The sequence below is a fragment of the Thalia democratica genome, chromosome 2, assembly GCF_965202585.1.
Source record: "Thalia democratica chromosome 2, ktThaDemo2.hap1.1, whole genome shotgun sequence".
NCBI lineage: Eukaryota > Metazoa > Chordata > Thaliacea > Salpida > Salpidae > Thalia > Thalia democratica.
Window position 1 is genome coordinate 87,057,036 of NC_139166.1, and position 144,179 is coordinate 87,201,214.

Below are 144,179 nucleotides of genomic sequence, written 5' to 3' on the forward strand. Positions count from 1 at the left end.
CTATTTTTGAGTTTTAGTGTTTAACTCTTAAAGTACCTTATCTAAGTCCCTACTGTACTTACTCACAAGTGACTTTTGATTTTTTAAAGTTATTGTAAGTGTTTCAATATTTATTATATCCCTTTTATTTGGTGTACATAATTTATACTTCTTTTAATAATATTGTCTCATCATTGTTGCATTAAGTTTAAAAACAGAGTATTTTTATGTAAGTTTTTCAAATTAACTTTTTTTGTTCTAATTAGCCTTTACATTTTAAAAGTATACATTTCGACTTGTTTTCTGATTGTATATAACGCACTGAACTTGTTAGAAATTTTCACTCAAAAGCACCAAATTTCACAAGAAAAAATTCGTTCTAAAAAACATCTAGTGACATAACCGATGTTTTAGAGAAAGTTTTTATTTATGGTATAATATAAATTGCAAGCGAAAACTGCTAGATCAACTAAGGTTTTTCATAACTTAGTTTAATTTCAACTGGTACATACCAGCTTACATTTAATTTATAAATATTATAATGAATAACTTGTGGCTTGAGTAATAAATCATTACTATATTACTGAAGTAACTTTAAAAGTAGTACTTTTAGTACAATTATAATTTTATAACACTATCTTCAATTTCTGAATATATATATATAAATAACTGTTGATTGTTAATTATTAAAAGATAATTGTATTTTCGAGCATGATGTTTTTTATTTAAATATAAATTTTGCAGCATAAAAGTTTGGAGTTATGTTACTGATATTTTCAAGCTTAAGTAGGTAAACTTTTTAGACTAGTCGGTATTTTATTCTTACTTGTACATTAATAAAAAACTTGTCATTTTTTTGAAGTAAAAACGTAACTTGTCTTTTACTTTTTTATTTACGCTAATCTTTCTTTTTTAGATAGTTTGAAGTTTTGTTATTTAACTTTATTTGTTATAGTTAACCTTTTCATTTTAAAAGTAAACGTTTCAACTTATTTATATATATATATAGCACAATGAACTTATTCAAATTTTTGCTTAAATTATTACAAGATTTTACATGAAAAGTTTTGTTCAAAAAAACATTTTAAGTGACGTAACACTTATTTATAAAGAAAATTTTTATTTATGATATAAGATTTAAAGCAAGCGAAATCTTAAACCCACGTTCCTCCATTTGGGTATAATTTTTACTGGTTCAAACCAGCCTACATCTCACATAAATGAATTGAAATAATTGATTGAAAAATTTTTAAACTATAGCTTATAATCAGTTGCTAGACTGATGGGTCACTACTACATTACTGAAGTAACTTTTAAAGTAGTCCTTTAAAATACTATTTTCAATGTTTGAAAATATATGTAACCGTTAGTTGTTATTTAATTGTTTGTTGTAAATGAATGTATTTTGACGATCATACTATTTTTTTACATAAATTTAACAACACCAAAGCCTAAAGTTATTTTACTGACATTTTCACGCTTAAACAAGTGACATTTTTAGACTAGATAGAATTCTACTCCATTTTTTTACATTCATAAAAACTTTTCATTGTTATGAAGCAAAATGTATTTTGCATTTTACTTTTATATTTTTGCTTTTTTTTTTTTAGAGTGCACATTTTAACTTTGTTTATGATTTTGCTAACAAAGCAGTTATTTTAAACAAAAACTTACACTTGAAAATATTTATTTTTTTACCCATAAAAGTTCACTTTAAGAATTCATTTAAACTTTGTAGTGACGTAACCATTATTTTAATAGAAGTTTTATTAAAAGTTTTGATTTTAATAAAACAAATAAAGAAATGTCAACTACCAGAGGTGAAATATTAAATTTATTTTTTCAAGACTTTATTTTGCAAACTAAGTAAAGAGATCTCAATTACTACAGAAGAAATAATAAATTATGTTTGCAAAATAAAGTCTTGATAAATAAATTTATAGAACATTTATTTAAAAAAAATTTAGTTGTTTATGTAAACTAGAAACAGTTATTAGTCGAGTAAGTGAAGGTCCATATACTGAAGTCCAATTTTACCTTGTTAAAACCAGCATAAATATTAATACCGAAATACAATATTTGCAATATGCTGAACAAACTTTTGCTGTGCATACATGAAAGTGTTAAGTAATTATTTTTAAAGTTAAGTTTTTTGTTGTAATTCTCGCTAAAAGTATTTATTTACCTTAAAATTTGCTGCTGCATAGCTTAATAGACTTAATAGTTGCTTAAATACAAAAGTTTAGTTGTTGTTTGGAAGCTAATTTAATTTAAAAATGTTTAGGTAAGATTCGTTTTTATTGTTGTGCTACAAATCTCAAGCTTCAAATTTAAAACATTAAATTCAATATATTGCGCAATGTGTAATAACTTTTAATTATTACTTCATAAGTTTCAAGTGATAGCTCTTAGTGTTTTAATTTTAAACTTACTTGAATCTTAATACTCTTCTTTTTATAAGTATCATCTTTAAACTTTCATATAAGTAAAAAGTTTAATAAAGTTTTAAATTTCAAAAATCTTTCATTGTTAGTATAAAAAAGCTTCCAGTTTTAAAGTTGTACGTAAATTGTTATCGTAAAAAACATACTTTTAAAGTTACTCTTAGAAATAATTTAACTTATTTAAAAAATAATATGAAGGTTTGAATTCAAGCAACACTTTCATTGTAGTATAACCTTTTTTTTTAATAACCTCTTAATTAATTTTCTGAAATTAGATAATGATACAGTGACAAGCTTAAGAAAAAGTTTTCATAAAAAACAAAAATTTTACATAAAAAAGTAGCTCAAAACTTGCATGTAAAATATTCAGTGACGTAATGATTATTTTAAAGGTAAATTATTTTATAGAACATTAAATAAATAACCAGTATTTTTAGAAAGCGTATTTATGAACCAAAATTTGAAAATTTGAACTGGTGTAATCCAGTATACTATACCAAACAATTAATTTTTTGTAGTATAAACGGTATGGTTATCATAAAGGTACGTAATTTAAAGCCATGTAAAAAAAGCGTACCTTACAGTCATGCGATTAAATTTTTAACACCTTAAAATAGCTAAAATCTATATTTGATTCCACTCATTTTTGAGATTTAGTTTGTACCTTATTGATGTTCCGACTGTACTGATCAGTATGTGACTTGTAATAATTTTTACCTTTGAATATTTATTTTTTCCTTTTTATTTGGTATATTTGTGAAATTTTTAATACCATTTACTCTATTTAGCAAAAGCACAACACTATTTTTTTTTTGCTATACAGAGTTTTTAATATTTTAATATAATTTTGTTTTTTAAGCAATGATTTTGATACATTTAGCTTTTTCTTTGTAAAATTAAACGTTATAACTTATTTTTTGATTATAGATGAAGCAATAAAATTACTTAAAAACTTCACTTAAAATCACAATTATTTTAATGTAGAAATTATTAATTACAAATTACAAAACTATTAAAAATAATTACAAATTAAAAGTTTGTAAAACCTTAACTTTGTTGTGGCGTAACGACTGTATTAAAAAAACTTTTATTTAGATATAAATTAATTTGCAAACTAATTCAACGAAAATCTCCAAAACTATACAAAGAAGTTGATGGTTTTAACTGGTAGTAACCAGCCTACATTTTATTTTACAACTAAAAATATGTTTTATTTATATATTGCTAGACAAGTTAGTAAATAGTTATTAAACTAACTATAAAAATTGAAGTAGTTTTAAATTTTAACCAAAAAAATAGAACTTAAAGTTTAAAAGCAACTTTAAATAAATTTCATCGTAGAAACCTTTTGATGTATATATAAATGTATACTAATAACAACTCATTACGTGTTTTATGTAACTCTTGTTGTTATTCAAGTGAATTTAGCTTGATAAAAAATATGTTTTTTCAAATAAATACATGTTATACAACAGCTTGTTATACAATTATGATAACAAGTTTAAACAATTATGACAATATTTTCACGCTAAAACAAGTGACTTTATATTAAGGCTTATCTAGAATTCTGCTTCTTAAATAAATTAAATTTTTCATTATATTTGTTATGAAGCAAAAAAAATTTTTTTAATAATTATAGTATTTTTTATTTTATTTACGCATTATCACATATTTTTTGATTTTAGTAACACATCATTAACTCAAAACGAAAATTTTCACAACAAATTATAGTTTTTAACACAAAAAAAAAAAACCAATAAATTGCTTCTAAGCTTTTTAGAGACGTAACGATTGTTTTGAGGTAACGATTTTTATAAAGTATATCTTTAATCAACAAATTTGACAGCCTACCTTTTCCATAAAAAATAAGAATATGCTGGTATAAACCAGCACGTAACTCTGTACGATAATCTTACATTTATAAAATGGTTTATTAATATGTGTTTTGCATACTTTTTTCTGAAATTTGAGTAAGTATTTTAAAGTTTTACATTACAGATTTAAGTATTATTTAAAAGGTATTTTGTTTGTTATGCTGGCGAAGTGCGTTTATATACAGTGAATTTAAGCAGAAGTTTCACTCGAAATCACAACTTTCGTACACAAAAATAATCAGTTCAAAAGTGCATCTAAGCCTTTTAATAATTTTACGATTGTTTTGAGGGAAGGTTTTTTATAAAATATAAAATAATAGTAAATAACAAACTATGTTAATTAGGTTTTTTTTTTTTAAAGTTTAAAGTAGTATAAACCAGCATATAGCTAACTACGACAATCTCATTTTAATTCAATGGTTTATTGGTAAGTGCTTTGCATATATTAAATTTTATGAAATTTGAGTAAATGTTATAAAGTTTTACAGTACAGTTTTAAGTATTAATTAAAAAGTATACTAGTTGTTATACTGGCTAAGTGCGTTTATATACCTTAAAATTCGCTAAATTCTAACTACCTCAATATTTTTTTAATACTGAAAAATTTTAACTTGTAAAAAAAACTAGGAGTGTTGCAAGTTTAGCAATACTTGCATAACAATTTAACTTATTTTTTTGAGAGAGTAACTCTTAATCAATTTTTTATTATTTGACAATGATATAGTAATAAATAAAAGAAAAAAAAACGAAAATGCTCAAAAAAAATTGCTTATAAAATGTACAAGTAAACTTTTTAGTGACGTCAATATTATTTTGATTGGAACTTAACACATAAAACATAAAATAAATGACTGTCAAATTTTGTGCAATATGCAATCCACTAATTCAGTTTGTTCATAATTTTAATTGGTGCAAACCAGCATACGCTAACAATGTCAAACGGCTAAGGCACTCTAATTGGGAAACATCAAAGAAATACGCACTTTGAACCCAGGAATCTTAATTTTTAATACTGGCTGTATATTTTTGATACCGCAAAATAGTTGATACGTTTGTATTTAAATTTGAGTAAGTTTTAAGTAGACTTTGTTATGTTAAAAAATTTACTTGTGTTACACTTGTATTACAAGAACAAGTTTTACAATATTTTTTTTGAGGTTAACAAAAAATCATAGATGTTTGAAATCAAAAAAAAAAGTTCTAGTCTTCGAAATGTAGCGCGTACCTTATCGATGTGCAGACATTACTTGATAGTATGTTACATAAAATGTATTTATAAGCAACTATAAATTTCATACCATTCAGTATTTAATTTTTCTTACTTATTTGGTTTATAAAGTTTATACCTCATTTGATAATACTGCTTCATCATTTTTATATGATTTTTTTATACAAGATTTTTATTTTTTATCTAAGTTTTGTACATAAACTTTTCTTTTTTTTGTTACAATTCGCCTTTTCATTTTAAAAGTACTTCTCAACTATTTTTGAATTTCTCAAAAATAGTCGCTAAAAAAATCAATAAAAAATCTAAGAAGAACTTCGTCTAATAAAGATCTAAAGTAACGTAACGATTTTTTATGAAAGTTTTTATTTATGATATAAAATATAAATATAAACTGCAAGTGAAAACTATTTCAATATTCAATGTTTAATAACTAATCCTTTTATATTAAGCTGGTAAAGTACAGCCTAAATTTGATTTTACAATTAACATTTAAGCTAAAAAATGAATTGCTAGAGTAATAAGTAACTACTATATTATTTATAAAACTTGAAAGTAGTACTTTATAATACTATTTTCAATTTTTTTTAAAGGTCTATAACTGTTAGTTGTTATTTAGATAATTGTATTTTGACGAGCATAATATCTTTTATTTAGATATATATTTTACAACACCAAAGCTTTAAGTTATTTTACTTATATTTTCACGCTTAAACAAGTGACCTTATTTTCAGACTAGCAAGAATTCTACTTGGTATTTTATACTTACTTGTACATTAATAAAAACTTGTCATTGTAACGAAGTAAAACTATTACTTGTCTTTTACTTTTAATTTATGGTATTCTTTGCTTTTTCATTTTACACATTTTGACTTTGTTTATAATTTTAACAAAGCAGTGAATTCAAACAAAAACTTTCACCTTAAAATCTTTACCATTTTACCCATAAAAATTCACTTTGAATATGCATTCAAACTTTGAAGTCACGTAACCATTATTTTAATAAAAGTTTTATTTATAAAAGTTATTAACATTTTGCAAACTAGTATTAGTTGTGTAAGTGAAAGACCATATTTTGAATTCCAATTTTACTTGGTAAAAACCAGCATACATAATTATATACCCGAATAAAACGTTTGTTATGCTGAAATAACTTTTGCTGTGCGTACATAAAAAGGTTAAGTAATTATTCTACAATTAAGTTTTTTGTTGTAGTTCTCGCTAACAATATTTATACATGTCAAAATTTGCTGCTGCCTAGCTTCTAATGCACTATTAAAGTGCTAATTATACATTTATATGCTTATAATCTAAACACAAAATTTAATTGATTTATGCTAGTAAATCAAAGTAAACTTCAAAAGTTTATTTGTTGTTTAGAAGCTGATTGAATTTTTTTTAATATTTAGGTAAAGATTGTTTTTATTTTTGTGCGGCAATTCTCAACCTTTAAATTTGAAAAATACTTATAATTTCATTGTATTATACAATATGTTATTACTTTTAATTATTACTTGTTAAATTTTAAGTGATAGCGCTAAGAACTTTAGTTTTAAACTCTTTTTAATATTAATACTCTTTTTTTTATTACTTTGAAGACTGTAGTTTTTTAATCTTTAAATCTTCATTAAGTTTAACTAACTTTACAAAGTTTTGAAATTATAAGTCTTTCATTGAAAAAAAGCTTTTAGTTTTAAAATTGTAGGTTAATTTTTATCGTCTAAAAACATATTTTAAAAGTTATTATTACAAAAATTTTACCAGCTTATTAAAATAAAAGAGGGTTTAACATTTAGCTGTACTTCAATTATAATTTAACTTATTATTTTAACCTCTTAATTAATTTTACTGATACTAGATAAAGATACAATGATGAACTTAAGATAAATATTCATAAAAACTTTCATTTTTACAAGAAAATATAGCTCAAAACCTACATGTAAAATTGTTAGTGACATTATGATTATTTTGAAGGAAAATTAGTTTACAGAACATAAAATAAAAACCATTATTTTTTACAAGCATAATATGTTCAAACACGTGATAATTTGAACTGGTGTAAACCAGTAAACTTCACTAGACAAAAAATTAAAATATTCTATTATAAAAGGCTTGAACATTAAAAAAGTATGTAATTTTAACCCAGGTAAAAAAGTGCACCTTACAGTTTTGAGACTCGTTATATCCTGTTTAAATCTAATAATAGCTAATATATATGTATTTTCAATGAAACAGCAATTTAAATAGACTTACATAATTTCGATGAACAATTTTGCTATATTTCCTTAAGTCCTTATAAGATCATGTCATTGAAAATTTAATAAAGTATCATAGAAATTTTATTTCAACAATTTTTGGTTCCACTCATTTTCGAGATATAGTGCGTACCTTATTGATGTTCCAAATGTATTTACTAATATGTAAATTCTAATATATTTTTTAAATATTATAAGTATTGAACCTTTCAGTATTAAATATTTCCATTTTATTTGATTTATTTAAGCAAAGTTTTCAATTGCATTTACTTTATCAAGTAATACCGCAACAGTATTATATTAACTTTTGTATACAGAAATTTTGATCTTTTACTGTAGGTTTATTTAATAAAATTTTTATCATTACAGTTTTTTTTTTTCTTTTTAAGATTAAGCTTTTCAACTTATTTTCTGGTTACAGATAAAGCAATGAGCTTGATTAAAAATATCGCTACAAATCACAATTTTTTGTTTAAAAAATTTCGCTATAAATTTCATCTTAACCATGTTGTGACGTAACAACTATTTGGGAGAAGGTTTTTGTATAAATTATAAAATAAATTTCAAACAGTTATATTTATAATCAATACATCTCTTCTGAACTAATTGCCAATTTTAACTGGTATCAATCAGCATACATTTCATATAAAGCTAAAATTGAGATAAACATGTACTGCTTGCCTAAAATGTTGTTATAAAAGTAATACTTTTTATTTTCAATGTTACATAATTATAACTTAAGGTTGTAATACTAGTTTAAGAATTTCTGTTGTAGAAACCCTTTAAAAAATATTTTGTCTTTGGGTGTTGTTTATATGAATGTATTCTGACGAACAATACTTTTTTTTCAGATATAAGTTTTCCAACAACAAAGTCTAAAATTGTTATACATTTATTTTCACACTTAAACAAGTGACTTTCTATCAAGCCTTGCTAGAACTCTACCTTGTAGTTTATAGCGAAAAAAAAAGTATTGTCTATAATAATATACTTTTTAGTTAGTTATTGTTTTAAAGCAAAAATGTAAATTGTCTATTACTTTTATAATTAATATGTTCTCTTTATTTTTTAGAGTACATATTTTAATTAGGTTTATGATTTCAATAACAAAGCAATATATTTAGGCAAAAATTTACACCCAAAATCACAACTTTTTGCCATAAAAAAATAATCCATCTAATCTTTGTAGTGAGGTAACGATTGTTTAGAGTGAAAGTTGTTTCTTTTAAACATATAATAGCACATAACAAACGAATATTGTGTAACTTTATTCCATAAGTCCAATGAGGACAAATTTTAACTGGTGTAAACTAGGTTAAAATTTGATAACATTTATGAATAAGTTTTAAAAAGCATGACTAACACATGCTGTGCATCCTATAAAAACTTATATTATAGTAACTGTAAGATGTGTTTTGATTGTAATTATCTCTAATTGCGTTTATATACCTAGCTTCTCATTTAAGTAACTATTCTAACCGATAATAAAACTTTTATAAACTGTTTAATACTCAAAAAGAATATTTTAATTATCATACTACTGATATAATACAAACATGTAGAATTGATTTGTTGTATATGTCTACTTATTTTTTTTATTTACTAAGTAGCTCTAATCTTCATTATCGTGCTGTAATTTTTTCAGTTTAATACTTGGTTGTTAACTAAATGAATTTAGTGTAATTAACAAACTACTATTTATTTAAATATAAGTTTCACAACGCCAAAAAAATAATGATTGCAATAAATATTTCACGCTTAGACATGTAAATTTCATTGAGGTCGAGCTAGAATTCAACTTCTTATCTTAGATATTTTTTTGCACTTATATTTGTTAGAATTTATTTACTTGTCTCTTATTTAGAAAGTTTAGCTGTTCTTTTTTTAGAGTACCATTTTAACTTGGTTTATGATTTTAATAACAAAGCAATGAAATTAATCAAAAACTTTCATCAAAAATCAAAATTTCGCTTGAAAAATGCATTTAAACTTTGCAGTGAAGTAACGGTTATTTTGAGGATAGATTATTTTTATAAAATATATAAGAATAATAAGCTCCGTACATAATTTGATAGTTTTTATGCTGCAAATTTGAACAGGTGTAAACCAGCGCCCACAAAACTATACAAGTCAAAATATTTATGCTCAATACTAGATGATTTTGTGCATATATGTAAATTTTAAATTAGCCTTTTGAAAACTTTTCATATTAATTTAACAGTAAAATGAGCTTTTGTCGTAAATTATATCTTTTTGTGTTTAAGAGTAATAATGTGAAGAATTTAAATACAGTTAAACTTCTATAAGCTTTCTAGTTGGTAAACCCAGGAAAAAGTGAGTATTTTAGTGTTTTGGGACTAACTTTATCCTTTTAATGCCACAAAATAGTTAATGTGTTTTTAATTGATGTACGATTTAAATATTCTTTTCTATGTTCTTTTAATTGATTAATGAGGTTGTATTTGTACTAGTCACTATAAGACCAAGTTTTACAAGGTTTATTTTTATTAGCTTGATGAAATGTCATGTATATTTCAAAACAAAAAATAAAAAATCATATTTTCAAGTTTTAGTGCGTACCTATTAAAGTACCTTATCGATGTCCCTACTGCACTTACTAACAAGTACTTTTTATTTTTTAAGTTACTATAAGTGTTTCAATATTTAGTATGTCCATTTTATTTGGTGTATACAATTTATACTTCTTTTAATAACATTGTTTAATCATTGTTGCATTAAGTTTTAAAACAGAGTTTTTTTAATTTGTTATGTAAGTTTGCGAATTCACGTTTTTTTGTTCTAACTACCCTTTTATTTTAGAAAGTAAACATCTCAACTTGTTTTCTGATTGTATATAAATCAATTCACTCAAAAAATCACAAAATTATTACTCAAAATGAACTAAAGTGACGTAATTGTTATTTTAGAGAAAATTTTTGTTTATAATATAGTATAATTTAGAAGTGAAAACTTTTTATATAACCATCATTTCTTTATAATCGATATAATTTAAACTGGCATAACCCAGCCTACATCTTAATGTACCGTTAAAATAAGTAGTTATTAAAATAAATATTATGTCATCATTGTTATATTAACTTTTTTAAAGACAGTTTTTTTTATTTTATATGTAAGTTTCGTTAATTAACTGTGTTATTGTTACAGTTATTTTTTTCCTTTTATAAATTAACATCTGGATTTGTCTCTAATTGTTTATAACGCATTGAACTTTTTCATAATTTTACAAAAATTATTTCGTTCAAAATATACAATATACATCATCTTACACATTAATATATCCAAATATGAGATTTGCAACATGCTGAACTAACTTTTGCTGTGCATACATAAAAAATAATAAATAATTTTCAAAGTTTAATTATTGTTGTAATTCTTGCTAAAAGTTTTAATATATCTCAAAATTTGCTGCTGCCCAGCTTCTGACGCACTATTAAAGTGCATATTAAAATGTTAATTGTACATTTATACGCTAATAATCTAAACGCAGAAGTTTTAAGTATTAGTTAAAAGGTATTTAAGTTTTTATGCTTATTAAGTGCGTTTATATACCTCAAAATTCGCCATATTCTAACTACCACAATATTTTTTATTCTAATACTGGAATCGTTTAACTTAATTAAAAAACTAGGATTATTATAAATTTAGCAATAAATTTATATTAGTTTATATTATATGCTATATTTTTTTTATACATAATTTTTATTTTTTTATTTAAGCTTTTTTAATTAACTTGTTTTTTGTTATAATTAGCCTTTTCATTTTAAAAGTATGCATCTCAACTTATTTTCTGTTTATATATATGTATATCAATGAACTCGTTCAATATTTCATAAGATTTCATAAAAAAATTTCATAACATTTTTAATGAAAAATTTCGTTTTTGAACAACTAAAGTGACGTAAAATTTATTTCAAAGAGAGTTTTTATTTATGGTATAATATAAATTGCATGCGAAAGTATTTTCAATAACTAATGTTCCTTTCAATATTCCGTTTATTTTCAGCTGGTACAAACCAACCTAAATTTTATTTTACATTTAAGACCAAAGCTAAATAAAAATTTCTTAAGTAATAAGTCACTGCAATCTTATTAAATTAACTTTCAAAATAGTAGTTTACAATATTATTTACAATGTTTAAAAAGATTTGTAACCCTTGGTTGTTATTTAAATGAATGTATTTTGACGAACATAATATTTTTTTCTTTAAATATAAGTTTTACAACACCAAAATTATTATATTGATATTTTCACGCTATACCAGGTGACTTTTCATTATGCCTAAATAGATTAATAAGCTGTTATAATATGTATCACAGTTATAATTTGCAAATGTCATTATATTACAACTATCATTATAGAAAACTTTTGAAAGTATATATAGCTGTTGGTTATTAGTAAAATACATTTAGTTTGTTGAACAAAATTGTTTTTTATTTTAATAAAAAATTCACAAAATCAAAAAATTATGGTTGCGATAAATATTTCACGCTTAAACAATTTCTTTTAGGCCAAACTAGAATTCTACTCGTTGTTTTAAATATACTTTTATTTGTTTTAAAGCCAAAACGTAACTTTGACTACAATTTTTGTATTTATGCTATTTTTCTTTTTTTTTGTTGCAGATTTTAAGTTGATTTCGGTTAAAAAGCAGTAATTTTTAGCAAAAATTTTCAAAGTCACAACTTTTTTAAAGAAAAAAATTCACTTCAAAAGTGCATCTAAACTTTATAGTGACGTAAGGATTGTTTTAAAGAAAGTTTCACAATAAAATATAATTATAATATAGAAAAATTATTGATTGAATAGTCTGATGGGCAACCAATTGTTGGTTATTTTGAACTGGTGTAAACCAGCATACATATTATTATACCACTATATAATCTTTCCAACATTTGCTAAGCGTATTTAAAAAAAGTTATGTAGCTACTTAAAAAAGTTTAATAGTTTTTGCAATTCTTGATATTAGTGTTTGCTGTTGCTGCGGAGCATATAATAAACATTCAAACTGTTAACTAGACATTATTTGATAAAAAGAGCAAAGTATAATTGGTTTATGCTACTAAATCAACTTCAAAAATATATTTGATGTTTAGAATTAACTAATTAAACTATTTTTAGCTAGGATTCTTTTTTATTGTTCTGCTGTATTTCTAAACCTTTAAATATTTGAAACCTGTGTATAACTTCAATGTATTTTTGTACAAGGTTTAATTATTTTAAGTTATTACTATTTTAGCTTCGAGTAATAATAATTAGCTCTAAGCATTTTAGTTTTAAACTTACTTTCAGCTTATACTCTTTTTTATTTATATTATGACTTTTTTATATTATTTTTCGTTTATTGATGCTTATAAGTCTAACTAACTTTATAAAACTTTGAAAATTATAAATCTTTCATTTTTAATTAAAAAACTTTCAGAATTAAAGTTATACATTAAATACAGTCGTCTAAAAACACACCTTTAATATTACTTTTAAAAAAAATTACTTGTTAACAAACTAAGAAAGTCTACAATTTAGCTATACTTCTATTATAGTAAAACTTATTATTTTAAAAGTTTACCTTTTTATTCAACTTTCTGATACTATATTTAATACAGTGATATGAACTTAATAAAATAAAATCATGCAAAATAGTGCATAATAATCAATTTTAGAACATCTAAACTTTTAGTAACCTCTTAAATTAATTCAAATGAAAGTTAAATTTTTGACATAAAATAACATTCCTTTAATTTTCACAACATGTTACCTTTTTATTCTTTTAAAAATTTTAACTGGTGTAACGTGGTATACTATATCAAACAACTGAAGTAAACAAGGGTAAGCGGTTGATTACCTAGTTTGCATCTTATTATACAAATAAAATTAGATATAAATAATGTATTGCTGGACAAACAGGTTACTATATCATTAAAAAAAGTATTTAGTACTTTTTCAACTTTATATATATATATAACTTTAAGATAAAATACAACTTTTAAGAACTTTCACTATTGAAATCCTTTCAAAATGTAAATAATAATGAAAAAAACAAATAGTTGTTGTACAACAGCCAAATTCAAACAATTAAGCTAATATTTCAGTTTAAAACAAGTGACTTTCTATTAAGCTTAGCTAGAATTCAGCTTGATAATTAAGTTATAAATTCAAACTAATACTTGTTACGAAGCAAAGTGTAACTTTTCTTTCACTTTAATATTTATGCTATTATTTGCTATTTTTTAAGTTACGCATTTTTACATAATTTTTGATTTTAGCAACAAAGCAATGAATTTAAGCAAAAACTTTCACTCAGAATTACAACTTTTTTTTCATAAAAAAAATCATCTAATCTTTGTAGTGACGTAACGATTATTTAGAATGAAGATTGTTTCTTTTAATCATATAAAATAAACAATTATTGCATTATTAATTAAAGTAAGGTAGAACTGACAAGTTGGAGTTTGAACTGGTGTAAACCAGTATACAATTCAACAAAAATGAACCGTTTATACAACGCTAAATTAATAATTGACGTTAAAACTTTAAAGTAACTATAAAACATTTTATTGAAGTTTTTAGTAATATGAAAATGATTTTAGTCGTAAATTATATCCAATTGCTTTTGAATCTAAGTTTAATAAAATAAATCATTCAAACTTTTATAGTCTGTCTATTTATTTATCTCTCATTAAATTCAATTTGTATTCAAAACTTGAAGACTGAAATTGTTGTTCAGGATCAATTTAAACTTCTGAGTTCAACTTAAATGTTGTTGTTCATTTTTGTTGTATTACTGTATTTCTGAAGCTTTAGTTTTCAAACATAAAAAAAAGTTGATATTTAATAGGACAAAGTTTAAAATATCTAAAGTCAATACTACTTTAGCTACAAGTTATAGCTCTAAATTTTGATATCAAAGTTTTTAATTTACTTAGATCTTGATTCTCATGTTTATTTATAACTTTTAAGATTGTACTCTTTATGCTTTTAAATATTTATAGAGTTTAGCTAATAAATTTCAAGCTTAGAACTTTTGAAATATTTAGTTTTTAATATATAAAAAGCTCTTAAGTATAAGCTATAAGATATAGGCTAATTGTTATTAGTTTAAATGTACTTTTGAAATAATTTCCAATAAAAAATATCACACAAACGTATAAACTCAATTTGATTTTATTAGTTTGTACAAATGTATAATTTTATTTACTATTATTTATATATTATTTAAATTCTAATATTTAAATTATTCTATAATTAAAACACTTTTGACTACTTGAAACAAAAAAAGCTATGAAGCTTAATTAATTTAAGATATACTTTGTTGATCAATACTTAAAAAAGATATTTAATGTTAATTATTGTCATAAACTTGTTTTCTTCATAATTTTTTTTTTGTTTACAAAGCAACAAATGCTTACATTTTAAAATGGTTTAAATTGTAGAGCTTACTTTTAACTTTACTTATTAAAATCAACAATATTTTTTACAGATGAATCAAGAAGTCAGTTTAATCAACTGGACGGAATGGAAAAAATAATGGGTCTACTAACTAAAAAGGTTTTTTACTTTATATACTAAATAGTGCTAATTTAATATGAACATTTTATTTCGAATTTTATAGCATACTTTTTACAACAAAAACAGCTTATACAAGTTTGACTTAGATAGTTTAGATTATTTGTTATCTTAAAGTTTGAGTTTTCCAAAAAAAACATATATACGAGTTATAAAAGTTAGATATGAATTTTACCACAGATGTTCTTGTGTTAAAACTTTATTTCAACTAACGGCGTTTCACTGCTTTCAAATAAATTTAAGAACAGATCTACGGAGTCTATAAAATATTAACACACATTAGAAAAAAAGCAGAAAAAGCATGTATAATTATGTATAGTGTTTATGTAGGTAATAACTATAAATGAACTTTATGGTTTAAATATTTATGGTTTTTCTAATGTGTGTTAATATTTTATAGACTCCGTAGATCGTTAGTTGAAATAAAGTTTTAACACAAGAACATCTGTGGTATATATTCCGATAAGCTTAGCTTATAAGGATCTCCAGGATTTAACGCCTTTTAACGTTACATCTTATGATATGAATTTTATGTATTTTTTAAACATCAGTTTTTATAATAGATTCAACAAAGTACGAATTTGACTTTCTACTTAAAAACTACATAAATCATTACAAATAAGTTACATATAAGTTATGCTGTAACAAATATGAAAAAACTTACAAATAGTAAAACCATTTGGTTTTTTAAATAATGTAATATACAAAATATTATTTCAATGTAAAGTCTTATCTAATAATATGAAAGAACACTTTTTATATGTGACATTAGATCTATAAATTGCTTAAAATAAACACATTTACTTTATTGTAGTTATGCTACACGTCATTTCAAAAATATTGTTTTATTTTTGTTAAAATACATAACTTAACTTTTAATTAATTATATCTAAATGAAAAAATTAAACAGTTAAAAAAAACAATTCAACATAAAGTCAACTATTTATATAGTACCAAGATCTTCACATGGTTGTTTTGCACGCCATATCAAACTGCTTGTTATCAGAAGATATGATGGAATCTTTCAGGAACTCAGGTGGTCTGGAAACCCTGTTGGTTTTCATGCAGAACAATTTTCCCAGTCCACGGGTCAAATTGTACGCTGCACAAGCCATTGGCAGGGCTGCTAAGAATGGTGGGTTTTATTAAAACTTGGAAAATGAATTAAAATATTTTCTAAAATATAAATTAATATTAAAAGAAATGATTGGAAGGGCTGTTAAGAATGGTAGGTTTGTATTAATTGCAATTATTAAATGTCAAATGCAAATTACACTAAATTAATAAATCAATATAGAGTAAGGAAAAATTCTACTAAAACTAGCTGGTGACAGGGCTTCTAAAAATGGTAGATTTTTTGATAAAAACAATAAAATAAAGAAAATATTTCAAATAATGCATTAAAAGAGTTTATAAGACAAGCTTTTGGCAGAGCTGTTAAGAATAAAGATTTTTTTTCAAATAATTGAAAATTGTAAGATATATTCACTTATGTGTATCTAGAAACAAATAATTACAAACTCTTTATTTATTAAAAGTTTTGTTTAAACGATTTCTAATAATTGTTTTTAAATTAATACTAACTATTAAGGGTTAATTGTAACTTTAATGTTTTATATTTATTACAGAGAGAAACGCCAAGGTATTACACGAACAGAACATAGAAGCTTGTATGTGGCATATGCTTAGCACAAATGTTGATAATGACAGCATTCTGATTGCACTCTGTAACACAATGGCCGTATTGGCGTATACTAATGTGTGTGCTAAAGATACCTTCGGACAAATTGGTTTGACTTTGAGTGTATATTTTTATGCTATTTTGATGTTTTGTTTTATTTTGCACAAATATATCTTGTAGAGAAACGTAAAGTTTTTAACTTTTTACTTTTTACCTGTTCATTATTTATATAATGGCTTTCACTTATTGTAATACTAAATTCGTTTTCATTTTTCTTCTGCTAAGTTTAATTATTCATAAATTTAGCTTTAGTACATTGATGTTTAATTATTATTAAAAAATACTTTTTTGTCAATATTCCGTTGTCAATAAAATAAGTTGTGTTTAAGGGCATAGGGGGGAATCCGACTTTTTTTTTTAAATAACATATGATCTAATATGAAAGCTTGAAGTACAATCTACAAGCCAGTTTTTATAGAATTAAAAAATCTTGTTTAACTTTTGAGATATTGTAACTTTTATAAAAATTTTCCGATACAAATGTATGGACCGCAAATTTTTTAGGGTCAATTTTCTCGGAAATTTTAAAAATCGCTAAAAATCTATCTTCTCCTTCATTTTTTGAGCTAGAGACCTCAAACTTTCAGGAAACGTTCCTTTTATGGTTTAAAAAACTTTGAATGTTGGAATTTTAAAAATATTGAAAAATAAAAATTTTGTATATAAAAAACAAAAAAAGTAGGTGGTTTTTTTTTAAATTTTATTTTTCAAAATTAAAAAAATTCCTGCATTCAATCTTTTTAAAATTTAATAATACACTTTCTGTGAAAATTTGAAGAAGATTGGTTGAAAAATGAAGGAGGAGATAGATTTTTAGTGAAATGGTCTTTTTTTTTGCGTTTTTAGTTTGCGCCTTCCATAAGGAACCTATTGAGGTCACCAACTTTGATCGCTCATATCTTGGAATTTTTTTGAAATTTTTCAAGTGGTTAAAAATTTCTGATAGCTCAGACAAAACTCTATAAAATAAGACCAACTTGTAAAAATCAAGGTGCAAGGTGGACCCCCCTATGCCCTAAAACTATCTCACTGTAAACTTTCGATAATAAAAAGTAAACCTTTTGTCTATTTATTTCTCTACAGAAATATATTTCATTATTAGTAGCACTTTCCCAAGTTAAAAATATTTAAATAAGATATTTACAGATACAGTACCAGTTAAAAACATTAAAATATAATATATCACATGTATGTTTGTAATAAAATAATTAAATGCAGATACTATTCCATCATTAGTAGCACTAATACCAGTAGAAAACAGTGAAGTTTCTCAAGCTGCATGTTTAGCATTGGCTAATCTTACATACCAAAGTCTCAACAATTCTCTGTTAGTTTTATATAGATTTTTGTTATTTTTTATTTTAAATTTTATGTGAATTTATTCTGCATTATTACACAAAAAATAGCTATAAACTTTTTCAAAAGTTCTACAATGTAGCAGTATTATGTAGTTGGCAAAAGCTAAGCGACCGCTGTTCAAACAAACTCTCTGTTAGTTTTATTAACCTACTTACTAAATTTTGTATAGTTTCTTTTTTTTTTTTGTTAATTAATTGAACGTTGCCCTTTGTTATAAAAAAACAGCTTTTATAAAAACTAAAAGTTTTTTAATTTCTTGTATGTATATCACAACGTAGGCCGAAGTCAAGTGACTCCTGTTTAAACAAAAATTTGTATTATTACGTCACAATCAATGTATTTTGCGTTTATAATCGCCACAAATCGAATATGCTCGTGAGCCTGGCTAGCTCAGTCGGTAGAGCATTGGACTTTTAATCCAACGGTCAGGGGTTCAAGTCCCCTGTTAGGCTCCTTTTACAAAAATATTCTTTTTAATAGTAAACATTGTACCACTTTTTTCAGTTGAAACTTTAAAATAATATTTTAAATAAAAATAAATTTACAAATTTTAATAATCAAATTTAGTTTGATTTTTAAATCACTCTCTTTGTATACTACAGTTTACAAATAATATTTTTAATTGTGTGGTCTAGTTTTTTAAACCATGTGAACAAAAAGTAGCTTCTTTATGAGTTCAAAACAAAGCAACAAAAACTAATGTTATCTAAAAACTTATTTTTAATTGAAAAACTACACTATACGCTTGTGTTCTGTAAAATACGAACACAACAAATTTAGTAAAAAAGTAGCAAATGGTTTAAAGCATTTTATAGGATCAATATATTACAACAATTCTGTAAAACAAAGTTGTTAAATTACTTTTTCAATGCAATATGAATAAAGATTTTTTATTTATATTGCATTGAAAAAGTAATTGTTTGTATTAAGAGCTGGAGGTTTAGAACATCTTATTAACTCACTAATTCCACATTCATGTAGAGATATTTAATCAAAGTATTCAATAAAATTGTAATTAACAGGTTTGTAGTAAGAGCCGGAGGCCTGGAACACCTAATTAACTCACTAATTCCACATACTTGTAGAGATATGGTTTCTGTAAATGCTGCAGCATGTCTTATTAACATGTCCGCTGAAATATCTGTCAGGTTTGTTTATACTTAATTTGTCTGTTTATACTTTTGTACTTAACACTTTATTTACTCTATTGTGCACAATAGTTTGCAAAATTTAGTTAGTTTTTTAAGTAAACTCTTAAGACTTAACAGTTACATAAAGTTTCTACCACAAAATAGTTTCAAAGTTTTTATTCTGATACATCTTAATAAGTGTCTTTTATTTAAGTACGTACTTTTAACAGCTAAATTTTTTATCATCAATTTAATACAAGCTTAATATTGAAAATTCCTAAAAATGTTTTATTAAAAAACATGCTGAACACAGTATTTAAAGTTTGAAAACCAAGCTGGTGTAAACTTGTCTACTTGTTAGTTACAATACTTTATATAGTAGTATAGTTTTAAATAGTTAATTTTATATTTAGGTAAAATTAGTTAACATTTTATCTGTTAAATTTTTATTGATAATTGGATGCTTTTTATTTTAATAGTTATTCTATTTTGATAAACCATTTTACATGATAGTAATAAAAAATAGTCTTGGAAATTTTTATTTATCAACACTTACAAACTTTTTATAAATTACAACAAGATGCTTACTTGAAGTCTGAACAAATAAGTTTAAGTTTTTTTATGGTTTTAGTATTATATATTAAGCTCCTAATAGTTTAATACTTTATTCGTTTTTTGCTAACTGAAATATTTGTTACGGATTGTTGGTTCAGCTTTGAAAACTTGTGCAAAAATGTGATCAAAAAATATGTAATCAAAACATTATAGATATCAAACTAAGTTAAGTAATTGAAACTACTCTTGTTATATTAATTTTTATTATTCTCATTATCATAAAATGTATGATAACTTAGAAACAAGTAAAAACGTATGTAATAAATACTTATAAAAATCATGATTATATCAGGTACTAATTATACATAAATAGATAGTTTTAAGCTACAAAGATGAATTTAGTTCTGCCATTCTTATAAGACATATATCCTTTATAAAAGTTTCAAGTAAAAATACATAGTTACAACAAATATTTCATAATAAACTGAATTCGATTTACTAAAAAATATGATCTCTAGGAGTCAATAAAATGGTTTTAATATTTTAGTGATTAAAAAACAAATGTGATTTTTTGATTTAACATTTTTTTTAATTAAAACTAAATTTTTCAAATTAAATTAAATCAAAGAAAAACGATTGCAATTTAACTTTAACAGTTTTAATGCATTAGATGTACAAGAGCATTCATGAACACTTAACTATTCTTCTCAAAACTATAATATAACTGTTACGTCACATCAAGCGTATTTAGTCTTTATAAACGCAAAAAGCTAATCCCATGATGTGAGCCTGGCTAGCTCAGTCAGTAGAGCGTTGGACTTTTAATCCAACGGTCAGGGGTTCAAGTCCCCTGTCAGGCTCCTTTTTTCTGAAAACTTTAAACTTATGTACTCAAGTTCAATGTACTATTTTATACTGTTACCATAGATCAACTTTTAACTTCTAAATAATTATACATTTCAGTATTATTACAACTATATTTCATTAACCATATAATGAAATATATTGCAATTATAAAAACTGATATAATTTTATTTCCACAGACATGATATAATGAAACACGGAGTTATTGCTGCCATTGGACAATCTTTAACTTCTAATAACCCGATGGTTTGTAGCAAATCTGCTGAACTATTGGCTTGTTTCATAGATGGTGCACAAGCTAGAGAACAGGTTTGTTACATTTTTTTTTGAATTTTTTCAATGAATATTAAATTGTATCATGTTTGTTTGGCTCTTTGATAAAATATGTACTAAATTAAGTTTTTGTATGGTTTTATATTACACTATAGCATTTTTATTTTCATTTGAACACTATTAAATTTTAAAAAATCCAGATAAACTACAATTAGTTTAAAGTAATGTTTTACCAATTTATGTATCTGTTTAATCTACAGAAATTAGAAGAAATAATTTCTAAACACAAATTTAGCTATAAGATATACTTCTAAATTTATTTGACTATCATGAAAGTTTTAGTGCACAAAGTTTGTTTTGTGATTTTTTTTAAGGTTAGCTTATACTTATCACAAGCTTATTTCTATAAAAGTAAAATAAGTTGAACATTTTGTTCTACTTAGTGGAAAATACAAAAGTTAAAAATAGTCATGTGATAGTTATTATTTGTTGAAGTAAAAATTGAAAGCTTAAGTTTTGTAACTAAACAATTATAAACTAGTTTTTAAGGTTACTAGATTATTCAAGCTAAAAATTAACATTTACGCAAAATATTAAAAACTATTTAATAAGTTGATCATTGTAATAAAAGTTTTGGAACATTTGACATTAATTAATTTTGTTTTAGTAAAAACTCTCACAACTAATTTAATACACTTTATATGGTGCAATTAAAAAAAGAGACTTATAGTTCAAAATAAATCAAAATATAGGAATTATCACAGCCTTATTTTTATTTCATGCACTACAAACTTTTGTAATTTAAAATACTTGTCAGTTTTTTAACAAAATTTATTTACTTTAATCAACTAAACAACAGACTTTAAAATATTAAATCTTTCAGAGAGTTTAGCAGAATTGAACTTTTAGTACAACTTTATATATATATATATAATTAATATTTATTATTTAGATGGTATCACAGAATGTTATTGAACTTTTGGTAAAATATCTGGTATAACAATTTATTTAGTTTTTTTCTTTTTATAGATGGTATCACAGAATGTTGTAGAGCCATTAGTACAACTTCTTAGAAATAATAGTTCTGAAGTCAGAAAGTTCACTTGTCAAGCTCTAGCCAGGTATTTTGATTTTAATTTATTATTCTTCTTGTTCACTGTTGCTTTTAATTAATGTTTTTTTAATGATAAGTTATATTTGTAATTAATTTCTAGGTGTTTTTTTAATTTGTTGTAATTTTATTCAATTAAAATAAACTTATAAAAATAATTAATTTCCAGATGTGCTTCTGATCCACAAGTATCTGATGTTTTGCTGAAACTGGGGTGAGATTAATATTTTTTAATTAATACATATTCTTTTATTTCAAACCGTTTTAAAATGAACTTACTTGAATATTTTAAAAATGTTTCATATTCTAAATGCTGTAAAACAAATCAGTTTTACTATTTTTTAAGATAATTTAGTCTCAACTATAATTGTTATCTATCAATTTACTTACAACTGTGTTTAGGTAAAACAAAACTAGTCAAAATTTATTAATCTTACAAAACAAAACAATTTTTTTATAAGACATAAAGTCTGAAGTTTAAAAATTTTTTTTTATTAACAGGTGTTTATTTGCTACTACATAACCTGTATTGTTTAATTTCTTACAGAACACTAAAATTGCTTCATGATATAAACAATTCAAGTTTTTAATTTTTGAGCATTTTGTTTTTTAACAGAATATTGAAACTGCTTATGATATCAACAGTTCAAATTTGTATTTTTTTATTTTTTTACAGAACATTGAAACTCCTTCATGATATAAACAATTCAAACGAGCGTAGAATGAACAGCAGTTTACTAGCTTTCGACAAACTAATAGAGTCCAACTTATCTGCTAAATACTGCGTTAAAGGGCAACTTGCCACTAAAGACATCATTGGTATGCACTTCTACGACCCCGGTAAAGTTAGTAGTTTTATATGAAAAAATTTATTGGTGTTTATAAATCAGTTGTAATACTAATAATGGGTTTATTAGTAGTTGTTGTTGAGTAGTTGCTCAATAGTTTCAGGTTTTTTAACTCAAATACAGTTTTAGTTGTAATTGTATTCTTTTCAACAAATTTTTTTTTATCAATTAAAATTTTATATATTGAGCTATTTTTGGTAGCAAAAGAATTAAAAGTGTTCACATAACAAAAATTAAGTAACTTTTTCAATATAGCGGCTCTTAAAGTACAGCTTTAAAACGAACTTGGTTGAAATTTACTTTTTTGAAAAGCTTTTTTGACTCTAGTCTTTATAAATTCCAAAAGCCCAAACTACTCGTGAGCCTGGCTAGCTCAATCGGTAGAGCGTTTGACCTTTCAATTGTCAGAGGTTCAAGCTGTATTTCAAAAAATAAGTTTTATTTAAACAGCGTAATTTTTTACCCTGAATAGTTTTGGTTTTTGTAAAAAAATCATTTTTTTAAAACGCTAAGAATGTTATTTTAATAGCAATGTTTATTAGTTCATATTTGTGGCCCAAATCACTTACAAGTCCATTTTGTAAAAATCGAAACAATTCGCTTGAAATTAAGCATTTGAAAAATGTAGTGACGTATTATTATTTTTAAGCAAAAAAGTTGTAATAAAATCTTTACTTATTAAAAAACTATTTTCTCTCACAACACAATACCGATGCTAGTATAGAACATTTACTTTTTATCTGGTACAAAAACCGTTAAAGTACGAAATAATAACTTTTAGAACCTAATTAAAACTCGATGATCTAAAAAAGTATTTATCATTAAAATTCATGTATCTTACAAAGATTTATTTATATTGGTACAATAATCTACTTAAAAAGTATGCTGTGTTTCTAACAACTAAAAAAATTAATGTTTTTACTATAAAAAGTATTTGACTTACAACAAAAAGCTCAAAAAGTACTTTACTTATACTTGTTTCATAACAAAATTTCTAAACTTCTTAACCCACCTATAGACCATTGTATGACTAATAAACTAAAGAAATCTAAGCTGTTTTATAAAAGTAACTGAGCTTTTTGGATAGATTTACGCTGAAAAAAAAATCAACTATAAACACTTTTTAATGAGTAGTTCATAACATACCCAAGATAGAATACCAGTGAAATTTTCAAACAGTAATAACTTATAAGGTCTAAAAATATAAAAAGTTGGTTAATTAAACTAAACAAATTAGACTTGAATCTAAACGTTTGTTTTTTGTGTCCACCCTGTACAATAATAAAGTTTATTTTTACAACATAGTTTGTTTAGGTTGTATTGGAATTTACTGTACTAGTTTTATTAAATAAGATGGTTTTCTCATAAAATCTGTTTAGTTAACTACAGTTTGATTGCAAATTTTATTATTTTACTAAAAAGTACTTATTTATGTTCTATGTTTCATACAAATTGATAAAAAGTTAATTTAAGCATTTCAAAATTGTAGTGGCGTATCGATTATTTTTATGCAAAAAAATGTTCTGAAAGCTTGAATTAATTCAGAAGATTTTACGTAAGACATTGGAAATTCGGAAAAATAGTTAAAATTATTTTGAACTGGTGGTAAACCAGTATTCTTTTAACTTCTAAACCAGTTTAATATTGATAGATTAGTTAAAACACAGTTTCGTTTACGGTTTATTGAAATATTTGCTGTGCTAGTTTCTAAAACAATGTATTTATAGTCAAATATGTTGTTTAAATTCTACTACAAAGGGATTCAGACCTCTATCATGCTTTTTTTCTTAATTTTATTTAGTCAGAATTTTTAATATACTGAAGAATTTTGATTTTTGATAAAAAAACTATTGTTTTAAATTGGTTAAAGGATATTACTTTAACAGCAAAATTTTTTATTTTATATTTTTGCCCAAAAGTACTGACTAAATTCTTAGCTTTTAAAATTGATACAATTTACTTGAATATAAACATTGAAGATTGTAGTGACGTAACTGTTATTTTATTCAATTAAGTTTTATCAAAATTTTATATATTCAAGAAACTATTACTTCACAATTACTTATTAGTATAACAAGTAAGATTAATTCATACCTTCAATTTTGTGTACCTTTTGAACAATCTGTCTAAAATGTTTTTATATCTGCTAAAAACATTTTTGCTGAAAAAAGTAAAGTTTTGAATAATCTCTCTATATTTTTATATAAGTATCAAGCAAGGTCTCAAATATTCAAAATACTGTGCAGTAGATATTTAAAACCACGTAGTTGAGAATTTATTTTGCATGCAAAAATTAAAACAAAAGGTTATTTACTTGACCCACCTGTTAAAGCAGCTTCGAGCCTTATGTAAACAAAAACCCAATTATCACGTCACAATACCATTTATAAACGCTTGAAATCATCTCCACCCGTGAGCCTGGCTAGCTCAGTCGGTAGAGCGTTGGACTTTTAATCCAACGGTCAGGGGTTCAAGTCCCCTGTCAGGCTCCTTTTTCAAAAATTTATTTTGTACCCTAATTCTATCAAATTATTAAGCTCCACCAAACAAGTTTCTCTCGTCTCATGACGTAACCAACAAACGCTCGCATGCAAGCGAACTGACGCGTATAAATATCAAGTTTGTCATCCAACTTGTCGCCTGAACGAGCTTCAGTGGTCTGGTGTGCGGGCTTCAAACCCGTAGCTGATTAACATCAGAGTGGTTCGATTCCACCTTTCAGGCGTTTATTGTTTTTCAATTTATGCACAAAAATAAATAAATGATTTTTTGATATAAAACACAACAGTTTTCGATAATTTTTTTTAATTATTTTGTAGCTGGTTAGCTTCAGAGTGGTTCGATTTCACCTTCAGGAAATATTTTTAATTTTTTGCTTGTATTTAGTTAAACATTTTTTATAAGCTTTAATATTTTTGAGAACCATAACTATTTAAAAACAGGCTTTAAAATTAGTTTTTTTCAAAAAATAGAAATTGTCATGATACTTTAACCAATTTCCTGTATTATGTAAATAACTGCATATATGTATAGATTTACTTTTACCATGTTTTAATTGGGTTTTAAACTCTAAGTGACAAAAAATTAAAAGTATACAACTTCGACTACATGTTACAATTAGATATTGATGTACTTTTTATTTTTTAAATGTTTTTTTTTAAGCTTAGTTTCGCTCAAAGAGTGCGTCAATGCTTAAAATAAACTAAAAAATTCTTGTTTAATTAGAATCAATTGACGACCTCTTTTATTTTTTATCATTAAGCGCATATGTACTGGTAAACACCAGTCTAAAAATTCAGTGGAAATTTTGACACAAAACTGCTGTAAAAATAAGCTCATATAATATATTTAATTTTTTGTAACACTTTTTACTTCAAAATAATTGTTACGTCACTTAAATCTTCAAATGCTTTATTTCAATTTATTTATTTAATTTTAAATATATCACAGCTTAAGTTAGAGTTTTTAGACAATTTATGTTTTTTAGAAAGTAATGATAGCTTTTTTAAAGAATGATATACCAAACATTTAAACTGTTCTAACCAAAAGTTAAGTTAGAATAAATCGTTTGGCTATCTAAAAAGTATTAAACTCACTAAAGACGTTTTTTTTAATTACATTAAAAAAAAATGCATCTAGCCAAATGTGTTTTTAAGTTTAATACCAAGATTTCCTGAAGTAAATCAGATAAGAAAAATTTCTGTAAAGAAGCTGACAGGGGACTTGAACCCCTGACCGTTGGATTATCAGTCCAACGCTCTATCGACTGAGCGAGCCAGGCTCACAAACGGCTAGATATCGTAACGTTAATAAACGCAAAATACGTTTGTTGTGACGTAATAATTGAATTTTGTTTTGATAAGACTTTCTGTTCCAGCTATTTTTACTTTAACTACGACTAGTTAAAATAGTTTTGCCAAAAATAACTTAAACACTTATAATCAACTTTGTGTACATTTCACTCATTCTAGTAAAATTTTAATATTATGAATGACAAATATTTAACTTTTTTTTTATAATTTAAAACAGTATTTTAACAGTATTTTTATAAATTCTCAGATAAGAAAAGGAGCCGAGTTTATACCACTAGAAGTTCTGGGAAAACTGGAAATAAACGAAAAAAGAGCCGTTGTATTGGTTAACTACAAACTTGAAGAGTTAGTTTTTTTTATTATAAAAGTTATAAAGAATTTTTAAGTGCTTTGGCTTTCAAAATCTTTCAAAACTATCCACAGTAAATTTAAATATGAAAAACAGAAGATAAATAATTTTAAGCTGCTTTTTAAAATTAGTTTTTGTAGCTTTTTTATACTTTTTGATATTGAATACATTTTAAAATATTTGTTTCTAGTTGTATACAGTTTTGATAAAATGACTTGCAACAAATAAGTCGAAAGCTTAATATAATTACTACTAGAAAAGTATAATAAAAACTCCATAACTTTTTTTTCTTTGTTTTTTATATTAATACTATAGTAACTTTTATTCATAGAACTACTAAAACCTTTATATAAGTTTGTCTTCAAAAATAAAACAAAATACTTAATTTTCAAATTAAATAAGTTTGGTTTTTTAAAATAAAGTTTAAATGTTTTTTTTATACACTTTAATACAATTTTGCCAACAGCAACTTATAGTAAACTTTTTAAACTATTTAGACTCTCTATGCAAATAAAGTCTAAGCACTTAGTCTACTTCAAATATATTTACTAACATAACTTTTTATTTAGTCCGGAAGAAAAACCTGATGAATCAAACAGCAAAACTTCAGTTGTCGAGTTTGTTTATTTCTGCTTTTTATTTGTTTTATTTTGTTTTAAGATTTGATTCCTGTGATTTTTATTACTTATTACTAACTTTTATTAGTTATTGTTAATTGTGTTTTATTTTGTTTTTGAACTTATATATTTAATAAAAAAAAATATTTGTCTTACCTTTTTTCAACTTTTGTTGTTCAGATTTTAAAGGTGTATGGTTTAGTATTAATTAAAAGTTTAAATATTTTTTATTTTGCTTTTGTGCATACTAATACATACTTATAAATATTTTTTTAATAATAAAGTTTGTGCCGAAGTTATTTTCTTTCAGATTTTAACAACTGCATCATATTGCATGATTGTAATTGTATAATTTTTAAACTTTAGTTTGTTTTTATAAAAAATGTTTAAAACTAATCAGTCGTCTAAAAAGTTATGAATTTATAAATATTAGTTTTGCCTAATCATTTATTAACTCGCAAAGATAAAAACTTAGAGATCATTACTTTTTATACTAAAGAACAATAACAGTTGTATTATATTAAAGTAAAGATATGTTTAAAAAGAGACTTATTTAATACTTATTAAAAATTTTATGTAAACTATTTCTATATTACATAATATTTTTTAGTATATGAAAGAAAAAAATTTAGTGAAAATACTTTCATGTAAATGGTAATAATGTGTTATTTTAGGGAGAAAAGAGTATCTCAAGTTATTGAAAATATTTTCGTGCAAATAATATAAATTTTATTTTAGGGAGAAAAGAGTATCTCAAGTTATGGAAGAAACAAATAAACCAGACAGTAGGGCTCCGAGTAGAAGTACTCCTAGAAGGTATTACAAATATTAATATGTTATTTAGAAATACTCCAAAAAGGTATTAAAAATTATTGATATACTATTTAGAAGTACACCTATAATGTATTGAAAATGAAAATAAGAATAGTATCTAGAAATTAAAACATTAATATTTTGTAAATATAACATTTAGAATACACCCAGAAGTAGAAATAATTAATATTTTTAGTATATAATAAGTAAAAGTACACCTAAAATTTTTTTTTTTTAATATAAAGTTGTAAATACAAACATAATTTTTAAAAAGTCGATGTTTGATAGTTTTTTAAAACTAGCTAATTCTAAATATCTGTGATATAAGTTTTTAATGAGATTGTTATAAAATCATAATTTTAAGTTTTATAAAAGTTATTGTGAAAATAAATCAAATAAACCTATATGTCATCTAATATTCATCATACTAAGTTTCAATATATTTGAAACATATTTTTGAAACTTACAACTTTACAAAAAACTAGATTTTTTAATTTTTTTGTTTGTATAAGTAAACTCTATAAGTAGAGTGAATGTTTAAAACTTTGATGTATAGTTTGTTATCATTAGAAAAAGAAAAACTGATAAGGAAAAACAAATGCAAGAAGTTCAAGAAAGGTTACAGAGGGAAAAAGGTTTTTAAATTATCAATTTATTAAACAACTACATACTACAAACTATTGGTACTTCTTAAAACTTGAATTTAATACATCACAGTGCTTTAAAATTTAGAATACATACATTTCTTAATTTCTAAGTAAGTTTAACAAATTCAATGTAAACTTTAAAAATAAAACACAAAATAACGCTGACATAAGACAAAAGTGCATTGATCAATTTAATCAACTTAATTAGATCAAAACACTAAACGCTCCGTGCATTAAGTATTTATACATCACGATGTCAATTTAAACGTGTGAACTCGTTTCGTTTCTGATAGTTTTATAAACGCATTTATTCGTTTGCAAACGTGTGGGGGTGTAGCTCAGATGGTAGAGCGCGCGCTTGGCATGCGCGAGGTACCGGGATCGATGCCCGGCACCTCCATCGTTTTTAAATAAACAGTTTCGAAGCTTTTCGAAATTCCTATAAATTTTAACTTTTTTATTCGATAGAGCTTTTAGGCAAAAAAAATTTACACTTAGACAGTTGAAAAAGCTTATTAATGTTTTTTGTTTAGTTTGATGTGCTTAATTCAAAACAATCCTGGCTTTTTACAAAAATAATTTTTCTGATATTAAGCTAAAATGTTTGTTTTAATCAAAAATATATCATTATTAAATTAAAGCTTTTTAGTTCACATCTACTCATTTTTTATTTACTTTTGAAAGTTTTTTCGAATTCATTTAGCCAGTTTGATATAAAACGAATTTAAAAGCTTTTAAAGTTGCTTGGCTGATGATAAAAAGTCTAAACCAAGCTTAAAAATAAACATAGTTTTTTAATTTTGATCAGATTACCTACCATTGTAATTAGATATCTACTTCTTTTATAAAGGTTCAAAAAATGTACATTGAATAGATCTAAAAAAACTAATTTTTTGGAAGATTTAAAAGTTTATATAATTAAATGTACATGAAAATTAAAAAGCTAAAAAACAATATTTTTTCGTTTAGTTTCAATTTGTATCATTAAGCTAAATATTATGAATCAATAAAAATATATGTAAAAAGTTTACTATCTAGTCTTATGGTGAAACATTTTTATAAAAAGAAGAACACTTTTGACTTATATTTTATACTAATGTTTTACTAAAAACAGAAGAAAAAGAAAGACTTGAACAAGAACAAAAAGAAGCCGAAAAAAGAGGTATTTATTCTATCTTTTTATGATTTTTATTATTAACATTGAACTTAAATTAAATACCAAATAGACCAATTTAGTATATTCTACTCAAATGCCTAAATTTGTTTTTTTAAATCAAAAAGTTTTTGTAAAAGTAAAACAAAATTAATGGATTCAATGTTTCGTAAAATATTTGGTTTTTCTTGGATTGTTTTTTTATATATAGTTTAATACAATAACTTTTCCGAGCTTTTTATTTTATTGTTATGAAAATATATTTTTACAGAGAAAACTTATGTGGCACCATTAGATCACAATTTGTCACAATGTGTGAATGACGTCATCAAAAATATTGAACCAATTCCAAGTTACAAAGAACAAGTTGTTGCCTTGGCTCAGTTAGTTTGTTTTATTTAATACAAATCAATATAAAGTTATTAAAAACAAGTTATTAAATTTTTCCAATTAGATTATTTAATATAGTATAAACAATTACATATTTATAAGAATCAAATCATTGCCTTGGCACAGTTAGTTTTATTTGATTTTATTGTAAAGAATAATCAATTTATATTGAACAAGTTATTGCTCTCGCTTAGATAGTTTAAGTATTTAATTATAAATAGTTAACATATTATAAAAAAACAAGTCATTTTACAGTTTTACTATTTAGTTAGTTTTGTGAATATTTAAGAACTTATAAACAACTAGTTATTGCACTTATTTAACATACATGTTAATAAACTTTATATTTATACCATTTTTTTACTTTTTTGTTTTAGTTTCAAAAAATAAAAGTTTTTATGCTTATGCAAGTGTATTTTTTCCATTTCATTTAACATAGATCTATTTATTGCACTTATTTAACATAGACGTTAATAAACTTTATATTTCTATTACTTTTTTTTTACTTTTTTGTTTTACTTACAAAAAAAGTTCTTATGCTTAATAAAATATATTTTTCCATAATTATTACTCACAGCTTAGCGTTAAAGTGCTTGAGTAAAGAAGTTGAAGCTTTAAACTTAAGTTGCATATTTTATTAATTGAACTTTTTTTTATAAAAGTATGTATTGAACATAACATGGTTTTTGTTTGTATAGCTTGTAATAAACTTTTAAATAGCATAGTTTAAAAATCTTGTTTTATAACAGTTTATTCAAGATATTCTGTTTGATACAACAGCTAATTATTATTTAATAAAAGTTTAAGTTGCTTAAAATTAGCATTAAGCTGAAATTAAAACTTCAGTGTCTAGTTAAAACAATTACTTGCATTAAATACACTCTACAATAGCTATCTAATTTACAAAGTGAGCTAAAACGAAGCCAGACTATCGAACGTTTTACGAAGCTACACGTTTATGACGTAACAATGTAAGTATTTATACATAAAATATCTCCCACTATCGTAGGTCCCGTGGTGTAATGGTTATCACACTGGACTTTGAATCCAGTAATCCGAGTTCAAGTCTCGGCGGGACCTCTTTTTCAAAATAGTTTTTCTGTAAAAATACATTGAGAGCCTTTTAAATATAAAATTTGAACAGTCCATTTTCATTAGCTTATATAACTTTCGGTTCTATTTTGAAAACTAGTTTGTTTCAACATTTAGTTTAAACACTCAAAAAGTCAAGTAATTATACAAAATGTTTTATCTGCTTTTAAACGAGTATTAATCTATAAATGTGCTTAAAAATTGGTTTTAAGTCTCATTTTACTTTTTATGCTAACAAATTAAAATATAATGAATATCTTTTTTGTAATTATTTATACATAAATAAAGATATGCGAGCTAAATATTTTATTCACAACCAGGTTTCGGTGGCAAAAATTGTAACCGCTTCAAGTAAAATAAAATACTAAACTGCACATAACAATGCTGCTTATTTATTGATTATTTTACAATTTTATTAGTGAAATTAGTCAAATTAATTATCAGTACAAAAATTTCACTTATAAAATTTGTTTTTTTATTATACTAACTAAACAAGATTTTATTGTACTTTTTATATAAATATGAATTTTTAAATTACTCAAAAGTTAACTTAAGTTTATAGATTGATGAACTGCCTTTTAAATAACTTTTTTGAATAACTTTTACTAAAAAAGACTATATTGCTCTCAAAATATTTAGGAAATAAACAATTTAAATTTTTGAATATTGAAATTAAATGCTTTGCATTTTTAATTGTTAATATGGCTGTTTCGAAAACGAGTCAAATAACATGCTTCTCATTATTATTTTTTTTTATACGTGCATAAAAATATATTTATATAATGTATACAGGGTTAAAGTAGTTTTATAATTGACAATAAATTAAAAATACTTCAAATTCGTTGTTCCTTTAACTTTTTATCAATTCTTTTCTTTTTTTTAATTTAAAACCCAGTTGCATAGGTTTTTCACAACATTTAAAAGCTCTTTAGAACTTTTACATTTGGAAATTTATGATTAACTCTATAGTTTGTAACATTAAACAGATTTAAACTAGTTTCATATTTACAGCTAATTTGATTTGATCATGTTTCTAGATATTATCAAATCAAAGCCAGTTCATTGTTAGTTTGAACTAAACAGATGCGTTTCGTCATGCAAATTAAGTTTCTAAATAACTTAAACTTACTTTTTTTCAGCTTTTATAAGCTGTATTGTCGATAAAGAAAAAAAGTTAAACGTTTAATAATATATGAGTAAACGGTTAAAAACAAATTTTTTCATGCTGTACACATGGTCTTAATAAAAACATCTTTCATATTGACCAATCACAGATACTTTTCCTTATGCAAGTTATTTAAACCAATCAAATAACAGATACGTATCGTCATGCATGGGCGGTGAGGTGGAACGGGAAAGGTCACTAGAGTTCAACTGGCAAATCCACGTGGCCGAGTTGAAAGTTCAATATGGGTCAAACGTGGTGCCACTGGGGTCTATTAAGAAGGGAACTTATTTCCACAGAGCTCTACTTTATAAGGTGAAACCTTATTTAACTAATTATATTTAATTTAAATAAAGCTCTGCTTTAAAAAAATTGTTTTATTTGTTGCAAAATTTGTTAAATTTGTTATATTTTACATAAAATAAAGTAACTTATTTTTAGAACTTCACAATTGTGCTTTTTCCAATATAAAACTGTAGCAATATTATTCACTTTATAGCAATTCGTATTTTATACTTTCAACTGGTCATATCATAAAAATAACACAACCAAAAACAAAATCACAATAAAAACTACAAATAATTTTCCAGGTATTAGCGGACCGCATAGGCATTCCATGCACTTTAATAAGAGGCAACTACAATCTGGCTTGGAATGAAGTATTACTTTCAGGTAGTATAAAACTGTATAGTATTAAATATATATACAATACATCTAGGTATTAATTTCAGGTAATGAAAAACTGTATATTATAAAGTTAATAAATGTATATAATACAAACGAAGTTTTACTTTCAGATAGTATAAAAGTATATGTCGTAATAGAAATATATTTACCCAGTATAAACTAATTGTTTATATAAAACCACATAAGAATAAATATGTTTATTTAATATAAAATATAATTACTTTCAGGTCCCGTGGGGTATCCCCCATCCAAGTACGTCATAGACCTCATGCACGAACCCGGATTGCTGATGAGGACCTCAAGCCCCCAGGCCCACGTCTATCAGACCATATAAGGGCATGTGTGGTACATATGACCTTATATGATCACGGATGATACATATGACCATATTTGGAATTTTATTTTAAGAACTTTTTGTTCGGTTATTTTTCTTTCTTTTTATTTATTTGTCTTATTTTAATTAATGTCATAAAACTACAATTTTTTGTTAAATTTTGTCTAAGTTATCAAAGCTTAAGGTCATTTACGGTCATAAATGTGTTAAAGTATGATAAAATTTGCACTAACTATCAATTTTAAACATTTTAAGCTTTTATTTTTATTATTTATATCTTTTTTTTTTCAAGGTATAATTTCATCACATTAGTTTATAATAAATTACAAGTGGACATGTAGCCATATATGGTAATAACTGGTACACATGTCCATATATGGTAAATTCTATTTCATATATTTATTGTGAGCATTTAGTTTATACTATTTCATTTTGTGATGTTTAAAAAAGTTACAAATTAAAAGCTTACAAGTAATTACTTTACCCTTTGTGTTGAATTTTTTTTAGCTTGACATTTATATATAAAGCCTTTTTTTTACTGATTTTAAGAAGTTTGGTTAGGTTTAAATAACACTCAATTTTTATTAAGTTAGAAAAAACTTTAAAAATATGGTTTTCACATGAAAATATGGACAGGCTTGCTTTTTTTTTATAATTGTATTTAGCACTGTGTATTAATTTTCTGAAACATTTTTGGCAATACTTTTTTTTACATGTTTTGTTAAACTGTGGTTACTTGTTCATATTATACTGTGTTTTAATAAATTCAAACTTTGTACTAAGGTTTGTATATAAACCTAATTGTTTAAACACTTTATTTAAGGATTAAAAATTGAATTATTTAAATGCAAGTTATAATACAGAATACCGTTTTAAACTAACCTATAAATTGTATTAGATTTATTAACTGAACTTAATAAATTCTTACTGACTGAATTTTCAAATTTATATTATGTCGATTTGAAAAATTTAGTTTAAGATTTACAGTCTTCAAGGTTCTTAAAAAGTTGTAAATACTAATAGTTGTAAATGTTTTCATTTTTTTTGTTAAAGTTTTGAAAATAACTTTGTTATTCAAATTGATTATTTTTTCAGTGTATGGAATTTTTTTAAATACATAACTTTTAGGAGCTTAACCTTACAAAAAAAAAACTTTAAAGAAAGTTAAATAAATGAAAATATTAAGTTTATTCATCATACATTATACAATTTATTAACCTTTTTTTAAGTTTTAATCTATGCTGAAATTTAGACTAACTGAGTAAAAAAAAGTCATTTATGTATACTAATTTTAACATTTATAATCATTACATAAAGTTGTTAGACTTAAAAAGTTTTAAAATTATTATCAATGAAAAGTATAAAAGTTTTTGACTAAATAAATTAGTTTTAAAAATCTGAAAATTTTACTCGTGATTAAAATAGAAAAACTGATAAAAGTTATGTAAACAGATTTGAGTTTTAAAATTTTATTATGAAGCTTGTGTCTTTCAATAACTTTATACTTTTGTAAACAGTTTATGTAAGCACTCTTTTTATTTTGATTATTTAACATAATTAAATATTTATAAAGAATTATTTTAGCTTCCAAAGTTTTATTAATATGTATAAAATCAAAACAATTATAATAACACAATTAAAATATTTTACTATTAACTTCCTTAAACTTTTATCTGTGCTTTTCTTGTTAATTTAAATTCATACTAGATGCTAATAAGTCTAGTTATTTTAAGTTTAGTTGTGTTTTGATTTTTGTTCATGATATTTTTTATGAACTTAACGTAGTTTTTTAATAAATCATTATTAATACACTGATATTTTTGTTTATGTTACAAGCTAATTTTTATAGACTTAACTTTTGTTTTAAATATAATAGAACTAGTGTAGTATTTTACAATCTATGGAAAAGTTAAGTTTAAAGCAGAAATTCATTAGTTGTTGAAAGCTGTGTTAAGTATTTAAAATACAATAGTTTATTGTTTTATTTTTTATTTACCCCATATGTAGATGTTTATTATAAACTATTGTTTTAACATTTTATCCTAGCTTTTCAATCAAATTACTTTAAAAATAACTCATTTAAAGACATCTGCATATTTTAAGTTGGAATAATTGCTCAAAAGCTATTGAATGCAAGGTAGTCTTTGAGCAAATTTGTTTAAACATAACTCAATGAGTCTTATCCAAACAAAGTTTCAATTCACATCAGTAACACTTGTGTTTATAAACGCTAAAAACTATTAACGCTCGTGAGCCTGGCTAGCTCAGTCGGTTTTAATCCAACGGTCAGGGGTTCAAGTCCCCTGTCAGGCTCTTTGGCAGAATTTTTTTTTAATCGAGCAATTAAGCTTCTTTTGGTTATTGCTGGCTTCCAATTTATACACTTTCATTTATGCAAGTTTATTTTTTCTTAGCAGTATAAACTTTCTTTTTATTATGACAACACACTTGTTCAATAAAGTTATCATATTCTAGTCCCTTGGGTATTTACACTTCAAACATTTTTAATCAACAATGTTTCATTGGACAGTACGTTATTCTAAATATGCTGGTATGCACCAGTTTAAAATTGCGTTAAACAAAATGTCAGTGTTTCTATATATTACAGGAAGGTTTGTACAAAGATTGTGTTATTAATTGTAAAATAAACTCGTAAATTTAATATAGGCACATATGTTATACTAGCGTAGTGGTCGGCAAACTTCAGCCTGCTTTATACTTTTCAGCTATAAACATACCTTTCAAAACAATAAAATCTAATCGTGGATAAAAACTTACAATTAGGCTGTTTATTTAATAGTTAGTTGCTTACAAGTTCTTACTTACTTAATCACATTTTTATTTAATAAATTTTTTACCATAACCACTTTATATAACTACGGCCAGCAAAATACTATATATAAAAAACTTGGTAGTTCTAAAAATCTGCCAGCCCGAGAGCAGAGATGGTTACAAGCGTCAAAAATTGAATATATCACTATCAAAAATCCCCGACAGTAGGATTTCTTAATCTCAAATGTAAATAAACTTTTAAAAATAGTTATAATAGTTAATTTTTAATCTTAAGATAGGTTTAAAACATTTAAGTCTAATGTACCTCGAAGAACTTATGTATTTAAGTTTGTAAAAAATTATATAAAGAAAAAAATTGTTAAAAAATTATATTAATAATATTGTATTAATAATAATATGTTGAATAAAAGATAAAGTTACAAAAGAGAATTATTTTATGTTTCAAAGTGTTTCTATTCTTTTTTAAAACTTTAAGCTAAAAATAATTTAAGAAGAAATTCATTTTTTGTTATTGAAAAAAAAAAAGGTAAAATGTAAAAATATTATTATAAACTGTTTTAGTTTTACAATCAAAGTGTTAAAATTGTTTATGACAACATAAGTAATTAAGATTAACTTATGAAATTTTATCCAATGTAAAATATGAGAAAAAATAATTAGCTATATTATTTACTTAAGCTTTCTAGTTACTTAAGCGATAAAACAGCTGTAATTAGTGGTTTTCAAATTTTACCATTCCTGCCCGGGAGGCTTGAAAGTGTTAGCCGAGTTTGTAGCAATACTAGCGGCAATTGACAGATACATACGATTCATACAATTGACCGATTGAAGTGCTCTTTTATTTATTGTTTAAACATATTTTTGTTTAGATACAGTGTTTTTATGTCACTGACTAAAATCATTTTAAAACAACTGCTGCCAGCGGAAAAATAAATTCTGTAAAGTGCAGCTCGCGGCTTAAAAAGGCTGCCGACCCCTGAGTTGGGGTCGGACTAAGGGTTGTAAGTCGCGTTTGGATTAGTTTTTTTTTTTTTTCAAGCGTACTTATATAAAGTAAGAGTAATACTTTTAGGCTTCCCGTCGACTCCTTTTATAGCTACATACTTATTGGTGTGTATTAAAACGTAAACTGGTTTCCACCAGTATAAATTTGTATTTAGCGCTGCGGCCATGATGATGTACATTCAACCAGCATTAGCTTATGTTTTTATGCATGCATATTGATTATTTTTGATTCAAAACTGTGTTTACGTCACTACAAAGTTCAGACGCAAATTTTGAACGAAACATTTTTTTTGTGTGAAAATGTTAAGACATTTGAGTTGAAAGTTTTCGCATGAGTTTATTTGCTTTTCTTTGAAATCAGAATTGAATTAAAATGTTTACTCTCTAATATAAAAATATAGCTATTACAAAAACAGTAAGTTAAGTCACTTGTTTAAGTGTAAATAAGAGTGAAATTATTTGTTGCAATTAGCATGTCCATTTTACTTTAGAATTTTAGACGTACTCATCTTATACTTCAAATTAAATTCAATAAATTTACAACTAGCGTTTATATAAAGTAATAATTATATAAATTATAGTTTATAAGATGTGTAAAAAGTTGTTAATAAAGTTATACGTTTAAAATGCATATAACAAAACAATTGACATTTAGCGGCTTAATAAATTCTATGCCGGTTTTCACCAGTGCAAAATTGCTTTTAACGAAACAAGAACTAAAGTATATTCCTTGTTAGCAAAAGCTAGTTTCTATTTTTTAACTTACAAATTATTTTTTCTACAAAATATTCACTACGTCACTAAACAGTTTAGATGTACTTAATTAGCGAACTTTTTTTGTGTAAAAATATGATTTTAAGTGAAGTTTTTAAACAAGTTCAAATTTGATACTATATCTACAATCAGCAAATGAATTAAAATGCATAGATTTTAAACAAAACCTTAATTTAAATGAAACAACTGTTAGGCTCAAAAAAATCCAGCAACAAATAAGTTCCATGTTTGATAAATGCGTACCGGTCTTCACCAGTTAATATTTTAATCTAACAGCATCAATTTTAAAGTGCTTTTGAGTTCAAAATTGCTGGTAACTTGATAAATTAGTTTTTCTTCAAAACATTGTTTACGTCACTACAAAGTTTAGAGGTACTTTTAAGGCAAACTTTTTCGTGTAAAAAAGTTATGAGCTTTGATTTTTGCATGAGTTCATTACTGTACAGTGTAAATTCAACATCAGAAACCAAGTTATAATGTTTACTCTTGAAAATAAATAATGCTAAAAATAATGGTAAAGTTAAAACCTTGTTTTTAACAAAATTAATTTATTGAAAAACAATTGTTTCACAAACATTGTTTTGCTCAATGAGCTCATCAGTGTTAATAAATATAATTAACTTAATGGAGGCATGTAGAAGATAGTAGTAATAGTAAACATTAACTATTGGCAAAAAAGTTCAAAATGAACACTTTACATACATAAACTAATTTGAATTTAAAGAATACTAAAGGTAAAATTTTTATAGCTTATTAAAATACTACGTAAAGTTTAGCGCTAACGATTTTCTTAGTTTTTTAAGTGTACGCCGGTTTACACCAGTTCAAACTTATTGGCATGAAAAACTAGATGAAGTAATTATTGAACATTAAAATTGCTAGTACTTTATTTTATGTTCAATAAATTAATTGTTCTTCAAAATAATCACTACGTCACTATAAAGTTCAGATGTACTTTGAAAGCTTTTTTTGTGTAAAAAATTGTACTTTTTTTTGAAAGCTTTTACTCAAAATCATTATTGTATCTAATATAGAATAATAATTAAGAAGTTTACTCTTTAAAGAATAACATAAAATATATATAAAATGTTGTAAAACTTTTAAATCCACTTAGCTAATTTAATTAGTTAAAACTACTCTGAATCAAAAAAAAAGTTTAGTTTTAAGTTATAATGCAAGTATTTCAAAACTTTATTTCAGTTCATAGTAGCTAAAAATTAAATTACATTCACTTCACAGGAAGATAAATAAAACAGTTTTTAGTTTTTATGAAATTAATTTAAAATTTAATGATGTTTTTATGAACATAGTTTGTTGTGTTTTATTGCAATTTTCATGTCTTTAATCAAAAAACTTTTAATAACAGATTTAAATAACAACTTTAGCCGAAATACTTCAATTACAAATCAAACTGTGATAGTAAGATAGATATGTTTTATATACTTTTTTTTTAAACATAGTACAATTTCAATTATATACATAAATTAAAATTCTTTCAAAGTTTTAAAAATTTACACGTTAGTTAATGATCTTAAAAATATATAAACTTCTTCATTAAACTATAGTAACTTTAATTCCTTAAACAATAAATGAATTTTTTGTTCATTTACGACAAATTAACAAACGCTTCAAACTTTAGTTGACTTAAAAACTATAAAAAGCTTTTAAACTTGTAAAGCGCGCCAAAGTTTAATTAGCAACTTAAGCAATTAGGAGACGCGCAGCGAATTTAGAGGTATATAAACACAATTAGCAAAACTTATAAACAGCAGAGTGGCGCAGCGGAAGCGTGCTGAGCCCATAACCCAGAGGTCGTTGGATCGAAACCATCCTCTGCTACTTTCTCGCTGTAATCGTATAGTGGTTAGTACTTCACGTTGTGGCCGTGACAACCCAGGTTCGAATCCTGGTTACAGCACCTTTTTTAGCATTATATTTTAAATACTGAATAACTAGTAGTAACTTAATGTTTTTATTTATTCTTTATCAAAAATGCGGTATTTATTTCAATTTTTTTTTAAGTAGTAAAATCACTTTTAAGTGAAACTACTTCAGTGTTTTTTTAAATTAAAAACTACTTGGAAGCTTCGTCATACTTGAGTTTGATTCAAATTTTTCTGAAGTTTTTGTTGTCTAAACACATGTACTGAATTTGTCAATTTCAGAAAAAAGTTATTTTGTTACTCTATAAGCATAAGTTTCTAATTCAGTCAGTGTTTTCATATGCTTGTATTTTATTGGAAAAATTAAAACGCCTATATTTTATAGAGAGAAGAAGGTTGTAATGATATAGTACAGTTTCATTATTTAATAAAATAGAGGTGGAGGTGCCGGGCATCGATCCCGGTGCCTCGCGCATGCTAAGCGCGCGCTCTACCATCTGAGCTACACCCCCACACGTTTGAAATCGAATTATTGCGCTTATAAAATTGACAAGAGCGAGTTAAAAGCTATCGGTGAACTTACTTCATATGCGCAAAGGAAGTAATAAAGCTCATGTTACTTTTCACCAGCTATTTAATAACTTGATAACTTTTCACATAAAAAGTTTTCTGTTTCGCAACTACTTATCTACTTATAGCAGTTTTACTTGTTAATAGTAGTTGTTCAACTAATGAAACTGGCTAACAAATAGTTCTATTAAAAATAACAACTATGTACCAATACTGTTTTTAATTGAAAATACTTAGTAACGTTCTAATATATTTTCTAAAAAAACAAAATAAGTAGAAAATGTAGAATAACAAACATTGACATTAACATTACAGCCTATAAACAAAGTTAAACATACAGAAACAAAATAAGACTTCTTTCAAAACTTCCCAAAAGCAACAGCTAAGTCTAAACCAAATAAAACATAACTTTAGAAAACTAGTTGATATAAACTTGTTAAACTTAATTTTTACTTGAATCTATACTTCATCAGTTTACTGTAGCTTTAACACAAGTCTTTAATACTACTTGATTAATGTTTTATACTAATCTAAAACCTGACTAACTTAAAAACCACTTATTGTTTTTGTTGAAAATGGTTTTTGTATGATTAGAGTTTTTAATCTTCTTTAAAACTATTACAAAATTGACTATTAATTTGTTTTAATTTCTCAAAAGTTCAACCAAATAGTCATTAAGTAAACAAAAAATACATTTTTGTTATATTCATAGTTTATTTTGTCATAAAAAACTTGTAAATATGTAATCGAATGAAAGAAACATGTAAGATGAGCTATAAACTTTTATATTTGTTTGTTTAGAGCTACTTTGTAAGACGAAACTAATTTTCAACGAAATACTATTCAGTTTTAAATCAGTTTTTTGAGCTAAACACATTTTTACAAATAATGGAAATGAAACTTTTTGTTTTAACATTTTTAGCAATTGTTCAGCTTACTGTCAGTGAAAACAACTCATCCAATGTAATCAAACCAGGTCAGTTGGAAGTTTAATCTTTAATCTAAACTAGAAGTAAATTTTTAGCTTTGTAAAGCTATTTTAATTTGAATTTTAGTTATCTTGCTTTAAAAAAATTATATGTTGTTAGAATTAAAGTTACTATGAAAATAACAGCTACTTTTGTAAACAATGTTTTAAATGAAATATAACAATATTTGTATTAAAATACTTTGTTGTAGTTTTGATCATGCTACAGTTTGTATTTTTTTAAATAGTCGGTATCAGCGAGTAATGTGGATAGAAAACAAATAATTTTTAATTAAACAATAAAAATGTGCTTTTATTATAAAATTTCGAATAGTAGACGTTTATAAGTAAATATTTTAAAACAAAAAATTGCACTGAACAATACTTAACTTTTTTTATAGAAATACGTTTACTAATAGAACTAATTTACTTTAATCGCTTATCAAAAGCGCATCTAACTTTTAATCTGTTAATAAAGTCTGTTATGTCAAATAATGACAGAATATACATTTGTAAAACGTTATTAGAGGTTTAGGGCATTTAATTTTTTAAATAAACTTGATGCTATTAATGACCGCTATATAACTCTAAAAACTATTCAACAGTTTGAGTTTTGCCAACTTACAATTTACAAGCTTACAACTTACTTACAACAATCAATATTATTTGATATAAACCTGATTCAACATTTTACTTATTTGAGCTTCAAAAAGCTTTTATAAACATCTTTCATGAAAATTTAAGTTTGTCTTTAAGTAATTTTCCAGGGAAATTCCCCAACTTTTATTTTTTCAGGGAAAGTTCAAAACTTTATTTTTTTTCAGGGAAAATCCCGTGGTTGAGAAACCCAGATGACGACATGACGAGCAAGATAGTGGGAGGGACGGACGCATACTTGGGGGAATGCCCGTACCAATGCTACCTGCAAATAAGGGTTTCCATGACGATGGCTAGCAGTTGCGGGTGCTCAATTATAAGTGATGAGTGGGTTGTTACTGCTACTCACTGTACTGTTGGGTTTGTTTTTTATTTTATAAACTAATTATTTTATATTTAGTTTTTTTTGAATCAATTGTCATTGATGAGTAGGTTGTTTGAATCTTAAAAATTTCAGTTTAATAAATAACAATTTGAGTCAGTTTAATAATATAATAAACTAGTTATTTTATATATAATTTTTTTATAAACTTTAATATTATCTTGTGAAAAGGTTGTCACTGCTACTCACTGTACTGTTGGGTTTGCTGTTTGTTTTATAAACTAATTATTTTATGTGTAATTTTTTTTTTGAATCAGTTGTCATTGATGATTAGGATGTTTGAATTTTAAAAATTTCAGTTTAACAAATAACAATTTGAGTCAGTTTGAAAAGTTTTAATTGTTTGTTAAATTTAATAAATATTATCTGGTTAGTGGGTTGTTCTGCTACACTCTGTACTGTTGGGTTTATAATAAGTAAATAGTTTTAAATTTTAGTTTCATTTATTCGTTTATTGCGTTCAAACATGCAGTTTGCTACTTGTTTTAAGCTCATTAGTGTTTTTTTATTGCAACGAATTTAAGTTATACTATATCACTTGAACAGAAAAATTTTGTACATACTGTTTATGCTTTACGTACTAATATTACCAGAAAAGTTTAAAGTTTTAAAACTTAAACTTAATAAAACATGTTGTTGTAATATTTCAGCAAATCGGCCAACGTCATGTTGGTAGCAGTCGGTTTTGTGGATTTTGACGACCTTAATCGAGGTAAGAACGGAAAAACTGTGAACGTTGCACGGAAAATCGAGTATCCAGGTTATATTTTACTTTTTGTTTTATCTAAGTACACCTGTTTAATTTATTCATTTTTCTGTGAATTATGCAGATTAAAATAAGCTTAATGTTTAAAGTATTTAGCTAATGATAATTAATAGGTACATTGTTAGAACTAAAATCTTATACCTTAGTTTAAGTCGAACAACATCTAAAACTTTTATATTTTTATAGCTTTTTTCCTTTTGCTTTAAAACTAAATAAGCTTTAAATAATATTGTAATTTGTATTAAAAGATTTTAAACATCTGTTTAAACTTGTATTGCATACAAAAAAACTTTTTAATGATTTTTAAAAAATCCGAGTTAAACAAATAATAAAATGTTACACAGGATATACTGATCCCAACGAAGGAAAAGACATTACCCTGCTGAAACTGAGAACAAAACTAAAGTTTGACGAATATATTGACAAAATTAACTTGCCACCCCAGGGTATTGACATTCCTGTGGGTAGCACTTGTGTCATTACTGGGTTTGGAGCCCTTTCTGAAGGTTGTTTACAACATTTTTTTCTTAATTTTTGTTTGCTTTCCTTGCAAAAAACCTATTCAAGTTCTAGTTACATAGTAGTCTATTGTTTTAGCTTACAATTTAATATGTTTGTACATGTTAAAGTTTTGTTAAGAGCAAACTATTAATTACGTTGTTGACACTGTACAAAACAGTTACAGTTTTAAACTTTTACAAAATATCTACAATTTTTCAAGTACTTTAAATTCCTGTAAACATCTTTGTATTGCTGATGAATTATATCAACCAAAAAAACAACCCAAACAGGAGGTCAGTCATCGGAAACGCTGCAGAAAGCAAATGTAGAAGTTTTCAGTAATCAGCAATGTGAAGATTGGTACTCTAAACTAGACAGGAGATTTGAATTGATTGATACACTATTGTGTGCTGGGTTAGTATAAATAGGAGTTTAAATTTTAAGAAAGTTTGTGAGATAGTAAAGCTTTTTGCAACCTAATCTATTTTTTTGTAAATATTTTTATAAATACTTACATTATTGAAACTAAACTAATGGAGAGGTTGTAAAGCTTTTTAATCTTTTCGTTTAGTGAATAACCAACGTGTTTTGGATTTTAAATAATTTTTACTGACATAGATTTCGTTTAAAGTACTCTTAGAAGTCACTAGACTGTTAAAAGTTAGTTTAGACAATATCAAAGCAACGTTTAGTAGCCTCAACGTATAAATCGTTTTTAACATAACTTGACATTTGAAAATTTGCACCGATAGTAAATAAAATTATTTTAATCATATCTTTTCAGAAAAGCGTACGGTACAATCGACTCATGCCAGGGTGACAGCGGAGGACCACTTGCCTATTACGAGAACAGCAAACCGTATCTGCACGGGATAACCAGCTTCGGTTACGGATGTGCGCGACCCATGTACCCAGGAATTTACACCAGGGTTTCTGAGTATGCAGAATGGATACGAAAGTATATTGGTGAAAGTCAGTTTTCATTCAGAGGTTAATAAAAAAAGATAAATCAAGTTTTTATTCTTAGCGGTTAACTGAATTTAACTTATGTTATAATTTAATTTTTAATGTATTTGTATTATAAAAATGAAATTATTTTATAATTGCAAAATATTTTACTATCAAATTTTAAGAGTTTCTTTGTAAAGTTATGTATTTATTAAAGTATTATCAAAACCTTCAAAAACACTTTTCTTTAATTACTTTTATTTCTAAATTACTTATAACTTTTTTACGAAATAAAATTGAAAAAGCTTCAAGAATATAATATTTATAAACTCCTACAAATTATATATTAAGGTTATGTAAATTGAAAATGTTCATTAAATTTTTATATAAAAAACAACATAACGTTTTTTGAATGAATAATGCTAAAAGCTTGTTTACAAAGTCAATCAATACCTTTCAAAGTTGAACGTTCTTATATTAAAGTTATTTTCTCAATTTACATGTTTTCTACACTAGCAACTATTTTTAACAAACAAATTCTTATGATAGAAACACTGAACTCTTTATACTTTTAATATTAAGAATTTTACTTTAAACAACGTTTTCAAAGCAATGAAATATTGCAATTATTTATCAAAGTTTACAGGCAAATTTATTACCAAAACATTATCAAAAGGCTTCACTTACACTAACGCGCACAAAATTATAACACGAGTTTTAAAGTTTACTTACAATGAAACTTTCTCAATTGAGCTTGTCAAATACAGATTACATTGACTTTTGTAGTCATAAAATTAAACCAAAAACAAGCACAAAATTTTCAAAAGATACATAGAGAAAATATCAAATTGATCATATGTTAAGTAGTGTTAAAAACCTGCTTTAACTTTTATGCGTTTATTGTAAAGCAAACACACAAGTTTAAAAATTGAAATATTTTCACTATTGAACTTGTAAACATAGACGACATTGACTTTTGTCGTCATGACGACGACGCGTGCAGTGAACACGCTTCATGCATGAGTGATTTCGACGGTTATAAGTGTGTTTGTAACGACGGGTATGTTGGTGATGGATTTAATTGCGATGGTTTGTTTTTGATATATTTACTACTTTTTCCAAAAGATATGAATAATGGTTTTTGATTCTCTTAAACAATTAGGAAGTTTAAAAAACTATAAGGTATATTTTCTATCTGCTTTTAAGTTTTTCATTTTTGTAAAAGCAACTCAAAATATTAATTGGTGATATTCTTTTTTTAATGTTATATATATTCGTTGAAAGCTTTGAAAGTAAATGTTAATTAAACATCGTAATATACAAAAAGCAATAATTTTTAAAATACAAAAATACTATTTACTTCTAAGAATTGCTGTAAATAAAAATAATAATACAAGCATCAATTGTGTTACATGGTAAAAACGTTACATCAAAAAAACAGAATATATGATTTTTAAAACTAACAAAACACAAATTTTTTTTTTTATGTACATTAATTACCACTAATACTTCTTTTTAAAAGTTTTTATTTTACCTACATATATTTTTATTACACTTTTATAATTTTATGTTTAAATTTTGTTTCAGAAGACAACAGCGCAACAAGTATGACAAGTTCGTTATTGGTGGTTATATTTAGTTTTTTAGTTTCTTTAATTACAGTAACCTCTCGCTTATTTACGCACATTGTGTCCACAGAAAAAGTGCGTAAAGATATGAGAGATCGTAAAGATACGAGAGGTACCAAATATTCTTACTGTATTGGCTGTTTATTGATGTTTGTTTACTTTATTTATAAATATGAAAATAAAACTATACATATATTTAAAAGAAGGATTTAAATTTATAAAAAATAATAGTATTTGTAGAAAAATTTTACTAATTTTAATAATAGGTATATTTTACCGTTATCTTTATTTATATTTGACTTATTTGATACTTAACATTTGTATTTTACTTTACTTAGCAAATTCAATTTAAAATTAAGCATTTGTTTTCAATTTAGAAATGGTGTTTGCAAGAGTGTTGTATTATGTGTTTGTGTTTTATAGTCTCGTTGTTTCATTATACTTTCATTATTTAACACAGTCATATTTCTTTCATAATATCTATTTAATCTCTTATTGTTAACCAAATTTCTTATATATAGAGGTATAACCAAATGTTTATAAATTAGTCAAGGAACATAAGTTTACTTAGTCTAAATATGTTGAGTGGTGAGTTAGCATTTAATATTATTTTTAAATTAAAATTATGCAATAAACTTATTTGCGCAATATTGAAACATTAGAATTTTTATTTTTTGAATTTTTAGAATTCTAAAATGCGTAACTAAACGAGAGTGCGTAACGTCACGAGTGCGTAAAGATCCGAGAGGTTACTGTACTAGAAATCATTGTTAAATATGATAAAACTATCTTATTTTTTAAATTCTTAAAAAAATATTTTGTAGTATTGTGGTTAGAAAAACAAACACTTTAATAATTCTTAACTAATACAGTCAGCAAATTTCATTGCTAACGAATTAAAACAGAATATGTTTTAATGATCAGAAATAGTTATTTTGTTGTCCAAATAAAATAGCAGTAGGCTATTTTGTATTTATTAAACTTTCATTGAGTTTCAAAGTTTGATAAAATGACATAATGAATGATTCAATTAACAACATTTTTATATCAACGAAACTTGATACGAGAACGACATTTTTAGCTGTAATTTTTAAATGCTATCTATTTCATTTTTTTTACTTTCAGTAGTTTACTTACGACTTCTAATCTTTATCGTAATAAATCGTACTTTACATCAGTAGTTTAAAGTTTTATGCATAGTTTGAATAAAGATGCAAATTGAATATAAACTATGTATTATTAGCAAAGTACCTTAATTCAACTAACTTAGTAATCTAATGATAATTAAAACCCATTTATTGCCTCAATTAATCTTATCGAGTTTAAGCTGCGAACATTTTATTTCAAAAATGAAAAGTTATTAAGTATGAACAAAAAGTAACACTTTAAACTGGTTAATTTAATGCACAGTTGGTAAATGTGTATAAAGCATAAAATTTAAATAGAGTAACATGTAAACTTGTATTACTAGCAAAGTAATTTAATTTAATTAGTAATAAACTGTGTGATGTAATGATTAAAAATCATTTTATCGCCTCAATCAATTTTATCAAGTTTGCTTATTTTTACTTAGAAAGTAGTAAGTTAATTAGCATGTATAACTTTGAAAATAAAAGAATTTGCTATATTATAAGTTTATTTAAATTGTTTAAGTTAAAGTTGTTTACTTATAGAATCCTGCCTTGTTATAGCCTATTTGTTTAATTATTTTAAATCAAAATTAGTTAGATGTTAAAAATATTAACTTTAAATAGAAGTATATATTATGCAAGTATTTATTCATATTTTAAACAATAAAGATAGTTTGAATAACGGAACAGTTTCTTTATATTATTACGAGCTACTTGTATGCGTCAATGATGCAAATGAAGCTTAAGCCGGACAATTATATAAACGCAATTATTCGCTAGTAAACATGTGGGGGTGTAGCTCAGATGGTAGAGCGCGCGCTTAGCATGCGCGAGGTACCGGGATCGATGCCCGGCACCTCCACTTTTAAATTCATTTTGCAACAAAAAATAGGTATAAACTATAAAGTGTAATTTGTAGCTTTTGATTTTTTGTATTTTATGCGGTGAAAGGTGCAAAAACTTTTTTTTCAAGGTAATAAATACAGTAATAAAAGGTATCTTAATGTTATAAACCGTTTTATATTAAACTAGTTTGAAAGTTAAAGTGATGTTTTTAGTATTTAGAAGAAGACCATTGTAGATTAAAGGTAAGTTTTTATATACAATAACTTGTTAACTAAATACAATTTCGCAGTTTTTTTTTGTTGCTTAAGAAATTTAGTTATAATGTGGTAGCTCACAAATTTTTAAGTAACATATCAAGGATTATGCTTATAAGTATTTGTTTAAGATACGAGTCAATAGTGAGTAAACTAATTAAGTCAGAGTAACTTGTATGTATATGACTAAATTCTGATGAAGTAAAATCCTGTTCTCATAAACTTTTTGAATAAATGTTTAACTAGGTTTGAATGAATAAAAGTTTAATAAATCCAAGTCTATCTAATATGCAACCTTGCTAATTTAAAGTTTAAGTTGTTCATCACATTATAGTGAAAATTTCTCAGTATAATTTCATATGATAAGACTTTTGTTTTCTGTTGGTTAATTTTTCCAAAGTTTTTATTAGTAGAAAATTTCCATACAAAGTTATAACAATAAATTTTAATAGTATCTTCTTTATAAACACTTTTAAAAATTTTTAAAGAAGTGTTTTAACTAACAGTAACTCCTAATTATAACAAATATAAACGTTCGTTAAACAAGTAAAAATAAAAAAGATGCTGTAACCAGGATTCGAACCTGGGTTGTCACGGCCACAACGTGAAGTTCTAACCACTATACGATTACAGCGAGAAAGTAGCAGAGGATGGTTTCGATCCATCGACCTCTGGGTTATGGGCCCAGCACGCTTCCGCTGCGCCACTCTGCTGTTTGTTAGTCTTGCTAATTGCCTTTATATACTCAAAACTGAATACGCATCTAAACAAACTTTCCTAGTAACTGCCTCATCAACCAATTAAGTAGAATATTCATCACAGTTTACAAGCTAACTTATTATATAAAACTGTTTTCTACTGTAAGTTAGTAATAAGTCATAAAGTAATTTTTGTTTCAACGTAGACTTTTATGCAACTTTAAGTATCTTGTTTAAATAAAACTAATCATCTAAAACATTACGTTAAACTACTTGAACTTATGATTATTTGTCATATTAAGTTTAAACATATATTTGAAAAAAAATTGTGTTATCTATGTTAAAATAAACAAATAGATTAAGCCAAGGTTATTTATCTTAAGAAAAAACTTATACAAGCTGTGTTTAATGCGCATTTGAAATTATGAAATTAAGTCGTGTAAAACCATGGCAACAATTTACTGAGAATATTAAAACATTTAATCAACTAAACAAGTTTTAGCAGTTTAGTAAATAAAACCTAAACCTTTTTAAAACTGTTTAAACATGTAAACCAAGTAAGCACAACACTTGCAGTCTTACTTAATATGTAACTTTAAATTGGAGAATATGATTAAATTTGAAAAAGCTGTAACTTTAAAGTTTAATGATTGTGACTTTAATAAAGTTTTAAGCTTTAATTTAAAAATCACATTGTTTTTACTCGAAAAACGCTAGGTATTATTAACAATTGCTTTATAAATAACACTGTTGGTTATTATACATAGTATTCTCATTTATTAAGCTTTGCATATGAATTTGTAGTATTTCATAAAAACAAGTTAGTTTATGAGAATCGTTAAAAAAACTAGAAAGCATAATTATTCAAAACAAAGCTAGTTGTGGAAAAAAGCAAGGGCCCGTCCGGGATTTGAACCCGGGACCTCCCGCACCCTAAGCGGAAATCATACCCCTAGACCAACGGGCCACTTGCTACCAATCAACGTTTTGCATTTATAAATTTCACTTATTGTGTGACGTAATAATAAGATTTTTGAATGCATCAATAATCATAGCATCTGGTTTTAGTTGGTTTGAACTTTAAAATGCCTTCATCAACGAAATATTTTATTAAATGCAACTAAATATTTTTTAATAACATCAAAAAAAACAAAATAAAAATTTATTGAAAATAACTAGTGCTTTAATTTACTTTAATATATTTTACAGTTATAATAGTTGCTTTACTTACCAAAATTAGACCTAGATAAAAATTAATTATGTATTTAGTTCGTTTGCAAGCAAAACTTGAAACAAAGTTTTAAAAGAGTTTATAAACCATTAGAAAGTTATACAAGTTTAAGAAAAATTGTAGGACTTACTTACATTGGTCTATTACTTTTCACTTACTATATTAAACATAAAAAAATTTCAAAACCACTACACTTCGTTTTAAAATAGTTATACTTAACGGAGTTCTATTTTATATATAGAGCTCACTGTCACTACACTTTTCTATATGCTGCTTACCATAACCAAAAATGGTAATATACATACCAAAAATAACCATGCATCTTTAATTTATTTTAAACATAATAGAGTTTGTTTAAATTTAGACTAACTAAAATCAACTGAACGCGGGTAAGCTATTCACTTGGTACAATTTGTACTTTTCCAAAAGAAAACTAGCTTATTTTTAAGCTTTTTTCTACAAAAATTAAGTTTATTAAGCTATTAAAGTATGTATACTAACAAAAAATAGAAAATATAAAAATTTAAAATGAAAAAAATAGAAGAAGTTTCTTGTTTTAAAAAACCAAAATAAACTTTGTTTTTTCTTTACAAAAGGTTATATGCTGCTAACCTTGTCTAAGTGAAGGCTTATTTTTTGTTGAAATCAATAAAAAAATTACTTTAAGTAATTACTTATAAAGTTGTTACAACTGTGAGTATTTTTAAAATTTTTGGTAGCCTTGTTTTGAAAAGCTTGCATATTTAATATTTATCAATAGAAACAAAAATCAATACAAAGTAGATACTTATGCACATTTAACCAACTTATATAATTTTTTTATCTTAGTAGTCCAAGTCAAGCATATTTCTCTAGTTAGTATATAAGCATCAAACATATTAGTAATATATTCTTATGAAGTTATTTTTAATTAAAATTTAATTTGAATGCTTCTTGTTTTTAACACTACAAAATTCAAAAATACTTAAACAAAACGCAATTCATTAGTTAAGCATACAAGTTAGTGAACTTTAAGTTATGTTTGTTTAGAACAAAGCACTAGTAATAAGTTCAAGCAATAATGCTGTTAGCTTTTAAAAGCTTACACATTTATAAACGCTATATTGTGCCTATCATCATCTGTCAGGATGGCCGAGTGGTCTAAGGCGCCAGACTCAAGCGTAATGCCTCATCGCTATGCGATGCTGAGTGTTCTGGTCCACAATTGTGGGCGTGGGTTCGAATCCCACTTCTGACACATTTTTGATAAATTTTGCTCTGAATTCCTGTTTTAGTAATAAGCTAGTTTCAATTATATTTTGCAAGCTAGTTTTAGTTTATTTCCAATCGTGAAATATATACAAAATTTAATTTTTTGTATTGACCAACACTATACTATACTGGTTTTTTCATTAGTTCTAAGCCGAGTAAGTTTAAAATTTTAAAAACTTTTGATCGAAATCAAAACTACTTAAAACGTTATGTTTTGATTTGTTTTAAAGATTTTTTTATTTTGAGTCAAGTGATTTTAGTTGCATAAATTAGTTTATAAGGCTATGTGCTTTAATTACATTTTAAGTATTGGGGTTAGGTTTTCAAAAAGCTTTTAAAGCAATTGTACTGTTTTTTTTTCCTTGGAATTATACTGTTTAGTTAGACTAACTTAGAAGAAAAAAATATTACTGGTACTTTATTATAATTAAAAATAACATAAATTTATTAACTTATATACGACTAACTAATGAATGGTATTTTGTTCAAACTAATACATTTCGACAAACGAATATAAAAATATACAAATGAATATTATTACGAGTATGAAAATATATAGTTAAAAAAGTATTTTTTAACTTATACAAAAGTGTTAGAAGCTTATTGAAACATAAAGAATATAGTTAAGTAGTTTTTAGTAAGTTATTATCTTATCAGTTTTAAATATTTTACTTTTAGTTGTTTAGGTTTATATGCTAACTTTCTAAGGAAACATAAAATATTTTTTCTAATGTTTATAAACATTTTTTGCTTGTTTATAGTTTAATGTTTTGACTCAGAAATGTTTCAAAAACAATAATTCGATAAAAGAAAATTTTGTTGTTATTATCATTCATTGTTATTGTTTTTATATCTCATTAATTGCATATTGAGTAAATGTTACAGTACTTATTTTATATTTTTATTTACAAAAATTAAGTTGAGTTTATGGATAAATTCACTCATTTAAAAAGTAATACAAATTATTTAATATTTTTATTTATTATTCAAATATATTATTGTTTTTTTTTGTCCATAAGATGGATCTAGGCATCATAACCTAGGCCACTTAAATTAAAAGACACATAATGAAAAAAAAAATCAAAACTAAAATAACTCAAAAGTTCATTTTGTTTAAAACAAAGATAAAATAGTAATTTGGTACAGAATTTATAGATTAATATAAAAAGCAAGATTTTTAACCACACACTTATACTTGTTTACGCTTTGATGTAGAACGATCAACATCAAATATTTAAATGCATTGACTAACAACAAAATTAAATTGAAAACTTAAAACCCCAAGCACATTAACAATATACTGGCCAAATAAATAATCATTGAACACTTTGAAAAAGGCGCTGCTACTAAAACTTAACTATGGCATAAGCTAAATCTTAAAATTAAATCAACGTATGATAAAAATTACTTAATAATTTTATTAAGATACAATTTATTTAAATAAATTTTTTTTAACTTTAATCGAAATTTTTCAAATTTTTTGCAAGAAACTAATTCATTTATAAGTTTTTTCCATATTTCATCTGACCGATGAAAAAAAAGAACTATGTCAAGCTTTATTATTAAAAGGATGTTTGCAAGTATTTTTTTGCTATTTCCTCTTAGTAAGTAGTTAGTTCTATAAAGCTCAAAAGTTTACTGTATATTAACTGTAGTTTCACCGTTAAATAGTTTAGAAAAGATTAATGAAGTCAAATTCAAGTCTCCTGTATTCTAAAAATTTAATACTAAGTTTTGTTAGTCTATTTAAGGTAAGACGTATAAAAAATATTGCAGCGGTTGAAGATTAATCTTGTTTTTTTTTTTTTTGAACAGATTCTATCTGCTTAATATCAATATCTTTTTTTAAATATGGAGACTAGACTGGTGTGTTATACTCAAACTTAGGAAGAATGTATGTGAGAATTAACTTTGTAATGATGTTGATACCCGTAGTTTTAAAGCTATTTAAAACTTAAAAAGATGTAGTCGATCCAGTAACGGTAATAACTACAAACTTTTGTAATTATTTTAATCAACTATTAAAAAAAAAAGTAAAGTTTAGCTTTTGTAATAGAATACTAATAAAGTTTAACGTAAAAAAAACTTCATCTTATTACAGTTTTACCTTTTTAAAAAAAGTTGTGACCTATTTTTCAAGTAATTTCATTTCTGGTATTAGTATTCTTAATCTTGTTTTATAAATAAAGTTAAAGTTAATTAACAAATCTAAAATTGTTCTCTACTTCTATTATTATTCTTTTAAGTTTTAGACTTACACTGTATTATCATTTTTATGTTATCAAAAAAGTTTTTGAGTACGTTATGAATAAAACTTTTTTAAGTAAACACAGCAATTAGTTGGTTTTCGTTTAACTTTGCTTTCTCTCATTTCATGTTATAGACTGTTTTTTTCTTATGGTTTAAAAGTTCAGAATGAAAAAAAAAACTTTTAGCTTATAAGAAATTGTAAAAGCATGTGGTGTGCGACTCGATAACCGAAAGTTTTTTCGTACACCAGGTCCTTACACTAAACTTTTTGAACATTTTTATTTCGTTCATTAAACAATATATTTTTTAGTGTTAGACTTAATTAAACTTATCATAATTTTAGCAAAAAAATATCTAATATATGTAATTTAGATTATTTAAAAAAAAAAAGTCTATGTTTTTAAAATAAACTTTAGTTTCAGCAAAGAATAAAGACCATAAAATATCATAAAAAAAAAAGAAAAAAAAAGACATGATTAGTTTTTTGTCAACTTAAAAAATAGTTATAAATTGTCTGCAAACAGAATTCAATTTGTTAGGTACCGCCCACAAAAATGAAGTAATATTATTTTAGTATAGATGTTTTTGTTGTTTTTGTTGTTTTTTAGTTTTATTTTTATTAAAGTTCTAATTTATGTATGCATAAGTTAATGAAAATATTTCAACTACTTAAAGTTTTGAAAACTTTTTTAACTATCATTTTACATTAGTTTTAATTGTGTAATTAAAGGAAGTTTACTTTTTTTGAAGCTTTCTAGTTTTGTATACAAAATATCATCTGTAGTTGATGTTGTTTAGTATATTTTTATATTCGTTTGTCGAAATGTATTAGTTTGAACAAAATACCATTCATTAGTTCGTCGTATATAAGTTAATAAATTTATGTTATTTTTAATTATAATAAAGTACCAGTAATATTTTTTTCTTCTAAGTTAGTCTAACTAAACAGTATAATTCCAAGGAAAAAAAAACAGTACAATTGCTTTAAAAGCTTTTTGAAAACCTAACCCCAATACTTAAAATGTAATTAAAGCACATAGCCTTATAAACTAATTTATGCAACTAAAATCACTTGACTCAAAATAAAAAAATCTTTAAAACAAATCAAAACATAACGTTTTAAGTAGTTTTGATTTCGATCAAAAGTTTTTAAAATTTTAAACTTACTCGGCTTAGAACTAATGAAAAAACCAGTATAGTATAGTGTTGGTCAATACAAAAAATTAAATTTTGTATATATTTCACGATTGGAAATAAACTAAAACTAGCTTGCAAAATATAATTGAAACTAGCTTATTACTAAAACAGGAATTCAGAGCAAAATTTATCAAAAATGTGTCAGAAGTGGGATTCGAACCCACGCCCACAATTGTGGACCAGAACACTCAGCATCGCATAGCGATGAGCCATTACGCTTGAGTCTGGCGCCTTAGACCACTCGGCCATCCTGACAGATGATGATAGGCACAATATAGCGTTTATAAATGTGTAAGCTTTTAAAAGCTAACAGCATTATTGCTTGAACTTATTACTAGTGCTTTGTTCTAAACAAACATAACTTAAAGTTCACTAACTTGTATGCTTAACTAATGAATTGCGTTTTGTTTAAGTATTTTTGAATTTTGTAGTGTTAAAAACAAGAAGCATTCAAATTAAATTTTAATTAAAAATAACTTCATAAGAATATATTACTAATATGTTTGATGCTTATATACTAACTAGAGAAATATGCTTGACTTGGACTACTAAGATAAAAAAATTATATAAGTTGGTTAAATGTGCATAAGTATCTACTTTGTATTGATTTTTGTTTCTATTGATAAATATTAAATATGCAAGCTTTTCAAAACAAGGCTACCAAAAATTTTAAAAATACTTACAGTTGTAACAACTTTATAAGTAATTACTTAAAGTAATTTTTTTATTGATTTCAACAAAAAATAAGCCTTCACTTAGACAAGGTTAGCAGCATATAACCTTTTGTAAAGAAAAAACAAAGTTTATTTTGGTTTTTTAAAACAAGAAACTTCTTCTATTTTTTTCATTTTAAATTTTTATATTTTCTATTTTTTGTTAGTATACATACTTTAATAGCTTAATAAACTTAATTTTTGTAGAAAAAAGCTTAAAAATAAGCTAGTTTTCTTTTGGAAAAGTACAAATTGTACCAAGTGAATAGCTTACCCGCGTTCAGTTGATTTTAGTTAGTCTAAATTTAAACAAACTCTATTATGTTTAAAATAAATTAAAGATGCATGGTTATTTTTGGTATGTATATTACCATTTTTGGTTATGGTAAGCAGCATATAGAAAAGTGTAGTGACAGTGAGCTCTATATATAAAATAGAACTCCGTTAAGTATAACTATTTTAAAACGAAGTTTAGTGGTTTTGAAATTTTTTTATGTTTAATATAGTAAGTGAAAAGTAATAGACCAATGTAAGTAAGTCCTACAATTTTTCTTAAACTTGTATAACTTTCTAATGGTTTATAAACTCTTTTAAAACTTTGTTTCAAGTTTTGCTTGCAAACGAACTAAATACATAATTAATTTTTATCTAGGTCTAATTTTGGTAAGTAAAGCAACTATTATAACTGTAAAATATATTAAAGTAAATTAAAGCACTAGTTATTTTCAATAAATTTTTATTTTGTTTTTTTTGATGTTATTAAAAAATATTTAGTTGCATTTAATAAAATATTTCGTTGATGAAGGCATTTTAAAGTTCAAACCAACTAAAACCAGATGCTATGATTATTGATGCATTCAAAAATCTTATTATTACGTCACACAATAAGTGAAATTTATAAATGCAAAACGTTGATTGGTAGCAAGTGGCCCGTTGGTCTAGGGGTATGATTTCCGCTTAGGGTGCGGGAGGTCCCGGGTTCAAATCCCGGACGGGCCCTTGCTTTTTTCCACAACTAGCTTTGTTTTGAATAATTATGCTTTCTAGTTTTTTTAACGATTCTCATAAACTAACTTGTTTTTATGAAATACTACAAATTCATATGCAAAGCTTAATAAATGAGAATACTATGTATAATAACCAACAGTGTTATTTATAAAGCAATTGTTAATAATACCTAGCGTTTTTCGAGTAAAAACAATGTGATTTTTAAATTAAAGCTTAAAACTTTATTAAAGTCACAATCATTAAACTTTAAAGTTACAGCTTTTTCAAATTTAATCATATTCTCCAATTTAAAGTTACATATTAAGTAAGACTGCAAGTGTTGTGCTTACTTGGTTTACATGTTTAAACAGTTTTAAAAAGGTTTAGGTTTTATTTACTAAACTGCTAAAACTTGTTTAGTTGATTAAATGTTTTAATATTCTCAGTAAATTGTTGCCATGGTTTTACACGACTTAATTTCATAATTTCAAATGCGCATTAAACACAGCTTGTATAAGTTTTTTCTTAAGATAAATAACCTTGGCTTAATCTATTTGTTTATTTTAACATAGATAACACAATTTTTTTTCAAATATATGTTTAAACTTAATATGACAAATAATCATAAGTTCAAGTAGTTTAACGTAATGTTTTAGATGATTAGTTTTATTTAAACAAGATACTTAAAGTTGCATAAAAGTCTACGTTGAAACAAAAATTACTTTATGACTTATTACTAACTTACAGTAGAAAACAGTTTTATATAATAAGTTAGCTTGTAAACTGTGATGAATATTCTACTTAATTGGTTGATGAGGCAGTTACTAGGAAAGTTTGTTTAGATGCGTATTCAGTTTTGAGTATATAAAGGCAATTAGCAAGATTAACAAACAGCAGAGTGGCGCAGCGGAAGCGTGCTGGGCCCATAACCCAGAGGTCGATGGATCGAAACCATCCTCTGCTACTTTCTCGCTGTAATCGTATAGTGGTTAGTACTTCACGTTGTGGCCGTGACAACCCAGGTTCGAATCCTGGTTACAGCATCTTTTTTATTTTTACTTGTTTAACGAACGTTTATATTTGTTATAATTAGGAGTTACTGTTAGTTAAAACACTTCTTTAAAAATTTTTAAAAGTGTTTATAAAGAAGATACTATTAAAATTTATTGTTATAACTTTGTATGGAAATTTTCTACTAATAAAAACTTTGGAAAAATTAACCAACAGAAAACAAAAGTCTTATCATATGAAATTATACTGAGAAATTTTCACTATAATGTGATGAACAACTTAAACTTTAAATTAGCAAGGTTGCATATTAGATAGACTTGGATTTATTAAACTTTTATTCATTCAAACCTAGTTAAACATTTATTCAAAAAGTTTATGAGAACAGGATTTTACTTCATCAGAATTTAGTCATATACATACAAGTTACTCTGACTTAATTAGTTTACTCACTATTGACTCGTATCTTAAACAAATACTTATAAGCATAATCCTTGATATGTTACTTAAAAATTTGTGAGCTACCATATTATAACTAAATTTCTTAAGCAACAAAAAAAAACTGCGAAATTGTATTTAGTTAACAAGTTATTGTATATAAAAACTTACCTTTAATCTACAATGGTCTTCTTCTAAATACTAAAAACATCACTTTAACTTTCAAACTAGTTTAATATAAAACGGTTTATAACATTAAGATACCTTTTATTACTGTATTTATTACCTTGAAAAAAAAGTTTTTGCACCTTTCACCGCATAAAATACAAAAAATCAAAAGCTACAAATTACACTTTATAGTTTATACCTATTTTTTGTTGCAAAATGAATTTAAAAGTGGAGGTGCCGGGCATCGATCCCGGTACCTCGCGCATGCTAAGCGCGCGCTCTACCATCTGAGCTACACCCCCACATGTTTACTAGCGAATAATTGCGTTTATATAATTGTCCGGCTTAAGCTTCATTTGCATCATTGACGCATACAAGTAGCTCGTAATAATATAAAGAAACTGTTCCGTTATTCAAACTATCTTTATTGTTTAAACTATGAATAAATACTTGCATAATATATACTTCTATTTAAAGTTAATATTTTTAACATCTAACTAATTTTGATTTAAAATAAATAAAACAAATAGGCTATAACAAGGCAGGATTCTATAAGTAAACAACTTTAACTTAAATTATTTAAATAAACTTATAATATAGCAAATTCTTTTATTTTCAAAGTTATACATGCTAATTAACTTACTACTTTCTAAGTAAAAATAAGCAAACTTGATAAGATTGATTAAGGCGATAAAATGATTTTTAAACATTACATCACACAATTTATTACTAATTAAATTAAATTACTTTGCTAGTTATACAAAACTTTACACTTTATTTAAATTTTATGCTTTATACACATATACCAAATGTGCATTAAATTAAACAGTTTAAAGTGTTACTTTTTGTTCATACTTAACATCTTATCATTTCTGAAATAAAATGTTTGCAGCTTAAACTCGATAAGATTAATTGAGGCAATAAAAGGGTTTTAATTATCATTAGACTACTAAGTTAGTTTAATTAAGGTACTTTGCTAATAACACATAGTTTATATTCAATTTGCATTTGTATTCAAACTATGCATAAAACTTTAAACTACTGATATAAAGTACGATTTATTACCATAAAGATTAGAAGTCGTAAGTAAACTACTGAAAGTAAAAAAAAATGAAATAGATAGCATTTAAAAATTACAGCTAAAAATGTCGTTCTCGTATCAAGTTTCGTTAATATAAAAATGTTGTTAATTGAATCATTCATTATGTCATTTTATCAAACTTTGAAACTTAATGAAAGTTTAATAAACACAAAGTAGCTTACTGCTGTTTTATTTGAACAACAAAATAACTACTTCTGATCATTAAAACATATTCTGTTTTAATTCGTTAGCAATGAAATTTGCTGACTGTATAAGTTAAGAATTATTAAAACGTTTGTTTTTCTAACCACAATGTTACAAAATATTTTTTTAAGAATGTAAAAAATAAGATAGTTTTTTCATATTTAACAATGATTTCTAGTAATTAAAGAAACTAAAAAACTAAATATAACCACCAATAATGAACTCGTCATACTTGTTGCGCTGTTGTCTTCTGAAACAAAATTTAAACATAAAATTATAAAAGTGTAATAAAAATATATGTAAGTAAAATAAAAACTTTTAAAAAGAAGTATTAGTGGTAATTAATGTACATAAAAAAAAAATTTTGTGTTTTGTTAGTTTTAAAAATCATATATTCTGTTTTTTTGATGTAACGTTTTTACCATGTAACACAATTGATGCTTGTATTATTATTTTTATTTACAGCAATTCTTAGAAGTAAATAGTATTTTTGTATTTTTAAAAATTATTGCTTTTTGTACATTACGATGTTTAATTAACATTTACTTTCAAAGCTTTCAACAAATATTTATAACATTAAAAAAAGAATATCACCAATTAATATTTTGAGTTGCTTTTACAAAAATGAAAAACTTAAAAGCAGATAGAAAATATACCTTATAGTTTTTTAAACTTCCTAATTGTTTAAGAGAATCAAAAACTATTATTCATATCTTTTGGAAAAAGTAGTAAATATATCAAAAACAAACCATCGCAGTTAAATCCATCTCCAACATATCCATCGTTACAAACACACTTATAACCGTCGAAATCACTCATGCATGAAGCGTGTTCACTGCACGCGTCGTCGTCATGACTACAAAAGTCAATGTCATCTGTATTTGACAAGCTCAATTGAGAAAATATTTCAATTTTTAAACTTGTGTGTTTGCTTTACAATAAACGCATGAAAGTTAAAGCAGGTTTTTAACACTACTTAACATATGATCAATTTGATATTTTCTCTATGTATCCTTTGAAAATTTTGTGCTTGCTTTTGGTTTAACTTTATGATTACAAAAGTCAATGTCGCCTGTATTTTCAAGCTCAACTGAGAAAACTTCAATGTATGACAGTTTTGAAACTCGTATGTTTACTTTAAATTGCGCGTATTTTTCAAACAAGGTTTTTATCATGAAAGCTCTGATATTTTCTGTATGTATATGCTTAAACTTACATGGATATCTTTTGGTTTAGCTTCACATTTTCAAATTTTATGTTATATCAAGCTTATTGAACATAATTTTGTATCGATAACTTTGCCTGTTTAAGGATGCATACGATTGGAAATGTTTTATTCTTTTAAATATGTTTTATTAAAAGTTAAACAACCTAGAACTTTTAAATAATTGTCTTTTTTATACTAAAAGCGAATTTTAAAAGTGACATGAAAGTATCATTAAAACTTATATATTTTTAGATAATGTATATAAAATTTTAATGAATAAATTAATTAAGTCTGATCAGACAACTTTCTAGAAAATCCAATAATAAAGCTGATTTTGGAATATATTTTGTTTCAAATTTTATAGCTTAGAATTTCGTAACAACGTTTAAAAATACTCAATTCTAACAAGTATAAGGTATTAAACTCTATTTTAAGCATTTTTTTTTTACAAGTTCTTACTTTTTAACAGTAAAAGTTTTGAAAAACTCTTGGTTTTCTTGAAATAAAAATATTTTAAAAAGTTCTAGGTTATATTAACAAGTGCTATTATAAAGTACAAGTAATCATTTTCTAAACGTTTTCAAAATGTGCTCTTTTAAAAAAATTAGTATCTAAGAAGAAATAATTTAATGCTAACGAAGTAGAAAGAAGTTATGAAGTCAAATTTAAATATCTGTGTTGTAAGTACTAAATTGTATAACAATAACTTGGTTGTGCTATTTTTCGTTGAATTTGTTAATTAAGTTTAACATAAAAAAATTTGGACAATCTTAATGGAATACTAGCAAGTAAATATTTTGATGCCGAAATTCAAAACTTTTAGACAAAAAGTTTACAATAGTTAGCTAATTAACAAACATATATAATTAGTTAATTATACTTTTTTCTTTTATGAACTTCGACAGGTGCTAAATTCAAACTACAATAGTTTTATACTTCAATTAACATAATTTATTTAAATTAACCTCTGAACGAGAACTGACTTTCACCGATAATTTTTCTTATCCAATCCGCATACTCAGAAACCCTGGTGTATATTCCTGGGTACATGGGTCGCGCGCACCCGTATCCGAAGCTGGTTATTCCGTGTAAGTACGGTTTGCCGTCCTCGTAATAAGCAAGTGGTCCGCCGCTGTCACCTTGGCATGAGTCGATTGTACCGTACGCTTTGCTGAAAAATATTGTTTAAAGTATTTTTATTTACTATCGGTGCAAGTTTTCAGATGTCAAGTTATGCTAAAAACGATTTTATTGTATAAACGAACTTGATTTATACGTTGAGCTTACTTAACGTTGCTTTGATATCATCAAAACTAACTTTTAGTAGTGTAGTAACTTATATAAGTACTTTAGACGGAATTTATATCAGCAAAAACTTTTTAAAATCCAAAAAACGTTTTTTGTTCACTAAACGAAGAGATTAAAAAGCTTTGAAACTTCTTAATTAGTTTATTTCAATAAAGTAAGTGTTTATAAAAATATTTAAAAAAATCAATAAGCTTCCAAAAAGCTTTACTATCTCACAAACTGTTTTTTAAACTCCTACTTAAACTAACCCAGCACATAACAATGTATCGATCATTTCAAATCTCCTGTCCAGTTTAGAGTACCAATCTTCACATTGCTGATTGCTGAGTACTTCTACATTTGCTTTCTGCAACGTTTCTGATGATTGTCCTCCTGTTTGAGTTGTTTTTTAGGTTTTACCAGCAGTACAATAATATTGTAAAAAATTAAAAAATACTTGTAAAGATTATTGGTATTTCATAAACGTTTGAAACTATAATTGTTTTGTACAGCGTCAACAAAGTTATTAATAGTTTATTGTTAATAAACCTTTTACATATGCAAAAGTATTAGTTTGTAAGCAGCTACAACAACAAAGTACTATGTAAAATTAGAACTTGAATAGGTTTTTTGCAAGGAAATCAAATAACTAATGAAATAAAAAATTTTTTATTAAACAACCTTCAGAAAGGGCTCCAAACCCAGTAATGACACAAGTGCTACCCACAGGAATGTCAATACCCTGGGGTGGCAAGTTAATTTTGTCAATATATTCGTCAAACTTTAGTTTTGTTCTCAGTTTCAATAGTGTAATGTCTTTTCCTTCATTTGGGTCTGTATATCCTGTGTAATTTTTATCATTTGCTTAACTTGGAGCTTTTTCAAAGTATTAACAAGTGTTTTTTGTAAGCAATGCAAGTTTTAACAGTTTTTGAATCTTTTTATATAGACTTAAAATATGGTTCAAAGCTTATTTAGTTTTAAAGCAAGAAAAAAAAAACTTAGAAAATATAAAAGTTTTAAACATTGTTAGACTTTAAGTAAGGCTGAACTTTAGTTCTAGCAGTGTACCTATTAATTATCATAAGCTTAACACTTTTATCACGAAACTTATTTTAATCTATATAGTTAACGGAAAAGTAAATAACTAAAACTGTTGTACTTAGATAAATATAAAGTAACATAAAACCTGGATATTCGATTTTCCGTGCAACGTTCACACTTTTTCCGTTTTTACCTCGATTAAGGTCATCAAAGTTCACAAAACCGACTGCAACTAACATAACACTGGCTGATTTGCTGAAATATCACAACAACATGTTTTATTAAGTTTTAATTTTAAAACTTTAAATTTTCCTGGTAATAATAGTTCGTAAAGCATAAAAAGTATGCACGAAAATTTTCTGTTTAAGTGACATAGTATAACTTAAACTTGTTGAAAATTACTAAAAAAATAAACCAGTTTAAAGTCAGTTTTAAAACAAACCCCAAAATTTATTGCAAATTATTAAAACACTAATGAGATTAAAAATAAGTAACAAACTGCATTTTTGAACGCAACAAACGAATTAACCAATTTAGAGTCTTAATTTTCTTGATAGTTTGATTGAGTAATTAGTTTTTAGATTAACATTAATTTATTAAGAAATTCAAACAACCCACCCCACTGTACAATGGGTAGCAGTAACAACCCACTCATCACTCACAATTGAGCACCCACAACTACTAGCCATCGTCATGGAAACCCTTATTTGCAGGTAGCATTGGTACGGGTATTCCCCCAAGTATGCGTCCGTCCCTCCCACTATCTTGCTCGTCATGTCGTCATCTGGGTTTCTCAACCACGGGAATTTCCCTGAAAAATTAAAATTGGAACTTTCCCTGGAAAACTACTTAAAGACAAACTTAAATTTTCATAAAATATGTCTGTGAAAGTTTATTGAAGTTTATTAAAATATTAAATCAGCTTTATATCAAATAATACTGATCATAGTAAGTTGCAAGCTTCTAAATTGCAAGTTAGTAAAACTCAAAATGTTAAATAGTTTCAGAGTTATATAGCGGTCATTAAAAGCATATATTAAAAAAACTAAATGTTGTAAACCTTTAATAACGTTTTACAAATGTATATTCTGTTATTTTTTGACATAACAGACTTTATTAACAGATTAAAAGTTAGATGCGTTTTTGATAAGCGATTAAAATAAGTCAGTTTTATCAGTAAACTGTATTTCTATAAAAAAAAGTTAAGTAAAGTTCAGTGCAATTATTTGTTTAACAATATTCATATATAAACGTGTAGTGTTCGAAGTTTTATAATAAAAGCACATTTTAATTGTTTAATTAAAAAGTATGTATCTTCTATATACTTTATTTGCTGGTATCTACTAAAAATAAAAATACAAACCGTAGCATAATTTAAACAACGAGTTGTTTTAATAAAATATGGTTATACTTCAGTTAAAACATTGTTTAAAAAATGTAGCTCATATTCTTATAGTAACTTTAATTTTAACAACTTATAATTTTTTTAAAAGCAAGATAACTAAAATTCAAATCAAAATACCTTTACTAAGCTAGAAATTTAATTCTACTTTAGATTAAATATTAAACTGCCAACTAACCTGTTCTAACTACATTGGATGAGTTGTTTTCACTGACAGTAAGCTGAACAATTGCTAAAAAAATCAAAACAAAAAGTTTCATTTCCATTATTTGTAAAAATGTGTTTAGCTCAAAAATCTGTTTTAAAACTAAATAGTATTTCGTTGAAATTTAGTTTCATTTTACAAAAAAGCTCTAAACAAACAAAATATAAAAGTTTATAGCTCATCTTACATGTTTCTTTCGATTACATATTTACAAGTTTTTTTGTGACAGAATAAACTATAAATATGATATACATGTACTTTTTTGTTTACTTAATGACTAATGATTAAACATTGAGAAACTTAGAACAAATTAATAGTCAGTTTTGTAAAAGTTTTAAAGAAGATTAAAAACTCTAATCATATAAAAACCATTTTCAACTAAAACAATAATAGATTTTTAGTTTTATCAGAGTCAAGATTATTATTAGTTATTTATCAAGTAGTAGTATAGACTCATGTTAAAACTACAGTAACTGATGAAGTATAAATTCAAGTAAAAATTGAGTTGAAAAAATTTGTATCAACTAGATTTAAAGTTATGGTTTATTTGGTTTAGATGTAGCTGTTGATATACTTTTGTGATGTTTTGAACAGAATTTCTTATATATTTTTTTTGTTTAAGTTTGTTTATAAGCTGTAATATTAATTTTATTGTTTGTTTTTCTAAATTTTTTATTTGGTTTAAGTTTTTTAGATAATAAATTAGAATGGTTTTAAGTATTTTCAATTAAAAACAGTATTGATACACAGTTGTTATTTTTAATAGAACAATTTGTTAGCCAGTTTCATTAGTTGAACAACTACTATTAACAAGTAAAACTGTTAAGCTATATGAAGATAAGTAGCTTTTATGTGAAAAGTAATCAAGTTAATAAATAGCTGGTGAAAAGTAACATGAGCTCTATTACTTCCTTTGCGCATATGAAGTAAGTTCACCGATAGCTTTTAACTCGCTCTTATGAATTTTATGTTCGCAATAATTCGAATATTAACGTGTGGGGGTGTAGCTCAGATGGTAGAGCGCGCGCTTAGCATGCGCGAGGTACCGGGATCGATGCCCGGCACCTCGACCTTTATTTTATTAATTAATGAAACTGTACTATATCATTATAACGTTCTTCTCTATAAAATACAGGTTATTAAATTTTTCTAATAAAATACAAACATATGAAAACACTGACTGAATTAAAACTTATGCTTATAAAGCATCTAAAAGCATTTTCTGAGACAAAATAAAACTAAAGTTTAAAAAAAGCTTGTAAGTACAAGGTATGGTTTGAAACAACTATATTATAAAGCTGTTAGATGTAAACTTAGGTGTTGTGTTGTAGTGCTCTTAATGTAAAAAAAAATATTTAATTAAAATGTTAAGCTTAATTTTTAGCAAATGACATAATGAAAAGATAAATAACTTTTTTCTGAAACTGAAAAATTCACGTGTTTAGACAGCATTGAATAATTTCAGAAAAATAATATTAGTATCAGTTAATTAAACCAAATTCAAGTATGACAAAGCTTCCAAGTAGTTTGTAATTTATCAAACAGTGATGTATTTTTCCCTTAAAATGTGTTTTAGTTATTTAAAAATGTAAATAATTAACGAATTTTTAATAAAGAATAGGTAAAGCATTTATATAATACTATTTATTCAGTACTATAATTTAAAGCAAAAAAAATGCTGTAACCAGGATTCGAACCTGGGTTGTCACGGCCACAACGTGAAGTACTAACCACTATACGATTACAGCGAGAAAGTAGCAGAGGATGGTTTCGATCCATCGACCTCTGGGTTATGGGCCCAGCACGCTTCCGCTGCGCCACTCTGCTGTTTGTAAATTATGCTAATTGCGTTTATATACATCTAAATTCGCTGCGCGTCTCCTAAGTGCCAAACACACACTTAAGCTGCTAATTAAACTTTGGCGTGTTTTACAAGTTTAAAAGTCTTTTATAGCTTTTAAGTCAACAAAAGTTTGAAGCGTTTGTAAGTTGTCGTAAATGTGCAAAAAATTATTTATTGTTTAAGGAATTAAAGTTTTAGCTACTATAGTTTAATGGTGAAGTTTATATAATTTTAAGCTCATTAACTAACGTGTAAGTTTTAAAACTTTGAAAGAATTTTAGTTTATGTATAAACAATTGGAATTGTACATGTTTAAAAAAAATATTTATGTGAAACATATTCTATCTTACTATCACAATTTGATTTGTAATTGAAGTTTTTCGGCTAAAGTTGTTATTTATATCTGTTATTAAAAGTTTTTTGATTATAGACATGAAAACTGCAATAAAATACAACACACTATGTTCATAAAAACATCATTAAATTATAACTTAGTTTCATAAAAACTAAAAAATATTTTTATTTATCTTCCTGTGAAGTGAATGTAATTTGATTTCTAGCTACTATGAACTGAAATAAAGCTTTGAAAAACTTGCATTAACACTTTAAACCTAAACCTTTTTTTTTGATTCATAGTAGTTTTAACTAATTAAATTAACTAAGTGGATTTAAAAGTTTTACAACATTTTAGATATATTTTATGTTATTCTTTAAAGAGTAAACTTCTTAACTAATATTCTTTATTAGATACAATAATGATTTTGAGTAAAAGCTTTCAAAAAAAATTACAATTTTTTACACAAAAAAAAGCTTTCAAAGTACATCTGAACTTTATAGTGACGTAGTGATTGTTTTGAAGAACAATTAATTTATTGAACATAAAATAAAGTACTAGCAATTTTAATTTTTAATAATTGCTTCATCTAGTTTTTCATGCCAATAAGTTTGAACTGGTGTAAACCGGCGTACACTTAAAAATTAATAAAATTGTTAGCGCTAAACTTTACGTAGTATATTAACAAGCTATAAAAATTTACCTTTAGTATTCTTTAAACTCAAATTAGTTTTTGTATGTAAAGTGTTCATTTTGAACTTTTAAGCCAACAGTTAGTGTTTACTAGTACTACTATATTCTACATGCCTCCATTAAGTTAGTTATATTTATTAACACTGATGAGCTCATTGAGCACAACAATGTTTGTCAAACAATTGTTTTTCAATAAATTAATTTGGGTTCAGGGTTTTAAATTTACCATTATTTTTAGCATTACTTATTTTCAAGAGTTAATATTATTACTTGGTTTCTGATGTCACTGTACAGTAATGAACTTATGCAAAAATCTTCGCTCAAAGCTCATAACTTTTTTACACCAAAAAGTTTGCCTTAAAAGTACCTCTAAACTTTGTAGTGACGTAAATAATGTTTTGAAGAAAAACTAATTTATAAATTATAAAACAAGCTACCAGCAATTTTGAACTCAAAAGCACATTAAAATTGATGCTGCTAGATAAAAGTTTAACTGGTGAAAACTAGTATGCATTTATCAAACATGGAACTTATTTGATTCTGGATTTTTTTGTGCCTAACAGTTGTTTTATTTAAATTAAGGTTTTGTTTAAAATCTCTACATTTTATATCATTTACTGATTGTAGATAGAGTATTAAATTTGAACTTGTTTAAAAACTTCACTGAAGATCACATTTTTACACAAAAAAAATTTTTGCAAATTAAGTACATCTAAACTGTTTAGTGACGTAGTGATATTTTGTAGGAAAAATAATTTGTAAGGTAGAAAAAAGAAACTAGCTTTTGCTAACAAGATATAAATAAACTTTAGTTCTTGTTTCGTTAAAAGCAAATTTGCACTGGTGAAAACCGACCTAAAATTTATTAAGGTAACTAATATTTTGTTATCTTTATTTTAAACGTATAACTTTATTTACAATTGTTTACACATCTTTATACTATAAATTATAGTAGTTTACATAAGCGTTAGTTGTGAATTTAATGAATTTAAATTTTTCATGAATAACGTGACTGTTTCAAACATAGTGGGTTTAAAATTCTAAAGTGAAATGGTTATGCTAATTGCAACGAATATTTTCACTCTTATTCATACTTGAACAAGCGACTTTACTTTGTGTTTTTGTCATATCTAAGTTTTTATTTAAAAAAGTAAACATTTTAATTCAATTCTGATTTCAAAGAAAAGCAAATAAACTCATGCGAAAACTTTCAACTCAAATGTCTTAACTTTTTCACACAAAAAAAAATGTTTCGTTCAAAATTTGCGTCTGAACTTTGTAGTGACGTAAACACAGTTTGATATCAAAAATAATCAATAGACATGAATAAGAACATAAGCTAATACTGGTTGAATGTACATCATCATGGCTTCGGCGCAAAATACAATTTTGAACTGATGAAAACCAGCTTACGTTTTGACATGAACCCTTAAGATAATTTCATTTTTAATGCTGCATATTATTAGATTAATATACAGCATCAAGATAAATAACTATGTAGCGCTATAAAAGGGATCGACGGGAGACTTAAGAATATTAGCCACAACTGTATTAAAATGTGCTTGAATTTTTTTTTGTTATTTTAGCCCTTATCCAAACGCGACTTACAACCCTTAGTCCGACCCCAACTCAGGGGTCGGCAGCCTTTTTAAGCCGCGAGCTGCACTTTACAGGATTTCTTTTTCCGCTGGCAGCAGTTGTTTTAAAATGATTGTGGTAAATTATATATAAACACTGTATATAAACAAAAATATGTTTAAACAATCAATAAAAGAGCACTTCAATCTGTCAATTGCCGCTAGTATTGCTACAAACTCGGCTAACACTTTCAAGCCTCCCGAGTCGGCAGATTTTTATGATTATCAAGCAAACTTTTCAGATAAAACATTTTGCTGGTCGCAGTTATATAAAAGTGGTTATTGTAAAAGAAATTATTAAATAAAAATATGATTAAGTAAGTAATAACTTGTAATAACTAACTATTAAATAAACAGCCTAATTGTAAGATTTTATCCACGATTAGATTTTATTGTTTTGAAAGGTATATTTATAGCTGAAAAGTATAAAGCAGGCCGTAGTTTGCCGACCCCTGCGCATGTGCCTATATTAAATTTACGACTAAAGTTTAATTTATAATTAATAACACATCTTATGTGCTATAAACTGTTATAGTGTATATAAATGTTAGTTGTTAATGGAATGAAATTAAATTTAATTATAATATAAAAGTTCAAAAACACTAAATTTAAACTTTTATGCCGATTGAATGATACAACATTGTATAAAAAGTTTAGTGTACATTGTAAAACGATTTACAATATACTTATTTATCTACCTATAAACAATTTTTTACAAATTTACTTAAAAAAGCTTTCAAACATCCTATGAGCTTCTGGATTACACTTCATTGTTTTTAGATTGTAAAACAATTCACTTGTTTTATCAAATGTAATTATATTCACATATTTAACAAAATGACTTTACTCAGTTTTTTTGTTTAAGTTAATTTTCATTTTTTTTTGACAGTAAACATTATAGTAATAATTTTGATTTGGAAAACAGAAAATAATTTCATCAAAAATGATAAAACAAAAGTTACAGCTTTTTTACACAAAAATAATTTCGCTCAAAAAATACAAACATCTAAACTTTGTAGTGACGTAACGATTCTTTTGAAGGAAGATAATTTTTATAAAATATACAATATTTAGCTACAAACCTTCCTGTAATATATAGAAACACTGACATTTTGTTTAACGCAGTTTTAAACTGGTGCATACCAGCATATTTAGAATAACGTACTGTCCAATGAAACATTGTTGATTAAAAATGTTTGAAGTGTAAATACCCAAGGGACTAGAATATGATATTTTTATTGAACAAGTGTGTTGTCATAATAAAAAGAAAGTTTATACTGCTAAGAAAAAATAAACTTGCATAAATGAAAGTGTATAAATTGGAAGCCAGCAATAACCAAAAGAAGCTTAATTGCTCGATTAAAAAAAAATTCTGCAAAAGAGCCTGACAGGGGACTTGAACCCCTGACCGTTGGATTAAAAGTCCAACGCTCTACCGACTGAGCTAGCCAGGCTCACGAGCGTTAATAGTTTTTAGCGTTTATAAACACAAGTGTTACTGATGTGAATTGAAACTTTGTTTGGATAAGACTCATTGAGTTATGTTTAAACAAATTTGCTCAAAGACTACCTTGCATTCAATAGCTTTTGAGCAATTATTCCAACTTAAAATATGCAGATGTCTTTAAATGAGTTATTTTTAAAGTAATTTGATTGAAAAGCTAGGATAAAATGTTAAAACAACAGTTTATAATAAACATCTACATATGGGGTAAATAAAAAATAAAACAATAAACTATTGTATTTTAAATACTTAACACAGCTTTCAACAACTAATGAACTTCTGCTTTAAACTTAACTTTTCCATAGATTGTAAAATACTACACTAGTTCTATTACATTTAAAACAAAAGTTAAGTCTATAAAAATAAAATTAGCTTGTAACATAAACAAAAATATCAGTGTATTAATAATGATTTATTAAAAAACTACGTTAAGTTCATAAAAAATATCATGAACAAAAATCAAAACACAACTAAACTTAAAATAACTAGATTTATTAGCATCTAGTATGAATTTAAATTAACAAGAAAAGCACAGATAAAAGTTTAAGGAAGTTAATAGTAAATATTTTAATTGTGTTATTATAATTGTTTTGATTTTATACATATTAATAAAACTTTGGAAGCTAAAATAATTCTTTATAAATATTTAATTATGTTAAATAATCAAAATAAAAAGAGTGCTTACATAAACTGTTTACAAAAGTATAAAGTTATTGAAAGACACAAGCTTCATAATAAAATTTTAAAACTCAAATCTGTTTACATAACTTTTATCAGTTTTTCTACTTTAATCACGAGTAAAATTTTCAGATTTTTAAAACTAATTTATTTAGTCAAAAACTTTTATACTTTTCAATGATAATAATTTTAAAAATTTTTAAGTCTAACAACTTTATGTAATGATTATAAATGTTAAAATTAGTATACATAAATGACTTTTTTTTACTCAGTTAGTCTAAATTTCAGCATAGATTAAAACTTAAAAAAAGGTTAATAAATTGTATAATGTATGATGAATAAACTTAATATTTTCATTTATTTAACTTTCTTTAAAGTTTTTTTTTTTTGTAAGGTTAAGCTCCTAAAAATTAGGTATTTAAAAAAATTCCATACACTGAAAAAATAATCAATTTGAATAACAAAGTTATTTTCAAAACTTTAACAAAAAAAATGTAAACATTTACAACTATTAGTATTTACAACTTTTTAAGAACCTTGAAGACTGTAAATCTTAAACTAAATTTTTCAAATCGACATAAGATAAATTTGAAAATTCAGTCAGTAAGAATTTATTAAGTTCAGTTAATAAATCTAATACAATTTATAGGTTAGTTTAAAACGGTATTCTGTATTATAACTTGCATTTAAATAATTCAATTTTGAATCCTTAAATAAAGTGTTTAAACAATTAGGTTTATATACAAACCTTAGTACACAGTTTGAATTTATTAAAACACAGTATAATATGAACAAGTAACCACAGTTTAACAAAACATGTAAAAAAAAGTATTGCCAAAAATGTTTCAGAAAATTAATACACAGTGCTAAATACAATTATAAAAAAAAAGCAAGCCTGTCCATATTTTCATGTGAAAACCATATTTTTAAAGTTTTTTCTAACTTAATAAAAATTGAGTGTTATTTAAACCTAACCAAACTTCTTAAAATCAGTAAAAAAAAGGCTTTATATATAAATGTCAAGCTAAAAAAAATTCAAAACAAAGGGTAAAGTAATTATTTGTAAGCTTTTAATTTGTAACTTTTTTAAACATCACAAAATGAAATAGTATAAACTAAATGCTCACAATAAATATGTGAAATAGAATTTACCATATATGGGCATGTGTACCAGTTATTACCATGTATGGCAACAAGTCCACTTGTAATTTATTATAAACTAATGTGATGAACTTATACCTTGAAAAAAAAATGATATAAATAATAAAAATAAAAGCTTAAAATGTTTAAAATTGATAGTTAGTGCAAATTTTATCATACTTTAACACATTTATGACCGTAAATGACCTTAAGCTTTGATAACTTAGACAAAATTTAACAAAAAATTGTAGTTTTATGACATTAATTAAAATAAGACAAATAAATAAAAAGAAAGAAAAATAACCGAACAAAAAGTTCTTAAAATAAAATTCCAAATATGGTCATATGTATCATCCGTGATCATATAAGGTCATATGTACCACACATGCCCTTATATGGTCTGATAGACGTGGGCCTGGGGGCTTGAGGTCCTCATCAGCAATCCGGGTTCGTGCATGAGGTCTATGACGTACTTGGATGGGGGATACCCCACGGGACCTGAAAGTAATTATATTTTATATTAAATAAACATATTTATTCTTATGTGGTTTTATATAAACAATTAGTTTATACTGGGTAAATATATTTCTATTACGACATATACTTTTATACTATCTGAAAGTAAACCTTCGTTTGTATTATATACATTTATTAACTTTATTATATACAGTTTTTCATTACCTGAAATTAATACCTAGATGTATTGTATATATATTTAATACTATACAGTTTTATACTACCTGAAAGTAAAACTTCATTCCAAGCAAGATTGTAGTTGCCTCTTATTAAAGTGCATGGAATGCCTATGCGGTCCGCTAGTACCTGGAAAATTATTTGTAGTTTTTATTGTGATTTTGTTTTTGGTTGTGTTATTTTTATGATATGACCAGTTGAAAGTATAAAATACGAATTGCTATAAAGTGAATAATATTGCTACAGTTTTATATTGGAAAAAGCACAATTGTGAAGTTCTAAAAATAAGTTACTTTATTTTATGTAAAATATAACAAGTTTAATAAATTAAGCAACAAATAAAACAGTTTTTTTAAAGCAGAGCTTTATTTAAATTAAATATAATTAGTTATATAAGGTTTCACCTTATAAAGTAGAGCTCTGTGGAAATAGGTTCCCCTCTTAATAGACCCCAGTGGCACCACGTTTGACCCATATTGAACTTTCAACTCGGCCACGTGAATCTGCCAGTTGAACTCTAGTGACCTCTCACGTTCCACCTCACCGCCCATGCATGACGATACGTATCTGTTATTTGATTGGTTTAAATAACTTGCATAAGGAAAAGTATCTGTGATTGGTCAATATGAAAGATGTTTTTATTAAGACCATGTGTACAGCATGAAAAAATTTGTTTTTAACCGTTTACTCATATATTATTAAACGTTTAACTTTTTTTCTTTATCGACAATACAGCTTATAAAAGCTGAAAAAAAGTAAGTTTAAGTTATTTTAGAAACTTAATTTGCATGACGAAACGCATCTGTTTAGTTCAAACTAACAATGAACTGGCTTTGATTTGATAATATCTATTAACATGATCAAATCAAATTAGCTGTAAATATGAAACTAGTTTAAATCTGTTTAATGTTACAAACTATAGAGTTAATCGGTTTACTATCATTTCTAACTCGCTATCATTTCTAACCTGATCATTTCTAACCCGATCACTTCTAACCCGATCACTTCTAACCCGATCACTTCTAACCCGATCACTTCTAACCCGATCACTTCTAACCCGATCACTTCTAACCCGATCATTTCTAACCCGATCACTTCTAACCCGATCACTTCTAACCCGATCACTTCTAACCCGATCACTTCTAACCCGATCACTTCTAACCCGATCACTTCTAACCCGATCACTTCTAACCCGATCATTTCTAACCTGATCACTTCTAACCTGATCATTTCTAACCCGATCAATTCTAACCCGATCACTTCTAACCCGATCATTTCTAACCCGATCACTTCGAACCCGATCACTTCTAACCCGATCATTTCTAACAAGATCATTTCTAACCCAATCACTTCTAACCCAATTAAACCCGATCATTTCTAACCCGATCATTTCTAACCCGATCATATCTAACCCGATCGTTTCTAACCCGATCATATCTAACCCGAAATTTATTTAGCCGATCTGTATTAATATATTAATTTATTTTTTTTAAGATAAGAATTTGTTTTAAAAACAAATTAATCTCAACAAAATTGTTTTTTTTGTGAAGTTTAGTTTATTTTGTTTAAAATAAAACCTAATATTCAGATATCTTTTGTTAAAATTAATTGTTGATATTAGTTGGTTTATTTATTGTTTTGACAATAAGATTTAAAATTTGATCATTAATTAAGTGTAGTTAATTAGTTTTAAAAAGCATTAGGAAAAGTATAAGTCTTTTGTATTCTAAGGATTTAATATTAAGTTTTGATAGTCGTCAATGTAAGAAATATAATGAGTATCGCAGCGGTTAAAGTCTATTCTGTACTTTCTTTTGAAATTATTCTATATGGTTAATATATATTTTTAAGTGTAGAAACAAGATTACCATTTTGCCAATTCAGGGAGAATTTATATGAAATACAACTTTTTAAAAATATTAATATCAGCGTTTATGAAAATTTTAATAATACAGTTAATAAAATTTAGTAATTGTAATTATAATGGTGGTTTCATTTAAAGTTAATATCATTAAATTCTAAGTTCTTTAAACTAAAGTGTATACTGTTTAATACAAAGCCAAAAGTAGAGGTAGAAGGTTTTTTAAATATTCAGAACTTGTCATTTACTCGAACTTTGATTTAATATTAATTCTTAAATCAACTAGTAAATTGTATATAAAGATAAACTGTAATTAAGTTATAATTAATTATAATAAACTTAACTATGAAAGTTTAGTGTCGAAAACTTATTATTACGCATTTTTCTTTTTCTTTTGAAATAAAATTTATGTAGGGCTTATTAATTGGGTTAGAAACGATCGGGTTACAAATGATCGGGTTAGAAGTGATCAGGTTAGAAATGATCGGGTTAGAAATGATCGGGTTTAATTGGGTTAGAAGTAATTGGGTTAGAAATGATCTTCTTAGAAATGATCGGGTTAGAATTGATCGGGTTAGAAATGATCGGGTTAGAAATGATCGGGTTAGAAGTGATCGGGTTAGAAGTTATTGGGTTAGAAGTGATCGGGTTAGAAGTGATCGGGTTAGAAGTGATCGGGTTAGAAGTGATCGGGGTAGAAGTGATCGGGTTAGAAGTGATCGGGTTAGAAGTGATCGGGTTAGAAATGATCGGGTTAGAAGTGATCGGGTTGGAAGTGATCGGGTTAGAAATGATCGGGTTAGAAGTGATCGGGTTAGAAGTGATCGGGTTAGAAATGATCGGGTTAGAAGTGATCGGGTTAGAAGTGATCGGGTTAGAAGTGATCGGGTTAGAAATGATAGCGGGTTAGAAATGATCGGCTCCCAGTTAATCATAAATTTCCAAATGTAAAAGTTCTAAAGAGCTTTTAAATGTTGTGAAAAACCTATGCAACTGGGTTTTAAATTAAAAAAAAGAAAAGAATTGATAAAAAGTTAAAAGAACAACGAATTTGAAGTATTTTAAATTTATAGTCAATTATAAAACTACTTTAACCCTGTATACATTATATAAATATATTTTTATGCACGTATAAAAAAAAAATAATAATGAGAAGCATGTTATTTGACTAGTTTTCGAAACAGCCATATTAACAATTAAAAATGCAAAGCATTTAATTTCGATATTCAAAAATTTAAATTGTTTATTTCCTAAATATTTTGAGAGCAATATAGTATTTTTTAGTAAAATTTATTCAAAAAAGTTATTTAAAAGGCAGTTCATCAATCTATAAACTTTAACTTTTTATAGTAAATTGAATTTAGTATTTACAAAAAAAAAATATAATAATGTTTTGATAAGTTTTTTATAAACTAATTAACATTTTTAATAAGTTAACTTTTGAGTAATTTAAAAATTCATATTTATATAAAAAGTACAATAAAATCTTGTTTAGTTAGTATAATAAAAAAACAAATTTTATAAGTGAAATTTTTGTACTGATAACTAATTTGACTAATTTCACTAATAAAATTGTAAAATAATCAATAAATAAGCAGCATTGTTATGTGCAGTTTAGTATTTTATTTCACTTGAAGAGGTTACAATTTTTGCCACCGAAACCTGGTTGTGAATAAAATATTTAGCTCGCATATCTTTATTTATGTATAAATAATTACAAAAAAGATATTCATTATATTTTAATTTGTTAGCATAAAAAGTAAAATGAGACTTAAAACCAATTTTTAAGCACATTTATAGATTAATACTCGTTTAAAAGCAGATAAAACATTTTGTATAATTACTTGACTTTTTGAGTGTTTAAACTAAATGTTGAAACAAACTAGTTTTCAAAATAGAACCGAAAGTTATATAAGCTAATGAAAATGGACTGTTCAAATTTTATATTTAAAAGGCTCTAAATGTATTTTTACAGAAAAACTATTTTGAAAAAGAGGTCCCGCCGAGACTTGAACTCGGATTACTGGATTCAAAGTCCAGTGTGAGAACCATTACACCACGGGACCTACGATAGTGGGAGATATTTTATGTATAAATACTTACATTGTTACGTCATAAACGTGTAGCTTCGTAAAACGTTCGATAGTCTGGCTTCGTTTTAGCTCACTTTGTAAATTAGATAGCTATTGTAGAGTGTATTTAATGCAAGTAATTGTTTTAACTAGACACTGAAGTTTTAATATCAGCTTTATGCTAATTTTAAGCAACTTAAACTTTTATTAAATAATAATTAGCTGTTGTATCAAACAGAATATCTTGAATAAACTGTTATAAAACAAGATTTTTAAACTATGCTATTTAAAAGTTTATTTAAAGCTATACAAACAAAAACCATGTTATGTTCAATACATACTTTTATAAAAAAAAGTTCAATTTATAAAATATGCAACTTAAGTTTAAAGCTTCAACTTCTTTACTCAAGCACTTTAACGCTAAGCTGTGAGTAATAATTATGGAAAAAATATTTTCTTAAGCATAAGAACTTTTATTTTTTGAAACTAAAACAAAAAAGTAAAAAATGGTATAAATATAAAGTTTATTAACATACATGTTTAATAAGTGCAATAACTAGTTGTTTATAAGTTCTTAAATATTCACAAAACTAACTAAATAGTAAAACTGTAAAATGACTTGTTTTTTTATAATTTGTTAACTATTTATAATTAAATACTTATACTATCTAAGCGAGAGCAATAACTTGTTCAATATAAATTGATTATTCTTTACAATAAAATCAAATAAAACTAACTGTGCCAAGGAAATGATTTGATTCTTATAAATATCTAATTGTTTATACTATATTAAATAATCTAATTGGAAAAATTTAATAACTTGTTTTTAATAACTTTATATTGATTTGTATTAAATAAAACAAACTAACTGAGCCAAGGCAACGACTTGTTCTTTGTAACTTGGAATTGGTTCAATATTTTTGATGACGTCATTCACATACTGTGACAAATTGTGATCTAATGGTGCCACATACGTTTTCTCTGTAAAAATATATTTTCATAACAATAAAATAAAAAGTTCGGAAAAGTTATTGTATTAAACTATATATAAAAAAACAATCCAAGAAAAACCAAATATTTTACGAAACATTGAATCCATTAATTTTGTTTTACTTTTACAAGAACTTTTTGATTTAAAAAAACAAATTTAGGCATTTGAGTAGAATATACTAAATTGGTCTATTTGGTATTTAATTTAAGTTCAATGTTAATAATAAAAATTATAAAAAGATAAAATAAATACCTCTTTTTTCGGCTTCTTTTTGTTCTTGTTCAAGTCTTTCTTTTTCTTCTGTTTTTAGTAAAACATTAGTATAAAATATAAGTCAAAAGTGTTCTTCTTTTTATAAAAATGTTTCACCATAAGACTAGATAGTAAACTTTTTACATATATTTTTATTGATTCATAATTTTTAGCTTAATGATACAAATTGAAACTAAACGAAAAAATATTGTTTTTTAGCTTTTTAATTTTCATGTACATTTAATTATATAATTTTTTAATATTTTCTAAAAAATTAGTTTTTTAGTTCTATTCATGTACACTTTTTGAACCTTTATAAAAGAGGTAAATATCTAATTGCAATGGTAGGTAATCTGATCAAGATTCAAAAACTATGTTTATTTGTAAGCTTGGTTTAGTCTTTTTATCATCAGCCAAGCAACCTTAAAAGCTTTAAAATTCGTTTTATATCAAACTGGCTAAATAAACCCAAAAAAAATTTCAAAATTTAATAAAAAATGAGTAGATGTGAACTAAAAAGTTTAATTGAATAATGATGTATTTTTGATAAAAACAAAGATAGTAAATATTTTTGCTTAATAGCAAAAAAAGTGATTTTGAAAAAGCCAGGTTTTTTAAAAGTTAAGCACTTCAAACTAAACAAAAAACTTCAATAAGCTATTCAACTGTCTAAATGTAAAATAATTTTGCTTAAAAGCTCTATTAAATTAAAATATCAAAATATACAGGAATTTCAAAAAGCTTCAAAATTATTAAGATAAAGGGGTGGAGGTGCCGGGCATCCCGGTACCTCGCGCATGCTAAGCGCGCGCTCTACCATCTGAGCTACACCCCCACACATTTGATAGGCAATAATTGCGTTTATAAACTAGTTAGAAACGAGTTCACACGTTAAAATTGACATTGTGATGTACGTACTAATATGAATACCTAATGTACGGATCTAATGAGCGTTTAGTGTTTTGCTCTAAATAAGTTTATTAAATTGATCAATAAGTTTTTGTTTTATGTCAGCATTTTTTTTGTGCGTTATATTTAAATATTTTCATTTTTTGTAGATAATAGTCAGAAATTAAACTAAAGAATGTATTTTAATAGCAAAGTATTCCGAAGCATAGCTTTAGGATGCACTTATAACTATTAATTTTTTTTAAAGCTTTGACTGATATGAAATACAAAAACAAAAAAAAAGTGTAGATATTATAAATCATTTTGTTTGTTTTGCAAAAGTTATTTCAACAAAATAATTTATCTTTAAAATTAAAGGTTTTGAAATATTTAAACACAAATTTGGACAGTACTGAAAGATTAAGTTTAAAATATGTTAAATTTACATAAACTACTGATATGAAAACCTTTTTCTCTCTGTAACCTTTCTTGAACTTCTTGCATTTGTTTTTCTTTATCAGTTTTTCTTTTTCTAATAATAAAATAATTGTTATACATTAAAGTTTTAAACATTCAGTCTACTAATTCAGATTACTCATATAAATTAAACGGGAACAGGTCTTAATTCCACATAGATAAAATTGCACGAAGCCAAATTTTCACGAAGCTAAAATTGCACGAGGGGACAAAATTGTACGATGACGATTTTTCACTAAGGGTCAATTTTGCACGAGTTACATTTTTGCACGAGAGTAAAAAAATAAAAATAAAACTATATAAATAAAAGGTAGTAAAAAAATAAGCAGAAAAATAAAATAAAAAAAAGTTACTGACCGAGGGTAAGGGTTAGGGGTAGCAGTTATAGTAAGAAAAAATATATATATAAGTAAAAAAAAAAAATATTAAAAAAAAAATGCTACCGACCGAGGGTAAGGGGTAACAGTTATAGTAAAAAAAAAACACTTACCGACCGAGGGTAAGGGGTAACAATGATAGTAAAAAAAAAAACACTTACCGACCGAGGGTAAGGGGTAACAATGATAGTAAAAAAAAACTAATAACAAAAAAGAAATAGCCTATGCAAAATTGTATCCGTACAAAGTTGTCTGCTCGTGCAAAAGTATCTTCGAACAATTTTGTACGCTCGTGCAATTGAAACAGCTACCCACATTAAACAGCTAAAAAATATTTTCATAGTAATGTTCTGAATGTTAGACATTTATTAAAGTAATTATATATAAATATAGTTTTTTGTTTTGACTAAAAAATATTGCTCGATTTACTAAAATATAAAAATCTTATTTAAAAAACGTTAAAAAAAATTATCTAAAGAAACTACGAAAACTTTAATTGATTTTTGTTAATAGATGAGATATAAGCTTTTTTGGTTTGTTGCTAGAATTAATTTTATAAAACTTAAAGCTTATTTTTTTAAATAATCTCATAATTAAACTTTATAGGCTGTTTTTAAGATAACTAGTACTAAAATAAGGCTTTGGAAACCTTTAGAATATTTAACTACATACAATTAATAGTAAATAAACCAATAGTTGTTATATTCAATTTAAATTTTAATGATAAAACAACTATTTAACCAAGTTATAATTAAATACTATGATATTTAATCTTAAAAATATAGTTATTTCTAAACTTTTAAATAAACTTAGTCATATAAAAGTACTTCTTAATATTATACTTGTGTAGTTTTAACTAACTTCTATATTTAGAACTACATTTATGTACAACATTTAATAATTTCATGATTATTTCTTAATTTTATAGGAGTACTTATCAGTTCTTTATTTTTGAAATATTATATTAATTGCAATCATATAAACTGTTTTATTATAATCTAGAAGTGTTTCTAAGTTTCATATTAAAAATACAATGTTGCATTCTAGGTGTAGTTTTACATATAGCATCAACAATTTTTTTAAACCTTTTAGATGTATCATACCTCTATAACAGTATTATATGCTATACCTTGTGTTGTACATACAACTTTTTTTGACATTATATTTGAAAAAAAATAAAATTAATAATTTACATGTACTTATAAACACTATATTTAGAGAATATTAATATTTTACCCTCTAGACCAGGGTTTCCCAAACTTTTTTGCAAATGGCCCCTTTAAAGAGTTTGAAAAAGCAATGGCCCCCTTCAACATATAAGTTACTCATAAACTACGATAAAATACATATAAGACCTTTTTTATTTGCTCTTCATCTGCAACTCAAGCATATCTAGTGTAAGTTTCAAGTTATGGCCTCATGGCCCCCTGTGGCTCCTTTACTGCTCATGGCCCCCCCCCTCTTCCCCCTTTACTGCTCATGGCCCCCTGAGTATCTGTCATAGCCCCCTAGGTGGCCACTTGGCCCACTTTGGGAAACCCTGCTCTAGATATTATTTTAATTTAACATTTCTAATACATTCTAAGTATAGTTCTATATAACATATTAATATTTTTTTAATACCTTCTAGATGTAATATTAATATCATATTTACAAAATGTTAGTTTTTAATTTTCTTCTAGGTGTACTTCTAAATAATATTAATATTTTTTAATACCTTCTAGGATTACTTCTAAATAATATATTAACATTTTTTGATACCTTCTAAATGATATATAAATATTTCTAATACCTTCTAGGTATATATTTTTTAATTAATATTACCTTAGGTGTACTTCTACTCGGAGCTCTACTGTCTGGTTTATTTGTTTCTTCCATAACTTGAGATACTCTTTTCTCCCTAAAACGATACATTAATACCATTTACATTAAAGTATTTTCACCAATTTGAGAAAATATTTTTATCTCATACATTAATTTTTTTTATGTAATATAGAATTAGTTTACGTAATAACTTTAATAAACTTTAAATGTGTCTCCTTTTAAACATATCTTCTCTTTAATATAATACAACTGTTATTGTTCTTTAGTATTAAAAAAAAATTCTCTAAGTTTTTATCTTAGCAAGTCAACAAATGGCAATACTAATATTTATAAATTATAACTTTATAGATGACTGATTTGTTTTAAATTTTTTTATAAAAACAAACTAAAGCATAAAAATTATACAATTACAATCATGCAATATGACGCAGTTGTTAAATTTAGAAATAAAATCATTTCGGCACAAACTTTATTATTAAAAAAAATGTTTATAAGAACATATTAGTATGCCCAAAAGCAAAATAAAAAATATATTAACTTTTAATTAATACAAAAATTTAGTACCATACACCTTTAAAAACTGAACAACAAAAGTTGAAAAAAGGTAAGACAAATATTTTTCTTTATTAAATATATAAGTTTAAAAACAAAATAAACACAATTAACAATAACTAATAAAAGTTAGTAATAAGTAATAAAAATCACAGGAATAAACCTTTAAAACAAAATAAAACAAATAAACAAACTCGACAACTGAAGTTTTGCTGTTTGATTCATCAGGTTTTTCTTCCGGACTAAATAAAAAGTTATATTATTAAAGGTGTTTGAAGTAAACTATGTGCTTAGACTTTATTTTCATAGATGAGTCTAATAATAAAAAGTTAACTATAAGTTGCTGTTGGCACATTTTGTAATAAGAATTTTTTAAATTCAAGTTGAATAAAAAAAAACTCAAACTTTACTTTATAAAACCAAACTTATTTAATTTAAAAAAAATCAGTATTTTGTTTTATTTTGAAGACAAATTTATATAAAGGTTAAAACACAGAAATAAAAAGTTTTATGCAGTTCTTTATAATACATTCTTGTAGTAATTGCATTAAGTTTTATACTTATTAGTTGCCAGTCATTTTATCAAAAATGTACACAATTGAAAACAAAATATTTTTAAATGTACATTGATATCAAATCATATAAATAAGCCACAAAAACTACTTTTTTAAAACAGCTTAAAATTATTTATTTTTGTTTTTACTATTTTACTTTACTGTGCATAGTTTTTATTTTGAGAGCCAAAGCACTAAAAAAAAAACTAACTCTTCTAGTTTGTAGTTAACCAATACAACGGCTCTTTTTTCGTTTATTTCCAGTTTTCCTAGAACTTCTAACGGTATAAACTCGGCTCCTTTTCTTATCTGAGAAAATTTATAAAAATACTGTTATGTAGTATAAGAAAAATTTGTTAAATATTTTCTATTCATAATATTAAAATTTTGCTAGAATGAGTGAAATGTACACAAAGTTGATTATAAGTGTTTAAGTTATTTTTTGCAAAACTATTTTAACTAGTCGTAGTTAAATTAAAATAGTTGGTACAGAGAGTCTTATCAAAACAAATTTCAATTATTGCGTCACAACAAACGTATTTTGCGTTTATTAACATTACGAATCCGTTTCAATCGTGAGCCTAGCTAGCTCAGTCGGTAGAGCATTGGACTTTTAGTCCAACGGTCAGGGGTTCAAGTCCCCTGTCAGCTCATTTTCAAAAATTTTTGTTATCTGATTTACATCAGAAATCTTAGTATTAAACTTAAAAAACATTTGGCTACAGGCTTTTTTTTTTTACATATAATTTAAAAAATACTTCTTCAATGAGTTTAATATTTTTTAGATAGCCAAACGATTTAGTCTAACTTAACTTTTGGTTAGAACAGTTTAAATGTTCGGTATTTCATTCTTTAAAAAAGCTATCATTACTTTCTAAAAAACATAAATTGTCTAAAAACTCTAACTTAAGCTGTGATATATTTAAACTTAAATAAATAAATTTAAATTAAGCATTTGAAGATTTAAGTGACGTAACAACTATTTTGAAGTAAAAAGTGTTACAAAAAATTAAATATATTATATGAGCTTATTTTTATGGCAGTTTTGTGTTAACATTTCCACTAAATTTTTAGACTGGTGTTTACCAGTACATGTGCGCTTAATGATAAAAAAATAAAAGAGGTCGTCAATTGATTCTATTTCAACAAGAGTTTTTTAGTTTATATTAAGCATTGATGCGCTCTTTGAGCGAAACTAAGCTTATAAAAAAAAAACATTTAAAAAATAAAAAGTATATCAATATCTAATTGTAACATGTAACGAAGTTGTATACTTTTAATTTTTTTTTGTGACCTAGAGTTTAAAACCCAATTAAAATATGGTTAAAAGTAAATCTATACATATATGCAGTTATTTAAATTTAACAGGAAATTGGTTAAAGTACCATGACAATTTATATTTTTTGAGAAAAAATAATTTTAAAGCCTGTTTTTAAACAGTTATGTGTCTCAAAAATATTAAAGCTTATAAAAAAAAGTTAAATTAAATACAAGCAAAAAATTAAAAATGATTCCTGAAGGTGAAATCGAACATTCTGACGCTAACCAGCTACAAAATAATTAAAAAAAAAATTATCGAAAGCTGTTGTGTGTTATATAAATAAATCATTTATTTATTTTTATGCATAAGTTAAAAAAAAAATGGCGCCTGAAAGGTGGAATCGAACCACTCTATCAATCGAAAACTGGCTAGTAGTTTGTACTTAAAGCTCTCATAAATATATCAAAATTATTTTTTGTAAAAAAAAAAAAATGTAGTACCCCCATATGAAATATTATAAAAATTTATATTGGCGCCTGAAAGGTGGTATCGAACCACTCTGACGTTAGTCACCTACGGGTTTGAAGCCCGCACACCAGACCACTGAAGCTCGTTCAGGCGTCAAGTTGGATGACAAACTTGATATTTATACGCGTCAGTTCGCTTGCATGTGAGCGCTTGTTGGTTACGTCATGAAACGAGAGAAGCTTAATTGGTAAAGCTTGATAATTTGAGAGAATTTGGGTTCAAATAAAATTTTTGAAAAAAGAGCCTGACAGGGCACTTGAACACCTGACCGTTGGAAAAAAAGTCCAATGCTCTACCGACTGAGCTAGCCAGGCTCACGAGTGGAAGTGATTTGCAGCGTTTATAAATGTTATTGTGACGTGATTATTGGGTTTTTGTTTACATAAGACTCGAAGCTGCTTTAACAGGTGGGTCAAGTAAATAACCTGTTGTTTTAATTTTTGCATGCAAAATAAATTCTTAACTACGTGGTTTTAAATATCTACTGCACAGTATTTTGAATATTTGAGACCTTGCTTGATACTTATATAAAAATATAGAGAGGTTATTCAAAACTTTACTTTTTTCAGCAAAAATGTTTTTAGCAGATATAAAAACATTTTAGACATATTGCTCAAAAGGTACATAAAACTGAAGGTATGAATTAATCTTAATTGTTATATTAATAAGTAATTGTGAAGTAATAGTTTCTTGAATATATAAAATTTTAATAAAACTTAATTCAGGGGTCGGCAAACTGCGGCCCGCGGGCCAAATGCGGCCCTCGAAGGGTAAATCTGCGGCCCGCGAGCACGTTTATTTGTTGAATGGAATGCGGCCCGCGGAAGAAAATTTTGTGGCCCGCGAGCATGTAAATGTGGCCCGCTGAGCAAAAAAAAAATTCTAGTTAAACTTATTTTGGTTTTTTGTTTAATTTTATTAAATTCGTTTTAAGTCCCTGTTTAACATTTTTAACAATCAAAAAACTTTACAGTATCAGCTTTAAAATGTTAAAAAGACAGATTAGCATTCCACCAGGTTTTTTCTCAGTTTTATCATTTTTTTTTACAACAGCAAGTTTAGGTATTTTTTACATGTTTTTTAAAACTAAGTTTCTTTTGTAGACGTTTTATTACTAAAAGTTATATTTAGTTGTGCACAAAAACTACTAAAATAACATATTAGTAAGAAAATGTTTTATCTTATTTTGATTTATACACATTTTGATATTTTTATAAGTTTTTTAGCACTTTAAACTAACCCCTATGCACACAAATGTACAAAGATGCTCATATTTTAATCGGCATACTGACAATTCCCACCCGGGATTATTCCCATCCGATCAAATCCCACCCGCGCACAATTACCACTCAATAATGTTTTTAACTTTTATTTTAATTTATGCTAATTGTAACAAAATAACAATAATATATATATGTTTTTCTGCTAGGTTAGTCTAACTAAACAGTATTACTCCAAGGAAAAAACAGTATAACTGCTTTAAAAAGTTTTTGAAAACTTAATATCAATACTTGAAATGTAATTAAAGCACATTGTGAACTAATTTGTGCAACTAAAGTCACTTAAAAAAAGTAAACAAATCTTTAAAAAAATCAAAACATATTTTTTAAGCAGTTTTGATTCTATTCAAAAGTTTTTGACATTTAAATTTACTAGGCTTAAAAGTAATGAAAAAAACAGCATAACATAGAGTTTGTCTAATAACTAAAAATAAAGTTTGTAAGTATTTTATGATTGGAAATAAACTTAAACTAACTTACATAATACAGTTAAAACCCAGCTTAATTCTAAAACACTATTTCAAAGCAAAACTTCATCAAAAATGTGTCAGAAGTGGGGTTCGAACCCACGCCCACAATTGTGGACCAGAACACTCAGCATCGCGTAGCGATGAAGCATTACGCTTGAGTCTGGTGCCTTAGACCACTCGGCCATCCTGACAGATGAAGGCAAGCACAATATAGCGTTTATAAATGTGTAAGCTTCTAAAAGCTAATAGCATCATTGCTTAAACATATAACTAGTGCTGCTTTGTTGTAAACAAACATAACTTAAAGTTCACTAACTTATATGCTTAACTAATAAATTGCGTTTTGTTTAAGTATTTTTGAATTTTGTAGGGTTAAACCAAGAAGTATTAAAATTAAATTTTCAATTAAAAATAGTTTCATAAAAATACAACATTAATATAATTGATGCTTATATACTAATTAGATAAATATGCTTGGCTCGGACTATTAAGATAAAAAAAGTATATAAGCTGGTTAAATGTATGTAAGAATCTACTGTGTATTAGTTTCTGCTTCTATTAATAAATATTAAATGTACAAGCTCTTCAAACAAAGCTAAAAAAAGTTTCAAAAGACTTATTATTTTAACTATTTTAATAAGTTATTACTTAAAGTCTTTTTTTAGTTCCACGCAAAATAAGCTTTTGCTTAAACGTTGTTAGCACCATATATTCATACTAGTGAGTGCTGAACAAGCTTTTTTTTTGTAGAACAAAGCTTAAACATATGCTTGTTATCTTTAAAAAAATACAAATTGTACCATGTGAATAGCTTACCCGTGTTTAGTTGATTTTAGTTAGTCTAAACTTAAACAAATTCTATTATAAATAAGTTAGACTTTTGGTTATTAAGTTATAGTGAGCTCTATATATAAAATAGGACTCCGTTAAGTATAATTATTTTTAAACTAAGTTTAGTGGTTTTGATAAAACTTTATGGTTAAGATAGTAAATGAAAAGTATTAGAATAATGTAATTACAATTTGGTCTTAGAATTTTTCTTAACGTTGTTTAACTTTCTAATGGTTTATAAACTCGTTTAAAATTTTGTTTCAAGTTTTGATTGCAAACTGAATACATTATTATTAATTTGTATCTAGGTCTAATTTTGGTAAGTAAAGCAAATATTCTAACCGTAAAACATAAAGCACTAGTTATTTTCAATATAGTTTATCAAAACTAAAATTATGTTTTTTTAAAGTTATTTAATAGTATTTAGTAGCATTTAGTAAAATCTTTTATTGATAAAAGCATTTTAAAGTTCAAGCCAAGTAAAATCAGGTGCTTTGATCATTTATGCATCCGAAAACCTTATTATTACGTCACATAACAAGTGAAGTTTATAAACGCAAAGCTTTGCATAGTATCAAGTGGCCCGTTGGTCTAGGGGTATGATTTCCGCTTAGGGTGCGGGAAGTCCCGGGTTCAAATCCCGGACGGGCCCTTGCTTTTTTGTACAACTAGCTTTGTTTTTGATAAATATGCTTTCTATTTTTTTTTAACGATTTTCGGAAACTAACTTGTTTTTCTGAAATACTACAAATTCATATCCCAAGCTTAATAAATGAGAATACTATGTATAAACCAACAGAGTTATTTATAAAGCAATTGTTAATAATACCAAGCGTTTTTCGAGTAAAAGCAATCTGATTTTTAAAGTTAAACTTTTAACTTTATTAAAGTCACAATGTTTAAACTTTAAAGTTACAGCTTTTTCAAACTTAATCATATTCTCCAATTTAAAGTTACATTTTAAGTAAGACTGCAAGTGTTTTGGTTACTTGGTTTACATGTTTAAACAGTTTTTAAAAGGTTTAGGCTTTTTTTACTAAGTTGCTAAAACTTGTTTAGTTGGTTATTTGTTTCAATATTCTCAGTAAATTGTGCCATGTTTTTATTTTACACTATTTAATTAAATATATTTTAAATGCACATTAAACACAACTTGTAAAAGTTTTTTTGTTAAGATAAACAACCTTGTTTAAAACAATTTGTTTATTTTAATTTAGTTAACAGAAAATTGTTTTTAAATATGTGTTGCCTGATATGACAAATAATTATAAGTTCAAATAGTTTAACATAATGTTTTAAATGATTAATTTTATTTAAACAAGATATTTGAAGTTACATAGAAGTCTACATTGAAACTAAAATAACTTAATGACTACCTTACAGTAGAAAATAGTTTTATATAATAAGTTAGCTTGTAAACTGTGATAAATATTCTACTTAATTGGTTGATTAGGCAAGTGACTACAAAAGTTTGTTTAGATGCGTATCGAGTTTTGAGTATATAAACGCAATTAGCACGAACTACAAACAGCTGAGTGGCGCAGCGGAAGCGTGCTGGGCCCATAACCCAAAGGTCGATGGATCGAAACCATCCTTTGCTACTTTTTCGCTGTAATCGTATAGTGGTTAGTACTTCACGTTGTGGCCGTGACAACCCAGGTTCGAATCCTGGTTACAGCACCTTTTTGTTGTTACTTGTCAAACAAACACTTATATTTGTTATAATTAGGTGTTACTGTTAGTTAAAGCATTTTTTTCAAATATTTTAAAGTGTTTATGAAGAATGTACTACTAAAACTTATTGTTATAACTTGGTATCAAAATTTTGTACTTTTAACAATTTTGAAATAATCAACCAACACAAAACAAAAGTTTTTCAATCAAAAGTCTAATCATATAAAGTTTAACTGAGAAGTTTTCACTATAATGTGATGAACTACTTAAACTTTAAATTAGCAAGGTTGCATATTAGGTAGACTTGGGTTTATTAAACTTTATTTATCGAACCTAGGTTGAATATTCACTTAAAGATTTTATGAGAACAGGATTTTACTTCATCACAATTTTGTTATATACATACAAATTACTCTGACTTAATTAATTAGTTTACTCACTATTGACTCGTTTCTTAAACAAATAATTGTAAGCATAAGTCTTAATATATTACTTAAAAATATGTTAGCTACCACACTATAACTAGAACATTATAACTAAATTTCTTAAGCAAAACAAAAACTGCGAAAAGGTATTGAATTCAAGTTATTTTATATAAAAACTTACTTTTAAACTACAATGGTCTTATTCTAAATACTAAAAACATCACTTTAAATTTTAAACTAGTTTAATATAAAACGGTTTATAACATTAAAAAAACCTTTCATCACTGTATTAATTACCTTGAAAAGAAAGTTTTCATATTTTTCACTGCATAAGATACAAAAAAATTAAAAGCTAGAAATTAAACTTTATACCTATTTTTTGTTGCAAAATGGGCATAAAGGTGGAGGTGCCGGGCATCGATCCCGGTACCTCGCGCATGCTAAGCGCGCGCTCTACCATCTGAGCTACACCCCCACACGTCTGAAAACGAATAAATGCGTTTATATAATTGTCCCGTCCATGCTTCATTTGCATTATTGAACATACAAGTAGCTAGTAATAGTATAAAGAAACTGTTTGGTTATACAAACTATCTTCTTAGCGTAATGTTGTTTTACTTGAGAACAAGTACTTGCAAAACTAACAAACACATACTTCTTTTGAGTAGTTTTAAAATCTCAATAGTTTTTATTTAAAAATAAGTAAACAAATAGGCTATAACAAAGCAGGACTCTATAAGTAAACAACTTTAACTTAAGTTACTTGAAATTAACTTATGTTATAGCAATTGCTTTTATTTTCAAAGCCACACATGCTAATTAACTAACTACTTTTTAGGTAAAAATAAGTAAAGTTGATAAGATTGATTGAGGCAATAAAATGTTTTTCAATCATTACATTACACAGTTTATTTATAATTTAATTAAATTACTTTGCTAATAATGCAAAGCTTACATGTGACTTTATTCAAAAACACCCACCAACTATGCATTAAGTTTTAGAAATAAAGCTAAAGGTGCTTAAAAATCACCAATAAAAAATTTTGAAAGTTTTTTATTTCTTTCACATTAAACAAATGACAAACTTCAAATTTATTAACACCGTAAGCAGTTTAATACATATTAAACAATAATAATCATAAAGCTTTTCTTATATAAAGTTTAAAAAAAAATTGTTATAACTAAAACAGTTCGAACTTAAATACTACCAACAAGTTTACTTCTTACTATTTTATAATTATCTAATCTTGTCCAAAAATAATTTCTAACATTTTCAAAAAATTATCAAACAATGTTCTGAACTGGTTAGTGTCAAAATCTGCTATTTTAAATTCAAACAAACGATCAAGTATGTCAATTGATAAAACAACAAATAATCCGAGTAATGATATTATTTTGACAGAAAGTTTTCCAATTTTTTTTGACAACTCTTGATTGTCATGGCCTGCTGTTGAATGAAAAAGTAAATTAAAATAAATTGAAAAGTTTTTAGGTTTTAAATAAATTCACAATATAAAACTACTAAGCGAAAAATTCTAGATGGTATATATACTTTTTTTAGTTTAACTAAAACCTAAAGCATATTTTCAAGTTTTCAATACTGTTTAAATTCTTCTAAAGTCTATAAACTTACATACAAGTACAGTATTAAACTTTATTAGCTTTATAAATACTTAAATAACTAACTGAGTTTATGTTTTGTACACACTTAGTTTGTTTACAGTTTATCTCTATATAAACTTTTAAATGTTTACTTAATTATATATGTTGTTAGTTATAACCTTTATTTTGTTGCATTTCACTTTTCAAAGTTTTTAACTCCTTCTTAGTTGTATTAAGTAGTTTCTAAATGAAATTCAAATTAAATTAAACACATAAAACAGATGACATATTATTGTATAGTAGGGCTCAACACTTACAAAAGTAAGAGAGAAGTTTATTATTTAAAAATATTTTAAGTGTTTTTTTTTATCCAACCTACAATGTTAAACTGTATAAGACAATAGTTCAGGAGGAAATTAAGTCTCGAATATAATTAGTTTTTAATTTACATTTTGAAAAACTACTTTTAATATGAAACAATGTACATGTATTAAAATGAATTGTTTATAATCTTGTTGAACAAATAGTAAAATTAGATAAATTCTAATAATTAATTCTAATTAATAACCTCATTATTTAAAACAAAATAACAGTATAAAAGCGGAAACACATTTTTGTACTTCATTATTTGTAAATTATAAAAGTTATATTGACAAGAAAATATTGAAATCAATTAGATAATTTTTAAAAGAATCAAAACTAAACTCATTTTTATTTATAATATTTAATAGGTATGTATTTAAATTACAATCAAATACCACTTATAACAATTTAGAGAGCTATTGGAAAGTGATTGTAGTTATTTAAAAAAACTAAGTGTTTTAAAAACTTAACTATTACTAACTTCATGTAAAGTTAAAGCTTATATAACTTTGGCAGCAATTCTTAAAACAATTAATGTAATTTTGTTCAAATTAAAAATTTGTCAACAAAAATATTCAGTAAAAACATTCAGTAAAAAAGTTCAAAAAATATTCAAAATAACCTGTGCAAGAAATTTCAACTGACCACTTTTAGATACTTTAAGTAATATATCCAAAATATTTTTCTTGGCTACCAGAGAATTATTAGAAGTACTGATAAATCTCTTGTCCAAATAATAAATTCTACAACCCAACTGTTTTGAAACTACAATCAAACTGTTTTGTTGAAACTTTGTCAGATGAACACCTTAATAGTTTATACAAAACTTTTTAATGAAAAAAATGTTTTTTTTACTATACATTTCAAAACACTAAATAAATCTTTATCGTTTTTAAATTATAAGTTAAATAAAAGTTTTCAAATAAATTTATTTTACTAAATTTTGAGAAATTATAATAATACTAAACACATAAACTAACTCTTACAAAGTAAGATAAGTTAACAATTGACATTTTATAAGTTATTAAAAAAAAATTTAAACAAACAGCACATTTTATTACTTTTACTTTGTTTGTAAATACTTTGTTTATTTTCTAACTTTATGTTATCCCGTGGACTTAAAAAGTAGTCATACAGAAGTTGACTATTTTTTGTAACTAAGAAATAAAACTAAATAGTAAAGAGATTTATGTACAACTAAATTTCCTTATTTGCAATCTATGTTTTAATTTAAAGCTATAATAGTTGTTTAACTCGTTTACTTTTGTATAAAGTTTTAAAAATCTTTACAAAGAAATGTAACTTACCTTGGTTTGGTCTGTAAAGCAGAAATTTATTGAGTTTGGTCAAATCTCTACAGGCGAGTTTTTGAATTCTTGAAAGAAATGTCATTCTTTCTACTTAAAGCAGTATTTTATAAAACAATGTTTCACTCTTCTAGAGTTTTTTAGATGTTTATTTTTAGATTAAATTCTGGAAGTTAAAACGAACATTAAGGCTTAACTTTTGTTTACTAACTACATTTGAAACTAGTTAAACTGAAGTATACTATATTACTGTTTAGAAAAGCTTTGAAATTTAAAATCATAGTGTTATTTAATTTTAGTGAAAAATACTGCAGTCTAACACAATACAATCTAAATTTTTAGTTTAATTATATAAAAGTATTAGTTTTTTTACCATTTTGTTTTTAATACTATAACATATAATTCATAACCAAAATCATTTATATCTATCACTTAATATTTGTTCCCAAATACCACAGAATATTTACATACAAACTGTTTCATATACTGGTTATAATTAATAAAGTAAGACAGTGTTAAATAAAACATTTTGATATAAACTTTACTTTTTTTTTAATAACTTTAAACAAGTTTAAAAAACAAAAAATATTTCTGTAAGCTTGTATTAAAAAACAATAATTTTAACAATTAAAGTAACTGGTTGCACGACTATTCAAATTCGGACAATTCAAATTCCGACAACTCAAATTATTAAAAAAAAAATGAATAGGCCACCAATAAATTATTGATGTATATTTGTCAAATAAAAAAAAAACATATCTATGCCCAATAAATATCTACAAGCCATTTTATATTTTTTGCAAAAAATTAAATATTTTTTTATATATGGTTAAGTAAAATAAAAAACATAGTATTTTTAGTAATTATAAAATATCTTTAAAAATATTCAAGATTTTGCAAAAAATAAAAAGTGCCTTTCAGAATTTATTAAGATCTACATATGTATTTTTTATTTTTTCTAAATTTATATTAATTTTTAAAATATAGCCTTTTGAATATTTTTTTAAGAGTTTGAATTGTTTGAATTTGAGTTGTCCGAATTTGAATTACCATGTAACCAAAGTAATTAGTTATTTATTACATTTAGAAAGACTTCTAGAGTCTTTATTTTTGGCTGACTTGTACTTTTATATCCCCAAAATGGACAATCATGATCTTAAATTTTAAGCAAATATTCAGCAAATGATTTTAGGAAACCCACTGCTAAATCTTAGTTAGTTTTTTTAAATACGAAATAATATATTTTGTTTTTAATTTACTTAATGTAGTAACTTGGTAAAAATCACCAGGTTTCATGGAAAATATATAACTATAACTTTCAAAGTTTAAAAAATATAATTGAGCTGTATCAAAGTTAGTAACATTATTGTAACACCATAAAAAAAGTATTAAATATAACCATTAAAGTAAATCAAATAAACTAATCTTTATGACTTCGTCAACCAAACTACATATTAAATTGGAATTCTAAAACAAAATTAACTATACTATTATGATGTAAAATGCATTTAACTTTAACAATGAATAAGTTTTCACACAAGTAGTAATGTAAGTAAACTTTAGTTAATAAGTAAATATTGTTCATTATTTTTATTACTGTAACTATTCTTTCATAGTTTTTTTAATTAAACTTTAGTGACATTTTTCAACTCTTTTACTTTACTTATGTAGAAAATTTTTACACTTCTATAAGTAAAAATTTTGGAAATGTAAAGTTCAAAACTATCTGGGTCATAGAGTAGCTCAAATTAAATTGCTCAAAGTAACTTTAAACCAGATTTTCTCATTTTTTTAAACCCCTTTTAAAGAAATTAAAGTACACAGCTATGGCACCTATTCTATTTATTAGCTTTTTTTTGATAGTTCTTAATTAGTTTTAGTTCATTGTTTGAACTAAACCACTACAATATTTGTCTATTGTGCACATAACATTTAAAAAAAATAATTTATAAAAACTTTCATTCTTTTAACTCAAACAACCTTGAAGTTGAATTTAATTTTTTAATTGTTTCTTTGAATGCTTTTCAAAATCAAAACACAACCAATGAAAAACTATGTTGTCATAAGATTAACTATTGAAATAGGAAAATAAGTAAAAATAAATTAAGTAATGTTATTCTTGCACAGTTTGCCACTTACTTATTTATTTATAAACAAAATATTGTCTTAGTAATTAAACCGGAACGCTTATAAATACTTATTTTAAGCAAGACTGTATCATATATAATTTTTTGGACTTTATTAGTATTTTAATGGTTTATTAAAAGTAAAAAATTTATTTATTGAAAGATTTTTTTATAAAATAAAAGTTTTTTTAAACTTCAATTAATAAAATTTATTAATGAGTTAAAAGTTAACTTTTTACTGTATTTTTTTAGTTGTTTTTAAAAAGATCGTCATACATTTAACTGAATTGATTGTTTAGAAAAAGTAATTTGAAAGAAAAAAAATGTAGAAATTCTACTATGACAAACTTATCGTTTAAATTAGTTACGTTTCTTACAATATGCAATAAAAAAGCTAATAAAAAACTTACATGAAACTTTTACTTGAAATAGTATTACACGAGAAAAATATGTTTTTACCAAGTTCCTGGGACAAATTAAGAATAATTTGTTCGAAGTCCAACTTTTAATGATATACTGTTTATTGATTTTGTTCTTTTAAGATGGTATATAAATTAGACAATGATATATTTTTAAATAGCATTTACAAGTCATTACAAAATTATCTTAATTTTCATTACTTAGTTAAAGTATACTGACACAAATTTCAAATTAGTTGATTTAAATTAAACCTAATACTAAAAGCTAACTACAACTTGTAATATTTTAAGCTAATTAGAAGTTCTTAAGAACTTTTGCTAGCTTATGTTTAAAACTTGAAAAAAATAGTAATCAAAGTATCTACAAAGCTATTAATAAGCATAGGACATATATATATATTTTATAAACTCTATAAAACTTTTAATTTACAACAAGTGTATATGTTTATCAAATTAGTTTTGTTTTCAGATTCATTATACTCTAAACTTTGATAAGTAAATAAAACTTCAACAAATGTACTTGAAGGTTTTTTTTGAAAAACTCACAAGGTTTTTGCATTACCTTCAAGTAATTCTGTTACTTCTGCAAGTAATTTGCCTTCTTGTTGAATTGATCTATCTTAATCTCAAACTGCTATTCCTGATGATTCTTCGTCCACTGCACATGATGACCAGATACAAAGTACTTTTGTAGATTGAACTACATTTGTCTGCAACTAAAAAAACTAACTAAAGTATTCTAAAAATGCAAAAAAAAAAATTGTTTTTTTTCAAAAAGAACAAAGAATTTTAGGATAGTCATCAAATGAATAAAGAATCTCTAAACTAAAATATTGTTGTTTGAGAATAATGAAACTTTAAAATTTCTTCTTGCTTGTGTAGTTTGTTTCAAAAATATATTTTTCGTACAATTATAAGATTTTTAAAATTTTTTGTGGTATTATTCTGCAACTTTTGTAAAAGCTATCATTCAAAGTTAGTTGCTGTGAGGTGTTTTTTAAGTAGAATAGCGTTGCTAATAGTTTTATGTTAAATTTATAACCAAAAATAACAAAAACGTCTAATTCCCTTCTTAAACTTAGGTTATAAATAGTTACTTTTTAATATATGTAGTTGTGTAAAAAACTATTGTTTAAAGGTAGTACAAATTGATACTATTCAATAATTATCTAAAAAAAATAATATAATGAACGTACCACATTCAATGATATAATGAAAACTTTGTGTTAAAAATCGTATGTTGAACTAAGATTACAACCTTAAATACTCAAACAGTATTTTTTATTTTCAAATGTTGCTTAGAACATATTAATTCACTACTTTTGAAATTGGCAGTTTATTATGTTCTTGAATTTGTATAGTTAGCTGAAACTTTATATTTTGTTTTCCTAATTAGTTTTTTAATGTACGCTGTCTACAAAGCCTTAAACATTTGTTCACTACAGGTGTTTGTTATATTATTGGTTTAACAAGGTTTTGTTACAAACTAGATTTCTAATTCAACTTACTTAAAAGTAAACAAATGTCATGATTAATATGTGCAGGGCAAAACCTTGTATAAATTTAAATTTAAACAAGGTTTTAGAGAAAATTGAGTTTTTTTTAGCTTTTGATGAAATTAAAAAATACAAAATAATTTAAAGAAATACTTCAAAAAGATTTCAAATAACTTTTTAAAATTGTATACTATAATTGATTTATTTAAAAAATTTGATATTAAACACATAAAAAAACAAATAACAAAAATTTTGAATTACAAGCATGACTTATGAATGAATAGCTTAGGTATAAAATATAGTAATAATAATGTCAAAATAAAATACTGTTATATAAAAATTTAATTCCAGTTGGCAAAGTGTTTTTTAGCTTTAGTTAGTTTTTGCCAGAGACTAAAAAATATTGGAAGTTAAATAAATGAACATTTTCGTTAACTTTTTTTTAATTGGTTATACTTGTTCGAAACTTGACTACATGACCGAAATTTATCATTAAAAGAACCTTTTTTTGTTTTATAATTATAAAGTATACTAATGTAAGTTATTTTAAATATAAGTAAAGTAATATTCTTTTGAACTATAAAAAATATGAAGTAAGTTAAAATAAAATGCGTAAGGTATGGATATAAGCATTTGTATTTTAATTAAAGGTGGTTTTATTACACTATTTTTGTACGTTTGTTAAAGATTATTGATAGATATGTTTTTTACTGGGTGTATGAACCTAAAATGTATTGTAAGTTACCAAATTTATATGTTAATTATTTCGATTATAAAAAAAAAAGATTTTAGAAATTTTAACTTGACTTCTTAAGCATTTAAATCTGTAAGTTACTAAAGGCCAAGATTATGTTCGGTTTTGTAGTTGGTAAGAAGAACTTTCGCTGTTTAGTATATTATTTATGTTGCAGATTTTTACTAGTATCTAATTAAAAGATTTTTTTTTTATTGTTATAAGTTACATTGTAAAAGTTTTTCCAATATACTTTTTGTATCGTATAACAATTTGTGTATAGTTTTCTTTTGTATGTATTATAACACAAATTGTTGTTGGTTAGTTTTGGTGACAGTAATCACATAATGGAACTTTTGAGAAATTTTTAGTTGAAGCGTCTATAAACAGTAAAAATGATTTAAGCTTTGGTTTTTTACAATTTCTGAATTTCTATGTATAGGTTTTAGCTAACTTATAGTTATTCTCTAATGAGCGACCAAGGGTTTTTTGTTTAAGATTTGTTGTAATATATTTGTAATATATTTTTTGTTATACACTTTAGTTAATTTCGGTAACTTTTGCTTTAAATAATTAACGAGGCAGGTAAAACTACATGGCTTGATATACTTCACTTCACCCTGAAAACTTTTATTGTTGCAACCAAAGAACTATAGACTAATAATTAATTACTGTAAAAACATTTTATGTTCAAATAGTTTATTTTTTAATTACTATTTACTTAGAAAATACTTTTATATTTTACCACTTTAGTTTTGGTTTTATATTGTTGTTATATACAACTACTGTAAAAATATATTTTAAAGCAGAGTCTTAAAAGAGAAATGATTAGTAATTTCTGTTTATATAGAATCTCAATTAAGTTTTTTTTTCTTTGTTTTCAGAAATATACAACAAAATCGTAAGTTATGAATATAAGTTAATTATTTTTAAAATAAGTAAATTATCAAACTGTTCACGTATATTTATCCGGACGATTTTCTTTAAATAATTTAAACCAGTTGAACAATATGCAGTAGTTAATAGTCAGTATTCATTACATTAATAAATTTTAGCTTAAATATGTAAGTATTTTAAAAACTAATAATCTAAACACAAAAATAAAAAAGTGTAGTATAAATTAAACTTTTATATACTAATAAAACAATGCATTTACTTATAATTTTTTGGTGTTATTTCACTTTATTAAACAAATTCAAAATGTGATAGATGACTTTTTAAGTGTTAAAGTATTGTTTGAAACTTTATTTAAATGCTCAGTTGTTTTATTGTTCGTTGTCAGCAGACAGCAAAGTAGTCTACTAATATACTTTTTTTTATAGCATGGTACCAAGATTTAAATTAAAAATCGCAACAAAGTTCTCGAGCATGGTATTTAAAAGAAAAAAACCCATTATATTTTTCCGTAACCAGAGCTGTTTATTTTTTGAACTTTGGTTATCCTTTTATACAGGACTTTAACAAAATGTTTGAACACATTAGAAAATAAGTATCTGTTTTTCATTTTGAAGTAGTTACTATGGCTATAAAACGACCAAAATGGTTTGTCTTTGTTGAAAAAAGACAAAATGTGTAATTTGTGAGGTAAAATTTTGTTGTTGAAGACCCCAACTGTATAATTTGAAAACAGAGAAAATAGATCCACAAACCTTACCTTAGAAAACTTACAATGATGATGTTGTTAGTTTTTAGTTTTATAAAATTGTTAAGTATTATAAATGAAGTGTTATAAGCCATTATAAAATATAAATATACTTTACCTATAATGAATATAATGTTAAACTATGGCTTAATTTTTATTTTAAATTCAGAAATTTTTGCATAATTGTTACCCTAAAAGTTATTAATTTACTTAATTTATTTTTATTGAATCTTTTACATAAAAATGTTTTCTTATGTACCAAATTTTACTATTTTATAATGGTTGTGCTTGAAAGTATATATTTCAATTTATATATCTTTTAGGAAGTTTTTATACTCAAATTAAAGTTTAACATCTACAAATTTATTTTCCCTGATGTATAAAGCTTATAATTTTTAAAGTGTTTTATATACTCAACAGTTTTATGTCAGAAAATATTAAATTTTAGTCAAACTTTTTTATATTAAGCTAAATATGAAGTCATATGTAGCTCAAAAAAGCCACATAATTATGTCAGATCTCATAATGATAGATATGTATGATCAGAGTTTTAGATGTTTTCATAATGATTTTCAATTTTATTCATTTACTAAAATGTTACTCTTAATTCTGTCTAACTTAAGTGTTCTAATGTTTCACACTCTTTAGGATATATCATAAATGTTATTTGTATAAGTAATTTTTTATTCTTATAAAATAATTTTAACACTCTTTTTCAACTTACCATTTGAATATCTTACAACTATATTTACAATTTATTTGACTCATTACAAATTTTTTATCTTTTTATTTAATCTACTGCCCTACAAAAAACTTAATTAAAAAAAAAACATGCTTCAAAAATTTTGTTTGTGAAATTTTGTATTGCTGCTATTATTTAATATGTGAGATGAGGGTAAGGCTTAAGTTAATAAGGATTTTTTACATAAAAATGTTTTCTTTTGTACTAAATTTTACTATTTTATAATGGTTGTGCTTGAAAGTATATATTTAAATTTATATATCTTTCTAAAACCTGAATCCATGAAAAACCTTCAACTTGAAAACTTTCCTACAAAAACCTGGAACTTTAACAAAATTCACTAAGAAACCTCAAAAAACCTTAAAAATTTAAGTAAATTAACATGCAAAGTGATGAAGTTTTTGACATGACTAAAAATCTGTCATAAAGATAACATATTTTTCTTTTTCTTTATATTATAATTTATATTTAAGTAACACAATCTTAGTAGCTTTACAATACTAAAAAAAATTTATTTTACAAATATAATAAGACAGTTTTTTACCTTAAACTTAATTTTGTACTAAGAATATACCCATTTACTTTTACTATCAAAAACCTGGGAGATATTCAGAAAAACTGAAAGAAATTTCTCAAAACCTTTAGCAACCCTGAATTAATCAAGTAATTGAAAGTTTAATAGAATACCACTATTCATGTGTAATAAAGATTACAGTTGCGAAAATAAATAAAAAACTGTTAAAATCAGGGTAGCCACTAAACTTTGAATCCTGAAACAACTTTGAACTCAACAATTTAGGCTAAAAAACCTGGAGTTTCTTAAAAAAGAAACTGAAAGTTTGAACAAAAATCACTAAAAATCATGAAATCTGGAATTTTAAATCATTTTTACATGTTAAGTATTCAAATTTTGTTTTGATTTTTAAGTTCTATCATATAGATAGAATTTTATGTTATTGTCAAAAAATTTTTAATATAAGACTTATTCAAAGTAGCTTTACAGTATCTTTTAAATGTTATTACTATATTTAAGGGCATAGGGGGTTACCTTAATTTTACCAAGTTGATCTTATTTATCAGAGTTTTATCTGAGCTATTATACATTTTAAACCACTTAAAAAATTTGAAAATAATTTTTGAAATATAAGCGATCAAATCTGGTGTGCTCAATAGGTTTCTTATAGAAGACAAGAATTAAAAAAAAAAAAAAAGAATTCCTTAAATATTTATCTTCTTCATTTTTAACCAATCTTCTTAAGATTTTCACATAAAGTCTATTACCAAAATTTGAATAAATTTATTACAGGAACTTTTTTAATTTTAAAAAATACAAACATATTATAAAAAAACCACCTATATATTTTTTTATATCTAAAATTTTACTTTTTAATATATTAAAGGTTTTGTAAACTCTAAAAAGAATATTTCCTAAAGTTTAAGGTCTCTTTCTCAAAAAATGAAGAAAATGATAGTTTTTAGATAGTTTTTAGTGATATTTAAAATTTCCGAGAAACTTCACTCTATAAAATTTGCTGTTCATTCACTTTTGTTTGAAACATTTTACAAGAAATACAATATCTCAAAAAAAAAAATATTTAAATTATATAGAACTGGTTTATAGTTTATACTTAAAGCTTTCATATTAGTTCCAATGTCATTTTTTGTTAAAAATAAGTTGTTAATCCCCCTATGTCCTTTAAGTTTTTTTTTAACATTAAACTTAATAAGACCCAAAAGCGTGTACTTTCAAAAACCTGGAAGAAATTCTTAAAACCTGGATTTTTTTAATAAAACAGTGGTCACATTTTAAAAAGACTGGGGTATGAAATGAGGATGTGATTTTTTAATTATATTTTTAATCCCAAGTCTTACAGGTACACTCCAAAGCAAAACTTAAACGTTCCTTTGGAAATTATAAAAAAAATATGCATTGCAATGTGACAAATAAAATTAGATATAAAATAATTTAAATGTTTATGGCTAAAGTAACCTATAATGTGTAAGGCAATAATGTGTATAGTTTTATTATATTTTATTACTGTAAGCAATTTAGCATGGGCACCCACACACTTAAAATAACTCAGGCTATTTTGAAATCTTTGAAAAAGTTGGCAAGTTTTGATACTTTTTATAATTCTCATATTAGCTGAATTAAACTATTCAAAAATTAAAATTTTTTAAGTACTCCTTTTGTAGATATTTTGGTATTTTTTAGTATTTTAGCTTACAAATAATTTTGGCTTCTATATAATTTTTTATTTCAATCTTATAAAATCAGGTCATCTAAGACTGGTTTTTGGTCACTAAGGTTGACTTTTGTTTCAAAGACAGGCACCTATGTTAATTTTAATTAAACATGATTAATCAATAGTTAATTCATGGTGGCCACCAGGGTGCATCTACTGCCCCTTAAAAGTTATAATATTTGAGTAGCACAATGATATTTTTTTTAGCATGAGGAATCACATCAAAAAAAAAATCACAAAAAGTATTAGCTTTGTAGCTTTTACCACAACTTTAATTAAACTACTGGCAACTTTAATTTTTTTTTAAGTTATGTTGAATTTTTTAAAATAACCCCATGTAAATTGTGTGGGAAAACTTCAACTTTCAAGTTTTTAGCTGCAGGTTTTTGTATATGTAACAATCTTCACAAAAACACGCTCTTTGCATGTTTTAAAACAATTTGAAGAAAGTTTTATGGAGGAACGCGACCTTTTCAAAAAACTTTAAGATAACAAATAATAGTTATAGAAAAGCACAAAATTCCAAAAATGCCTCCATAAAACTTCCTTCAAATCATCTGTATTGGTCCATACATAACTTTTTACCAAGATTACAACATATCAAAAGTTAAATAAAATTTCCAAATTCTATAAGACTGGCTTGTACTTGTACTTAAAGCATTCATATAAAAGCCAATGTTATTTAAGAAAAAATGTTGGACTCCCTATACCCTTAAATGGTTAAATTATCTCTAAAATGAAAAAAAAAATAGTCCAATGATAAATTTTTAAGGAAAAAGTTTAAAGGGTTGAGAAAATATGTATAGTTGTGTTTAGAAACTTAAAAAAATAAAAAATATATAATCAATTGAATTATCAAAATAAACAAATGGGCTCAAAATGTATGGAAATCTGCTTTGTTTAAAAGATAACTAAACGTTCTTAACTTATTATTATGATTACCCCACTATTTAAAACTAGAAGTAAGATCATAATTTATATATATATATATAAATGTATATTTTAAAGTAGTTGAGTCTGTCAAAATTAATGCATGTCTGCATTAAAACTGCATAAACTGTAGACCTACTTTTAGAATTTAAGTAAAATTTAAAGGTATTTGAGTTGTTAAAACAACAGTAATTTTCAGCTGTTTTTACAGATAATTAAGTCCGAAGCTAACAATTTATAAGATAAAATTTTTGTAATATTTAAACACAAGATTATCATTAGTTTATTTAAAATTGATATACAAACTAAATGGATTTAAAATTAATTAATTTATTTATATTGTGTAGTTATTCTAATTGTATTTTACAATATTATAAATTTTAACAGCATTAAATAAATGTTATGCACAAATGGCAAAACTCACACCAAAACAACCTCTAAATGAGACTGATCAGCACAATCATAAGTAGCAAATAGACACATAAGTTTGTCATAATTAAGTATCTATATTTGTTGTTTTAAGTAACAAAATTTATGACAAATAAATTTAATAAGAACTATTGATTTTTTAATACTCGGTTTATTTAATTATTTTCCATTTACTTAATCTTTACACTGGTAAAATACTATTTTACTTAAAAAATTAATAAGTTTTAGTTTTGAAACAACATAGTTTTACTTAATAACATTTAGTCCCCGTCTTAAATAAATTTAACAAGAATAAATCATGCTTAAAACATGATTGCCATTATTTTGGTTCAATTTGAGAAATTCTTGAAGAACAGTAGTTTCAGGCAAACCAAGTTTTAATTTTAAAAAATCTGATTTCAAAGAACTTTTAAATTTATGAACAAATTGTAATTAACGTTTTATTTTTATAATAAAGTTTCCTGATGAATCATGTAGTTTATTATTTAATAAAAAAATTGTAATTTATGTATTATTATTTTTTTGTTTTTGTTTGTATTTAAAACCAGGCTATTTTAGTTATACTCAGGCTATTTTTTTAATGATTTAACTTAATTTTTATGCTCCCAAGAGTGACAATTAGTACCCATTAATAAATATCATAATCTATTTTGTAATTTAATAAAATTTAATTTTGTTGATCTATAATAATCATAATGAGATAGCTAATTAAATAAATGAAATTGTAATAATGTAGAGCATTCATGATGTATGCAACAATCACAAACTCAACAAATGAGAGTATCAAATTGTGCAATGCCAAACAGTACAATCTATCAATCGCCCCATAGCAATAACAATCAGTAGCAAATAGGCAATAGCACCCAAAACAATCAATTCAACCAGTAGCTAACAATAACAACCTGATCAATCCACCTTAACAAGGCTGTTGCACTAATTAATCAATGTAACAAGCCCAATTTTCAACAACAACAATTTTCAACACCAACTTCGAATGGTGATATATTGATTAGTTAAAGTTAAAATATGATTTTTAATATTGAAGTTTTTAATAACCTATTTAAAGTGAAATATATTTTAGCTATTAACTTATTGAACTATATTATTTTTTCTACAAATTATACCATTTTTTATGCATAAAACTAAATTTATCAGTTGGTTGAAAAAACTGTCAATGTTGTTTTTTTCATGGGTTAATTTAAAAATCTACTCATATTACTGGTGTTTATTGTTGCATGGTTAAAACATAATTTTACTTAAATGTTTTTCTTTAAACTTGTAGTTCTATCATGATGGTAGCAACAACCACAAAATCAACAATCAATCGCTTTACAACCACAAACAATACAATCCTGTAGTACAACATTAGCAAACAGTAGTGCACAAAAACAACCAGTAGAAAACCATCCCCAACCAATGAAAAACAAAACAACCAACTCAATCAAGTAGCTAACAAAGCTATTCAATCCAAATTCAATCACACCAACTTACAATAAGAACCAGTAGCAAACTCAACCAATAAGAACAAACTAGTCAACCAGTAGAAGATCAACCAATTAGAGAAATTCAATTCAACCCAACCAAAGAACCAACCCAAATCAAAAAAATCAACCAGCAATAACAATCCACAACAAACAATCCTACTAGATCCAAATGCTGGTCATGATCAATTGTTGTAAGACAAAATCAACCAAGTTTGCAACAACAACCATTCTCTATCAATCTTCTTCTGGGTATATATTGATTGGTTAAATTTAAATAAAAAGTATTTTATAAAAATTACACATTTAAGTTTTATAGATTTAGTTTAACTTTTTAGCTTTCAAAATTGGTTGGCTACTAAACCTGGTGTGGGTTTTATGGTGCTTAATGTAAACAACTTAAAATTCAATGGGTGGTTCATCTTATTGTTTTTTGGTCCATTAAGTTAGTATTAAAAGCCAAATATTATTAGGCTACCAAATCAAGATGAAGTTTACGTTACTTAAACATAGAAAATAACAATAATAAGCTTACACTTCAATAGTGGCTTATCACCAAGATGTTTTGTTCCCAGGGCTTTATTTTTTTTATATGTAAAACTCATAACCAGATTTTCCATACAGGCAGTAACAAATAACACAAACAAATATGTCATCAAAACCCCGCATATACATTGGTCGCCTCTCCCACAGAGCTAGGGAGTATGACGTTGAAGACTTCTTGAAAGGTTACGGAAGGGTCAGGGACATCATGCTGAAGAACGGTTTCGGATTTGTTGAATTCGAGGACTTCAGGGATGCTGATGATGCCGTCCATGATTTGAATGGTATTTCTAAAACCTTAATCTTTTATTTTATGAATAATATTTAATTTTTCTTCTTTATAAGTTATACACATGTTTTAGCTAGTTTAGTTTTTTAATATTTAGTTTTAAGTTAATATAAAGCAAATGAAATATTTTTTTATTTTTAAAACCTTTGGGTATTTATTAAGTTATAGCTTACGTAAAAGTTTAGTTTTTCATAAAACCGATTTTACTGTTTATTCTCATTCAAATTAGTAAAAATATCTTCAATGCAAATAGGTAAAATGCTGTGTGGTGAGCGCGTAGTCTTGGAAATGGCAAAGGGAACCCCAAGGGGTGCCGGAGGTCAATTCCTCAGTGGTTACAACCCACCATCCTACTCTTCAAGGTTTGATTTTTGTAGATATGAGTTTGATTTTTTAATTAGTTTTAGAATAATACTTTTATTTAATCAATATCAATAGTTTATGTATTCCCATCTTAATCTTTTTTTTTTACGACAGTATTTATGAATAGTTTTACTTAACTTGTTATTTGAAGATATAAAATACACTAACATTTAAAAACTAATAATAACAATATTATTAGTAAAGTTAAAAAATAAAATATTTAGTTGAGTAAAAAGTATTTTGATTGATGAAAAAATGATATGTGTTACAGCAAAGCAATGTTTTTAACTTAAAGTTAGTCGTATAACCTCTTTTCAATTCCAAACCTGTATTCCACTACTTTACTAACCATCATGTATTCATATTTTCTTCAATGCAGACCAATACAAAATCCTTACAGGGGCGACTCGCGAAGGGAATCCCGGGGCGGATCACGCGCGGGATACGGCAGGCCGCAGAACGGATACAGATTGATCGTAAGCAACCTTTCATCGAGGTACAACTGGCAAGATTTGAAGGATATGTTCGACCGGTGCGGTGAGATATTCTACATCAACGCTCACCATTACAGGTTTGTATAAATTTTGCTTTAAATATATACAGTAGTATTATTATGGTCGGGCTTGTCATGTTTCAAAATGAGCTCATAAAGAATAATTGCAATAAACAAGGCTTAACTTTTCATTTATACTTGTATTTTTAAATCAAATATTTACTTTTTTCTTAATTAACTCTTATTTTGTTAACATATAACTTAGATTCATAAACATAATTTACCACTTCATTACTTTTTATTTTTATTTTTTATACAGATTAAAACAAAAATTTACTTTTAAAGCTAAGTTAAAATATAAACATGTTTTATTATTCTAAATTTTAACTTTACTATTCAGGAAAAATGAAGGAGTTGTTGAATTCGCCAGAAAGAAGGATATGGAATACTGCATTCAAAAGGTATAACATTTTTATTCAAACATTGTAACTCATTACCATAATATTTATCTGATTTTACGTAGACAACTGTTTGCAATAGCAGATATATAGCGTATTTACAGTATTGAAACCTTATAAGTTCATGGTCAATACCCAAACAGAAAACAAAATTATTATCCCAATAACCTATACTTAATAATAATTAACTTAAACTAAACGTGGTTATCAATCACAGTACGAGGGCAAGGAGCTCAACCATTATTTCTAAACCTTGTATTATCAATCACAGTACGAAGGGAAGGAGCTCAACGGCAGGAAGATCAAGCTGACGGCCGAAGCTTCAAAATACTCGGTGTCCCGTTCGAGGTCGAGGTCTCGCTCGAGGTCCAGGAGCAGGTCGTCGTCGAGGGGAAGGGGTAAGAAGGCTTCGAAGAGATCAAGGAGCAGGAGCAGGTCCGGATCCAGGGGCAGGAAGAGGCACAGGTTTGTGTGGCTTGAAAATATGTTCTAATTTTAATGAATCAGTGTTTTAGATAAATAAATACATTTATATAAATAGGTAAATAAACATATTTATGTACACTTAAAATGACCAATATGTGTTTAATTAATTTTTTTTTGAAATTATCAATGGTTTTAAGGTTCTGTAGCATATAATGTGCCAATTGTCCCAAAATTTGTTTGTTGATATATATGAGTTTATGTTATATATGAATGTATTGAAAATATACTTTATAATTCATTTATAGGTTTTCAAATTGGGGTAAAACATACGCTGTTGTGACTGCTAAATTAATAAAAAAGCTTCTATTTTTATGTTTTAGCTTTGCCCTCAGTTTTGGTAAGCCAAAATTCCAGCTAAAATAATCTTGACAGGTCTGACAGGAGCGAATCCGAAAAGTCGAGGGGTTCTGAAAGCAAGTCCAAGGACAGAAGGACCAAATCAAGGAGCAAATCTCGCAGCAAATCCAGGTTAATGTTGAAAAAGTGTATATTTTGTTAAAAAAAGTTAACAGATAGATTTAATTTTGATAAGTAGAGGCAGTGTTAGGCTTCAAACGTTTAATTTACTTTCTGCTGCCTTAGGATAAAAATATTTGATGGCTTGAATTTTTCATCCATTTTATTAAAGCTGTTTTCATACAACTTAAGTTAATTATTTAATACAAATCACAGGAGCAAGTCGGCCGAGAGCAACAGGTCAAGATCCAAGACTCCTGCTTCCGCTGATGAGAAAGTGGAGAATGGCGAGCACAATGGGAGCCGTGACAGCAAGATTGTGAGCTCGGATTCCGAAGAAAAAACCGCCAAGTCGAGGTGAATGAGTGATGTTGTATGTTTTGGTTTTAAGAAAACAAATAAAGAAATGTCAACTACTAGAGGAGAAATAATGAATTTGTTCTTTCAAGAATTTATTTAACTTGTAATTACTATTTTAATTAATTATTTAAAAAAATATTACTATTAAATTACAAACTAATTTTCGGTCAAAGACCTCGTAAATGAATAATACTGTATTTTGTAATTTAATAAATTATCTGTTTTGTTTTTATTATCCGTCTTATATAGCTTTAAGCTAAAAATGTGTTATACCTTGATAAACTTTAATCAAGGTTGCAACTGGTAATTAAAAGAGTTTAATGATGAAATAAAAGTATGACAGTAAACTTTGGATTCCTGTTTAACATCTTCATTATATAAAAAATCTCAAGTTTAAGAATTAAACTCACTGGCGACACGTGTGATGTCATTGATGGTAACATGCAAAGTTCAAGTTAATTTAAATTAAAAAATATGTCATTTTAACATGAACCGCATTTCTAAATGTTTAAAACAATAAAATTTCAACAATATTATTACAATTGTTGTTTAAGTTACAATTAAGCTCTTTATGATATCGTTACCGATGCCCCCGGTACTATACTGCTACTAAACTGTTTTTATTTCAACATACGATAAATAAAAATACTTTTTAGATGAAAATATTTTTTACTAAAACAAAAAATAAGTTTTAGTGTGATCTTTAAAGAACAATCTATCGCCTAATTTTTTTTGTTCAAAAAAGTTATGTTTAAATATGTTTTTTAAAGTTTAAAATGTTTAAAAGTTTAAAATGTTCCTTTTTTGACCTGCCAAACCCCTGGTATATAACAATAGGATTTTAAGAGTTTTCTCTATGACGTCATCACGCGGCCCCATGGTCTAGCCACCTTTTATATCATAACATATCAAAATGTATAGAGATAATGATATTTTCTTTCTTTTGTTTGTCGTTTATTTACAGGAAAATCAATTATGACTAAAGCTATTTTTAGTTCCACAACAAGATCAAATCGAAAAAAAATTAAAACTTACAAATCTATAAACTTTTATGAGAACCTATATCATTATGAATATACGATTTTTGACAAAAAGCTGAAATTCAATATTTTATTAGACAATCAATTTCTGCAGGTCCAGGAGCAAATCAAAGAGCAAGTCACCCTCCAAGTCCAGATCCAAGTCCAGGTCCAAATCAAGGTCGCCAACCAAAAGCAGATCCAGATCCAGGTCAAGCTCCAAGAGTGAATAGATATGTTGAAGTTTAATTTCTCAGTGAAAATTTTAGTAGAATTGAATGAATGTAGCTTCTTTTTTGTTAAACTTTTAAGTGATAGTTTGAGTTTATATAAGTTAAAAAATGTATTCTTTAATGTTATAATGAACTTCTGACTAACTTTATAATTGGATATTTAAAGCTACTTGCTTAATTGCTTTAAGTATTAATTTTAAATTTGAACTTCCTTTGTAAATAGTGTCTAAAATAAATGATCTCTAACTTGTATAACTTTGTGTAGATTGAATGCTTTGTTATAAAATAAATTGGTATAAAACCTTGTTTCAAAATGCTATTTACTAAATTATATACAGTAGTTAGCTAACCGTTTTATTTAGTTGAGTACTATATCACATATTTAAACTGTTATTAAGAAAGGTATTTACCATGAAATTTACTTTTAAAACTGTTGCTTGGCCTACACTTGTTTAACCAAAAGTAATTGATTATAAGTAAATTAAGATAGTATTTTCTATTAAATTTGATTTTTAACACTAAAATACAAAAATCTTGATAATTTTTTTAAAATGTACTGATATTCTTAACTGTAGAATTTTCAAAAACCTACTGTAATTAATTTTTACCAGTATATTTCTTAGCTCTTAAAAGGAACAAGGTTGAAAACTTGCAAGTCAATTTCAGGTAAAACTTAGCCTTTATTAATAAATATGTTTAGGAATTATATAAGTTTAGTTTACATAAGTTATCTCACCTGAAGTTAAAACTAATAAATTAATTATGTGAGACAAGTTCCTTGTTGTTAAAAGACATGGTCGCCACATGGTAAATCAAAATCCACCTGTTTTTTTATTTACTTAAATAAATATTTTCCATTTTATTTATTTCTCACTGTCACTCCTTACCCTCGATCGGTAAGTGGTTCTCGAACTTGACTGGGCGGATTTTGAATGTGTCCCGCCACAAAATCTGGAATTTGATTTTTTTTACATGTTCAGTAGTAAAATTTCAATTTGACACAAAAAATCTATCATATAGATATAAAGTTTTTTGTCATCAAATTTTTTTATTAAAAACACATTTTAAGTAACTTTACAGTATTTTTTTATGATGTTGTTATACTCAAGGAATTTTCAAATTAAAGAAGTTCTCAGGGAAACTCGGGGCAGTTTTAATTTTTTTTTAGAGTTTCAGGGAAATTTTAAGGTTTTAGAAAAATTATAGGAGAATTTTTCTATACCTAGAATTAGATTTTTATAATCCAGTTTTAATATTTTGTTCAAAAAACTAATTTTATTTATTTTAAAGTGTTTAATTAGAAATTTTTTAGTCTTGCGGCTAGTTCTTTATAGCCCAAACATTCCTTTAATATATATAGAATTAACATTGTGGTTTTTAATTAATTTTTTGAAGTCGTTAACGATTAAAAAAACTGAGGGAAGTTACTGTCACCCAGGGAAGATTATTTGACTCAAAAGAGTGGTAATTCTGTATACTATTTAATACAGTTTCTTACCTTAAGCTCAATTGTTAATAGACTGAAAAACGTGTATACTTTTATAGAGTTTACGGAAATTTTAGAAACCTGGAAAAATTTGCCAAAAACCAATGGTATCTGATTATAGACGGAACTATTATCGAAAACGTTTATTTTTGAATTTTGCCAATAATCTAAACAATAGTTGAACTTTTTGAACCTACTCTATTAAGCAAATACAAGCTGTTAATAACGACATGTATAAACGATTCACAGGCTTTTATTACCATGGGACTTACGCTCGTTTGTGATGCAACCGATCAGTTTTTGCAAGAGCGACCAACAAAAAAGTAACCCCAGTATTTGTTGAGACATTATATGGTGTGATGCCGAAACAATTAAGATTACTGGGCAACTTGCGCAAATAAAAAATTCTGTGCGGCGACGTATTTTTATCTTAAACATGTTTTTTACCTTAATATCTAGTGTCGTGTTTGTAAAGTGGGTTACTCCAAAATTTCCCTCTTATTAAAATGGGCATACTGAGTGAGCATCGGAGCACCCTGCCATGGGAAAGCAGATACAATTAGGATTTTTAAAAATAACCATAAGTAATTGTAGTGATTAGAACTAAATAAGTAGTTAAAAATAATGAAATTAAACCTACAAAATTTAATACTGTTTAGTTCTAAGGTTAGCCAACAGAAGGAGTATTAAAATCTAACTCTACCTAGAAAAATAAAAAAAGTCTTGTATTAAAAACTTTATTTAAACTCATAAGAGAACTTTGATTGTCTCAAAATTGATTTTATTATTAACCCGCCTTAACTTATAAAAAGATCGTATTCTTTACAATATTTTTTTAAATACTTATACTTTGTAAGTTTAAATTGACTAAAATAAAATTTTTATTATTTACCTGATAGTCAAAGTATAGTTATTAAGGAATTAAAGTTTGCTTGGTTTTACTGTTAAACCAAAGATTATAAAATAATCGACAGTTTTATTTTCAAATAGCTTTATCAGATATTCAACAGATAACATGTTGTAAATAATGGGCTATAATGATCTGGTTCACTCATTCAAACACACTAATTTATTCATAAATACCTTTTTTAAATATCAATTTAGGTTCATATATATACATATGCAAACAAGAATATAGTTAAAAAAATAATAAATAAAATTTATTGTGTTTTTTACGCATATATCGAATATATAAAAAGTCTTGCACTGACTAATATTAACCCAGATTAAAAAAAAATTACCTAAAAGAAAACCAGTCAATTAATTGAAAATTTACTTTTAAACATAACAGCTTTGATATTTCTTTAACTAATGTAAACTATATATATCCAATAAACATTAGACTAGAGCCAGAAAGTATTGAAATGGTTTTAAGTTGTTTGAAACCGGTGTGTTTTTTTCTAATTACTTTCTGCTGGAAGCTTATTTTATTTTTACCTTGAAATAAGCCGTTTTTGATTGCTATAGCAATGTAGTTTTGTTACCTTTTATTGCTTTTCGTTTTGATAACATCTAAGTTGTTCAGCTGACAACTAATGTGTTCTGACCTAACTTTAAAAATTTTAATTTGTAAATAAATTATCAAAAATAACTATATGTTTTTTTTTTTATATAATAAAAGAAGCTTTAGTCACCTTTTACAGCTTTGTTTATAAAATAAAACTAAAGTTTGTTTTATCATTTACACATTTCTAAGAAAAAATAAAATAAGTGATATTAATTTTAGTTTTTAAAATGTTATTACAGTTTTCAATTTTATGCATTTAACTTTTTCAATTTTGATTCAAATACTTTTTTGAAATGGGTAAATTAACTAATAAGAAAGCAAGTGTACTAAAGTTCTATTAAATTAATAATAGAAAACTTTAAAATAATTCTTACTAAATATTTATAAAACTGAATACAAGTTACAATTTATGTTCAACCTATTTAACTTGTTTCAAAACTTCTATCTTAAAACTAACCTCGCTTATATATTTATATGAACGTAGATATAAATTAATGTCATTACTTACTTTTTAGAAACTAATTTGATACCTTGTACTTTTGTAATAAATAGCTTGCTTTGTAGAAAAAAAAAGCTATATGAACAAACCAGAAGTTTTGAAACAAAAATACATTGGATTAACCAGTTTGATAAAAAAATTGTTTTGAAAATCCACTTGAAATAATGTACAATTAAAAATAAAAACTTGTAAGATTAAAGGCTTTAATGTGTCAAAAACAAAACCTATTTTGTCTAAACAAATTAATAGCTTAAAGCTTTAATTAGTTAGTTAAAAAATAAGTGTTTCTTAAACTTTCACTTGTAAAGTAGTTTTTAGAAACTCATACATTAAATTTATGTTTATTTTATAAAGTAAAAGGTATGAACTATTAATCTTAATATTATCTTAAACAATTATAATTTTTTTTCTAATTTCTAAGAAAAATTTAGCTGAACATAGCTCAGTCAAACAAAAATAAACAAGAATTGATATTTATGCATTGGTCCTAAGCTTTAGAATCTAAAGTTTCCAAAGGTTGATACTAGAATAGGGTTAAAAGTTTAAAATATCAATCAATATCTCTTAAGATCTAAGTTAAGACAAGCTTCAAAATGATTAAATTATGTTTAAAAGTAAACTTTTTTGATTTGTTTAACTACTTATAAAAGTTAACAACAAATTTTCACTGTATATCAAGGAACTAAAGTAAAAAATAATTATTACTTTTATCATCTTTATCATATTTCAACTAATACTTTATCATCAAAATTATATGTTTTGGAAATTTAATTAAAACACCCTGAGCATAATTTTAGATGATTTGAAAAACTTTCACCTTGGAACCAACCGATTTTCTAAAATCCAACCAAATGCAAAATGTAATAATCCAAAAATGCGATTTTGGAGTTTTAAGCTGATTTGTTTTGTATGTGGCCAATTATCACACAAACACATTGTGAATAATTTTAAATGCTTCAAAGTAAGGCATTCCTTGATTTTATGTAGTTTTTATGACTATTTGTACGTTTTCTCGAATTTCCAATTTTTTTTCAAAAAACAAGAAATGCCAACATAAAACTTTCTTTAAGTCTTTTTATTTTGTTCACAATATGTTACTGTGACAATTAGTTAATTGTAAAAAAAATCAGCAAAATATTCAAAAGTCGCCTTTTTTGGATCCCATACATTTTTGCATTGGGGCGAATTTTTAAAAAAATTTAAAAATTGGTTGGTGCCAAGGTGAAAATTTCTATAAACCATCTTAAGTTTTCCAAAGGGTGTTTTTATGATTTTTCTGCCAGAAACTCAAAAGTAGTTGTAAAAATAAGCACTCTAACATACATAGTCCTTGTTAAAAGTTGACATAAAAGCTTTAACATTTTTTACAATTGAGGGTAGCACAAAAAGGAAACAAAATAAAGCTAAAAATTAAAAAGAGTCTAAGAACATCCTAAATTAACTTATTAAATGACTGTATATTTTAATAAAAATAAATAAAACTACCGATACCTTAGAATAAATCTATTTGTCATGTTGCAAATATATTTTTAAAAATTGTTTCTGATTTACTTAAGTAAAACTTTGAATCCAGTGTTAAAATATAGTTCTTTGAGTCTTAAATTTGTGCATAGTAGAGTTAAAATATAGCGATGATATTTATAAAAGAACTAACTTTAAGTTTTTTTTTGTAGTTATATTGAACCATTTCTAATATTTAAATATACAGTATTGTTAAGTTTTTTGTAAATGAGTTAAAGATAACTAAACACATAACCACACTATCCAGTAAGATTTAAACAAAGTATTTAAAATAAAAAACTGGCTGCATATGTACAAATATGTTGTAGAAAATAATTCATACAGTGGCTAGCAATTAATTTTGTGTTTTTGTGACAATGATCAGTACTAACCGATTACTAGTACTTAGAACTTTAATTACTTAATCTTCGTACTAAGTTTATGCTTTTTACCAGAAATCATGTTGAAAAACACTCATTGATAATTAAAAATGAAACCAAATACTTCTTAGATAGCTTACAATAATCAACTTTACTGTTATTTGTTTTAACTTATACATAGCACCTAAAGTTTATTAAAAATTACTCTAATATTTAGTAGTACAGCACTTATTTACAAGTGAATAGTGATAGAGGCATACTGGCTTACACCAGTTTTAAAATTAGTTGACATATGGGAAGTAGATGCAATTGTTATGACAGAGAGTTGATAATATTTATTCTCTATTGTATAATAACGTTTGCTGTATAAACTACGTTACGTCACTACAAAAATTAGGCGTCTTGTTCAAAGAGTCTGTAACATACTATTTGAAGTTGAAAAAAAAACTTTACTGCAAGTATATGTTTTTTAAGTTGATAAAAATCTATTATCGTTTTTAACACCGTACTATGACAATTAAATTAAGATTTTTTTAGGAATATCAAGTTTTTGTAAATTTTTAGCAGTTTAAACTGTTTAGGTTGAAGCAAAACCTCTTTTTTTGGCCAAATTTTGATTTAAGTTAATTAATAAGCTATAAAAACCATACTATAGAAATTTCTATATAGATATAAAATTTATTTTTGCAGATCTTGAATGTTAGTTTGAAATATTTATATCATAAATTTATCATTTAAGTTTAGATAAACCCTACAAAAAAGTTTGCATAAATTTGATAACACAAAACTCCTCTTGAAAGATCAACTACTTAAACCTCCTCAGCCATACAATCTACCCATACCAAAAAGACAACAACAAAATAAATTATATAAAAATAAATTTAATCCACCCACTAACAAAAAAAATTCAAAAAATGTTAGAGACCAGAATTTTTAAAAGTTCAAGTGACAAAAACCTGTTCAACAAAATAAAAAAGATAATAATAATGCTTTTAAGTTGAATGGTGTCAACTATGAAACAAACAGAAGAATGTAATACCCAAAAAAGAAACGGGAAAAAAAGTTATCTGGTTGAAACCTCCACACTGAAAAACTGTAAAAAACTTACAAAAATTTTTTTAACTGTCTCAAGTATTTCGGAAAACTTAAAACAAACTAAAAAAATTTGAACATAAAGAACTAAGTTATAGTTGCCAAACCAAATACTGAAATAATCATAAAAAATTAAAAAAAAAATGATTAAAACAATAAAGAAAATAAATATGAATCATGCAAGTGTAGATAGAAACCAATATATCCCCTTAGAAGGAAGAAACGTAATTTTCCAGGCAAAAATTGAAGCAGAAAATGAATAAAAAGTATACATCGGTCTAGGAGCAATCCAGCTAGAAAAATAATAACAACTCACTAAACCACAATCAAGAGTAAGCCATAAACTACCTACAGTACGATCAAGCAGCATCTATGATTGTTTTTATATGTTCATGCATAAATAAACAAAATTATCATGTAAAAAATACTGTTAGAGTGCACTTCAGTATTTTGTTAATTGTTTGACAAGATCAGTTTTTTTTTACGGTCACAAATGAAATAGTAAATTATCACGTATAATATTTGTTGAAGTACAGCTTACAGGCTAATAAAAAAAAAAAAAGTTTTAAACGAAATGCTAAATTTTATTTTTGAAATATAATATTTGAATTTATCTTAATCTATAAGCACTAAATTACTTTTTGATTAAACTTGAAATAAGATTTGTCTGAAAACTTAACAAAAATTACATATCAAAACAAGATATGTGTTATGTGTAAATCTTAATAACTACTTTCTTTGAAAGCTTAAAGTTTTAGAACAATTTAGGTGCTGGTCATGTAAAATGTTAATATTTTAATCTTTTTTTATTTATTTTTATAAGTTGTAACGATATTTACCCCAACAAAATTAATTTTGAAATCTGTTAAAACTTCTTAATTTTTAGCTTTTATAATCTATACTTTTAAGAGTTACAAGTAGTCCAGTTATATTACTTTAATATTTTCATAACAATTTTATACAACTGAAGCAGTATAAACTCTTTTAACTTTCTGCCTATAAGTTATGAACCAGTAATTTAACTCTATATACAATTTATAGTGTTTTAAAAGGGGTTAGGCTTTGTAGTTAAAAAATTGTCCTGGAAAAGGCGTTAAAAGGTATCCAAGCGATGTACGACTCGATAACCGAAAGGCTCTTCGTGCACCAGGTCTTTGGACAAAATATTTTGAGCGCTTATTTTTGTCGTTTATGAATATATATATATATATCTTAAATCTATATACGTACATATACGTATAAGCACTTACTTAAGAAGTGTAAAAGTTTTATTTTTCAAAAAATTTGTAAATAGTTAACAGTTAAGTTTTATTAATAGCTGTAAAGATTCTTATATCTTTCAAGAGAGCTTTATTAAAAAGAGCAAATAATAACCACTAAGTGTACAATTAAAATGTAAGAATTATTGAACTACATAATTTTACATGCACGGATAAAAAATTTATAATCTTTTCTGAACATTATAACAGTGTATTTCAGTAAACTTAGTTTAACTTGTTATTATTAAGTAAAATTCAGTAAGTTTAACGCAATAAAAGCTTAAAAAAATTCTTACATGAAAGCTTTAATTATAAGTTATAAGTAGTTTTTAAACACAATATTCAGTTTCAACTAACTTTTACATACAGACAATTAAAAAAAAAAACTTTTCAGATCTAAGTTGTAAAACAAACCATAATTTTACTTTAAGTTTTATTTTAGTTCGATCTTTGTTTTGGATTTTTCGTTCTGAAAAAAGTACTATATAGTATAAAATTTATTCTAGTAAACTACTTGCTTCTTTTGTTAAATCTGAGTAATCAAAGTTTCTAATAAATTCATCAATATTGATTAAATGTCAGCTACTTTGAGTTATTTTTTATATTATAAAAAATAGATAAAAGTGTGCCTTAGTTTTATTAGTTATGTCAAAAAGTTTTCATTCAAATTCTAAAATGCTAAATAATTTTGATATACATGTTTTAAATATTTTGTATAGTTTGCAACACAGTAATAATCAAGTATTATTAAAAAAACTTAAACGACTAATTGTTTTATATTTCTATAAGTAATTTACATTTAATAAATGCTTATTATACTTTAAAAAGACTATTCAGTAACTTTAGATATTAAAAAAATACTTCTAGTTGTAGTTAGTTTTTTAAAACAATTTTTAGAGCTTATTTATTAGATCAAACTTTATAAAAGATGTTTTACAAGTACATGATTTTTTTATTGTTACTATTTATGTATGCAGTAGCAGATTAAATAAATGCATGTTATAAATGAATAATATATTATTAAAAAAACTGAAAAAATTAAATCAAAATAACTTTAATAAATATGTAAAAAACGTATTTTTAAATATTTTTTTTGTTTGTTAGCAAAACTTAACAGCTTAAGAGTAAAACTTGTAAAGTAAAGATATTTACATTAACTCTTAGTTCATAAGTTAAATATTTTGTATACCTTTACTTGTTTTTTCCAAAAGTATTTTATAAAGAAAGTACGGATAATGGCAAACAAAAAAATCAATTAGAGTATTGAAAAAATATCACAACGTTACACAATTGTATATACTACAAAGGTGTTTAAGCTTTAAAAATATTTTTACGTTAAAAAAAAACTAAACTTTTTTAAGCAGCTTTACAAATTATAAACTTTGATTATAACAAAATAAAGAAGTGAAATAACTTTTATTTTAGCGGTAAAAACATAAATAGTGTATTTTATATCTAATTAAAACTCATTGAAGTAAGTTTTAATATAACCTTGTAAAATGTTCTATATGTGTACATAAGTCATTATTCGGTATACTTGTTAAGCTTTATAAGTTCGAGCTTTTATTTTTTTGCTTTATCTGTTAAATAAAACTGAGGAAATAAGTTTTTAGTTGATTGTTAACATCTTTTATTACTTTCGCTGTTGTTTGTTTTTGTATGTGATAGTTGGTTTAAAACAATTGTTTCTTAAAAAACTAGGTTTTATTTCTAGTTTTAATTTAAATTTGTAATATACTTTTTATTTGGTTTAAAATCAACAATAAGAATTGATTTTTGAAAATAGTTTTTATCAATTTAGTTTTAGAAAATAGACACTTTTATTGATACTTGATTTATTAAATGTTTAATTAAAATTATTTCATTTAAAGTTTGTTTTAAAAAATTTGCTAAAGACTATTAAAAAAAAACGTTTAATTGGGAACAGGTCAAATATGCGTGATGACATTTTTGATCGAAGGTTCTGGGACACTTTTGCACGAAGACACTTTTTCACGGAGGATCACTTTTGCACAAGTATAAAAAAAAGAAGAAAAAAATAAAACAGCGACTGACCGAGGGTGAGGGGTAACTATTTAGTCGGTAAACTGTTTAGGTTTTTTGAACTTGAGGTTTAATTTGTTTATTTTATCAGTAAAAAAATGGAAAAAACAAATTTACTCTTTTCAAACTAGTTGATTTTTAAATCTTTTGTTGATTTAACTATTTTTTATTTTTGTACGTTTTTGTTGGCTCCAAACTTTTTAAGTTCCAAAAAAAAAACTAGCTTTTTTTGTAGTTTTAATTTAAATTTACTTATATGTGTTTTAAAATATTTTTTGCTTGGTTTATTATCAAAAACTTTTGAGAATAGTTTTTAACAGTTTCATTTAAAAAAATAGATACTTTTATATATACTTTATTTAAAAAATGTTTATATAAAGATACGTTTAAGTAAACTTTATTTTAAACAATTTGCTAAAGGTTTTTTTTTAAAAACATTAGTTTAATGTAAACGAGTCTTGTTGTAATATAACGGTGCTTCCATTTATATTTGCTGAGTCAGCAAATTGAAAAAAGTTTTTATTTAATAAACTAAAAATTTTAGTTATCGGAAATTTATTTTTTGATAAATTTTTAATATGTTCAGGTAAGGTGGGTTAAATATAAGGGCATAAAATTAAAAAACATATTTTATATACTTTTATTTTGTTGACTCAGCAAATATTAGGAGAAACACAAATTGTATTACAATCAGACCAATTGGGAACGGGTCAAATATTTACGACGACAATTTCGCACGAAGATTCTAGTGTTCACGATGGGACACTTTTGCTTGAAGAATTTTTTTCACGAAGGGACATTTTTGCACGAAGACACTTTTGCACGGAGGGTAATTTTTGCATAAAGGATGATTTTTGCAGGAGTATTATAAAAGAAATAAAATGAAAAAAAAAGTCACCAACCGAGGGTAAGGGTTAGGGGTAACAGTGATAGAAAAGAAAATTACAAGAAAACAACTAAAAAAAAACACACTTATATAAATAAAAAAGTTACTGAACGAGGGTAAGTGTTAGGGTAACAGTGATAAAAAAAAATGTACCTTAAAATTTTTTTGAAAAAAATTAAAAGCAAAATAAAATAAATTATAAAAAAACAAATAAGAAGAAAAAGATACCGTCCAGGGTAAGGGTTATAGTGATAGCAAAATAAAAATTAATAATTAAAAAAAAAAATTCAACCCGTGCAAAAGTGTCGTCGTGCAAAACTGATGCCGTGAAATATAAACCTTTCGTGCAATTTGACCGTTAGGGCAAAAGTAACCAGTCGCGCATTTTAATTAGTATTAGGTTACAATAAATATTTACAATGCTGTTTCCATGAAATTTAATAATTTAAATCAAACTAAGCTTTTAGTTAACTACAAAAAACTAAAGAAGTTTGTTAAAAATAACATTTAAGTGTTAATAAAGTTTTAAGTTAATTTGTAAAGTATATGCACTCATTTATTCTCATAAGCTTATTCAGCGGAATATGTAAGAAATTTCTTTAAGTAAGTTAAAAGTCCATATGAACATATACACATAATTGAAGTGTAATTAAGAAGACTACAAAATAACACCTTTCCTCATTTTCTTAAGTTTTTTAACAAAAACATCTTCATAATTTATACTATTCAACAAAAAAAAGTGTTACGTATGCAAAGTCTAGAAAAACCTCTCGTAATTGGGTGTATAAAAAGTGTTCTTATCTACATTTTAACTATATTTACTTACTAAAGTAAATTTAACGTTCATAAAATAACATAATATCCATTAATTAATAAAATTAAAAAAAAAAGTTGAGTTATCTTTAAACTTAGTAAATTAAATCAAACTCCACAAGCGTTCAAAATCTATCCGATCAAAATCCACCCAGTCAAATTCGAGAACCGCTTACCGATTGAGGGTTAGGGGTAACAGTGATAGTGAAAAATAAATTAAAAAATTTAAAAAATATATGAAATAAATAAAGAAAATGTAAAATTAATCGAGTGGATTTGAACACGGATGAATTTTAACAGTATACACTAAATACGAGTCTTGTTTTAATTTAACGGTGTTTCCCCTAAAAATAGCTGAATCAGCAAAATAGAACAAAAAATTTTAAATTTTTTTGTATTCTTAGTTACTAGGTATTTATTTTTTGATAAATTTTAATATGTTTGGGTAAGGTGGGTCAGGGATAAGAGTATAAACTAAAAAAAGGATTAAAACATTTTTTTTTTAATTTTGCAGAGTCAGCAAATATTAGGGAAACAACGTTACATTACAATCTAAATACTTTAAAAAATTGTTATTTTCATTTTGATATATTAGCTCTAACTTCAAAACAAATAATTTTAGAGGTTGCAACGCCAGTTGTGAAGTTTCAATGCATGACAACATCGATGAAAATATCGCAGTTGAATTTAAACTCGTTTAGAAATTTAATTATTTTACTTTATTAAAATACAAATTACATTTTTGTATAAAAGCATTTAAATCAAAGCAAAAATTTTGCAAACTATATTATTTTGTCAATATTTAATAACAATACAGAATATGTAAAAGTAATTCTTCAGTTATGCTTTCATTAGAAAACTAGAGTTACCAATTATTAAAAAATGAAAAATTGTTGAACTAAGAAATATTTTAAGCTTTTATTGATGATGTTCAATGAAAAGTTCTTGGACACAAATCTGAATACTATATAAACATTCATTCGTTTTAAATTTAAATCTCAGGATCAAGTATTTTAAGAAAATATGCCATATTTCTATCAGCATGAAACTACACATTTACTCAAGCAATACATTTTGAGTTACAAAAATAAACTTATTTTCACTATCTTGAACTTTTTGTTTGTAGAATTCTGACAACTCTGTTTATTTTCATTCTTAGCCATAATCGCAACTATGATCTAAATCAAGGTTTCTTACAAAAGGCTCATTAAAAGTAATTTAAAAAGCTATGGCCCCCTCCAACAAGATCTCTCAAAAAAACAAACACTAAAAACACCAGAGACCAATTTTTTTGTTCTTAATCTGCAACTCCAGAATGTCTAGTGTAGTTTCAAATTAAAACATCATGGCCCCTTTTGTGGCCTCTTCACTACTCATTGCCCCCAAAAGCCCACTTTGGGGAACCATTTTCTAAAGTCTTGCTGAAAGGTTATGGACTGTCTAACTAAGCAAAAATCTATTAATTTAAAATAGTTTTTGAAAAAATTTTAAACTTTTAAAAACCAAAATCTACAAAACTAATCTTTGTTTAAATGAGTATATTCAAAGTTATATTCCAACTATTACTTTACTACGACTTTTCTTTCAGAAACTGTTGTTATATTGATTGATTTGTTGATTGTATGAATTTTTGCAAGAATTTAAACCCACTTACAATAGATCATACAGTTACCAAATATATTCAATTTAATTGATATTGAATATTAATTGTATGATAATAAAAAAAAGAACAAATTTTAGTTTTTAGTTGCATTCTTATAAGAAAGAGCTTAGCAAAAAAGTTCTTTTGCGTGGACCTTAGTTAATAAAACTTAAAGATTTTTTAAATCTTGTGAATTTTACATTTAGAATACATAAAAAGATAGGAGCAGGTGAAATCATTTCACAAAAAGTGAAAAATATTTTCTTCTAGTTAGGATTAAGTTGATTTCCAAACCACAAATAAATTTCTTATTTAGATTTCATTTTAAACATTTCAACAACAATTAAAAACTTACTTAAATATAGGAACAGCTGTAATATTTATAAATAGTACTATTATTTAATTCAAAGTAGTTCTCGAAGTATTTAATACGTTTTCCCCTAACTCACCTTAACTTAAATTTAACCATATGAGTAAGTAAACAAAATTTTAGTGAAAGAACTTGTCACTAAGTAGTAGAAAATTAAGTATAAGTTAATTTTCAAATTATGTATTGTAAAAATTTTGAAATTTCATAAAATATAAAAGATAAGTAAGCTTTAAATTTATTAAAGTAAGGTTTTTATCAAAATGCGAGTTTTTCCAATGTTAACACCAATTGATAAAAAAAACATTTAAAATTAAGGGTATAGGGGGGTCCGACATTTTTTTACTTAAAATAACATTGGATTTTATATGAAAGTTTTAAGTACAAACTACAAGCCACTTTTTATAGAATAAAAAAATGTTATTTAACTTTTGAGATATTGTATTTAAAAAAAAAAATCCGATACAAACGTAATGAACGCAAAGTTTTTGAGGTCAATTTTCTAAGAAATTTAAAAAATTACTAAAAACCTATCTTCTCTTTTATTTTTTGAGCTAAAGACCTCAAACTTTCAGAAAATGTTCATTTTATAATTTAAATGACTTTGAATGTTGAAATTTTAAAAATAAAATAGTTAAATTTTAAATCAAAAAAAAATACGTGGTTTTTTTTAATAAAAATTTTAATTTTCAAAAATAAAAAGTCCTGCATTTTATCTTTTTAAAACTTAATAATACACTCTTTCTGAAAATTTGAAGAAGATTGCTTAAAAAATAAAGGACGAGCGAGATATATTTTTAGTGAAATAGTCTTTATTCGCGTTTTTAGTTTGCGCCTCCCATTAGGAATCTATTGAGGTCACCGACTTTGATCGTTCATATCTCATAAAATACTTCGAATTTTTTCAAACGGTTAAAATTGTCTAACAGCTCAGATAAAACTCTATGAAATAAGATCAACTTGTAAATATCAAGGTGGACCCCCCTATGCCCTTAAATTTTGTTCTTAAAACATTAATATATAAAATTATGTATAGCAAAACAATTTTTAGTAAACATATAATAAACCATTACAAATTAACAGCGTTTTATGGACAATAAACTTTATTATCAATAAATTAGCTTAGAAGCTCATAAACTTATGTGCAAAAGTACTTCATCTCAATGATACAATTTAATTAATATTAATATAATTTAAATTCTTAAAAAAGTTTCCTAACGTACTAATTGACAAAAATTAATTAAACTAACATATTTTATTTGAAATTAGATAAAATTTGATAAAAATACAACCCTAATACCTACAATTAAAAATGAAAAGTTATAAAAACTTGAGACAAAAACTGTTGCAAGTAATTTTGATAACTTTTAAAAATCCTACTGTCTGCAGATCGGACAACTGCAGTTCTTTTCAAACCACTGCAGCACACAATTGTAACAGAAAATATGCCTGCAACCGCAACTCAGCCTCACCATCTTCATACCCGCCTGAACATCACCAAGACACACACCACATCTCTCCCCTGTGAGGGATTCATCAGCCACGTACTCTTCACCTTTCAAAGACACTTTTCTGCTCTCAATTTCTTTTTTCAGATCCTCAAGCTGCTGTATAAGCTGTTTGAGATTTTGGAGTTCTTTCAAAATGAGGGCACGTTCTTCGCGCAGCTTGTTCAAAGATCGCTCGAAGTAACCCAGCTGTCTGCTCTTACGTTTGTTCGGCCCACTGGCACCATAAAGTTTAGCGTTGAGTTTCTCGCGAGCCATTTCCCTGTTTATTTCTTCCAGGTCGATTTTTTGACGGTTTTCTAAATGTTTGATTTTTTGAACAAAATTCTTGTACCCCCAGACTTCCTTCAATAAAATTAGCCTTTCTACTTTCAGTTCATAAAGACTCTCTGCTTTTGCAACTCGAGTGCGGAACGTTTCACAAAACTGATTAACTTCAATTTCTAATGACTCGAAATCTCTCTAAAAAATATTTTCTTTTTATGAAGCATTTCTCAAATGGAAATACATTACACACTAAATTAATGAAATTTATTTAATTTAACAAAAATTTATCAAAAAATTTCATTTTCTAGTTAGAATCATGGTTAATAAATTAAAAACATAAGTAAACATATTTTTTTTTCGGTATTGAGGCCATCAGGGGTGTTGATTTTTTTTGAAAACTGATCTTAAATTATGTTTTAGTTATTTAAAACTTCCTAATATTTAGCTAAATTTCTCAAACTTGAGTAACACAAATTTGTAGGTGCAATAAGGTTCTCATGGGAGGTCAAACTAGAAAAAAATTATTGAACTAAATCTATACATTTTTAGTTAGCTTATAACCTACTTTTGTTTAAACTTTACAGTAATTCAATTAGTAATATTCAAATATTTTAAGTCAAAAAAATTTGCATTTAAGTAATACTGCTTCTGTTAAATGACCCTTCTCTTTGTTTTTTTTTCTATCAGTTAAGTTTTTCTATAAGTTAAACTAAAATTCATTGGTTTGGGTATGTTTTATAAAGTTTTTAATTTATATTAAAAAAATTACAGATTTGTATCAAAACTATTACTAATAATTTATATTAATACTAGTACTTAAGAAAGATATAATTTCCCTTAAAAAGTGACTGATAGTTCATATTTTATGCTCTTGTAAAGAAGTAAGTGTTTTTTTTGTAAAATATTTGTTAACCCCCCTATGGTCTTTATAACATTTCGTGTATTGTAATTATGTTTTTAGTTATATTAAATAGTTAATGAAATTTAAATTATAACTGTATGTTAAAATTCAGCTCAAGTATTGTTTTTTAAATTTCTGTAAATTTTATTTTCTAATAACAAAAATACCAAACTAATCATATACATTTATTGAGAAGTAACAATGTTTTTATTTGACCAGTTATAATTAAGTTCAGTTATACTTGAAATAAGGTACTAACCATGTCTGATTCACGTGATTCTATTAAAACTTGAACAACTTATATTATTTTATTATGTTATTATCAGTATCTGTAAAAAAATAAGTTAACTAGAGTTGTTTAAACTAAAAATAAACTTAAAAAACAATCAAAGGTTTATGTTTAAAGAAAAGTGCAAGACTGAAATGTAATTTTGATTTAAATTTTTCTATGTTGCTGGAACTTAAAACATAAAAAGTAACTAGCTGTATTAACCATTAGTTAGTATTTGTAAAATTTATGTAATTATTGGTTGTAGATTAGTTAAACTCATTAAATATATTTTTCCTATAAGATTATATTAAAAACTGATTAGTTAAAATTGTACATAAAAAATAATTAGAGTTAATTTTTATTAAGCATAATTTTACATATATGCTTTTTAATTTAATCAAAACATTTTGAAAGCTTGTAATAAGTTTTTATTAAGAAAAAGAGTAAAAGATGGTTTATTTTTACAACATATCAATTTTGAAATTGGTTAAATTTTTCATAAATTCTCAAAATAATTACTTTTTAAAAGGTAGAAAATATTTACAAAAAGTTGTAAGCAATGAGAACATGTGATTTTATTTGGAACGTTAACTATCAACAACATAATTAGACACATACAAAAGCTAATAATTTTTTTACTAAAATTATTTAAAACATGTTTATGATATATACATTAGAGACACAATACAGAAAGGTAAATACATCACTGAACTAAACTAACAAGGTTTGAAGATAACCAATTATACTCTAAACTGTTAAACATTGTTATATTTTAATTCCAACTTTTCACTTCAGTACTAAAACATTAACAGAATTATTACTAATATTTAAACTAAAAAAGCTTGTTTCTTCACTAGTTACAACAGTTTATAAGCTTCTTATTTTTCTATAAACATTAAGATTAATGGGGTGGATTCAGAACTTGTTTTTATTTAATAAGCTAATCAGGAAAGCTGCTTTTATCTTTTCAAAAGAACAAACTTTCGATTCTGTTTTGATATTCATTTGATATAAATACTACAAATGTACAAACAAGATAAACTACACATCAAGTTAAAACATACATAATGAAAATAGCTACGAGTCACAATTGCACGAAGACAAAATTGCACGAGTGACAATTTTGCACGAGTAACATTTTTGCTGAGAGGGTCTTTTTTGCACGAGAGTAAAAAAATATAAAATAAAATAAATTAAAAATTAAAAATAAATAAAAACAGTAACTGAAAATAAATAAAAAAAAAAGAAGCTAACGATCGAGGGTAAGGATTATGTGGAACACTAAAAGTAGAAATAAATTAAAAAAAAAACTAATAAAAAATATTATGTAAAGAAAACTAAATAACAAATTAATAAAAAAAAACAAAAAACAAAGCTACCGATCGAGGGTAAGGGTAAGAAGTAACAAAGATAATAAATAAAACTATCTAATAAAATTAATTAAAAAAACAAAAAGTTTTTTCCGAATTTGAGTAGTCGTGCACTCTGTATTGTAGATATTTGGACGTGGTGTTAAATTTATAACGAATATTAATTTGAAAAACGTTAGTTTAAAGTTAGTTTGAAAAGATCACGATTGAAAAAACCGAGTTTGGAATCCACCAATATTAATGTATGTAATGTATGTACTAGAACAATTTTATAGCTATACTGCACTACAACAAAAGTTACTTTTATTGAAACTGGCACTAACACAAATTTAAATTAAATTCACTCAAGCGTTATAGTATAACAAAAATGTCTTTTGTGTACCATTCTTGTTTCTAGAGACAACTTGACTTAAAACAAAACCTCAGTAGTGTAAAGCAAAGTTAAAACATATAAAGTATAAACAACTACTTTTATTAACTATATATATATACTTTAATGTGTTTTCTAGATTCAAAAATTACCGAATGACATTAAGTAAACTTTTTCATAAAATAGTTATACAGTTTTAAAACAAAGAGTTAATTGATTTAAATTGCTGTTATCATTAATTAAATCTTGTAAATTCTTATAGTAAACAAGCTTAATACCAACTAGATTTATTTCTTATAGGATTGGTGTTGAACAGCTTATAATAAATAAATAGTCTTAAATAATAAACTACAATAAATTAACGTTTAACGTCTAAGTTAATTATTTCAAAGCGCACTTAAACTTTTGCAAGAAATAAATTTTTAATGCAACACTTATCAATTTAGTAATTATTAATTTAAGTTTATAATAACTTTACTTTTAGTGATATAAAAATATGTATTATTGATTAAGTTAAAATACTTATTATCACCACAAACACTTTATTCAAAAAGAATAGGAAAAATGCATGATAAAACAAAATAAGGTTTTTGTTTTTAAAGAGTTTTGCTGTAACATCGAGGATTTTCCCCTAATATTTGCTGAGTCAGCAAAAAGAGTTTCATGATTTTTTAGATTTTTAGTTATTAAAAAAATTATTTCGATATATTTTTAATATGTTTGGGTAAGGTGAGTTATGGATGAGGATTAAATTAATAAATATTTTTAAATAAAACTTTAAAAATTTTGCTGACTCAGCAAGTATTAGGGAAAACACCTTAACATTACAATCGGACACGTTTGTCCAACATAAAACAGTAATTGCAGCCGAACTTGTTAAAAAGTACTGCTTTGTTCATTCGTGCGTGAAATTACTAACTTAAAACAAACCAAGGTTTATACGTTTCATTTCTGAGTTATAATAGTAACTCTTAGCATTTCAACAAGTGTGCTTGCAGCAGTATGCTTACAATAATATTATTTTTATTAAATTTAATGTTTGCTGAGTTAAATTGCATATGATGCTATAAAGAACAAACTAAAATTAACTTTATTTTTAGGATTTTATTTTTTTTAAATACTGTTGGTTTGTGCTGTTGAAAAAGTAGTTTTTAAAATTTTTAAATTTCTTGTAGACTTTATTCTAGGTATTATCTTGGTTATAAAATTATAACTACTACTACTTTCTTTGTACATCAAGCAATCTTATAGAATATAACTTGATATTCTTTTGTAAAATTCTTTAGATACCTTTATGTTATCACAAATTTAAATTTATAAAAAAAAATAAGTTTTAAGTTAACCTTTCCTAGGTCTACCAACAGCTAAAAAATCTTTTTTGTTTTTTTTAGTCAAGATTAGATGCATTCAATTTTTATGTGAAAAAGCAAAAGGTTATTAGCAGCTAGGTTATAAAAACTTAACTTGTGTTCACTAACAGTTAAAACAGAGTAAAGTAGTGCTTTAAACTATTAACTTTTTTATACAATTGGCACATCAATAAGGCATTCACTTAAAAAAAGTTAAACTATTTCAACAACAATGTGACTATTACTAGTTCTAGTTAATTAGATCTAAATCTGTATTTTGATAAAATATACTAAAGCTAATGATCTACTGGAACAACACTAGGAACTAGGATTCGGCCGAAACCGGTTGTGAAACCATTTTGCAAATGTGAAGCTGAATAATGTATCCAGTAGTTACTAAAAGTAATTTAATAGAATCTATACGCTTAACTTAAAACTTTGTAAATTTATTTCTTTTTGTTTTTGTAAAAAAGAAACACTTAGAGTTGTACAAGTAGTTGTAATAATATATTAGTAAATTAGCATAATTTTTAATAAAAAACAACTTTTTGTTCTAAACAAAAACTTATTTTAGGACTTCTTAAACAATTATACTAATAAAACAAACTTTACTGAATGCAATTGTTACAAGGATTTTAAATTGAAATAGAAATAATTACACCAAGTATCTTTGCGTTTCTGTGTTTTAATAAAAAAAATAATTTGTAAAACTTCAAACTAAATGTATACAAAATAAAAGTTTGGTTTCAACTGCAATTTTTTATATTAAACTCTGGAGACTTTATTTTTTACTTTAACTTCAATTACTTGTATTTTTTTTATAAATATAAAAATAACGTAGTTATCTACAAGTTAAAAAGATAAAATTATTACATATTTTTAAACAAGTTCAGTTAAAAATGTTCTATTTTTACAGAGGTTCAAAAGAAGTACACTTTTGCTTTACTTAAGAAAATATAAAGTACAGAAAAGAGTAAACAAATAACATATGAGTTCTTTTAACGTAAAATAATTATGATTGAACAAACTGAATACTATTAATATAATTAATATAAAATTTAAAAAGATAAAACAAGATACAGATTGTGTACATTAATATATTTAACCCTTTTAGCTTGTCCTCCCATGAGAACTTTATTGCACTTGCAAACTTTTGTTACTAAAATCTTAAAAAATTCCCCAAGTGACAACAAGTTTTTAATATTTACTTATTAACTCAACTAATAATATTAACTCGTAAAAAACAAAATGAAATAAATAATCGCCAGAATATCATAAAAAAATTATAAACTTATATTTTTGATTTAAATTAAGTTTTTTATATTTATTTAAATACTCTAGAATACTACTTGGAAAGAACTTTTTAATAATATTTTTATATTTAAAAGACCTCACTAACTGATTGTATAGTGTAATTCTATTAGAGAAATACTTAAAAAGATTTTATTTTTTTGAAATGATTCGGAGTCATTGGTAAAGGAAACATCCATCAATTTTTTAAAACGTTCTGCACTCAAATTACAAAAGCAGAGAGTCTTGATCAACTGGAACTGCTGGAGGTTTTCGAAAATAAGCAGGCAGACTGTTTTGTTAAAAAATCAAGCATTACAAAGGTCGTTTTACAATCGACCTGGAAGAAATAAACAGAGAAAAAGCTTGTTAAAAATTCAACGCTAAACTTTACAGGAACAACGTGTTTGATAAGAAAAAGAGAAAATATCTTAGTTGTGGTAACAAAATATCAAACTGCATCTAATAACTTTTTGAATTTAATGGAAAGTTTTGAGTTGAAGTTCATTCAAGCGTTGAAGTGAAAGCTCGCAAGGCTGCGTGTTACGTTGATGCAAGTTTTTAGATAAGGAAAAAATAAGTAGCAGTCAAGAGTTATCTGATGCAACATTGCATTAATATATTACAGCCATACATAAACTCTGAACGGGTGGAACATAAACGCATTCTAGCTACAGTCTGCTGCAATAAATTTAATGCTAGAGTAAACAATAATACTGTTTTCTTGTGTTATAAAACTACTTTTTAGTGCTGTTACTTTTAATAAGATTTTTTTTTGTTTGAGTATCAAGTATTTAAATCTTATTTTGTTAAATACACTCAAAAAGTATATTCATGTTAGATTAAAACTTGAGTAAAATCTTTGACAGCAATAAAAGTAATTTATAAAATATGATAATCTTTGTATGCTTGTTTGCTTTTGTTTCTGTTCTTTGATACAACATGTTCCCACATGTCAGGCCTAGTTTTTATAGAGTAGCCCTAAGAATTATTTAATATCAGCATCTAGTATAACCATACAAGTTTATTATCTACATCTATAGGTAATAAGTGGCCCCACCGGGTAAAGAATAACCAGCATTTTAAGTAACAGACCAAGACAAAATTTTACCAAAATAAATTTTACTAGTTTACAAACTTTAATTTTTAAGGTAGTATTTATCATGTTTATATCTCAAGATTCTTATATATTTTTTATTTCTCTGTTTAGTGCATTTAATTTAACAATAGGTTTAGAGAAAAATTACAAAAAAATCATAAGTTTAGATTTTAAAAAACAATTCCACTTTACTACCTGCCCTTTTAAAAGGCCCTTAGGTTTAACTATAACTAGAAAGACAATAATCAGCCAACAATTGGTCTAATTGATAAAATGCCAAAATAAGATTAAGTAAACCAAAAAAGGTATTGACAAAGTTTTAGTTTTTAAGTCACAAAAGTAGGTGACAATATTTTAGTCAAAGTAAACCATAAATTAAAAAAGACAAATCTTAAATCTTTAAGCCAAATAAGTCACAAAGGGTGTTGTCCATGTTTTAGTCCACAAAGTCAAAATAGGTCTGATAAAATTTAGTCCCAAAAGTTATGGTAAAACTGAAAAAAAAAATTAAGTCCAAACGTCTAAATAGAACTGTCAAATTTTAATACCACAAAGACAAAATAAAACTGAGAGATTTCAAGTACACAAGGTCAAAATTAAACTGAAAAAAATTAGTCTAAAAAGTCAAAGTAAAACTGAGTAAACTTTTAGTCCAAAAAGTCAATATAGAACTGACAAAAAATCAGTTCAAAAAGTCAAAGTAAAACTGACAAGGTTAAGTACAAATTCAAAAAAGATCTGACAAAATTTAGTCCATAAAGTCACAGTAGAACTGAAAAATTACTTTTATATATAAGTCACAAAAATTGGTGACCAACTATAAGTGACTTCAAGTCCTTTCATTTTTTATGTAAGGCTATTATTAACAAAATAGAAAAAAAAAAATATTAATAACTAAGACAAAATAGACCAGTGAAGTGATAAAATTTTTTTAAAACTTTTATCATAGGGGTTTGTACAGGTATGAAAGTCGAGTGATTATTTTAGTGTTTTTATTATTTTTTTTTTCAAAATCTGCAATTTTTTTAGTAGGTTGTAATGTTTAAAAATAACTCTAAAACTAAAAAAGTGAATTGTTGAAGCTCTAGTAAACACAATAATAATATTTTGATTATAGAAATACATTTCTTTAGAATGAAAATAACATTTGTTAAAAGTTGTTCGGTTGTTTTATTTTATAATTTTCCTTGATGCTTGTTCTTAAAAAGAAACTTAAATAATAATTTTGAGACTATTTTAAATTCTGACGTTTGTACAGTTTTTTTTCTAAGACGGAAGGGTATTGTTTATCTTTCAACAAAAAGACAAAGGAGAAGATGTTGAGTGAAGATTCTCTTTCAAGAGGAAGAGGAGGAAGTGTAACAAGATATCAAACTGTACTTGATAAATTTCAAAAATGGAAAGTTTTGAGTTAAAGTTAATTCAAGCGTTAAAGTGAAAACTCGCAAGGATACGTGTTATGTTGATGCAAGTTTTGACAAAAAGAAATTAAATAGCACTTACTAGTTATTTGAAGCAAGCTTGCATTACTATATTACAGCCATACATAAACTCTCAACAGTAGGATAAGTAATGCATTCAAGCTAAAGCCTGCTGTAACAAGTATGTAAAAAACCTGGAATTTGAAATTTTAGGCTAAAGACCTGAAAAAAAAAAAGACGAATTTGAAACATTTTGAATACAGATCACTAAAAAAATCTGGAAAAACCTAGAATTTTACCTACTTAAGCATATTAAGAATTAAAGTTTCAATTTGACTCAAAAAATCTATCATGTAGATTATTTTTTTCTAGTATCATTTTTAAAAACTATATTTAAAACAGGTTTTCAGTTTCTTTTCAAAGTTTCTATACTATTTAACACAACTTTTAACCTTAAACTTGACTTAAAAATGAAAATAGATCTAAAAATGTGTTTTTTAAAATACCTGGAGGAAGTTTTGAAGATTTGCTTTAAACATTTGCCAGCCCAGTATATAGTAAATATGATACATCAGTTTAAATTTAAGGCTATAAAGTAGGCAAAAAGTCTGGAATGACCTTGAAAAACCTAGAATTTGAAAATTTAGGCTTAAAAAAACCTAAAAAACATGGAATTAGAAAAATTTTGAATAAGAAATCTGGAAAAACTAAGAATTTTACTTACTTAAGCATGTTAAGAAGTAAAGTTTTGATTTGATTCAAAAAATCTGTTATAAAGATATTTTTTTTCTGTCATTAACATTTTTTAACTATATTTAAGAAGTCTTTTAGTGTCTTTTCAATGTTTTTGTACTGTTTAACACAGTTTCTTACCTTAAGTTTGACATAAATATAAAAAAAGACTAAATAGTATCATTGCTATTAGTGTTGTATTTATGTTTATACTTTAATTATACATTTTAATATTTTTCAACAAAGAGTAGCGTAGTTGAATATTTTTACAGCCAAAAATTAGGTAAGTATACATTTTACAATATACAACGTTGTACACTTTAATGTAAAAATGAATAAACATACGTTACAACAAAATGGAGGTTCATTCACAAGTGAACTATATAAAAAGATCACAACAAATGATAAAAAACTTAGTTTTCAAGATCTGTGCAAAGAAAATACCAGGCAAAAATCTGAAGATTTAAAAATTGGTAAGTTTGTTCTTAATAATTTTATATTAGTTAAGCTAAATAAAAACACTAAAACAGAAATAGTCTTTTTAAACCAATTATGTTAAAAACCCGTCATTAATTTAAACCGATAAAAACATATATTTTTCTGTAACTTTTATGTTGTTAAAATGTTTTAAATTTAATATATATCACCTTAAGTAGCTCAAATACCCAATATGTTTACAAGATAAGAATACATCTTTTATTGGTCATTTACTAACGCTTAAATACTATAATTATGTTCGTATTCTTAATATAATTATAAAAAAAACTTTTTAATAGCTCACAAAAAATAGTTTACAGTAACAGATAACTTAAACTAATATAGTTTCAATTAACTACTTATTATTAATGTTCGACATTACAATTATAGTAAAACTTACAGAATAAGTTTATTAAGTTAAAAAATATTTTACTTAGGCACCAAGTTAAAAAAAAAAGTAAGTAATTTAGCAAACATTCTTTACTCTTTTAAAACTTTTGTTTCATAATGAAAACAAATATTAACAAGTTTTAATGTATGAGTGTGAAGTTAAGTTGACCGCGTTTTTTAAAAATTTTTATAAAATGTCCAAACTTTGGACCTAATTATTTTCCTTATCTTAATAGCTAATTAAATTTTTTATTTATTTATTCTAGAAAACGGTCCTTTGTCTTAAAATAAAGATCCATTGGATTGGGGTTTGGTTTTTTGAATGGGTCCCCTTAGAAAAAATTTGTTTTTTTATGAATTTTTTTATTTTATGAGTTTGAGTAAAAATTAGAAACAATTTTTTTTTAATTCTTATTATTAATTTGTGAATTAACGGCTATAACTTATGTTTTACTAACTGTCATTTTACAATTTGGCCCTATTTCAATCTTTTTACAATCTGTTAATTTTTTTACTTAAACTTATGAGATAAAAAATCAAAAAAATCTAATTAAGGTCAAATTTTAAAAAATATTGACAGTTAGTAAAAAAAGAGTATAGCTGTTAATTCACATGCTTTAACAAGAAATATAAAAAAATGTTATTTTTATTTTTTACTCAAACTCATAAAATAAAAAAATTAATAAAAAAATCCAATTTTTTCATAGGGGCCCTACTCTAAAAACCAAACCCTATTCCAATGGATTTTTTTAAAATTAAAGAAAAAGGACCGTTCTCTACAATTGAAAAATAAATTTTTAATTGGCTATTAAGGTAAGAAAAATAATTAGGTGCAATGTTTGGACACTTTATAAAAATTCTTGAAAAACGCGGTCTAGCTAACTTCACACATTTTAAATATCTAAAGGAAGGCCAGATTTACAGTTTCTAGTAAAAAAGTATTTATTATTACTTTTTGAAGCTAAATTTTTTGTAAAATTTTAAGGATCTTTAAACCAATCAATTGTCAGGGAAATAAAATGATTATTTATATTGATAGAAAAAAATTAACTATACTAGCCGAACAGAGTTGATTGAATAAAATAAACATAGTGCAAAGTATAACTATTTAATTATTGAATAGTTTCCATTAACTCCATAATGCAAATAATGTTAAAAATGAACAACTAGTAAGTAAACGTTTAAAAAATTATCTATAAATTATAAAATGTTAACATATATTAGTTCCGATTTGGTTTTATTTGCAATGGTAATTACTACCAAACAAAACTAGGCAATAATAATACAGTGCTTCCTCGCTAATCCGGTTCCTCGCTAATCCGGCCGGTTTTAGTCGAGAAGTCGACTTATTTACTTTAGCGTTTTTAGCGTTTAATTTCATTTTACTTCGAAAAAGTATTCAATTTACGTTTTATAAGTATGCAAGCAATATATTGTTACGTCATAATAAAGTATCATTTGTATAATCTTAAGTTTTTTTTCATACTTTTCCCACTCAGTTATAACAAACTTGTTTATTATTCATTTGCAATTTTCTGTCTTTGCTAAGCAAATTACACTTTAATATACTACAATCAACATATCTGGTTAAAAAATGGATAAGACAGCAAAGAAACGAAAACGCGTTCAACTAACAATTGAAAACACGTTAAAAGTTTGCGAAATGGCAAACAATAATGTGCCTAAAGCTGTTATAATGAGCCAATTTAACATTAGTAAGTCAGCTTTAAATGACATTTTGAGAGGCGAAGAAAAGTTTAAAAAGTTTAAAGTCGAAAAGGAGGAGCTGGGACTAATTGGAGCTGCGAAAACGGCAAAAAATGTAGAGGGAGGCGTCTTTGACAAGCTAGACGGCGCCCTTTACATTTGGTTTCGTCAGGAACGTGAAAAGGGTTGTCCAATAACTGGCCCAATACTATTAGAAAAAGCCTCCGAGTTCCATCGTTTAATTTACGGTGAACACTTAAGGCCCTTTTCAGCAAGTACGGGGTTTCAATGGAGGTTTTGCAGGAGATTTGGCTTGCGTAATCTTAAAATATGTGGCGAAAAATTAAGTGCAGATAGTTCAGCTGCTAATAAATCCATAAATGAGTTTTCTGTCATAACTGAGGGCTATTCTGAACACCAAGTTTTTAACTGCGATGAAACTAGGTTATACTTCAGAATGTTGCCTGGTCATACATTAGCTTCAGTTAACGACCGGCCAGATGGAACGAAGAAAGCAAAGGACAGGGTAACAATAAACGCATGTGCTAATGCAAGTGGTACAAAAAAGCTACCTTTATTGTTAATTGGAAAGGCTAAAAACCCGCGTTGTTTCCGTAACCTCAACAAGGAAGCGCAGCCAGTTGTCTATCGTAGTCAAAAAATGTTTTTTTTCTTTGAATAAAGTAAAATAAATTAAATTAACAGAAATTTTATAGTACGTTTTGTTATATAGATTCATAATATAACTAAGGTAGATAATTTGTGAAAAAAGCGATATTTTGTTCTTATCCGGCCAATGGCAAATCCGGCCGTATTTTCAAAAAAATTTTGCCCAACTTGGCCGGATTAGCGAGGAAGCACTGTACAGTAATAATTTAGGCTCATTGCGTCTAAATAGTTATAAATTTTCTTAAACATTTTGGTTTTAGTTTAAAAAAGATTTATAGTTAGGTTTTACAATAATCAAGTAGACTGTTTTTTTACTATTATACTTACATTAATTCATTTATAAGAATATATTAGTTTAACTACTACAGCAAACTTCAATAACTTATAATTGTAATAGATTATGTAATGAAATAAATTTAAAGTTTTGTTTATGCTTGTGAAATTAAAACAAAAAAATTTCTTAAAACAGTTTTAGTATAACTGTAGTATTTATAATAGTTTATCAATAAACTAATAAAATAATGGTTAATGATTAACTATAACTCTTTTTATTTGTTTTAAACTGAATCGCAACCTAGTAAACAACAAAAAAGTAGGTAATAAAAAAGAAAAATATGATTGTTAAAATATTAACATTATTTAACAAAAAAGGAGTACTAATTGTAAAAATTACACAGAAAACAATGAAACTGTTGAAGAAAGTTTAACTAAAACATTGAAAGTTAGCAAAGTTTTGTTGGACAAAAGAATAGAAAATCAAGTAAGTAAATTGATTGAAGAAAAGGTAACTGTTAAAAACTGTATACCATGCTTTACTGTCTCTCACCTTTATAAACTCCAACAACTTTAAAAAAAGTCTTTACGCGTTATTGATCGTTGGTTTACAACTGTTGCTCATTCAGAAAATTTTTTGGAGTGAAATTTTTTATTAGTAGCTGCAATATTAAACAGTTCTGGGTTACTGATTGATTCAGAACTGCAAGTATTCAATGTTATGAATGTTTGGTTGAACCATAAAAATATTGAACGGAGTAAACATGCAAAATAACTCTTGCAAAGAGTTCGGCTTTCATTACTAACTGTTCCTGCTTTGAAAAACAATTTAGACAAAAATTTATGGATAGTCATGAATCATGAGTGTTCTGAAGTTATAAAGAAAGTAATTAGGTACAAAAACAAATATCCTCGTAATTCTACCAATGTTTTACCTACAATCAGGTACTGTAATCAAAGGGATTTTAACTTTATTATTGCTGGAGGTAAACGTAGACAAGTTATCAGGGATGATTTTATTATCGATGGTACTGATTTTTCGAGAATTAACAGTTTACCAACAACAAACTATGGAAGAGATGGCTCGCAGATTTTTTGCATTAAAGGCCAAATTTACGTATTCGGTGGTTTTGATAAAAACTACAACCCAGTAATTCCTATTGAAAAATATTCACCTTCTACTAATACTTGGGATGTAATAGGAGAAATGAGTGATAGGCGTATAAATTTTTGTGCATGTTCATTTATTGATGATGTTTATGTATTAGGTGGTAATAGTTTATACTGTTATGGTGATGATATTTCTTGTGTAAAGTTTTGTACAATTGTTAAAAAATGGAAAGAAATTGCTAAAATGAACGTGACGAGACAACATGCATCAAGTGTTGTTTTCGAAGGAAGAATTGTCGTTTCTGGTGGATACAACATGAACGATGGAAATTTGAACATTGTTGAGGCATATGATCATATTGACGATTCATGGAAGTACATGCCTTAACATGATTGAGAGGAGAGACTGTCATGAATCAGTTGCTATTAAAAATAAACTGTTTTTAGTCGGTGGTACTATGTTTGATAGCTGTATTGAAGTTTTTGATTCACACTGTAACCGATTTGTTTTGATAGAAAATATCAAAGGACTGAGTAAATACATGGCTGACATTTCTGACGTCGTTTCAGTTAGAAATAAAATTGTCATTTTTAGCAACGAAGAAGGATGTGTATTGATTTATGACGTTGAAATTGATAAGTGGTCAAGAAAATCGTGTGAAGCAACAAAAACTATGGAACAGTTTTCTTGTTGTGCACTACCATAATTATAAAAAAAAAGTTTGTGTAAAGTTTAAAACAAGTTTCAAAAGTTTTTGCATTGATTTTGACGACTCTTATTGTTGTTTGAATTAGTTTAAAGTTTTTTGTCTTAAAAAACTTATCTAAAATAATGATTGTTGTTTTTTAAAATAGCTAATAACTAAGAAAATTTGAAATGAGTTATAAGTTTATAAGCTAATCTTAATAAGCATAAAAACAGAAAGTTTTAAAATTTACAATCTAGATTTCTTCTTCACTTATTATCTTTTGAACATTTTTTTTAGTTTTTGGTTTAGAACTTTTAAATAATTTGTCTATGTATTTAGGTTTGACACGTTGTTTTGATTAATTAATAAACACAATATAACAAAAGCAATTTATATTTATTTACGTATTTTTTTTAAAGATACTATTCTATGTTTAACTATAAGTTAGCTTAAATTGAGTTTGTATTTACACTCGAAAACTTAGAGAGCCTAACAACTTCATATAAATTTATCTGTTTAAACCAACTTACTTGTAATTCTTATTTGTATTAAACCATTTAATTTATATATATTACAACAAATTCAATCGGCATAAAAGACATCTAAAATAACGAAAACGGTTGCAATAAAATTTTTATTGGAAAAGACTAACATTAATTGGTCATAAAAGACGTTTACCTTATCAAAAAAAAAGCTTATAACAATTTGTTTTAGAAATGTGTAATTAACTTGAGTTAGATTTATCCTAAAGATTTAATTTACTGAAAATAAGTTGAAGCTAATTTAACGTTATCCCTAATAAGTAACAATTTAGAAATGTATGATGTTTTTGAATAACAAATTTCATGGTTTATAAAAAAACTCAGACCTTTTTTTGAAGTCTAGCAACCCTGCTAGGCATAAGATTGTGGTTTCAAAAAGCATTCAATGTTGACATCAGACTCGGTAAAAAGCACTCTCTGTAGTGTTAGAAATCCACGGCAGTATTTAATTTATGTTTTGATTATCTTAAATCCTATTTTACCAGGGAATCGGTATTCTTAAACATAGTTCTTTTTACCAAGTCTTATTTCAACTATCAGGGTTTTTAATTAGTGAGATAGTAAAAAACGAGTTTTTAGCTATTAAAGGAAAATGTTTGATAAAAAAAGCCGATTCATTTTAAAATTCCTGTCAAGAAATTTTAATGAAAACTAATTTGGGAAACCCTGCATTAGATGCAGCTGGAAATCTAGCAAAGGTTCTTCTTTGACAAAAAATATTACACTCACCTGTCGTTTGTTCGAAATATTTGCTGCTTATATTTTTATTTCTTGTCTGATTAAATTTTTTTTTGTGTGTCTTGAAATTTTACTTTTTTGTAAGTCTTGAAAAGCTTTTTTTTTTTTTCGATCACTTAATTAATAAAGCACAAAATTTAATTGTATAAAAAGTCATAATTTATTAACAAGTTGTAAAAAAACTTTATTATTAACAAAATGATATAATTTTAAAAATACATAATAGCCTACTAGAATTTGCAGTTGAGCTCTACTATTAAGAAAAATAAAAGATTATGTTGCCAACTTGATCCGATAAAGTATAAAAAATAGTACTATGTTTGTAAATACTCATTTTTGGTCTGACCTGTATTTTTTTTCTTTAGTATATTCCAAATACGTAGACCTTGTTGAGTTTAAATAAACTTAAACAAGCAATTCTTAATTGAAACTTTTATCTATTTGCTTTAAAATATATTATAATTACAGTTACTTTCATTTCGAATGAGTAATTATAATAAATGTGTTTAAGTTATAGTAGTAGAATGTGTTTCTTTCTGTTTTCATAGATATATAAAGCAACTATAGTTACTTAAATGTCTAAATGAGTTTTGAAATATTTAATGCTTAAGTCCTGGACATGACGTTAAAACTATTCGTGGTGTGCGACTCGATAACCGAAAAGTTTTTTCGTGCACCAGGTCCTAGGATTATATATTTTGAGCGCATTTTTTGTCGTTCAATAAACTATATGTATACAAATTGCGATAAAAAGAAAAATAGTCTTTATATTTTAAATATTAATGTAAAAGTTAGCCTTTTTTATAAAAAAAAGCTGCACAGTTTTGCTGGATCATAGCAAATCAAACAAGTTAATGTATAGAAGATTACTCTTCTATAGAGGTTACTCTTCTTAACTGTACACCATTTTTTCTTTCTCTCAACTTTTTAGATTCCAAAAAATTTCCAAAACGTCCTTACACTATATTGAGCGTTGGTTTATAACCGTTGCCGATTCAAAAGACTTTCTAAACTTAGACTTTTCATTATTAGCTGCAATTTTAAACAGTTCTGAGTTGTTAATTGAATTTAGTATTGAATGCTAGTAATGAATTTAGTGAATGCCTGGTTCAATCATAAAAGTTGTGAACGAAGTAAAGTGCGAAATTTCTTTTGTAAAGAGTTCAGCTTTTATTACTAACTTTTCTTGCGTTTGAAAACATTTAATTATAATATTTGATTTTTAATGACTGTTCTGATGTTGTAAAGAAATTTATCATAGAAGAACAGAACTACTGGTAGCTATAACAATATTTAAACTACAAATAGATACTGTAGTCAATAAAATGTTGCTTTATTTTAACTTGAAGTGTAAATACAAGTTATGCAGACTTTTGAGGGATGCAATGAAACTGCTTTGCATGCTTTAATATTTTATCGAAAAAAAAGAAGGAAGAAACAATTCAAAAAATTTTTGTAATAAAGGTTAAATTTATGCGTTTGTTGGTATCGATGGGAAATACATACCAGTAATGCTTGTTAAAAAACATCCACCTGCTACTAACACTTGCAATGTTACAGCTAAAATGTATGACCGGTGTATAAATTATTGGATAATTTCAAATGTATAAAAGAATATATTTCTGAAGTATTTAGAACAACTAGTACTTGTGTTGAGTATGATACAACAAGTCAAAATTTGAAAGAAATATCTAAAATGAACACATTAAGACAAGTTGCATCTTGCATTACAATAATTCATGGACAAAAAAAATCAAACATGGTAAAAAATTGGTAAAATTGTTGAAATGAAGGTAGCAAGTCAAAATGCATCACGTGTTGTGTTTAATTAAAAATTGTTAGTTCTGATGAATGCAGTGCTGGAAAATTGAACACTGTTGAGACATCTGATCATATTGATGATTCATGGAAATATATACCCAACATGATTGAGGGTAGAAAACGCCATAAATCAGTTGTTATTAAGAATAAACTGTTTATTGTTGGAGGATAGTAGAGATTAAAACCACTTAAATATAAGATTTATGTTATAAATAATTGTTATTCTATCTATAAATAGTTTCTGTTAATAACCAAACACTAATTATGGCAATACTTAAAAAAAGCATTAGGAAAAATTTGTGTTCAGTAAACCTAATTTACAAGATCTTTTGCAATTTTCAAAAATATTATATTTATTAAAATGAGTTGTACAAAAAACACTAGAAAACTATTGATAAGAAAAAGTGAAACTAAATTAGAACTCAGTAAACACTATTAGAAAGTCAAACAAGGAGCACAATACAAAAAATGCAACTTTAAAAAAGCTTGCTTTTATTAGTTTCGCACAGGTTTTCTTTAAACTGAAAAGTTCGTTGAGAACTGTTACTTGTCCATCCCTAATAATTATGTATAGAAGAATTTCGTTAAGTACAGCACATTTATTAATCATGTGTTTTTCAGGGTTGATATTGACAAAATAACATTGTACCTAGGTTTTCTTTTGCAATAATCTTATACTAGTGTTAATGTTTAACAAAAATGATTGAAATTATTTTTTATTTTTTTTTTAACTTTTCAAGCAAAACACTTTAATGCAGATACTTTCAGTGCTTATTTAGTTTATTGTAATGGACCTAAGTTTTTCGGAAATATAGTTCTAAACGAGAAACTTAGCTTTTTTCAAAATTTTAAAAACCTTTGATGCCAGCTTTTCAGTTTAAA

The 144,179-nt window shown here is 25.4% G+C and overlaps 1 protein-coding gene and 27 non-coding genes across 28 annotated transcripts; 15 read left to right on the plus strand and 13 right to left on the minus strand.

Annotated features, from left to right (window-relative positions):
* The first annotated feature begins 18,838 nt into the window (after window positions 1-18,838).
* On the plus strand, window positions 18,839-18,911 carry Trnak-uuu (transfer RNA lysine (anticodon UUU)). The gene has a single exon. It is a non-coding gene; the product is annotated as a tRNA-Lys (tRNA).
* A 2,020-nt stretch (window positions 18,912-20,931) lies between these two features.
* Trnak-uuu (transfer RNA lysine (anticodon UUU)) lies at window positions 20,932-21,004 on the plus strand. The gene has a single exon. It is a non-coding gene; the product is annotated as a tRNA-Lys (tRNA).
* Window positions 21,005-25,656: 4,652 nt separating this feature from the next.
* On the plus strand, window positions 25,657-25,729 carry Trnak-uuu (transfer RNA lysine (anticodon UUU)). The gene has a single exon. It is a non-coding gene; the product is annotated as a tRNA-Lys (tRNA).
* Window positions 25,730-25,878: 149 nt separating this feature from the next.
* On the plus strand, window positions 25,879-25,965 carry Trnastop-uca (transfer RNA opal suppressor (anticodon UCA)). Its single transcript has one exon. It is a non-coding gene; the product is annotated as a tRNA-Sec (tRNA).
* Window positions 25,966-26,948: 983 nt separating this feature from the next.
* Trnai-gau (transfer RNA isoleucine (anticodon GAU)) lies at window positions 26,949-27,022 on the minus strand. Its single transcript has one exon. It is a non-coding gene; the product is annotated as a tRNA-Ile (tRNA).
* A 2,783-nt stretch (window positions 27,023-29,805) lies between these two features.
* Trnaa-ggc (transfer RNA alanine (anticodon GGC)) lies at window positions 29,806-29,878 on the plus strand. The gene has a single exon. It is a non-coding gene; the product is annotated as a tRNA-Ala (tRNA).
* Window positions 29,879-32,029: 2,151 nt separating this feature from the next.
* On the plus strand, window positions 32,030-32,101 carry Trnaq-uug (transfer RNA glutamine (anticodon UUG)). Its single transcript has one exon. It is a non-coding gene; the product is annotated as a tRNA-Gln (tRNA).
* Window positions 32,102-40,717: 8,616 nt separating this feature from the next.
* On the plus strand, window positions 40,718-40,789 carry Trnah-gug (transfer RNA histidin (anticodon GUG)). Its single transcript has one exon. It is a non-coding gene; the product is annotated as a tRNA-His (tRNA).
* Window positions 40,790-41,193: 404 nt separating this feature from the next.
* On the minus strand, window positions 41,194-41,266 carry Trnaa-agc (transfer RNA alanine (anticodon AGC)). Its single transcript has one exon. It is a non-coding gene; the product is annotated as a tRNA-Ala (tRNA).
* Window positions 41,267-49,092: 7,826 nt separating this feature from the next.
* On the plus strand, window positions 49,093-49,165 carry Trnaa-agc (transfer RNA alanine (anticodon AGC)). Its single transcript has one exon. It is a non-coding gene; the product is annotated as a tRNA-Ala (tRNA).
* An 879-nt stretch (window positions 49,166-50,044) lies between these two features.
* Window positions 50,045-50,116, minus strand: Trnam-cau (transfer RNA methionine (anticodon CAU)). Its single transcript has one exon. It is a non-coding gene; the product is annotated as a tRNA-Met (tRNA).
* Window positions 50,117-50,996: 880 nt separating this feature from the next.
* Trnap-agg (transfer RNA proline (anticodon AGG)) lies at window positions 50,997-51,068 on the minus strand. The gene has a single exon. It is a non-coding gene; the product is annotated as a tRNA-Pro (tRNA).
* A 1,385-nt stretch (window positions 51,069-52,453) lies between these two features.
* Window positions 52,454-52,569, plus strand: Trnal-caa (transfer RNA leucine (anticodon CAA)). Its single transcript has 2 exons — window positions 52,454-52,491; window positions 52,524-52,569. It is a non-coding gene; the product is annotated as a tRNA-Leu (tRNA).
* Window positions 52,570-56,169: 3,600 nt separating this feature from the next.
* Trnal-caa (transfer RNA leucine (anticodon CAA)) lies at window positions 56,170-56,285 on the minus strand. Its single transcript has 2 exons — window positions 56,248-56,285; window positions 56,170-56,215 (listed from the first exon to the last, which is right to left on the minus strand). It is a non-coding gene; the product is annotated as a tRNA-Leu (tRNA).
* Window positions 56,286-57,670: 1,385 nt separating this feature from the next.
* On the plus strand, window positions 57,671-57,742 carry Trnap-agg (transfer RNA proline (anticodon AGG)). Its single transcript has one exon. It is a non-coding gene; the product is annotated as a tRNA-Pro (tRNA).
* Window positions 57,743-58,622: 880 nt separating this feature from the next.
* On the plus strand, window positions 58,623-58,694 carry Trnam-cau (transfer RNA methionine (anticodon CAU)). Its single transcript has one exon. It is a non-coding gene; the product is annotated as a tRNA-Met (tRNA).
* Window positions 58,695-58,701: 7 nt separating this feature from the next.
* Trnah-gug (transfer RNA histidin (anticodon GUG)) lies at window positions 58,702-58,773 on the plus strand. Its single transcript has one exon. It is a non-coding gene; the product is annotated as a tRNA-His (tRNA).
* An 800-nt stretch (window positions 58,774-59,573) lies between these two features.
* Window positions 59,574-59,646, minus strand: Trnaa-agc (transfer RNA alanine (anticodon AGC)). Its single transcript has one exon. It is a non-coding gene; the product is annotated as a tRNA-Ala (tRNA).
* A 7,804-nt stretch (window positions 59,647-67,450) lies between these two features.
* Window positions 67,451-67,522, minus strand: Trnah-gug (transfer RNA histidin (anticodon GUG)). Its single transcript has one exon. It is a non-coding gene; the product is annotated as a tRNA-His (tRNA).
* Window positions 67,523-67,529: 7 nt separating this feature from the next.
* Window positions 67,530-67,601, minus strand: Trnam-cau (transfer RNA methionine (anticodon CAU)). The gene has a single exon. It is a non-coding gene; the product is annotated as a tRNA-Met (tRNA).
* A 4,061-nt stretch (window positions 67,602-71,662) lies between these two features.
* Trnak-uuu (transfer RNA lysine (anticodon UUU)) lies at window positions 71,663-71,735 on the minus strand. The gene has a single exon. It is a non-coding gene; the product is annotated as a tRNA-Lys (tRNA).
* Window positions 71,736-78,151: 6,416 nt separating this feature from the next.
* On the minus strand, window positions 78,152-78,223 carry Trnaq-uug (transfer RNA glutamine (anticodon UUG)). Its single transcript has one exon. It is a non-coding gene; the product is annotated as a tRNA-Gln (tRNA).
* A 7,715-nt stretch (window positions 78,224-85,938) lies between these two features.
* On the minus strand, window positions 85,939-86,025 carry Trnastop-uca (transfer RNA opal suppressor (anticodon UCA)). Its single transcript has one exon. It is a non-coding gene; the product is annotated as a tRNA-Sec (tRNA).
* A 1,733-nt stretch (window positions 86,026-87,758) lies between these two features.
* On the minus strand, window positions 87,759-87,874 carry Trnal-caa (transfer RNA leucine (anticodon CAA)). The gene is made up of 2 exons: window positions 87,837-87,874; window positions 87,759-87,804 (listed from the first exon to the last, which is right to left on the minus strand). It is a non-coding gene; the product is annotated as a tRNA-Leu (tRNA).
* A 1,220-nt stretch (window positions 87,875-89,094) lies between these two features.
* On the plus strand, window positions 89,095-89,166 carry Trnap-agg (transfer RNA proline (anticodon AGG)). The gene has a single exon. It is a non-coding gene; the product is annotated as a tRNA-Pro (tRNA).
* A 956-nt stretch (window positions 89,167-90,122) lies between these two features.
* On the plus strand, window positions 90,123-90,194 carry Trnah-gug (transfer RNA histidin (anticodon GUG)). The gene has a single exon. It is a non-coding gene; the product is annotated as a tRNA-His (tRNA).
* An 821-nt stretch (window positions 90,195-91,015) lies between these two features.
* On the minus strand, window positions 91,016-91,088 carry Trnaa-agc (transfer RNA alanine (anticodon AGC)). Its single transcript has one exon. It is a non-coding gene; the product is annotated as a tRNA-Ala (tRNA).
* Window positions 91,089-104,630: 13,542 nt separating this feature from the next.
* On the plus strand, window positions 104,631-111,135 carry LOC145849786 (serine/arginine-rich splicing factor 5-like). The gene is made up of 11 exons (XM_082954840.1): window positions 104,631-104,704; window positions 105,385-105,645; window positions 105,931-106,381; window positions 106,754-106,956; window positions 107,215-107,323; window positions 107,725-107,895; window positions 108,218-108,278; window positions 108,547-108,740; window positions 109,134-109,229; window positions 109,434-109,574; window positions 110,712-111,135. The coding sequence occupies exons 4-11, from the start codon at window positions 106,779-106,781 to the stop codon at window positions 110,827-110,829; spliced, it is 1,068 nt and encodes a 355-aa protein (XP_082810966.1). The 5' UTR covers window positions 104,631-104,704; window positions 105,385-105,645; window positions 105,931-106,381; window positions 106,754-106,778; the 3' UTR covers window positions 110,830-111,135.
* The last annotated feature ends 33,044 nt before the right edge of the window (window positions 111,136-144,179 follow it).

Excerpts from the sequence above, each read along its gene's own strand:
- LOC145849786 (XM_082954840.1), top strand. The coding sequence starts at position 106,779 with ATGTCATCAAAACCCCGCATATACATTGGTCGCCTCTCCCACAGAGCT. Across the intron at positions 109,230-109,433 it reads AAATCTCGCAGCAAATCCAG|GAGCAAGTCGGCCGAGAGCA; the intron begins GTTAATGTTGAA and ends TACAAATCACAG. Across the intron at positions 109,575-110,711 it reads GAAAAAACCGCCAAGTCGAG|GTCCAGGAGCAAATCAAAGA; the intron begins GTGAATGAGTGA and ends CAATTTCTGCAG.